This window comes from Seriola dumerili, unplaced genomic scaffold (genome assembly GCF_002260705.1).
Source record: "Seriola dumerili isolate Sdu_G_001 unplaced genomic scaffold, Sdu_1.0 BDQW01000052.1, whole genome shotgun sequence".
NCBI lineage: Eukaryota > Metazoa > Chordata > Actinopteri > Carangiformes > Carangidae > Seriola > Seriola dumerili.
The window spans coordinates 11579745-11723389 of NW_019174307.1; the positions used below are offsets into that span (position 1 = coordinate 11579745).

At 38.6% G+C, this 143645-nt stretch overlaps 10 protein-coding genes across 16 annotated transcripts in view; 7 read left to right on the plus strand and 3 right to left on the minus strand.

Moving 5' to 3' along the window:
* gad1 (glutamate decarboxylase 1) overlaps window positions 1-286 on the plus strand; it is a 12790-nt gene extending 12504 nt beyond the window's left edge. The window contains exon 17 of the mRNA XM_022740503.1: window positions 41-286. Coding sequence (XP_022596224.1) covers window positions 41-214 — 174 coding nt within the window. The 3' untranslated portion in view covers window positions 215-286. The remainder of the gene's footprint in view (window positions 1-40) is intronic.
* A 17208-nt stretch (window positions 287-17494) lies between these two features.
* Window positions 17495-24118, plus strand: gorasp2 (golgi reassembly stacking protein 2). The gene is made up of 10 exons (XM_022741331.1): window positions 17495-17718; window positions 19839-19919; window positions 20035-20238; window positions 20353-20439; window positions 20521-20651; window positions 21292-21424; window positions 21518-21650; window positions 21875-21958; window positions 22090-22203; window positions 23124-24118. The coding sequence occupies exons 1-10, from the start codon at window positions 17656-17658 to the stop codon at window positions 23348-23350; spliced, it is 1257 nt and encodes a 418-aa protein (XP_022597052.1). The 5' UTR covers window positions 17495-17655; the 3' UTR covers window positions 23351-24118.
* Window positions 24119-24287: 169 nt separating this feature from the next.
* Window positions 24288-38458, minus strand: tlk1 (tousled like kinase 1). Of its 2 annotated transcripts, none has more exons than XM_022741333.1 (22): window positions 38323-38458; window positions 33102-33223; window positions 32896-32967; window positions 31490-31528; window positions 30786-30861; window positions 30650-30693; window positions 30349-30444; window positions 30177-30263; window positions 29963-30055; window positions 29633-29743; window positions 29401-29537; window positions 28212-28400; window positions 27970-28036; window positions 27389-27486; window positions 27069-27150; window positions 26873-26964; window positions 26598-26687; window positions 26323-26492; window positions 26103-26238; window positions 25542-25653; window positions 25350-25457; window positions 24288-25233 (listed from the first exon to the last, which is right to left on the minus strand). In XM_022741333.1, the coding sequence occupies exons 2-22, from the start codon at window positions 33216-33218 to the stop codon at window positions 25063-25065; spliced, it is 2187 nt and encodes a 728-aa protein (XP_022597054.1). In that variant the 5' UTR covers window positions 33219-33223; window positions 38323-38458; the 3' UTR covers window positions 24288-25062. The 2 variants fall into 2 exon arrangements, with proteins under 2 accessions (XP_022597054.1, XP_022597053.1); XM_022741332.1 differs by lacking the exon at window positions 38323-38458 and adding an exon at window positions 38048-38148.
* A 667-nt stretch (window positions 38459-39125) lies between these two features.
* On the minus strand, window positions 39126-46595 carry mettl8 (methyltransferase like 8). Its single transcript, XM_022741335.1, has 10 exons — window positions 46507-46595; window positions 44109-44265; window positions 43651-43742; window positions 43198-43553; window positions 42956-43005; window positions 42128-42188; window positions 40710-40849; window positions 40119-40225; window positions 39922-39987; window positions 39126-39773 (listed from the first exon to the last, which is right to left on the minus strand). Exons 2-10 carry the CDS (start codon window positions 44258-44260, stop codon window positions 39619-39621), a joined length of 1179 nt encoding a protein of 392 aa, XP_022597056.1. The 5' UTR covers window positions 44261-44265; window positions 46507-46595; the 3' UTR covers window positions 39126-39618.
* On the plus strand, window positions 46596-52855 carry dcaf17 (DDB1 and CUL4 associated factor 17). Its single transcript, XM_022741334.1, has 14 exons — window positions 46596-46728; window positions 46815-46918; window positions 47277-47367; window positions 47492-47628; window positions 47739-47817; window positions 48282-48371; window positions 48454-48561; window positions 48785-48887; window positions 49009-49151; window positions 50112-50221; window positions 50469-50556; window positions 50747-50830; window positions 52277-52432; window positions 52519-52855. Exons 1-14 carry the CDS (start codon window positions 46600-46602, stop codon window positions 52624-52626), a joined length of 1530 nt encoding a protein of 509 aa, XP_022597055.1. The 5' UTR covers window positions 46596-46599; the 3' UTR covers window positions 52627-52855.
* Window positions 52856-54467: 1612 nt separating this feature from the next.
* LOC111218616 (cytochrome b reductase 1) lies at window positions 54468-58584 on the plus strand. 2 transcript variants are annotated; one of them, XM_022740998.1, is made up of 5 exons: window positions 54468-54753; window positions 55728-55936; window positions 56239-56393; window positions 56506-56669; window positions 58499-58584. In XM_022740998.1, the coding sequence occupies exons 1-5, from the start codon at window positions 54561-54563 to the stop codon at window positions 58528-58530; spliced, it is 753 nt and encodes a 250-aa protein (XP_022596719.1). In that variant the 5' UTR covers window positions 54468-54560; the 3' UTR covers window positions 58531-58584. The 2 variants fall into 2 exon arrangements, with proteins under 2 accessions (XP_022596719.1, XP_022596718.1); XM_022740997.1 differs by lacking the exon at window positions 58499-58584 and having other exon boundaries at window positions 56506-57088.
* LOC111218614 (cytoplasmic dynein 1 intermediate chain 2-like) lies at window positions 56585-78909 on the plus strand. 4 transcript variants are annotated; one of them, XM_022740994.1, is made up of 17 exons: window positions 56585-56669; window positions 58499-58616; window positions 61710-61824; window positions 63341-63428; window positions 64556-64645; window positions 65002-65117; window positions 69704-69790; window positions 70012-70174; window positions 70267-70366; window positions 71194-71319; window positions 73860-74006; window positions 74089-74202; window positions 74748-74881; window positions 75930-76074; window positions 77249-77389; window positions 77567-77692; window positions 77959-78909. In XM_022740994.1, the coding sequence occupies exons 2-17, from the start codon at window positions 58509-58511 to the stop codon at window positions 78070-78072; spliced, it is 1914 nt and encodes a 637-aa protein (XP_022596715.1). In that variant the 5' UTR covers window positions 56585-56669; window positions 58499-58508; the 3' UTR covers window positions 78073-78909. The 4 variants fall into 4 exon arrangements, with proteins under 4 accessions (XP_022596715.1, XP_022596714.1, XP_022596716.1 ...); XM_022740993.1 differs by lacking the exon at window positions 56585-56669 and adding an exon at window positions 57422-57506; XM_022740995.1 differs by lacking the exon at window positions 56585-56669 and adding an exon at window positions 57422-57506 and having other exon boundaries at window positions 64556-64615.
* Window positions 78910-78914: 5 nt separating this feature from the next.
* On the minus strand, window positions 78915-98058 carry slc25a12 (solute carrier family 25 member 12). 2 transcript variants are annotated; one of them, XM_022740991.1, is made up of 18 exons: window positions 97917-98058; window positions 97337-97390; window positions 95168-95310; window positions 93546-93661; window positions 92599-92738; window positions 90928-91074; window positions 90605-90743; window positions 89577-89670; window positions 88512-88596; window positions 87198-87279; window positions 85944-86102; window positions 84912-84964; window positions 84618-84698; window positions 82166-82306; window positions 80248-80386; window positions 79790-79948; window positions 79553-79643; window positions 78915-79464 (listed from the first exon to the last, which is right to left on the minus strand). In XM_022740991.1, the coding sequence occupies exons 1-18, from the start codon at window positions 97926-97928 to the stop codon at window positions 79257-79259; spliced, it is 2043 nt and encodes a 680-aa protein (XP_022596712.1). In that variant the 5' UTR covers window positions 97929-98058; the 3' UTR covers window positions 78915-79256. The 2 variants fall into 2 exon arrangements, with proteins under 2 accessions (XP_022596712.1, XP_022596713.1); XM_022740992.1 differs by lacking the exons at window positions 93546-93661; window positions 97337-97390; window positions 97917-98058 and having other exon boundaries at window positions 95168-95256.
* A 2839-nt stretch (window positions 98059-100897) lies between these two features.
* On the plus strand, window positions 100898-115240 carry hat1 (histone acetyltransferase 1). The gene is made up of 11 exons (XM_022741000.1): window positions 100898-100972; window positions 102717-102788; window positions 102908-102983; window positions 104971-105091; window positions 109445-109621; window positions 109780-109901; window positions 110485-110589; window positions 110970-111076; window positions 111662-111813; window positions 112740-112856; window positions 114539-115240. Exons 1-11 carry the CDS (start codon window positions 100966-100968, stop codon window positions 114707-114709), a joined length of 1227 nt encoding a protein of 408 aa, XP_022596721.1. The 5' UTR covers window positions 100898-100965; the 3' UTR covers window positions 114710-115240.
* Window positions 115241-141606: 26366 nt separating this feature from the next.
* dlx1 (distal-less homeobox 1) overlaps window positions 141607-143645 on the plus strand; it is a 2708-nt gene continuing 669 nt past the window's right edge. The window contains exons 1-3 of the mRNA XM_022740820.1: window positions 141607-142100; window positions 142365-142564; window positions 143036-143645. The exon at window positions 143036-143645 is cut by the window's right edge and continues 669 nt beyond it. Of these exons, the coding sequence (XP_022596541.1) occupies window positions 141791-142100; window positions 142365-142564; window positions 143036-143287 (762 nt within the window). The 5' untranslated portion in view covers window positions 141607-141790 and the 3' untranslated portion in view covers window positions 143288-143645. The remainder of the gene's footprint in view (window positions 142101-142364; window positions 142565-143035) is intronic.

A 143645-nucleotide genomic window follows, 5' to 3' on the forward strand; every position in this document is an offset into this window, starting at 1 on the left:
GCAGAATTTGGATGGTAACACTCTATGTTTTCCACAATAGGTGGCCCCAAAGATCAAGGCCATGATGATGGAGTCTGGGACTACGATGGTGGGCTACCAGCCGCAAGGAGACAAGGTCAACTTCTTCCGCATGGTCATCTCCAACCCTGCTGCTACCAGGTCAGACATTGACTTCCTGATTGAGGAGATCGAGCGACTGGGGCATGACTTGTAAGAGCCACACCTGTATTGTAAAGCCAACCCTCCAACCACCCCCCTCAACACCCAACCCCCAACCCCCCCCACCCCAAACCCCCAAACATTTGTCTTTACTGACTCTGGAGAGCCTAGAGCTTGGCTTCATGTCCCTTTTGTCTTATACAGATGTTCAGATTTCTGCTTACAGGTCATTTCTGACAATGCACAACAAATAATAATATGCCCTGTGTGTCTTTTCTCTGTCTCTTCTGTCTTTAGCAGCAATGACATATATCTAAAACATTTGCACAACGGGTTATCTGAATAAAAACGGACATAAGTCAAAGCTTGAGAGAATCACATAAGCACACTGGTATTCTTGCTAAACCATATGTTAAGTGTGGAACGAACATATATAATGTCAATGTGATGAGGTTCCTTTTCATGTAAATATGAAAACGCAAGAATTCCTGAGCACTCTGACGATTCTGTCATACAGCAGCTATAAAAGTGTAATTTTACTGTTGTACTATATGAAGATCGGTATTAAAAACAGAATGTGATCAAAGTATTTTTTCACAAGTAACAGAGCACAACGTGGGGAACCTTACAGCATTGACATAAATAGTATTAATATAAATATGATGTTCTGACTATTGGTGCTCCATGTTGTCTATGTAATTATCAAGCCAGATGCACCGCCATATTGTAACCTAGCTGTTACTTCCCTTTGATATTACGTAAGTGGGAATATATAACACAGTCATTGTAACAGTTACTGTACTTGAGTGCTGTGTTTTTAGAGATTTTTGTGTAGATTGTGTATAGTATTGTTACATTGCCTTTGTGCCAAATGTGTCCACGTTTTACAGTGAGAAGATCCTATATGTAAATCAACCATACAGTATAATATGTAATAGAATAATCGCTTTATTTATATCGAGAGATTATAATTGTGAATAGGTTATCTGCAAATGTGTTCCATTTGCAATGTATACTCCTTCATATTTGGAAACTCTGCTGTATTATATCATAATGTATCACAATCACAATGTCTTTTAGTGTATCTGTGAACCAAAGAAGGGTTGAGTTACATTTATGAACATGTACACGGCCCTTATTCTCCCTTATGGATGAATTCAGCTGTTAATAATAAGAATACTTAACTTATCGCCCTTAACTTTAGTGCAATCTATGTTGTGTAACTGTGCAAAGTCATTGTGATTCACTGACTGAATATTGTCCAGACACTTTGCTAGATGTGGGAGGCTTGACCGGCAGTGCGGCTGCTGCTGGATAAAAAGCACAATGCTAAACCATGACCATGGGGCAGCTTATTTAGGGACATATGATTGTCTGTATTATAATGTGTTCAGTGGAGTAAAACTATAATATGCAATATTTTGTTCTTAACATGCTCACTGTAGGCACACTTTTATGTTGAGAAAAAACAATGTGAGAAACTGGAATTATTTATTATTATTAAGAATTTTGCTTGAACAATGAAATGCACAGCAAGATTAAGTGAACTATTGTACATTCCTGGATTAGTGGGAAAAATGTCCCCCTCTGTCAAATTCGATGTAGGCACTTTAACTTCACGCCATCATTTGCAGAGTATTACTGTTGTATCCACAGCGCTAATAAAGACATAAGCTGTAGAACATCTGTGGGCACAATTTTTGCAGTTTGTAAAAAAGCCTTTAAACCTTTAAACTTTACAAATAAATATATGTGGGGAACAACACTGATGTGAGAGCATCTTGGAGAAGACCTATCTTAACCTTTGCATGCCCTTGCAACCTGTCATCTGACATTGCCTTTATACCTTTAATAATAATGTGGTACCTTTTCCTTTTGTCACAAACTGGACTTGCACACTGAATTTGAAATATACACAAAAAGACCATAAAGCATAATACACCAAATAAAGGAATATTTCATGTTTTATATGTTACATGAGCATATATATGTATTCCTCTTGTCTGTAGGACAGAAATACATATAGACTACTCACATTATTTGGTATTTTGCAGGGTAGTGCTGTGTGAAAAGTACTGTCAACACTAATCACAGATAGACAATAATAGAAGTCCATTGTCTTTAAATGTGTTTTACAGCTGGAGCCTCTGAGACCATAAATAGAAGTAATTCACTATTTTCTGCAACTGATGTCTGATTCATGTCATCAGTTCTAAATCATGTTTATAAGCAATGCTCATTGAATTAGGAAAGGTTATGATGTTGATAGAAACAATGTTAAGTATATTTTTCTGAGCAGACAAAGAGAGTCAACTCACTGTTCATCAGTCACTGTCAAAGATGGGTGAATGCATCAAGGTGGTGACAGTTTAACAGATGAGAAGACTTTCTCTGTACATGTATCCAAGCTATAAACAAATATATGGAAATGAAATTCAGTATGTAGTGAAAAAATTACAGTAATGTGGTCTGTATAAAATCCGGCAGTAAAGGGTAATTTTGGATAAATGTGCATGTTTTCCATTTATCTTTTTCTTTTTATCTTTCTTTTTTCCCGTACATCTTTTCAATCCACGTGGCTGTCACCAACCGTTGGTCAGATTAATCACCCTGGAGGGACTTTTTATTGGCTGATCATCACACAGCTGAGATTTCATGAGAACCCCCTGCCAATTCCTTCACTCCTCTCATTACTCACACTTTTAAGGTATTTATCATAAAACGCATTAGACTGTGCTCTCTTAACATTTTTTTTTTCCTGAGGAGGCTATTTCAAGGCTCTGCCTGGCTGCGTTTTATTTCGACACAGCCATGGAGGGACTGGCTGTTTCAATGGCTCACCTCCCATCCTCCACCAGGCAGACGCTGTTTCTTTGTTTCATGGTTGAGTGCAGCAATCATTACAGACTCAGTGTCACTGGCTGCTTTGTAAAGTTACAGGGAACAGAGGATTAAAGGAATAACCACTCCTAATGGGGTAAGAGAAACGACAACCCTTGACTTCTAGTCACATCTAAAGAGAGAGTGTTTTTTTGTTTTTGTTTTGTTTTTTTTTTGCCTTTTTTTGTTTGTCAGTATGACTGAAGGTTTAACCTTGCCAAAGCGTAATGACATAGCTAATTTGGAAGCAGGTGTTGGAGAATCTTATAATGATTAAAATGCAAATGAAGTCAAGCCTTCAGGTCCTGTAGTTTGTCACAGTCTAGTAACTCTGGACAAGAATGAATGGCCTCCCAAAGTAAGTTCATACAAATATCAGTTTACTAAGAATATTGCAAAAATGTTTCATCATTATATTTAGTATATAATGGTACATGTATGCAAATACAAGGCTGTAGCTGATTTAGGCTATAAAATCAATATTTAGCAGTGTTTCATCAACAATCAGTATCGCCATCAATTTTACTTATGAGCATTATTAAACTTTGATCAAAAGGAGATCAGGTCAATAAAATGATGAGGAGCTGGAGCACCTTTGTTTTTGCAGTAGCCTCTCTCTCTGGAGGGTGAGTGGGCCGGCTCTGAATACCAGACTGTGAAACACTTAATGTCTGTCTCTGCACTAGTCTGTTCACCCTCCATTTCACACCTGGTACACACACACACACACACACACACACACACACACACACACACACACACACACACACACACACACACACACACACACACACACACACACACTCACACACACACACATAAACGATTCAGCACTCATTATAATGCTGCAAATGAAACAAACACTCGCACTGCCTTTGCACCTTGTGTTGAATTTATTTCCATCAGCACTTTTGTTTTGTATTCTGAAGCTGAGGCAAAGTTTCCTCTCACACACGATAGGTCGCTCAGCCATCTATCCCTTCTTAGCTGTGTTACTCCTCTCTCTTATATATCTATGAATCTTGTCAGTGGTGCCAAATATATCTCCCGCCTCTGGGAATCACTGCCACATTAGCTTCCTGATAGATACTGACATTCCCATTGTGTAAGGCAAGTTTAATGAAATGATGAGGATGATATTGACTGCGGGCTGCTTTCCAGCCCTCCCCCCTCTTCTCCACACACCATTCATGCACATGTGCAACTATTAAGCTCAAAACATTTTTTAAACCCTTTACCTTTTATTTACTAATTAATCCACAGTTCAACATAGGTAACATTTTTGATTTTCTTTGTTTAATTCGAAGGTTATTTATTATGTGTTCTTGTGATTTAAAAGGGGTGTATTTGCCTCCACAATCTGTTCATTTTGTCCTCAAGTTCAAGCCAAAGAGCAAGCATGCTTGACATTAAAAAACAGTGATAACAGAATCAATTGTAACACCTTAAAGCCTCTGACTTCTAAAGTAATTATAATGGGTTACACTTATCTAAATAGCCTCCTCTTATTGACTGCATGTCCATGGCTTGATTAATCTTGGCAGAAAGTACATTTTAAGCAGGAGATTAATAGTCCACAGACTGCAATGTTCCTGTCTCCATGGCTGGGGAGGGTAAAACCTAATGTGGTGCTTGTTAAAGTTGAAAGGCTGCTAGTAAATGTCTCTGTTGGACATTTTCTAAAGGAATAAGCATGAGCCCAGGAGCAATTACACTGCAGCTAAACAAGTATCTGTGTGCTGATTGCTATCATGCATGCTAAATGACTGAAACAACCCCTAACACATGACTAGATTAAAGCATCTAGAGCCATAAAGTGTTCACACTGCTGTTTTCTGCAGTGTGAATAACACTGAGCCATGTTTTCTTTCCTGAATAGGAACCTTAGGTCAGGACAGGACACGAAACATGTGTCTGATGCTACTGAAATTAAAATGATAAACAACAACAATAATGATGTGATAACTGCTTGTACCAGTGTTTGACTCTGCTGCTCTGTCATCTTAACACAGGCTTTTCTAATTCACTTAGCATTCTATCTCTGCCTCCCAGCACAACAGAATACATAATGTCAGCACAGAGCAGGTATTTATTAGACAACCCTTTCATCCTGCAAAAAATGACCTCACACAGGCACACGACATTAAGCAACTAACCATGACAACAACAGCTTATGATGCTAGTAGCTAGGGCTTTGCTTACTCTGTAGAAATGTGCATGGACCGACAGATATTTATCAAATTATGGACATTTTAATTTCTGGCCACTGTTAATGTCTTCCTCGCCTCCTCAGTTTTGGTATATGTGGTATAAATGCCTGAACAAGAGTCCAATGCACTTCTTTGCAGCTTTAGCTGTAAATTCCATGGAAGACCTAAGAAGTATAAATCTGTGAGAGCTATCCAGAACAGTGATCGCAGAGTTTTAAGGCGTCAGCAAGCTTCTGCTGAAATACAGAGTTTATTTATCTGCTCCTTGAAAGAGCAAGTGTCACCACGTAAAGTATATTTCTCACTGGTAGTAAATAATGGATATAAAGATCTGTTACTATGGAACAATGAAGAAAGGGCTGCAAGTAAAGACTGTTTCTATTATTGATTATTCTGGTGATCATTGTCTCAATCATTCAAATGGTAATTTTGCTGATAAAACAGCAGAAAATAGTGAAATAATTTTCCAAAGAACATCATGATGCCTGCAATTTGTTTTTTGCAGCAGGAGTCCAACACCCAAAGATATTCAGTTTATAGTAATGACAGGGAAAAGCAGCAGTTCTTCACATTTGAGAAGCTAAAACTAACAAATGTTTATTATTTTTGTTTGAAAATTGACATAAATGATTAATCAATTGATAAAATAACATACAATATCACAAAATAAAAGTACCAAACAATTAATGGATATCGAATATTTCATAAACAATCAGGCAAATGTGTGACTTCAGAAAACCTTCACAACTGCTTGTACTCCGGTCATAAACATCCTGAACGGTATAGTGGTATTCTGGACTGGATAACTTCCAGGTCTTTCAACGATGAAGGAGAGTGAGCGCCTTACAACAGGTTGTGCATCTTAGTGTTGTTCTGTGAAGACAACACATAAAGATGTATTATATCAGTGTCTCAAGAGGTGCAATTTTGTGGTGAATTTTAGGCTGTAGCTTGCAGTTGAATTTGTCCTCTTTAAAAATATGTTCTGAAAAGTCATACAAATTGTTGATTCTATTAGCGCACACCACAATGTCAAGAATAACATCCTCTTGTCAGATTATATCACATCAGTGCTTGGTCTCCTCTCTCTTGCTTTAATGAGAGTGCATTTTAGGCTTAAAGTATCATTCTGTGTAGCCTGCAAAGAGAGGAAATCAAGGTGAGCTCTATGTCAGTGGACACAGAGACTGACAGGATAACTCATGATTGATGAGGAGAATCACAATGCTGAGCAAGTTTATTTCAAATTATTTGATAAGAGCTGCTGCACTACAGAGATATCCAATTACATATACATTAATCTACTCCTTGAGCCCAGTGTTCTGTATAGCATTATCCTTACTATCACTGTTTGATCACAGAGACTATTTTATTCCCTCGCATCTTCCTTGGCTGCTGTTTCTGCTCTGACATGATTATACGATCAAATCAAAAGCAGCTGGGATCGGATTTAAAAAGTTAACCGGTTTAAAATTAAAGCTGCGAATTCCACTGGTATTATTAAGTTAATGGTTATAGATAGTGACAGCAGGTTAATGGCAAAGAGTGTGGACTGGTTTTAACCTGTATAAAGTATGTCTAATCAAAACTCCACACAGAGCAACATTCATGCAGGTAACCTACAAAATACCAGATAATAAAAAAAAATAAGATAAAGTTATAACCACTGCACCACTGAGCTGCCCCATGAATGAATCATTGTATATTAAGTCATAAAAAGCATTATAGTATAATAAGGAATTAAAACATCATAGTAAAGTAAGGCATAAAAATTTCATAGTATAATAAGGAATAAAAAAGTCATAGAATGGTAAAGCATAAAAAGTCATAGTATAGTAAAGTTATTGTTGTAGTATATAAGGCATAAAAAGCTTAGTATATTAAGTCATAGCATAGTAAAAAAGTCATAGTATAATTCATAAAAGAAAGTTATAGTATAGTAAGGCATAAAACCATCATAGTACAGTAGCACATAAAAGGTCATAGTATAGTAAGGCATAAAATTTCATAGTATAGTAAGGCATAAAATTTCATAGTATAGTAAGGCATAAAAAAGTCATAGGAGAGTAAGACATTAAATTTCATAGTATAGTAAGGCATAAAAGGAAATAGTAAAGTAAGGCATAAAAATGTCATAGTATAGTAAGGCATAAAATGTCATTGTAGAGTAAGGCATGAAAAGTCATAGTATAGTAAGGCATAAAAAAGCCATGGTATAGTAAGGCATAAAAAATCATAGTACAGTAAGGCATAAAATGTCGTAGTATAGTAAGGCATTAAAACGTCAGGTATACAAAAGTCATAGTATAATAAGGCATAAAAAATCATAGTACTACAGTAAGGCATAAATTTTATTGTATAGTAAGGCATGAAAAATCATTGTATAGTAAGGCATAAAATGTCATAGTATCACAAGGCATAAAAAAGTCATTGTATAATAATACATAAAAATCATAATATAGTAAGGCATAAAAAGTCATAGTATAGAAAGGCATGAAAAAGTCATTGTATAGTAAGACATAAGAAAGTCATAGTATAGTAAGGCATAAAAAGTCATAGAATAGAAAGGCATAAAAAAGTAATTGTATAGTAATACATAAAAATCATAATATAGTAAGGCATAAAAAGTCATAGTATAGTAAGGCATATAAAGTCATAGAATAGAAAGGCATGAAAAAGTCATTGTATAGTAAGACATAAGAAACTCATACTCTAGTAAGGCAAAAAAATGTCATTGTAAAGTAAGGCATAAAAAAGTCATAGGATAGTAAGGCATAAAAAAGTCAGAGTATACTAAGGCATAAAATTTTGTAGTATAGTAAGGCAAAAAAACGTATACATGTATGTAATGTAGGTATACAAAAGTCATAGTATAATAAGGCATAAAAAATCATAGTACTACAGTAAGGCAAAAAATGTCATAGTATCATAAGGCATAAAAAAGTCATTGTATAATAATACATAAAAATCATAATATAGTAAGGCATAAAACGTCATAGTATAGTAAGGCATAAAAAAGTCATTGTATTGTAAGGCATAAAAAGTCATAGAATAGAAAGGCATAAAACGTCATATTAGCCTATAGTAAGACAGAAGAAAGTCATAGTACAGTAAGGCAAAAAAATGTAATTGTAGGGTAAGGCATAAAAAGTCATTGTTTAGTAAGGCATAAAACGTTATAATATAGTAAGGCATAAAAAGTCATAGTATAGTAAGGCATAAAAAGTCATAGAATAGAAAGGCATGAAAAAGTCATTGTATAGTAAGACATAAGAAACTCATACTCTAGTAAGGCAAAAAAATGTCATTGTAAAGTAAGGCATAAAAAAGTCATAGGATAGTAAGGCATAAAAAAGTCAGAGTATACTAAGGCATAAAATTTTGTAGTATAGTAAGGCAAAAAAACGTATACATGTATGTAATGTAGGTATACAAAAGTCATAGTATAATAAGGCATAAAAAATCATAGTACTACAGTAAGGCAAAAAATGTCATAGTATCATAAGGCATAAAAAAGTCATTGTATAATAATACATAAAAATCATAATATAGTAAGGCATAAAACGTCATAGTATAGTAAGGCATAAAAAAGTCATTGTATTGTAAGGCATAAAAAGTCATAGAATAGAAAGGCATAAAACGTCATATTAGCCTATAGTAAGACAGAAGAAAGTCATAGTACAGTAAGGCAAAAAAATGTAATTGTAGGGTAAGGCATAAAAAGTCATTGTTTAGTAAGGCATAAAACGTTATAATATAGTAAGGCATAAAAAAGTCACATTATGGTAGGCATGAAAAAGTCATTGCATGGTGGGATGGCCACAACAGCAGCCACAAACTGAATAAAAGGAATGATGGTAACTCTTTCATTTGTTTATTCACTTTAAGAGTCTTTCTTTCTCAGCAAAATTCACATACACAAACAGATAAATAATTGCACAAAGGTTTTGGTTTGATATAACATACAGTTTTATTAGCAATAATACACAGTATAGTTATCTATTTGGAATGCACACATTTAGTTAACTTTCTTTGTCAGTTTTGTTATATTAATTTCATACATTTAAGTTGTTTGTCATGTCATGAAATTAATTAAGTTTTCTTTGAGTCACCAGTTCCTCAGGGTTGCTGCTGGAGTTGCCGGGCTGGCCATCAAAAGAAGTCCCAGCTCCATCAGGCCTGCTTAAATGGTACTAATTGCTAATTGGACAACACCATGTTCCTCCAGCATTGTGGGAGGGGGCAGTGTCAGTTAGTTAGATTTTTTTGTTATTATTACTTTGACAATTCTGTTTGAGTTCATTTGTTTCAGTACTTTTCCTCAGTTAATATGGTGTAGCACTATGCTGACATGTTTTGTGGTTATTGTAGTTTGTTTAAATGGTTATGTGTATCTGAATGGACTGATCAGCCACTATATATGTCTCCCCTTGTTTCTGTGAGTAAGGTCAGTTTGTGCTGTTAAGTTCACTTCTGTTATTACTAGAGTTTAGTTCTACTGTATGTAAATTTATTTATGGGCCCAGAATTATAATTTTGAAGTATTTTTGTTATTCCTTTTTGCCTCTTGTAAATAAAAAACTGGACATTGTTTTTCCAAAGACGTGTGTCTGTCTGGTCTATCTGCTTGGTCCCTGACATAAAGAAAGTGATAAAAAAAAAATCATAGTATAGTAAGGCATAAATAAGTCAGTATAATAAGGCATAAAAATTCATAGTATAACAAAGCATAAAAAGTTGTGGAATAGTAAGTCTTACAAAGTCATAGTATTGTGAGGGGAAAAAATTCATAGTATAACAAGGCATAAAAAGTCAAAGTATAGTAAGGCTTAAAAGGTCATAGTATAATAAGATGTAAAGAAACATAATATTGTATGGCATAAAAATGTCAAGGTATTGTAAGTCACGAAAAAGTCATGGTATAGTAAGGCATAAAGAATCAAATAATAATGATGCAAAAAAAGTCATAGTATAGTAAGTCATAAAAAAGTCATAGTATAGTAAGGCATAAAAAGTCATGGTATAGTAAGGCATAAAAACGTGGTCATATAATAAGGCATGAAAAGAGATAGTGTAGTAAGGCATAAAAACATCATAGTATGATAAGGCATAAAAAGTCATAGTGTAGTAAAGTATAAAAAGTCAAAGTATAGTAAGGCATAAAAAGTCATAGTATAGTAGGGCATAAAAAAGTCATAGTGTAGTAAGGCATACAAAAAGTCATATTATGGTAAGGCATAAAAAGTCATGGTTTAGTAAGGCATAAAAAAGTCATAGTATAGTAAGGCATAAAAAGTCATAGTATAATAAGGCATAAAAAGTCATGGTTTAGTAAGGCATAAAAAAGTCATAGTATAGTAAGGCATAAAAAGTCATAGTATAATAAGGCATAAAAAGTCATGGTTTAGTAAGGCATAAAAAAGTCATAGTATAGTAAGGCATAAAAAGTCATAGTATAATAAGGCATAAAACATTATGGCATAGTAAGGTATAAAAGAGTCATAGTATGGTAAGGCATAAAAATTCATAAAATTGTAAGGCATAAAAAATTCATAGGATAGTAAGGCATGAAATTTCAAAGTATCGTGAGGCATAAAAACGTCATATTATAGTAAGACATAAAAAAACATAGTATAGTAAGTCATAAAAAAAGTCATAGTATAGTAAAGCATAAAAAGTCGCAATATTGTAAGGTATAAAAAATGTATTCTGAGCCATAAAAACATCATAGTTTATTAAGACATAAAAAGTCATAGTATAGTAAGGCATAAAAAGTCATGGTATAGTAAGGCATAAAAACGTGGTCATATAATAAGGCATAAAAAGAGATAGTGTAGTAAGGCATAAAAACATCATAGTATGATAAGGCATAAAAAGTCATAGTGTAGTAAGGTATAAAAAGTCATAATATAGTAAGGCATAAAAAGTCATAGTATAGTAGGGCATAAAAAAGTCATAGTGTAGTAAGGCATACAAAAAGTCATAGTATAGTAAGGTATAAAAAGTCATGGTATAGTAGGGCATAAAAAAGTCATAGTGTGGTAAGGCATACAAAAAGTCATAGTATAGTAAGGCATAAAAAGTCATGGTATAGTAAGGCATAAAAATGTCATAGTATAGTAAGGCATAAAAAGTCATAGTATAGTAAGGCATAAAAAAGTCATAGTATAGTAAGGCATAAAAAGTCATAGTATAATAAGGCATAAAAAAGTCATGGTGTACTAAGGCATACAAAAAGTCATAGCATTGTAGGGCATAAAAATGTCATAGTATAATAAGGCATAAAACATTATGGCATAATAAGGTATAAAAGAGTCATAGTATGGTAAGGCATAAAAATTCATAAAATAGTAAGGCATAAAAGATTCATAGGATAGTGCGGCATGAAATTTCAAAGTATCGTGAGGCATAAAAACGTCATATTATAGTAAGGCATAAAAAACATAGTGTAGTAAGGCATAAAAACATCATAGTATAATAAGGCATAAAAAGTCATAGTATAGTAAGGCATAAAAATTCATAGTATAGTAAAGCATAAAAAGTCATGGTATAGTAAAGCATAAAAAAGTCATTTATAGTAAGAGATAAATTCATCAAAGTATAGTAAGGCATAAAAACGTCATAGTGTGGTGAGGCATAAAAAGTCATAGTATAGTTAGGAATAAAAAAAAATAGTTTAGTAAGGCATAAAAAAGTAATTGTATAATAAGACATAGAAACTCATAGTATAGTAAGGCATGAAACTTCATAGTATAGTAAGGCATAAAAGAGTCAATGTATTCTAAGCCATAAAAACATCATAGTTTATTAAGGCATAAAAAGTCATAGTATAGTAAGGCTTAACATTTCATTGTATAGTAAGACATAAAAGCATCAAACTATAATAAGGTATAAAAACGTTGACATATAATAAGGTATCAAAAGACATAGTGTAATAAGGCATAAAAAAATCATAGTATAATAGGGCATAAAAAGTCATAGTATAGTAGGGCATAAAAAGTCATAGTATAGTAAGGCATAAAAAGTCATAGTATAGTAAGGCATAAAAAGTCATGGTATAGTAAAGCATAAAAAGGTAATAGTATGTTTAGGCATAAAAAAGTCATAGTATTGTAGGGCATGAAAAAGTCATAGCATTGTAGGGCATAAAAATGTCATAGTGTAGTAAGGCATAAAAAGTCATAGTATAGTAAGGCATAAAAAGTCATAGTATAGTAAGGCATAAAAAGTCATGGTATAGTAAAGCATAAAAAGGTAATAGTATGTGTAGGCATAAAAAAGTCATAGTATAGTAAGGCATAAAAGAGTCAACGTATTCTAAGCCATAAAAACATGATAGTTTATTAAGGCATAAAAAGTTATAGTATAGTAAGGCTAAACATTTCATTGTATAGTAAGACATAAAAGCATCAAAGTATAGTAAGGCATAAAAATGTCGTCGTATAATGAGGAATAAAAAGACATAGTGTACTAAGGCATAAAAACATCATAGTATAATAAGGCATAAGAAGTCATAGTATAGTAAGGCATAAAAAAGTCATAGCATTGTAGGCCACAAAAATGTCATAGTGTAGTAAGGCATAAAAACTCATAGTATAGTAAGGCATAAAAAGTCATGCTATAGTAGGGCATAAAAAAGTCATAGTGTAGTAAGGCATAAAAATTCATAGTATGACAAGGCATAAAAATTCATAGGATAGTAAGGCATAAAATTTCATAGTATCATAAGGCAAAAAAACGTCATAGTGTAGTAAGGCATACAAATAATAGTATAGTAAGGCATAAAAGTCATTGTATAATAAGACATAGAAACTCATAGTATATTAGGGCATGAAACTTCATAGTATAGTAAGGCATAAAAAGTCACAGAATATTAAGGCGTGAAAAGACATAGTATAGTAAGGAATAAAAGAGTCAATGTATTCTAAGACATAAAAACATCATAGTTTATTAAGGCATAAAAAGTCATAGTATAGTAAGGCTTAACATTTCATTGTATATTAACACACAAAAGCATCAAAGTATAGTAAGGCATAAAAACATTATATTGTGGTAAGCATAAAAAAGTCATAGTATGGTAAGACATAAAAAAGTCATAGTATAGTAAGGCATAAAAAGTCATGGTATAGTAAGGCATAAAAACGTGGTCATATAATAAGGCATGAAAAGAGATAGTGTAGTAAGGCATAAAAACATCATAGTATGATAAGGCATAAAAAGTCATAGTGTAGTAAAGTATAAAAAGTCAAAGTATAGTAAGGCATAAAAAGTCATAGTATAGTAGGGCATAAAAAAAATCATAGTGTAGTAAGGCATACAAAAAGTCATAGTATAGTAAGGCATAAAAAGTCATGGTTTAGTAAGGCATAAAAAAGTCATAGTATAGTAAGGCATAAAAAGTCATGGTATTGTAAGGCATAAAAAAGTCATAGTATAGTAAGGCATAAAAAGTCATAGTATAATAAGGCATAAAAAGTCATGGTGTAGTAAGGCATACAAATAGTCATATAGTAAAGCATAAAAAGTCATAGTATTGTAAGACATAAAAAGTCCCAATATTGTAAGGTATAAAAAATGTATTCTGAGCCATAAAAACATCATAGTTTATTAAGACATAAAAAGTCATAGTATAGTAAGGCATAAAAAGTCATGGTATAGTAAGGCATAAAAACGTGGTCATATAATAAGGCATGAAAAGAGATAGTGTAGTAAGGCATAAAAAAGTCATAGTGTAGTAAGGCATACAAAAAGTCATAGTATAGTAAAGCATAAAAAGTCATGGTATAGTAAGGCATAAAAAAGTCATAGTATAGTAAGGCATAAAAAGTCATAGTATAATAAGGCATAAAAAAGTCATGGTGTACTAAGGCATACAAAAAGTCATAGCATTGTAGGGCATAAAAATGTCATAGTGTAGTAAAGCATAAAACATTATGGCATAGGAAGGTGTAAAAGAGTCATAGTATGGTAAGGCATAAAAATTCATAAAATAGTAAGGCATATGAAATTCATAGGATAGTACGGCATGAAATTTCAAAGTATCGTGAGGCATAAAAACGTCATATTATAGTAAGACATAAAAAACATAGTGTAGTAAGGCATAAAAACATCATAGTATAATAAGGCATAAAAAGTCATAGTATAGTAAGGCATAAAAATTCATAGTACAGTAAGGCATAAAAAGTCATGGTATAGTAAAGCATAAAAAAGTCATTTATAGTAAGAGATAAATTCATCAAAGTATAGTAAGGCATAAAAACGTCATAGTGTGGTAAGGCATAAAAAGTCATAGTATAGTAGGGCATAAAAAGTCATGGTATAGTTAGGAATAAAAAAAGTCATAGTATGGTAAGCCATAAAATGTCATAGTATGGTAAGGCATGAAAGGTCATAGGATAGTAAGGCATGAAATTTCATAGTACCGTAAGGCATAAAAACGTCATATTATAGTAAGGCATAAAGAACATAGTATAGTAAGTCATAAAAAAGTCATAGTATAGTAAAGCATAAAAAGTCATTGTATTGTAAGACATAAAAAGTCGCAATATTGTAAGGTATAAAAAATGTATTCTGAGCCATAAAAACATCATAGTTTATTAAGACATAAAAAGTCATAGTATAGTAAGGCATAAAAAGTCATGGTATAGTAAGGCATAAAAATGTGGTCATATAATAAGGCATGAAAAGAGATAGTGTAGTAAGGCATAAAAACATCATAGTATGATAAGGCATAAAACGTCATAGAGTAGTAAGGTATAAAAAAGTCATAAAATAGTAAGGCATAAAAAGTCATAGTATAGTAGGGCATAAAAAAGTCACAGTGTAGTAAGGCATACAAAAGTCATAGTATAGTAAGGCATAAAAAGTCATGGTATAGTAAGGCATAAAAAAGTCATAGTATAGTAAGGCATAAAAAGTCATAGTATAATAAGGCATAAAAAAGTCATGGTTTACTAAGGCATACAAAAAGTCATAGCATTGTAGGGCATAAAAATGTCATAGTGTAGTAAAGCATAAAACATTATGGCATAGGAAGGTGTAAAAGAGTCATAGTATGGTAAGGCATAAAAATTCATAAAATAGTAAGGCATAAAAGATTCATAGGATAGTGCGGCATGAAATTTCAAAGTATCGTGAGGCATAAAAACGTCATATTATAGTAAGACATAAAAAACATAGTGTAGTAAGGCATAAAAACATCATAGTATAATAAGGCATAAAAAGTCATAGTATAGTAAAGCATAAAAAAGTCATGCTATAGTAAGGCATAAAAATTCATAGTATGACAAGGCATAAAAATTCATCGTATGACAAGGCATAAAAATTCATCGTATGACAAGGCATAAAAATTCATCGTATGACAAGGCATAAAAATTCATCGTATGACAAGGCATAAAAATTCATCGTATGACAAGGCATAAAAATTCATCGTATGACAAGGCATAAAAATTCATCGTATGACAAGGCATAAAAATTCATCGTATGACAAGGCATAAAAATTCATCGTATGACAAGGCATAAAAATTCATCGTATGACAAGGCATAAAAATTCATCGTATGACAAGGCATAAAAATTCATCGTATGACAAGGCATAAAAATTCATCGTATGACAAGGCATAAAAATTCATCGTATGACAAGGCATAAAAATTCATCGTATGACAAGGCATAAAAATTCATCGTATGACAAGGCATAAAAATTCATAAAATAGTAAGGCATAAAAAAGTCATAGTATGGTAAGACATAAAAAAGTCATTGTATAGTAAGACATGAAAGCATCAAAGTATAGTAAGGCATAAAAACATTGTTGTATAATGAGGCATAAAAAGTCATAGTATAGTAAGGCATGAAATTTCAAAGTATCGTGAGGCATAAAAATGTCATATTATAGTAAGGCATAAAAAACATAGTGTAGTAAGGCATAAAAACATCATAGTATAATAAGGCATAAAAAGTCATAGTATAGTAAGGCTCAACATTTCATAGTATAGAAATGCATAAAAAAGTCATAGGATTGTACGGCATAGAATTTCATAGTAAGGCATGAAATATCATAGTGTAGTAAGGCTTAAAAACTTCAAAGCATAGTAAGGCTTAAAATGTCATAGAGTAGTAAGGTATGAAAACATTGTAGTATAGCAATGCATACAAAAAGTCTAGCATTCATAGTCACATTTTCATGCGATTTTTCGATAGAAATTAAACTCATACTTTGATATTGCACCATTTTCTGTTTAATCCTGCTTTCAAACTGACTGCTAGCCTACAGAAGACAGAAGCACAGGTTAGCTTGCTATGTAACATTAGCTATCATCGTTAAATAACATCAGGTGACATTTTTCTGGTGACAGGTACCACTAATATTCTCACATGACGTGAGCCTTCAGATTGCCTAGCATGCCTCTTGGAGGGCACATTGGAATTATCTTATATGACCTCACTCAAACCATAGTGAAAACAAGTTCACTCAAATATTGATAGGAACAATTCTTTACTCCCAAGTAATTGGTGGGGATATGTCCCTACCGTTCATATGTTAACCTATGCCCTTGATTATTTTCTGTGAAGTCTGGTATATGTTGTTTGACATTGGTACTGGCGTAGGTGGAGTGCCCTTCTAGTTCTGGTGTAATTTGATAACACAACACACATTAATTTAGGAATATATAATGCAAGGAATATGTGATATCCAACACTAGATTATGACTCATCTTAGTTGAAACTCATTAGAAGGAAATATGCTTTTCCTTTAGTAAAAGCAGCAATATTACAAGGTAGCTTACAAAGTCCAACATTCAAAATGTTACTCAAGAAAAAGTATACTGGTCTTAAAAAAGAAAAATGAGCGTGTAACTTGAGTCTTGGTAAAACAGTACAAAAAACAGTACCTGATAGTTCTGGGGATAGTACCCTTCTAGTTTTGGGGTAATTTTATAACATAAAATTTTGGGGGGAAAATGCGAGGAATATGTGAGGTCCAACACTAGATTTTTGGCTCATCTTAGTTGAAATTTGTTGGGAGGAAATATTATTTTCCTTCAGTAAAAGTTGTACTGTATTTGTCTAAATGTCCTCATAAGTGGCCCCTGCAGGCATGGAGCCCTTGAGGCATTTGATAACCCAGCCTTGCAAAAGAATTAAAACAGCTTTGCCCTCGACTTCTAGACTTATTTCAAAACCTGGATGAGAATTATTTGTTTCAAACCGATTTAAAGCCTTGCAGTGGACATTTTTGCTGTCATCACTCTACCACCACAGAGGGCTGCAGCACCGCACTACAGCGGAAATGCTGGGAGCCAGAAACCGCAGGAAACACGGAACTGTCACGGACATGATCTGGAGGAGAGCCTTCTGCTAATCCGACACAGCTAGTCAGCCCACCCTGATACACACGTTCAGGAAAAACATGGGGGGCTCTCAGAGCGTCGAGATACCAGGTGGAGGATCGGAAGGCTACCACGTCCTCAGAGTGAGAGAAGTTTTCATGTCCCGGTGAAATGCAGCATATTTAGTGTGTGCGATCCTTCTTATAGAAACCTGCTGTTAGCTGCAGAGACACAGGGGAGGAGGGTCCTGCTGGCCCTCTAATGCTCTATTTCTGCAGCTAAATGTTTATGTGTTTACATTAATTCTGTGGTAGTTAAGAAGGTTTCAGATAGGTTACGGTATTTGTCTGGACCAGCTGTCAACGCCTGCCCGTCAAGATATTTGAATGAACGCTCATCTGTGAAGTGTTGTAGTCAGTGTTGACGCCCCTCACTCGTTTAACGCGGTATATAGTCGTTCACCTGCAAGCCTGACTGTGTGAACGTGGACTTTCTTTAACACTAGATGTCATTTTCATGTCGTGACAGATTCGTCTTGTGCATTTAAACGGTATAAATCCATATGACTGACTTGACATGGTTCATTAGTATGCAAGCATGCGCAGACGTTGTCAACAGTAGCTGATTTCCTCTTTTCAGTGCTCTGGATGAACACCTCTGGCAGTTTTCAGGGTTCAATTATAACCCTGACGTTGCCTGAATAACCGGTGTAGCTGCTGTGTGACTTCTAAAATGGGTGTGAACCTTCATTGCGAAAACCCGTTGCGGTTTTTAGGTGAAAAGATAATGAATATGCCCCTGAATGCACCTTCATCTACCTTATTTTTACACAGTTGTATGCAATAGTGTAAATGACATATTTTGTTGATTTAGACATTAAAAATGAATTGAACTGAATATAACCATCCGTGATTGGCAAAGTATACAGCAAAAGGGAGGTAAATTATATTTTAAGCAGTGAGGATGATCGATGTAAACCACCAGCCACGTTAATTATTCCCAGAAATATATTATCCATTATGTACATCTTGCAGTGTATCTCACAAATCTCTCTCAAGATTTATCTACTGTTGCTGCTGCCAAAAAAAAAATAGTTTACAGTTCAGAAAGTGTCCACATTTTGTTATATTGTAGCCTTATGCTAAAATAAAAAAATGAAATGAAAAAGCAATGAAATGTTTGCAAATTTATTATAAGTAAAAACTGAAATATCACATTGACATATGTATTTTGAAATTTAGCTCAAATTCCTCCCATTTTGTCTCGCTCATCTTTGAGATTTTTCTACACCTGGACCACACCCTGAGCTGTGGTGAATTTAATTGATTGGACATGATTTGGAAAGGCACACAACTGTCTATATAAGGTCTCACAGCTGACTGCATATAAGAGCAAAAACCAATCTATGAGGTAGAAACAACGACCTGCAGAGCTCAAAGATAGGATTATGTTGAGGCACAGATCTGCGGAAGGATACAAAAAAGTTGTACTGCATTGAAGGTTCTCAACAGCACAGTGGCCTCCATAATTCTTAAATGGAAGAAGTTTGGAACAACCAGCGATCTCCCTTGAGCTGGCCGCCCAGCCACACTGAGTGATCAGGGGAGAACGTCCCTGTACGATAGGTGACCAAGAACCTGATGGTCACTCTGGCTGAACTGTAGAGTATAAAGTATATAAAAGCACAGGAGTATACTGTCAAATTAATGATGGCTGAATTTCATTTAGCTGCTTCAGTTTCAGGGTCCTGTTATTGTTCATGCTGGCTCACAGTCACATTGTCATCGATTGGCCTGAACCTTCTGGCCGTCAGCTGCAGTATGTCATCTTCTAGCCAGTGGTGCAAAGTACATTTACTTAAGTACTATATATAAGTATAGTTTTTAGGTACCTTTCATGAATGTTTTATTTTCATTTATATCTGTACTGTTTCAGATGAGTACATTGCATTGTGTGAGTTTGTTCAAGTAGTTAAAACTAGCTCCACCTCAAGCAGCTACAACAGTAAAATGGTACTATAGCATTGATGCATTAGAGAGAATAGAGAATTTATTAGTCACAGGGACCAATATGTTTTACTTTTCTTTACTAAGAGTACAAATAATTACTTAAGTACACTTTTGAATACAGGATTTTTACTTGTAATGGAGTATCTTCACATTGTTCCATTGGAACTTGTACTTAATTAAAGGTTTAAGTACTTCTTCACTGCCTCCAGCCTGCAGAATAACTCTTTCACATTGTGAAAAACACTATTTTACAGGTGCAAGAGAATTCCCCTGGTCACCGTGCAGGACTGGAACCATTCTTTGATTTCATCATTTCCATTTGTGACACGAGATTGGTAAGTTTACTGTTGTAGGAATAATACAACTTCCTGGAGTGGTTGGACCTGGTTTAGTATGTCTCACACAGCCACAAGTATTGTGACATGATTTGAATGTATTGATCTCTCATAGAACAAAGACAACGACACCCTAAAAGAGCTGCTGAAGATGAACGTGGAGAGGCCCATCAAGATGCTGTTGTACAGCAGCAAGATGATGGCAGTGAGAGAGACAACTGTCACACCCAGTAACATGTGGGGCGGCCAGGGGCTTCTGGGCGTCAGCATTCGCTTCTGCAGCTTTGAAGGAACCAATGAAAATGTTTGGCATGTCTTGGTGAGTGTGGCAAATAATAGAAGCATAAAATAACATCCAAAGATGAATTTGAATGTTTTGATATTTGAAAGTTATTGCTTTGACCTGATATGTTTACAAATGTTTTGCGTCCAGGAAGTAGAGCCAAACTCACCCGCAGCCCTGGCTGGTTTGAGGGCGCATGCTGACTACATTATAGGAGCCGACACCGTCATGAATGAGGTACCTGCTTTGCAGATGGGTTGTAATGTTGACATAGAAGTGGTTAAAGTGCTGTGCTGTGCTTCTTTACTCTTTGAACAGACCGAGGATCTGTTCTCCCTCATTGAAACCCATGAAGGGAAGGAGCTGAAGCTGTATGTCTACAACACAGACACAGACAACTGCCGCGAGGTGGTCATCACTCCAAACTGTGACTGGGGTGGAGAGGGCAGGTATGACAGTCATCAAGGAAACCAGCTTGTTTCCCCATTGGCCACTGCTCTTTCATAATGAATTGGCACAAACTGTTTCTATTAGGGGGGCATTTACAGCCTGTGCTGTTGCCAACTTAGTGCATTTGTTGCTAGATTTAGATACTTTTTTCCCAAATAAGACTAGGTATGAATCTAGTGTATGGCTGGACTATGTATGGGTGCCAACTGTAGGTTTAAGGCTACACCTGTTGTTACAGGCATTCACCTTGCCGCCCTGATTTCCTGGCTCCGTGGGAGCTGCAGGGAAATGGAGTAGTGGCTTTGTACTAAAATACCGGTATGATCAATACTACATATCAGACAGAGGGAATTCGAAATGAAGATCTGCCTCTAAATAAAACCCTGCCTCAAATAAAGGCCTGTTACCTTCTACAGTTGAGTTAATAAAGTCCCTGCTCACTTTTTGAGGAAATACAGTAATTGAAAGCTATTGTGGATCCCAGATGGAGGCTGTGTGCTGTGTGAAAGACAAAATACGAAACATATTCTGTCACCTCTAACTGTCTCACAGCAGTCTTTGGATTTAATTTATGTGTAGGTTGATTGTGAAAAGTTTGGACATGTTCCCCTCAGTATTGCTGTACTTCTCTCTCTTCAGTCTAGGATGTGGGATTGGCTATGGCTACCTGCACAGGATACCTACACTGCCATTCGCAGAAGGCAAGAAGATCAGTTTCCCTGCACGGACTCCTAATGAACTCAATCCTTCACCTAAAGATGGATTCACAGAGGTAGCTCAGCATATACAGTATTTGCATCCCAAGGAAAACATTAATTTGACGTCTGGTGAACATTTATTGACATGAGGTGATTTCGGTCACCAGGTCCATCTCTCTGCTGTCATTCCAACCGTTCCGGTTGCTTTGTCGTCCTCTGCATCGACTGGATTAGAGCAGTCTCTCACTGGCTTTTCAGTCAGCTCTAATCCGACCACTGTCCTTAGCAATCTACAGACAGGTACACTATCATCTCTCTGACTTTAACATACCGTATGAATTGAGGTTGACCGAGCTGTAATATGCACAGATAAGATAAATAAGAAGTGAAATACATGCAGAAAATTTCCATTTAGACATCGAAATGTCTGGAACTAAAAAAAGATGCATAGTACAAGCCACAAGTCAGTCAAATACCTCCACTCATAGTTGTCATGACAACATGTAACATGAATTTTGTTTCAGGAGCCCCTACAGTTCCACTGTCCAGTCATGTCCCCTCCTTACAAAGCTCTTCCCTGCCTGTCAGTTCTGCTCCAACAATACCAGGTGAGTAGAAATTATTCTGGGGCTTGGAGCTCCACAGGCCTGTTGCCCAAGTCAGCCAAACTCGTTATTAGTTGACAGACATAAGTCTGCTAACCTAACACTGTCTAAAATATATAATATTTGTTGCACAGGCTTAAGGCCCTTACACGGAGGTCTTCCACCATTGCCTAATTTACCAAACCTCAACATCACCATGCCAGACATGGGCCAAGTGCTGACACCTGGAGTTGGATTACAACATGCAGGTATTGTTTTATTCTTTGACGTGTGCTTCGTTTAGTTGTAAAATTTAGTCTTTTCATGGGATTTGAATTGTTCTTAAAAGGTTTGTAGAGACAAATGCTCATTTTACTATTTCATATTGCTGAGATATTGCATTCTCAGATGATTCAACAAACTTTTATATTTGCAGTACTTAAAGGATAGCTTCACAACTTTTCAAGTTTGTCTTAAACAACAGTTGCCCATTTGAATGTTGAAACTGTTGTTTCCTTTCTGTCCAAACTGGCTATTAAGAGATGTCTTCCTCATGCGCTTCCACTGTAAGTGATGGGGAACAAAATCAACAGTCCCTGTTCTGTGCAAAGAATTGATTTAAAATCTCAGCAGCCTGAATTAACCAAATCAAGGGAATCTTTCAAATTCAGTCTTTGTATAACATTCCCTCATTTTGTTTCTTAGGACAGGGTTTGCTTGTTGAGCAGGAATGGAGAGATAGTAACACAAGGGGATTTTGTACATTGAAAGATAACTGGTTAACTGCTGAGGCCCCATTAACTTCAGAGGAACCTTTGAATACATTTTTGCACAGAATGACAACTGGATTTTTATCCTCCATCTCTTACCCCTTAGTGCATTAGGAAGGGATCTCTTCATAGCTGGTATGAACAGGACAGTGATTACAGTAAGCATAAGCTGTTTCAAAAATTCATGCAGGCACCTGACTATTGTTTAAAGAAAAATTGTGAACCAATCCTTTACAATAAAAAATAAATTTAAAAAAAATCGTAGCATTTGTTGCTTTTAGCATTTAGAAATCCATTAATTTTATGATAAAAAAACCAACATGCCTTAACAACTAACAAAAAATGAAAAAAAAAAATATCGCCATTTCAAATAAGTTTTTTTTGTAGGTGACAGCTTTTGTTTGTGTTGTTCTCCGCAGGTCTTCCACTTCCTCCTCTCAACCTCCCTGGTGTGGTTCCTGGTGTTACTCTGCCTCCATCTGACCTTATTCTTCCCCCCATCACTGCTAAATCGGCTCCTGCTGTTACACAGAATACCACATCTCCCTCTATCCAAATGAACAGGTCACTGACCAAAACCCCAATCCAATCGTCAGTGACCACCTCTGAATCAATAAATATCACTATGTCTGTAGACTCATCTTAGCAGAGAGCACCATTTAAGGTTGTCAGCTTGCTCTGAAGTCTTTATACAATATAGACATTAGCTGCAGCACTCAGTTGACAAATTGCTCCTAAACAGTGTTAGGTTTGTTGTACAAGTGCTCCAGTATCTCAAGGATACTGGAATTACACTGCTGGTTTTCCTAATTGCAGCAAAACTCAAGTTTTCCTCAGAATTAGGTGTCAAAACAAAAACATCCAGGCACCTTAAGAGAAGATGGACAGTCAAAGAATAATTACAAGAGTCATTCAAACCTTAGAATACAAATATACACTCTCCAGCAGGACAAGATTTTAAAATCATTCATAACTCAATTGTAGTGAAAGGTATGTTAACAAAAACTACGTGGATTTTTTGATTTTTGCAACAAGTGTAAAACGTGGGGAACAAGTTACTTTCAAATGTGAAAGTCAGTATCTTTGCATCTTCGAATAGTATACTACTGAGGATTTTCCTTTAGATAAGCAGGTTTGCTTGATGCTTTAGCCATGAAATATTAAATGGTTTTGGTTTTGTACAAAAAATAATTTGTAAACGTTACCTTGATTAAACTAATGTATTTTCTCTATCTCAGCCTCTTTGTATTATGTTCATCTAAATTGGTTTGTGCTGTGAGCATCCCTTTGTATGCTCTGTAACAATGCAGTACCAAACAAAGCCACAGAGGGTCAGTATAATCTCAGAAAAGGGAGGTAATTGCTGGTAGACTGTACCCTGAAATTTAAAGAGCATATTATCGGGTGATAAACATGGATGGTAACTTAATATATTTTACAATACCATTCAATGGGAGAAAAAGGTTTCCTGGCATTTATTATTCACTCTTAGCAGAACTGTACAATTTGTACCCGAAGTGGAACATACAGCCCTTGTAAAAGTAAGAGCAACAAAGCAGCAAAATGAAACCACTCCAGGAAACTAGTTTTACATTGGGGAAATTTTAACTCTTTGTACATGTTACTGCTGCAGCTCAAAATTTGAAAATTCACCTGTACAGCATATACAGTTTCCAATTTATCTGTTAATTAATATTCCTGCATAGGATTTTGTACATTGTCATTTTTCTACATTTGGTTACTTTGTGCATTAAACGTAAGTATGCTGCCCCAACCTACAGGTCACTAGATGCCACTTGTATGCTACACATTACATTCTCTTGGCTAAGTAACTCAAATTAAAGCCTAACATTTGTGAAAAACAAAACATTTAGCCAAATCAATAGTGAAATCTTTGTAGTTCTACTAAACAATGACTGTCCTCTCCTCACAGTATATTAACTTCTAGCAGCTGAATCATTTGCACTCTGGCAGGACCATATTATTTAATCTAAACGGTGGGCTGCCAAGTCTCCCTTCGGCCCTTTAAGGCTTTATCCATCTGCAACATCTGAACAGAGTGAACAGTCACATTTTCTTCAAGATACGTCTTCAGTTTCAGTGCTTTTGTCGGACCCTCAGCAGATCCTATTACCCATGTCCTTTGAAAACATCCCTTCACTGTCCCTCCATTGATCAAGCCCTCGTGAACAAGAAGAAGCCTGGCACAGGTCAGAGGATATAGGGTGAGATCTCCCCACCTGTGTCCTGCTCCTCCTCTTTCTGGCTGCTGCTTGTGCCATCAGCTTGAGCCTCTGAGGAGTGCTGCAGGCGTAGAGCAACTTGGTCAATTTGCCTTTCTATCATAGTTAATGGCTGTCAGTATGAGATGATACTGGAGGAGGCTGGTCCTGAGCCAGCAGCACTCATCTGCAGATTTCCAGAGGAGCTTGACCTCCGCATGTGAGGGAGCAGGTAGGGGTCGCTTCCCAGCTGGTGAACATCGATCCGGTCCTCCTTCCTGTATGCCAGGCACCGCCTTATGAAGGCCTGTAAGGGGGGGGGGGGTATCCAAAAATTCCAGGTCACTAAGCATTGTTTGGTTGTTTTAGGATAGAGTTTTCCTTGATAATACAAGACATTTAAAAATGTTCAAGTTCACTTACCTTTGCTTCATTACTAGCAACAGGCTTGACAGGGAACTGGACGTCGGTAGCTTTGAGTATGGTGTTCTCCTGCAGGATGTCCTGTTGTGACTGATTGTGGCCAAAAGGCTGAAAAGGAGGAACAGTGCTTAATCAACAGGCATACATTACAAAAAATAAATAAAAAGGAAGAATCTGTATTTCCCTCCTTACCTTCCTTCCATACAGACACTGGAAAAAGATAACACCCACAGACCACACATCCACCTTGTTGGAAATCTTTGGAGGTTCTTTACCAACCACGAAGCATTCAGGAGGCAGATACCTGGCCAAAATAAAACAAAACGCTGTTTTGTGTCTGTACAAGCTGCCTGTTTTATACTTTCATGTTTTAGCACATTTACTCAAGTACTGTAATTAAGGTACTTGTGTTCACTACATTTATTTGACAGATGTCAGTTGATTTATGTATTACATACTGTATGATCAGTTTATAAATATGATGCCAATATGATTCAACTGGCCCACAGTACAAAAAAAATAAAACTTGACTCCACCTACAGACTGCACTATTAAAATGCTGCTAATGTTAATAATTTAATAATATAAACACAGACAGAGACTGTTTGTATAACCAAAGTATTTACTTGTGATGGACAATTTTTATAGTGTGTTTTTGCTTCTTTTAATTGAAGTGAATGATGTGACTACTTCCTCCACCACTGTTCATGTCCTTATATGTGATATATGTATATGTTGGTAATTTATTCTCACCAATAAGTTCCTGCACCCTGTGATGTCAGGTCCATCCCGTCCACACCATAGTTGTCATCATCCATGATTTTGGACAAACCAAAGTCAGTGATTTTGATTTCCCCACAGGCTGTGCCATCCACCAGCAAGATATTGCCTGGAATTCAAAGGACAATAAGTGAGAACTATATCATTGACGATGTAGTGAGTGTCATAAGTTGTCCAGAGAGGTTATGTGTACCTGGCTTGAGGTCGTAATGGATGATGGGGGGTTTGATTTCATTCAGGTATTTTAGTGCGTTCACAATCTGCATGACTATGGACCGTGCCTCCTTCTCAGACATTAGCTTATGCTGCTTCAAGTAGAAATCCAAGTCATTGCCTTCGCAGTACTCCATGACGGTGCAAAACCTATCAAATGGAAAACAGAGTTACTTAGAATTACAGCCCAATTCTAACAGGAATCATCTGAAAAGTGCCGCAAATGCATGAAAGACAATTCATCAAGTGACTTACGTGTCTGTGTCCAGTGAGAAGTAGTCATAAAGTTTCACGATTCGGGGATGGTCCAACTCCTTGTGTATTCTGTACTCTCGACATGCATGCCTGCAGAGAGGATGTAATTATATGTCTATTAGCAACCAAAGCAGGTAGATACAGGTGCTGTATTTTGCACTGACAGCCAGGCATTGAGGCTTATGGAGAGGAATAACAAATAAATCACAACATTTGAAACATTAATCATACTCTAATGCAGGTGAGGTTGCAATTTTTCACATGGGGCAACATACTTGTGATAGTTCTCCTTTTTCTCTTCTCTCCAGTTCTTATTAAGTTGGTGGATTTTCACAGCAGCATATCGTTGCTCAATCAAGTCAAAAGCCTGAACAACACATGCACAAAATGTTGGTTTATACTTGGAAAGCAACAACTGCTAAGAGTATTTTTATATTTTAAAACCTATAATATCAACATTTAATGACTTACCTTGTAAACTTCACTAAAGCCCCCTCGCCCTAGTAGGTGCAAGAGCAGATAGCGTTCATTCAACGTTGGGTGATCTTTAAATCTTTGAATAGAAAAAATGAGCACAGAAAACAAAATTACAAATGTAGACAGGTGTACAGATGTCCCAAGTATCAATGACATTTTTTTCAGCACCACCTGTGCTGTGTCAGGACCAATGTGGTAAAAGACAAGTCAAGAGGAACAGTGTTACTTAATATAACACGTCGATACTGGCCTTGTGTGTACATCATGTTCCTGTGTAAATGCAGTAACTGTCAAAGAAATTGATTCAGACTCACTGTGAGCTGTCTTCGTTATTTATTCTCTTCAGCTCCCGAATGTGAAGGTTGCGCACTCTCTCCAGACGCTCCAGCTCCGCCTGGATCTCAGCTTCCTCCTATAAATGATTCAAGCACACAAACACACAAATGCAGAGAAGGAACTTCAGAGTACTGACTACAAGGAGAGGAGCTCATCAAAACCCACTTGCACACAGCTGACTAGTTCTGTATTAAATATTAACGGTTGACTTGGTACGGAGTCTGTCAGGGGCTGTCTGTGATGCTTATTCATCGAGAAAACAATGAGTACATCGACAAACTACAGGCTCACTCAATCCTTAGGGTGATTCACACAAATGTAACATTGGTTCAGCTCAGGAAACAGGAAAATCAGGCTGAATATGTTCAATTATTCTCATACTGAAGACAAAGATTTGCTACATTTAATAATTTACTGACTCAGATTAGGTTTTGAATTCTAAAGTGTGTAAAAGCGCCCTCTATCCTTACTATATGGTGGGCGGGTGAGTTACTCAAGAAATAAATTCATACAAGGTCTTGTGTCGTGTGTGTGTTTCCAGGCTCAGCAGTTAACAAACCTTCTTGAGATGCCCAAGTCGCAATTTGAAGATCTCTTCCTGTTCATGGTACTCTGCTAGTGTCAGCCTTTCCAGGATGAGAGAGAAGAGAGAGAAAAATATGGGAATACAGTCAGGTTAAACTTTCTTTACAACTGCTACTGCAAAAGAATAAAGCCGAAACTACACTGCATGTCAAACACTGCTACTACCTCGGGAACAGCTGCTATGATATCTATGATTAACATGAGGAAAGGACTTACAGCTGAGGTAGGCTGGGTTTTAGAAAGGGATCACTTTCTGCTCCATTCACTGCCTTGGTTTTGCGTTGCTTTGGCTCTGAGTTTGTGGTTGGTGCTTGGGAGTTGCTGGAGGATGGAGGTTTCCTCTTGGCTAGAAGTTTTCTTTGCCTCTCAATGTCCTCTCTCTGTTGGTTAATCCACTCTTGTTGTCTGTTGATGGAAAACAGTGATTTTTGTTAGATTCGATTACTTGTAGGGCTGTCACTTTTTCAAAAAAAAAAAAAAAAAAAAAAAAAAAAAAAAGAAAGAAAAAAAGGCAAGATCGAACGAATTCAAAATGACCCGCAAATCGTTCAAATTAATTCGAATGCACCCCACTCCCCTGCGCACTCACACCTGTTCCCCCAAAACACCACAACACGTCATTATGTTTGTTACTTTATAACCATTTTTCCAGCAATCAAATGTTACATTTTAAGGGCTGTATTTACTCTTTGTTTTCTTTATGCCTGTCATTTCTACCTTGCTCTCAATAAAACATAACATCGAACACACAGTACGACAGATAACAGGAGGGAGCTTCGACAACTTTGAACTAATAATGTAGCAAGGTAAAACATGGAGCCAATAGTGAAGCCAAAAGGTCTGACCGAATTTCTCATTACTTGCCAGAAGCACAATACTATCAACATGATCCGGATCAAGTTCGGCTCTCGATGCTTAGGATATTGATAATGGGTGGTTGTGGTGGTGGTGGTGATGGGGATGTCCACCAAATTACACTGCAATCCTGCTCATGGACAGCACAGCTGCTCAACATTAGACCTCCTACAATATCCTGTAAGTGAATTTTACATTTAAGTTTCAACACATTTACTGTGATCTAACTTGATCATCATCAAAAAGAAAGAGAAAAAAGAAGATATCCTCACAGTCAAAGAAATGATAAGTGTGCTAGCAACTCCTCACAGTGCTTTTACTTAAAGAGGTGATCACACATGTTGATATGATCTGTGTACAATGAAACGGCAAAAAGAAATATCAGCTGATGCTTCGACTGACAAAATGTGGATCGTGGGCCACGATTAGACTGGTTGTACTAGGCAACAACATTAATAACAACAATAATTAGACTACTACTAAGACTACCACCACCACTACCACCAACTATAATAATGACAATAAACAAAAAATATCATTGAAAGCTTACTTCACAAGGTTTTGGAAGGCATAGCCATCTGTCCATTGTTCTGTGAACGATGCTCCATGTCTCACTGTAGTGAAATGGCCTAAACGTAGTCTGTCCTGCATGCTCTTCTCCCGACAGGCCTGCTTCTCTTGGGTGCTCTGAAGAACAATTCAAAGTATAGGTTTGCAAGTTGGTTTTGGATACTCGTAAATGTTGAGTGCTCATAAAGGGTTAAGAAAAACAATACAATTACCTTTTCTATAAGCAACTTCTTGCTCATGGTGATGCATTTATTCAAGCGTTCTTTGTACTTTTCAAGTAATTTTTGTTGTTCATCTATCTGTCTCCTGAGATCACAGTTTGCCTATGAAGCAGAAAAAAAACATATCACCAGTTGAGCAAATTACATAATACTCCCAATCCACCAATATTTAGAAATCTTTAAAATTCTGTTTATAATATTGACAGACTAAACAAATCAAGGCCTCTTTTACTATGAAACATTACTCTAACATTACATTAACATCACAGATCAGGCAGGCCTTTCTGCAAGGCAGTAAACAGAGAAAAACTTTCTTCTTACCCTTAGTAAATCATCTATTCTGCCCTCCTTCTTCTCAAGGTCTAGATTCTTAGTGCTTTCAAGGGCAGCCAATTTCAACACTGTAAGGTCAGTCTAGAGTGAAAAACAACAAAAAATTGTTTCAATAAAAACTTGCCCAGAATTCTAAAACACATTTTAAGAGTGACTACAAAAATGCTTTGGTTACTAGGCTGTCAAAAGTCATTTACCCCACCTGAACAAATTTGACTGCTAGTTGCTTTGGATGTGTGATGTGGTCCCCAAAAGACAGACTAGTAGGAGATGAGCTATTTTGTCTAATCTGCAACAGAAGAGCATTTCTATCATGATAGGGCAATGTCAAATAGAGCAGCAAAGGAGATTCTGAGTACAAGTTTTGTATTTACAGCAGTGCCCTGAGTGGAGTAGGAATGTGAGTTCTGGGGCGAGCGAATCACTGGTGGGAGACCTCTCACAGGACTGGACCCATTTCCTCCCTGGAACTAAAAAGGTAAAGAGAGGACAAGTGACATCACTGCCCAACATTTGGTAACAGCAGACCTGCCAGGGGCTCCTTTTATATCATACTGCTGTTATTTCAGAGACAGGAAATAGATTATAGCAGAGATGTTGAACAAAGGCTAATATAGCAGACATTATTCACTCCACATTTTATTTCAGTGTGATCATTCATTTCAGAAAACTTACATCAAAATAATCACTTATTTTGGGTCCTCGCACAATTGATTTTCCTGTAAAAGGGAAAAGAATTTTTAAAATATTTCAAAAGAATACAGCAATAAGCAAGAGCCAACATTTAACTGTTTAACACAAAGACACTCACCTTGACTGCTCTCTGATTGGATCTCAGGTTTCCTTTTTCTGCCTCTGGTTGTTTCTGACTGTTTCTTCTCTGGCGTCTGAAAAAGAAATTTTATTTAACAATGTTTTACAACATAATTACTACTCAACAAAGCTTTTTTGAGCCTTCATTAAGGCTTTGGCTGCTGCGGTGTTGTCTACAAAGTGGTAAGTGATTTGTTCCCATTGGATAATCATGATACAAAATCATGATCTCTATACGAGCAAAAAAGCCACGAGTTCAGCTGTAACAATTACCAAATTAATTTTGACTTCTGTAGCTGCTCTCATTGCAGTTTCATATCAGGTTTGTTTTTGTAGCAATAATCAGTTCTTAGCTGCTACTTGTGTAATTTCTATCAAGTCAAAGTCTACACCACCAGCAGTACATCTACAATTAGTTTTGGTCCATTACAGTATGTTGTGAATAATTAAAAATGATCTAGTTTAAAAGGGAATAATTATATGCAAATACAGTAAATGTTATAAATGTTATTTAATCTCCAATAATACTTACAAAAGGAACATTTTACCTGAGAACATTTTTAGCAATTCTTGTGTGAACCTTCCTTTTTTTATTTTCAATATTGTTTATTTGACATTATCACTTAACCCAGAGGGAACACTACAAACTACAGCACTGACCTATGTTAGCAACCACATTTTCAGATTTGATAATTTACCTACCGAATAAGCAGGAGAACTGCCTCTTTTCACATCTGAACCCTGTTGAGTGAAAAAGGAAAGAATTTTAGGCAAAACCATGAGAGACTAGCCTGTGGTAACCAGCAGATTCTGTTTACAAGACAGTGACAAACCTTTTACCTCATCAGTACTTCACTACTAATAATTTAATGATAGCTCTTGATCAAAAATGATCTGAGAATTCTCTAAAGAAGAACATAAAATAATCAAAGGTGCGCAAATAACTCACAATTTGTGACTGTATTTGAAATCTGCATTTTTTTTCACTATTATTTCACACTTTTCATGACCACCAAACCCAACCAACTCTGTGCAGTAAAGGCATTTGTCAACAGGTGCTGGTCTCATCTGAGTGCATCATTAGTAACAATGTCACAATAATGTGCTGCGCAATTGCAGCCACCCTGTGTAGTCAATGCTATTCCATTTTTTGAAACAAATTCAATGTCAAAATCATGAATTTAAAAAAATGCATCAAATGCTACAAAAATGTGTTACTGCAGCTTTAAAAATGGCAGGGGGCTGCAGTGGTGTGGATGTGCTGCTACAGTGTACAGAAGAACAAAAGATATGAACATGGGAATCCAATCTGAAGGCTTATTAAATGCCAGGACACAACATGGTGTGGTTGCCATCCAATGCTGTGCCAATGCAGCAAACTCACTGAAATGAATGAGGAAGCCTTTGTCGGGCTGAATTCAGTCCTACCCACTACCCAATGGTGAGATTTAGGTCTGTTCCAGTTAACATCACAGATGGAGGGCCCCAGAGTCATGTAGCCAAATGATCAAGCAGTTGATTTGGGAAATCTATCAGAGATTTATCATATACAGTGGACGATGGTGCTCATGATATCAATCAGGTGAACCAATACTTATGCCCTTACCACCAAAAAAAAAAAAAAAAATAGAACAATTTAGTAACAGGGGGGCTATTTTAAAACTCTAGCTGTCACAACTCCACCTTAACAGGAACTGATTTGCATGAACCATCACACCACACAAGCACAAATGACTGTTAAAGAACCCATTTAAAAATTCATGGACAAAAACAGCCATAGATTTTTGTTTATTTTATTATGAACAATGTTATTGTCACAGGTTGCGGATGATTTTAGTCATGTTCTATATATACCCTCAATAATTCTATGACAGAGTTTTTATCACACATACAACAAACCAGCTTTCTAGAGTGCAGGTCTACATTTCAGGGAAATTCATTAACTCTGCCCCATAGAAATAAGCAAGAATGTGGCAGAATAGCCCTAAAAGCAACCTATATAAACAACATGTACCATCTTATTCAGAAAAACCCCAGGTGATTATGCTGATACATGTAACTGTAGTGTAAATAGGCTTCCAAGTAAGACAAAAGATTTGGACCTGTACCTCTGACTCCTTGTCGCTTGAAGATCCCAGGCTTCCAAAACTGTGATTTGAACATTCATTATTGGTCAAACCCTGAAAAAAAATAAAAAAATAAAAAAAATTATTTCTAGGATAAAAACCGTCACCATCATCATCATTTCTTCTGTACCAACACTGAGATAACTAACATTGCATTAACATTGCATAACATTACAATATTCACTCACTTTGGTTCCCCCGCTTGTGCTGCCAGTGCTGCCCCCTGTGCTGCCGCTGACCCCGCCCATAAAGCGTGCCTCCAGTAGCTCCTGTCTCCGGGGGTCCAGGCTGTGCAGCTCCTCCATGGTGCCTGGGAGGATTAGAGACAATTCACAGTATGTCTCAGTTATTCGAGATCAGCTTAATTGAAGCCTTTGAATGCCCACGCAAGAGCAGATGACACACTAGCAATGAGCTTGAGTTATGATAAATGTAAGGAATATAGGCTAAGACCACATTTATGCCCATTCCTCAGTGGCATTGACATAGGCAGTGACATAGGTTTCACTCTACGTTTGTGTAGAACTAAGGAGATGAGCAAGATTTTATTTTGTTTACTCCTGTTACCACTACCAGATTTGCTACTAGCAACTCAATACTACTACTACTATCAACAATAACAACAAAGATATCCAAAATAATTTGTTATAACTCGAAATGCAATAGTCCTAACAGTAGTAACAGGCATTTCTGTGCCACAAGCTCTATTATCATGAGAGTCCAAGACCAACGTTTCAACCGCTAGGCAATGATGAATACTGTGCTCCTGTGGGACCGTTACGTGAGCTCCCTGGGCTTCAGTGTTGCTGCAGACTCAGAGGGGTCTGCCCACTAAACCTGTGCTCTAATGAGACAACCATTTTGAATTTATAAAGGGCTATGAAGCATACAGTGGGTAGGGATTTAAAATACATTTCAGTGAAGGAGAAAAAAAAAAAGTGAGAAATACTAACAGTAAGAACAAAATCTAAAAATAGTCTACTTGTTTTAGATATCCACAAATCTACACATAAATTGTTTAAGAATATTTTTTAACTCTGAAGTATAAAAGCATTTTCTAACTTGTCTTGTGGATGACATTGAAGGACTGGAGCTGATCTGAATTAAGACACAGATTAGTCCAATGATGGATACATGCATCAAATCTAGACAGCAGCATATATGCTAGTCTTTATCTCCAAAAACTAACTGCAACATGAGTTGGTGAATGAGTAATTGAGAAGGCAAAATACAACATACAGATTGGAGAAGGTATGCTATGAAATCATCTAATACCGCCCAAGATGACTGTAACTTCAGCTAATTTTGAGACAGGGGGAACATCAGTGCATTTCAGCAGTGCTCCAGAGAATGGACACAGAAAAAAGTTAGTGACACAAAGATAAAAATCTTGTTTAGATATGAGAGAACAAAAGGAAAACAATCATTCTAAATCAGAACAAAGTTGCCAAAATTGTGCATTTGTGTTAAACTGCATAAAATAAGGAGAAGTTGTGGGGAGTCAAATACTAATTATGTGAAACATCAACTTCCTTTTCGACATATGTAAATAAATGAATCAAACTGCACATACACACACTGTATGCAAGTTTCACATCTCGAAGCAATCTTCAACCATCTCAGAGATGGACTGAATTTGGACGTAATATAGCCCCAGAGCTGTACTGTCCAACTGCATAATACAAAACAAGCAGCAAAAATAGCCAAACAAAATGCCATTCATCATATCCACAACAAAATAAAAAATGCAGTGGCCAGCATTAGGGCTAAGCAATTAACCAAAAAAAGCATCAAAACCAACTTTAGAACCGCTTAGATCTAATCTTGCTCATGTTGGTTAATTTGGTTAATATTTTCCCCAATGTATGGGTTCATGAACTGTCCCTTAAAAAAATGCTACCTTGTGTTCAATCACATGCCTCCACCCTGTCCAACTAATGTTGGTCCGCATTCACTCAAACCAAAGCCGGCAATATGGATGACATGAGCGCAAACACTGAGCCACAACCCGAGCAGCTTATACCTAAAAAGAATGTCTTGTCCGTTGTTTGGGCACATTTTGGCTTCAGTGGAGTTGAAACTGAACAAAAAGACAAATGCAAACACTGCAGAAAAACAATTTTAGTGACCAACATCAACTGTTTAATCACTTGGAATACAATTACATTGCCAAATATGAAGAGTGAACGGCTTAAAAAAACGGGAGCAATAAGCAAAGTAATTATATAAAGAATAAATAATCGTGATATTGATTTGAAGTCACATCACCAAGTCCTAGCCATCATACAGGCCCACTTTAAAATGTGCATCATGAAACTTCAGAAATGTGGTTTAACAGGTAGGATACAGTCAAGTCATTGAATAATACCATCTTGCGACTATTTTCCAGACCAGAGCATAAGAGAGATGTTGTGATTGTCCAAAACAAGAAGTAAAAAATTGCTTACATCATTAATTCAAATCACCTCCAGCACATCAATGTCATCCACAGAAACCAGCTGCAAATGTTTATACGTCAGAGTATAAAAGCGTAATGAAACTGTTCAGATACCGATCAATCAACTTCAATGAGAACAGAAGTTACTAAATCATTACATTTCATAAATGACAACCATGTTGACCGTTCTGGACAAATTTCGATTAAATTAAGGATTTTTTGATAAAATGCTTGACCAACTTCTTAGTTACTTATCTGTATTCAGTGACAGCCAAAACAGAACTAAATGTGATGACAACTGATGTCAAACTGTGAACAGGCCCGCAATTAATGTAGTTTTCTAAAGCCACATTTCTTGATATGGTAATGATTACTAATTATATTTGATAAAGTATATGAAGCTGTGTACTAATATGCAATGAAGTGGCAAGTCTAGCAATAGAGAAGTAAAGGAAATGTAAATTGCATTCAGTACTTGCCTTACTGAAATTCAATTATCATACACATATAATTGTCAACAGATACACACAATGCATCAAAATCAATTATCTGCATGCAAAATTCAAATAACAATGATGTGGTTTATTGAAAGACAGTTACCTGGATCAAGATGTATTGTTCCACTGCCAAACTAGATTATTTACCATTTCCCTCTTTTGTCATTATCCCAACTATACATTTTGGCCCACTATTCCTCGACAGGAAACTGATGAAATTTTCAGGAGTTTGACAATGTAAACAAACCTTTGCTTTCAACCTTTTCTATGGTAACACCTTAAATCACATTACTAGCCTTCTGTGCTTAGTGACACTCGTTGAGGTTAAACAAATGTTAATAGGGCATTTATCAATAATAATCAGGCAACAAGTCCATTTCCTTTTACTAAGAGACAATAAAATCGGCTTGTTGCATTTCCCATGATGAGTCTGTGACTTCTAATCAAATTTGCAATCTATATTGCTGAAAAAGTAATCTACCGCAGTCATCTGTCTTATACAGCTACAGTATGGATGCTGCTTATGCTTGCATGTGGCATGTGCGCCACTTTGAGAGCGAAGCAAAAATCGTCTTATTAACTAGCAAGACTATTTTGCAGTATATAAAGCAGCACTAAATATTTAGCCCTGGACTCCTGGTATGAATAACTCATGTAGTGAATAAACTACTGGTGTCTTAAGTGTTGTTTCATCAAAACTTCAATATAAGCACTGCAACATTCACTACAAACAGTATTTGTAGCAGTTTAACCATAATCTTTATGAAAAGCTGTGGCTTCCCTGCTGCTGCTTTTTGGTGCAATTTTGGTTTGCTGACATAAGTGTATAACAATAATTTACCTTTCTCCCTGAATGTTGATGCCATTTTCATGTCATAAATGCTTATCAGCTGTGACCTGGTCTCTCTCAATGATTTCCCTTTGTTTTAAACATGAAGGCTTTGGTGCATAACTATTATCTATATTCAAGCCCCTGCAGGAACAAGCGGTTGAACCCTTACAACTCTTGCTGTGGATGTCATTTTAACTCCATGCTGCTCAGCAGAGTGACCACCTGTTAATGGCAGACACTTGGAAAGTCTTAAAAATCTCTGGCATAAGATGGGTTGGATTACTTCCACCTAGATTCATTCAAGGCCGATTTGAGCTTAAAAACCAGCACATAATAACCTCACAATTTTCAGTATTTACAAGTGTCACACTGATGTGGGCAGCCATCACTGATTTATCTCAATCATTGCATGTTACACTGATAATACAAAAGGAATGTAAAGGCTACATAAATACCCCAAACAAAGTAAAACTTCACCATCATTACAATATCCTGTTAAAACTACCAGGGATGGGAGTAAGCTTTATTAACATAAGTGACACACACATATGGTTACCAAAAATTAACAAATACACATCATTTATTTAATTGTGTGTGTGGGTATGTGTGTGCTAGCATGCTGCACAGACCCTTCATTTTTTGTTGGGGCATCTAGCGTAAGTTAGTGATACTAAAAAGGTCAAACAAGGCTAACTACCACCCAATGCTGTATCATCTATAGCAAAGGGACATGTTAAAGACAATAGCGGCACTTAATGTTAGATACATACTGTCATGTTTAAAGCCGATCTATTACCCCCTCTGAACCGTTGAGAGGATCAGTCACACATGCAGAGATACTCTGAACATTGGTGGCAGGGAAACAACACACAGTCAATACAGAAATTATTGCTAGTAGTGCGATGCACACCTATACACTGCTTGCTGTTAATCCTGTGATATAACGTTAACCATCACCAAAAATTGCTTGATTTCTCTGCTTGCATTTACTGATCTATTTTTACGTTTTTCGTTAACTTGACTAGTGTTTGCTCTTCTAACGGCAGCATGCTTAACGAAAGATGCACCGACTACAGCGGTAACCTTTCTGCTCTGGTAAAGGTTTATCGCCATTATGCACGCATTTGTCCTGAGGTTACTGCACTGGCCTGGGCACAGAAAGACGGTCCTGTGTCTTCAGTGCTACGAGCTAGCCAAACAGGCTCAATGGACTTTGGAGCTGACGCGTTACTGTAACGTTAGCTAGCGAGCAGGTTTCACCACCAAGATTTTCTCGGTCGTTTTAATACAATTTTCTTTCGTTCCTCACAAAATGACCCAAACGAGCGAGTAGAAAAGACATAAGCGTCTTAAAACGTTTAACGATACCTTCCTGGGCCTTCACCACTGCCGTGGTATGTTGCTGAAAACACAGTCCGTGTTGGGGACGTGGAGAGCTGGGACCAAAGATGGCGTCCCCTCCAAACTTCCACTACTTTGGACACTCATCAAGCTACTTTTCGTGTGTAGGTACGGCAGCGCACACGGTTAATCTTTCACACCGTGAAACTTAACCGACTGGCGTATCACAGTTATTTTTACATGGGTACAGCAACTGCCGCTGAGTGAAAATGTTTAATTATTATCTGTTTTAGGAGACAAACCTCTTCACACCTCGGCAGTGCGTCCTGGCTCCGGGGCCACCTCTCCGTCTTCAAGTGGTTGTCTATGAAACGTCATGCATCGTGTGCAAAATTCTTATCGCGAGGGTGATGCATGTTTTTCTTAACGTCAATGACAACATGAAGGAAAAAAGTAAAAAATAAATGTATAAATAAATAACAATACACAGTACATATGAACTATGCATAGTTTTGCATACAAGTTGCAGATTTATCACTGGAAATTATGATGTTCGAGGCTCAAATAAATGAAATAATGTATTGGTCAGATCAAAAAGTTATAGGATCCCATTTCCGCCAAAAGAAAACAATGCATTAAGTTTAGGCATGATAAATGTGAAGATACTATGACAGAATTATCAAAACAAATTATCTTAAGAGTTAGGCATAGTAAGTATAAACATTCATGGTAATAATTTTGATTTAATGAGTCAAATTTTTAGACACTAAGCCTTTTTTTATATACAAAATAGTAAAAATAATCAGATGGGTTTGGCAAGATAAACATAAACATAGTCATCTGCCAACATTTTAATTTGCTGGTCAAAATTAGTGAACAGCTAGGCATGATGGTAATGCTCAACATAATAATTGTGACTATGTCAAATGCTCTATACTTTGCCAAAATATTGAATTACACATCAAAATTGATAGACAGAGATTATCTAAAGAGTTAGGCATGATAAAAATACAAATACTCGTGATGATAGTTTTGACTTAGTAAGTCAAATATTATTGAAAATGTTGAAGTCAATTCTGAGATAATAATTGTAATCTTAAATAAATAAAATTTATTAGACAAAGGTAGGAAATTTGACTTACTTTCTCATAATTTTGACATCTTAAAATTTAATTCCTTATAATTTTCCCAGTTTTTTGACTTGTGTAACTTTTTATCTATTCTTTTCTTTTGCTTGAATTAATTGGCTTCCATAATATGTATCCTAAAAAAATAAGGGGGCTTTGAATTTCACTCATTAGCAAAGTCAGTGTGTTCAGTCAAATGCATGCTCACTGTCTCGTCTGTCCTTCCTTCCCAACTAATTGGTCACTTTATACTGTAGATTACTGTATTAATACAGTGTATTAAACAGGGATCTATAGTATATAAAACCAGATAACACCACAGCTATGTTTAACAACATGTCTTCAAAGTTTATTTCATACAGTTTTGTTGTTGTACACATACTTCTTTGGTAAAAAACACATCAAGATCGAATGAAGCATCAAAGTATAAAAAGACATCTAGCTCTGAATGAGGCTGTGCATAGTGGGGTGTTAAGATGGTGGAGGTTGATATGATTTCCTGTACTTGCTCTGCATCCAAACACGGTGCATTGCAACTTTCTTTCCTCTGTTCACTTGTAGTCGCCTGTCCTCCAGATTCTGAATTTCTTCCAGTCCAGCACTGGAAAATAAATCATGAACCTCTTCTGTAAAGAAATACATAAAATCACAGTCAGACACCAGGGCTGTAGCCAGGATTTAAGAAATACTGAGGTCATGAGTCCAAGTTCCCCCGTTCCACAGAAAAATGTTGATATCAAAAATAAAGTGTATACTGTATATATTTAGTAATACCTTTTGTGAAAAAATAAACACAGGTTCCATCTCCACGTGTGTAGAAGTTCTCTGATAAGCACCGTCCTGATTGAAAAAAGATTACATTAGATTAAAAGTATTTAATTGCAAAACAACACTCAACACACTCTACAACAAATTAGGTGATGTGCATAAAATTGTTATATTAAGGTGTATTTTACTATTTGAAGGCTCACCCTTCTTAAACCTGAGTTGTGAGAAGTCATATCTCCCATAATCACGGAAGAGAAATATCCCTCCATGTTTCAAATATGTAGATAGTCTCCCCACGACTCCTTGCATTCTGTCAATGAAATATCAATTAATGGAACAATAATGTTGTATATTAAGATTGCAGCTACTGAAGATCCAAGTAACACCAGAGATAATACAAGCTGTATGGGAATGTATTCATTGATGCCTCAAAATACATAACAAACAGCCAAACAAGCAAAGTATTACAAGCTGAAATGTCTATAATACTATGGTGCCCATGTCAGTGCGTTTGGTAATAATAAAGCCTAAAAATTAAAATATTTACGCTGCAATCCCTTAAATTCTTGTATACTTTTTTATGTCAACCAAACCACTGCACAGTTAATATATTGCACTTTATGACACAATACAGTCTGCATTTAGTTTTATATGTTTGGGTTTTGCAATGACATTCAGACAAAGCCTGGGGAAAGTGAAGGTGGGTTGGGAGGGTTATATGGGTTGGGGGCGGGGAATGGCAGGTGATAAATGACATCAGGCTCTCCTGTCTTTGTGTTTTAACCTTCACCTACCGCTCCGGATGAATGGAGGAGAGCACAAAGACTGCTAGAATAACATCCAGGCTCTGAGGAGGAAAGGGAAAGGAGGCCATCTCCTCACAAATGTCATGGACAAAGGCATGACACACAGAGTCATCATAGTCTGGATGGTCCTATATGAGGAACATGAAGTAGGCTGTAAATATAGTGTAAAAATACAGTATTATAAAAGTTATCTGGTATAAATGGTATAATCTCAATCATGCAAGAGAAATATGTTATAAAACGTTTTTTTCTCATCAAAAATTACAAGGGATGATCTATAAAGTTCGATGATAGAAGGCTTTCTGTCTATATAAAAGCAATTTTATATGGTATGTTTTTAGTTTAAATTGTCAGTACTGCTACTGTCAAGTTATTCATTTGTCTGAGGCAGTTACTTTAAATGTACTAAATCCATCTCTTCTTCATGAAATTTCAACTTGCAGATGATTATTTTACTCCAGTTGTGAGATCAATGTAATTGAATGGCACAATTTGCACATGTGATAATTTTCATGTGATAATGTGCATACATGGTGATGTCATATATTGTGTATTACTGAAATTACTTTCTACATGTGAGACCTTTTCTTTTCTTTATTTTGCTAAAATATACTCTTTCTGAAGTTTTTTTTTTATTGATGATTTACTTATACTTAATGTGTCATATTTGGAAACAAAATTCCCCACAGATCTACAGTTGAATTTAAACAGCTTTGACTGGAATCCATTTGCTCTCATAAGACACACCTACTGTGATCACTCTTTGACATTTCGGCTTTATGCTCTCACTCTAATGAGATATTTCTACTGGCAGCAGTTGGCATTCAGCTACAGAAAATGAAAAGAAATACATCCTGTTACTGCAGGTTACAAAGATCTTCAGACAGATTAAGATGAGTTTCAATTAGGTCTTTGTCAGGGCCAACACCAATATATAATTCAGATTCAATTCATCTTTAAAGCTGTACAAAAATATAATCTACCAGATTCTTGATTCAGTTTCCTCATTGATTCAACTGTAGCTACTGCGCAGAGCTTTGAGTCATTCTGCAGTACTTTCATGTATGCACATTTTCTGAGGGAACAATGGTCAGGACTATAAACTCTAATTTGTAAAACTGAAAGATTGACATTAACCACAGATTTATGATGAAAGAATTGAATTTATTCCTTCATCCAATGTTAATGTAATCTGTTTGAATATTTTAGCAGTCTATGACATGGGGGACATAATCTGATATGATTGTGACCACCCTCAACATAGATTGAGATTTTATATAGCGTTGTTTATTTTTATACAGTATGGAAGTTATATTGCTCAGTACTGCATTGACAAAATGCATTGACCTCAACACAATATTCAGACCTTTGGCATATTCATACCAAGCAATATTAGAAATGCTTACCTTGACCACCTGAATGGCACGTGGGGAGAAGTCACAGCAGTATAAAAATGCATCTGTTCCTCTGTGAAATAGAATAGACAATTTAACAGCCCTTAAATCATTACATGTACAGGCAATAAACATTTGATGAAGCAATTTTGTGGCTCCCAAATGTGCTTTACACAGAGCAATGCAATATCTGTCAACAAATGGAGAGCATATTACAAAGCAAGGAAGTGAGAAGAGTTAAAAGGGAATTTGGCAATTTTAAAGTAAACTCTCATCGTTATTCTAATGTAGTCTTGACCCAGAAACTGATTTTAGTGCTGGCATATTGCCAGTTGTTCCTTCAAGGTCTCTAGGAATCCCTGTCCAAAGTGGTACAATGGTACCATACAGAGCTTTTTCACTGAAGACATTTTGACATGACACCAACTATAACAGGCCAAAGTAGCTGCTGTAAAACAGACCTATTATGAAGTATTTTGCAATGACACATCTATTAAAACCACATCTATTTTTGAGTCATTTCCCATATTTGTTGTAGCTTATATTTCAAATTCAGATCCAATTAAAGAAAAGGAGAGAATTGTGTTGTGGACGCTAAGCAGAACCATTCAATCTTTAAACAAACAATGTCAACTGGGACATAAGAGTGGTTGACTACTGCTTTTCTAACATAACTATACTGAACAAAATTAATATAATATAATATTTGGTGTATTTGAAGTGTTTTACATCTTTGAGTAGAAAGAATGCTGAGGATTGACATATGATACACATCATGATAATGATGCTGAAATGGATGAAACTCGCAATATATGCAAATATCTCAAAATATGTACTTACTTTATGGAATTAACAATGGGAAATACACTGTTACCAACCCCACATCCAACCTGTGAAAAGAAAATATGTTTTGTTGATAATTCTGCCTACAGGAACACAGCAAAGCAAAGCTGTCAATGCAATTATACACTTAGTACGGCAACTTATAGCCTGTTCTTTTTTTTTTTTTGTACACACAATTGTGTAATGGTCCACATATAACAGTCTATATTAAAACAATGAAACTCAATATTTTTGAAAACCTCCAAGATCCTGAAAGATGCATGTTGTCCAGGGAAAGTAGAAGTCTGAGTGGCATCTTCATTTTTTTCCAGTGATGCTCCTTGACGGGCCTTCTGACAATCAGGGGCGTGTCTGTGATAGTGAGTTGTGCCACTGTGTTGATGGTGTCTGGTCTCTGAGTCCATGTTGGATTCACTAGGTAGCAGGATTTCCACCTGCTGATCACCATGACATCTGGTTGTGGCTTGGTTTTTTGTATCCGATGGAAGCAGTTCTGGGAATTCTAAAAACAGCCACTTGCGATCTTTGAAGAACTTATCCCGGTGCATCTCATAAAACTTGTCCCAGTACAGGTAAGCTTCTGTGTCAAATTTACCTGTGTGGAGGGAATTTAGGAACTTTTTAACCATTGCTTTGCCATGTAACCCAATCAAATCTATATTTTTAAATATTTTGCAGGAATACATTCTTACCTTGTTCATTTAAAGGAATTTGCACACAGGAATTTTCTTGTGCCTTCTGCTGTGCATTTTCTTTGTCCTCTTCTGACCACTGTACATGATCCCTAAAATGTAAAGCATTACAAAGCAACTGCTGATACATCTGTTTAACAATAGTGACTCACAAACTGTCCAATGTCTTATTTGATCCCTTACCAAATATGTTTCAATGTATCTCAAAATATGTTTCATATACTAAATTAAAGAACATTCAAAACTAGAACATACAAATCCACACTGTGTTTTAAAATTCATGAAAAGGCTTCTGTCTGAAGCCTAAATTTTAGCATGATGTTATTGAAAGGAGGCACACCTACACTGAAATCCTGCAATCCCCTTACACAGAATATACAGATGAGGGACAAATCCAATCTAAATAAGAATTAATAAGATGTTCGGCCATGATAAACCAATAATAGTACATCACTAACCACATGTTGTGCTTAAAGATGTCATCAGGATTGGTCAGAATCCGTGAACCCAGTGGAGCTGAAGGTCTTCCTGCTGTGTTCTTTAGTCTTGTCGACAATCTGCTGAAAACTTTAGCCACTTTGGCTATAGAGAGGCTCCGCAGTTTATGCATTTACTCTGTAAAAGTGCAGCAAGAGTTGAATACCTTTCACAATGCTTTGACCGTGCACCTATAGCTAATAAGATTCATGTGAGCTGTAGCTGTTTAATGCTAACAAAATAAACAGTTTTACTCTTCTATTGATATTTTTTATCTTTCAGGAACAATGTTCAGTTTAATATAAATACCTTTCAATCAAAAATGATTAATAAAAAGAACAAAGTAAAGAAATTACATTAAATTCAAAGAATACTTTTTATGAGAAGACAAAGGTCCCTGTGTGCTCAGTTAAGAACTTACCCAAAGAGCAGCATTAATGTTTTGTTTTTTTTTTATCTTGGTTTTGTGGAGAACAAATTTCATTTAGAATTTAATTTCCCCATGTACAGTGACCTAAGGAGTTGCTATTTTAAAAAATGAAGTTGAGGAATCCTGATTTGCTTTGGTTATCCAAAGATTATATATTCAAAGAGGCTTTTTAACAAGGAGGTTTATGTTTTGGCAAGATTAACAGAAGGTTAAGACAGAGTTCCCTGTATCCTTGACTATTTACTGTTATGTAAATTGGATCTTTTTGAAATGTTTTCTTTTCTGAATTCGTGGAATTAGACAAAACTGCTACATAACTAACCTCGTTCCAGACTGCTGAATGGTTGTCCATTTTTTGTGATTTAGAGAGAATGCATTGATAAAATGAAGTAAAAACAAAATGGTAACTCAGTCTGCCCTTAGGCTACTTGGTTGTTTGTGAATTGCAAGCCTATGGACTGGGTACCATGTGTTGCAGGAGTTTTAAATCAATCAATCAATCAATCAATCAACAAGATGGTGAAAGGCATGTAACAACAAAAATTACAACGGTATAATGAAATAAATGGTAAAGCATCCAATAGACAAATGTGGTCACTGTTAATTAAACAGCATGCTATATTTAACTGTGAGTTATTGGTATACAGATGGAAGACAAACAAGTGCGAAGAGAAACTCTTTAGGGGAAGATACTCAGGAACACTAGGGAAATGTCGTAAGGAGAACTCTGTACCACACTGAACCACATGTGAGTCCCTTATTATAAACTCATGCTGTGTAGCCAAACTTTGTTCAAATCCACAGAGCCTTATTTCAAACTATAGCGTGAATCTCAAAGTTACCAAAGATACCAGATGAGCTACATAAGATTTTGGGGAAATGTGCATTAAACATCATATACAGTTGTATGCAGAAGTTTGGGAAAAGTTTGCCAAATTACATATAGTGAGACTAAAGAGAGGTAAGCTTCATAAACAGGACAATAATCAAAAGCAGGCCTCAAAATCCACCATGAACTACTTCAAGAAACACAAGATGAAACTTGAGGAACAGCTCTCACAGTCCTATGATTTGAACATCACTGAAAATCAATGGGTAAATCTTAAACATGCTGTGTGTGCAAGACAGCCAACAAATATCTCAGAACTTAAAGTAATCTAAAAAGAACTGTGAAAACTTCCTGAATCAGGAATAGAAAGACATTAGCTGGATACAAAAAGCATTTGTAAGCTGTGATATCTGCCAAGGGGGGAAAGGGGAGGGGTGTTATTAAGTACTGACTTAATAAGGGACCCAGATTTTGGCACAGGCCACAAGCGGTATTTATTTGTTTCTACTCTACATGTTCAAATGGTTACATCCAACTAGTTTAGTTTAGTTTAGTAATTACTAGACTAGTTTCAATGGAGAGCTTAAACAAACCAACTACAATATATAAATATTTTATAGTCAAACTGTGTGAAGTAAGATTATTTTAACAACCTTGAAGGTACGCAAGGCAAAATAAAAAATTTTTTGAGGAGTGATTTATGTATCCATTCTCCATGGTCAACCTTTTTCTATACAGCCTATGTTGTCAACGCAACGTACCGGCGGCGGAGAGGAGGGCGCTACAGCTCCAAGCTGAATGTCTCGCGTTTAATTCTCCCGTAGAACAAGACGCTTGTGAAGACTACAAAAATGGAGCGGCATTAGCTACTAACTAACCTCACATCGTCCAAATACTAAATTATCGTTCACCAACTTATAGCTGCTGATATTCCTCATTTGTTTCTCATTTCTGAACAACTCCACGGTTTAACTTGGTCATATATAGAGGGTTAGGTACGTCTTTTGGAGTGAAGTTAACGACATATCAAGGCTAACGCTAGCGCCGGAGTGGTCTCGGAAATATGCAGCCTAGTAAACAGTTGTAACGTTGCCAGACTGGAAAACCAAATCGCTCTCACCTGTCTCTGACTGTGGTGTTAGGGTCACTTTAGGTTGTTGTCTCTAGACATGCTACCAGGCCGTGCTCTTATAGACGAAAGTGCCACCTGCTGATGGCGCCGTACCAGAGGAACAGGACCGTAAACTCCACTGAGCTGTTGATCCGGAGGAGTAGAGGTGTCGCGGATGCTGGGACTCTGATCAGACAGAACATGAAAGTCCTCAGGAGTATCCTCCTCGAGGTAGTAGAAAATTCGTTTAATTAATTGAGCTAACAGGTTTGTATTTTTTCTACTGATATATTAACTTTTTTTGAACTGCACTGTAGGAAAACAGGGATTTCATGAAAGTATGGAGCAAGACCTCAAAATCAACAATCATGTATGAGAATGGTAAAATCTACTTTGAAAATTACCAGAACTGCTACAGTTGGTGAGTATGAATTACACATACCATACTAAAGCATACATCACAGCTATACATAAACAGCAACATCTTTCAATTGGGCACATATAAGTGAGATAATACATGAGTCACACACTGCACACACTCTACATAAATCAAAATGCTGAGGGCCGATGTATACTAATTGTGAGATGCAGGAAATTTGCACATTTCAAGAAGACTATAATAGTTAATGCTAGTTCCAACAGAGAGATGTGCTGAGGGAATGGTACAGAGAAGATGTGACATGAATTATACCAAAGTGTTATTTATTTTTTTACACTATTTATATCTATTACACCGTGCTTATTGACATACAAATGATTAAATCCCCATCTGCTTTCAGTGTTCATTCAGAGCCTCACGTTTTGTACAAATTGCCTAAAAGGTCTAAAGTGGAAAAATTTGAAGATGCCTTGCTGTGTCAGACCCCACTTGTAAGTGAAACTAAAGAAACCCTATTTTGCACTTGCATTAGTAGATCTCTTAGCACTGAACTTGCAGTAAACAGATATAAACAACCCAGTTTCAGACTGTCGTTTCATCTGTTTTTTTTGACAGGATAAAACATTGGCCTCTTCCTCTGATCATAAACCCAGCCTCTTGGCTTTGACAGCCAATAACTGGCTGTATCGCTTTTCAGCTGAAACGGGAGAAGAGCTGCAACGAGTTTACCTCTCTTCAAAACATAAGTTTAGGTATTGTCAAGGCTCTGAGTTCTCTGTTCTTTGAATGAAGGTTAGTACATTTATTTTCCGTTTTAGGTCATTTAAAAATCTTTTTATCTTACTCTGTTGCTTTTTTGAAGGTATCTTGGCTGGGAGGTTTCTCAAGAAATGCTTTATGTTAAATCTGTTCAAAACAAAGAAACACCTTTAGCACGACAGGTAAGATAAGTCTATTGATTTTTATTAAGGTTCATGCCTTATTTAAGAATGACAGGACACTGTCTTTTTTTTTTAAAAGCAAAGGATCTTTCTGTAAATGTAATTTCTTCAGTTCATCAATTTTAATGCATGTATTGCATAAGCCAAGGAAAATAAATATGAAATCTTGTAATGAGACAGTTGAGGAATTTAGGTATCACTCGTCGAGTGCTCCAACTTATGATTTCCATTATCAGTTAGTCTGTTGACTACAGTTTAGATGAAGTGATTAAATTGTTGTTAAAATAGTGAAAAATGCTTATTACAATTTCTCTTTAATTAATCTATTATCAAAATGGTTGTACTTTTTCTGTGGATTGATTAATTGATTAAACAACAATTCATTTTACAACTAGTCCCAGGAAGAGATCTCTGATGTGGAGAAGGGGTGGCAGAATTTTACCTTTTCCATTTTTATTCCACAGGCAGGTATCACTCAGAATACAGTGATGCACTTGGCCATCTTTCATATTTTCCCGTTGCAAATTGTGGGCACTGTGGAGATCAGCAAAAAGGCATGTAGAAACATTTGTAGGTTTTTAAATTTGTCTGTCGGAGTGATATGTTATGACTTACATACAAATCTTAATCTTTCAGGTATTTGGAAATGGTGTTACTGATGTTGTTCTGTCTCAAGGTGTCCTAGCTGTGTCTTACAGCAACAAGTCAGTGAAGCTGTACAGCTTTGAGCACATTGTGCATAGGGTATGTATGTATTTTATTCCTGAAAGAGCACCTGCACTGTGTTTTGCTAGCTGAATATTTTATGCAATCAATATGTAAAAAGTAACCTCACAAATAAATGTTTTGAAGAAATTGTACCTGTGAATATTAGCATATTGAATCTTTTCTTATTATTTTGGATCATCTAGCTGCTTACATCTGTTTATCTGATGAATATTTTCAAAATCCCCCTTTTTGGTCTTAGTACATGACAGAGAAGTTAGTGCTGGGAGAGCAGAGTTCACTTCTTGGAGGCAAAACAGTGGGAGAAGCTCCGTTTGGTATCCCAGTAAATATCCAGATCACAGGTTGGTCTGTTTTTTGGTTTAAACTGTATTTTTGCGTGAAAGTTACAACCTACTTGGCCGCTGTGAGCAGGAATGTTTTTGTTTACAAAGTGAGCATGAGGTTTTTTATCCTATTGCACAGATCGCCCTCCTGTACTTTTCGAGGTGTCCTGCTCTAGTAACGGTGTCCAGATCGGAGGCTACCCATGGCACTACATCTACACACCACCACATAAAAATCACAAGGGGACTCACCACATCTGTTCACTCAAGGACAGCACTATGGTAAATTTAAAGAATCCTCTTTAAACATACAATATAACACATTTCAGTAATGGGCAATTTCAGTACAAAATGTAATGCGTGCTTGGCTGTAATAGTTTCCCCAAGTCTTGTTGTGTGATAAACTCAACGAATGCCAAATTGGTCAGAGCCTATTGAAAGTGTCAGGGTAAGAAGGGCTACAGATATTTTTGACAGCCTCTGTATTCAGCTGCTGAACAGAGCAGGATGAAGCCAAACCTGTTGTTGCTATTCAAAACCCCACAAAATGGTCCAAGTACTTTTTTGCAGATTTTTGCTGCATGTTTCAACACAAGCTTCTTCGTAGTTTTGTTTTGCTTTTTTTGTTTTATTTTTGACAACATTATGTAGTTATTTCTCACTTGAGGCAATTTTCACGAATCAAGGCTGCATCATAAATGGTGTGGAAAGACATTAAACCACACTTGCCACTGCCACATTCTCCAAAACACAAGAAACTGTAGTTTTGTTTGCTCTGATCATTGTAATGTGACTGAGATGCCTAAAAATACTGCATAAGCACACAGTATAATAAATAAATACAGTGGTGGTGTTATTTTGAAATGGTATGCAGTGTACATCATTACAGTACTTATTGAACGAATACACCATTTTCCAAAAACTCTAAAGCTGCAACAGAAGCAGCATTTTACATAACCACATTTTAAGTCAACAGTGGTTAAGTGGTAGTCAAACAATAGATTTTGGGTGGAGTGTTGCCTTAATAAGTCAAATATTGAGTTTTCCACATTGATGTGTACACAATTTATTGATGCTTTGCAGACACTGAGGCACACATCACAGAAAACTTTTTATAAGATTCAAAATTTAACTCCCTCGCTACAACTGCAAGAGGAAACCTAGAAATGGTGATGTGCTCATGCTACATTTTGCAACTTGTTAGTACTTTGTAATTGTTATATTGTAATTTTATGACATTAGGCAACAAATGGAATACAAAACATGAACTGCTGCTCTCTGGAGAGTGATGGGATTTTCTTCCACCCCGACGACTCAGGAAGAATCATCCACATTGGACCTACCACCATAAAGTGAGTACTACAGTCAACTTTTACACAACAGTGAAGAGTGTGTAAGGCAACAGTGGTAAAATTTTCCTTTGGTGTGGAGGCAAATATTAAAATCCAATAGAATCATTATTCAATAAAGGTTTAAAGCCTTGTATGTGCTTTGCCTCAACCTTTGTCCCATAACAAAGTTATGTTGTTTGGTGCATTTTGCCCTTATGTTATTATACTGGAGATGTTCCATAAGGAGAATGTTTTTTTTTGCTCCAAGTGTCCTTAAAATCCTTGGTGAACTGAACAGTGGTTTGCCATCAACGGTAGTTGAGGATTTCTCCATGACGACCCATCGAAACAACAATGTGAGTATAATGCTTCTTTCTATGTGCTGGACAGACTTAGTTGACCTTCATCATGAATCAGCCTTGTGTATGTACTGCATGGGCGCTCAGATTGTCTATAATAAAGCAGATAATCTCACTGTAGAGATGGACCATACACATATTTCCATAATCTCAGAAATTGAATGTTTCTGCTTTCCAACCACTGCAGCCTACCTCACAAGTCACTGTCACCGCATCAGGCCGCACAGTGAAGAGAAGATTTCATCAGCTGGATGATGACCCAGATCAAGAGGTACCAATATAATTGCACTTTAATCACTGATCCTGTATCTATGGCAAAGAAAATACTCACTGTGTTGCTTGTAAAAGTGTACATCGACACAACAGGATCCAAGTTAATTCTACAGTTGAACAGACTCTATGTGGAATACATTATATGTTTACTGTCTGATCTGGTGATACTCTGTTTTTTTCTTTTTGTCAACAAATCTCATAAAAAAAAAAAACGGGCTATTCCTCTGTGTCATTAACCTCTATTGTTGTTCAGAAACTGTTGGAAAACCATCAGTGAGCCACACTGTTGCATTGGCTGACACATTTTATTATAATGAACACAGACATTAGTTTATTTGGAGTCAGTCCCAAATAGACTGCTCCTCTGCAAAATACTGACTAACACAGCAACTCTGCAGCTAAAAATAGTCCCAAACTAAGAGACTTTTTACTTCTGTTTGAGTTGCATTTTCTAAAAAACTACAATGCCCAACTGTTTGGGAAATTATTTAACCTTTTTTAAAAACATGCTTTTTTTTTGTATATTTGAACCAATTTTCTTCTTAACTGGGAACCAATGGACTTAGGCAGAGAGCCACAGTGAGGCCCAGGAATGTATACAGTTTTGAGAGACAACATGATGCATTGTGGGTTTTGGTCTTTTCATGGGATTGATTTACAATAACAGAAATATAGAACATATCCTTTTAAAATACATCATACAAGCAGAACCTGTAACTGATGTCTTTGATAAGAGGAGGGAGACTATTCCATTAGCAAGTTTTCTGTGCCTTTTGTGGAGCTTATAAATAGTGTACCTCAGCTTCCAGTCGGAAATGGAAACAGCACTGCATATCCATCACTCTGTTAAGTCCTGGGGCCACTCTGTGTATTTTTACACATGAGAGTGAGTTATCAAGGGCATCCTTCCTAGGAATTTAATAAGACCACTGGTCTGTGGTGACTAATAACACCACCTAAGATACAGAGAACCACATTTACTGTTGAGTAAAAGTTCAAACTGAGGACACATGAGAAAATCAAACATCACTGTTGGGTTTCAAATATCATATCAGCCATTCATCAAACTGCTGAGAAAGTGCTCAGTCGTTGGAAATATAACATTTTATTCAGTAAGCAGAACATTCAGCACGGCAGCTTGTTTCCTTCAATACATTTAATTGTACCATCACCTTCAGGTCACATCATTGTTGATTGTGGTTAAGTATCCTCTTTTGCACCTTTTTAAACCATGTCAAACAATCATATACCGATCACACCCTGACTACACTTGCACATTCATACAGCAAGGTGACAGGTTCAACCACTGGAGGTCAGTAACAAAAGATTTGAGAATGCAGATAAGTGGCAGGATACAGGGCCTACTTACGTAATTGGTATATACAGTTGCTATATATAGCTAGACCTCCACACTGTCTGTGGTGACAGAAATTTGATTTTGCAGACTTTCCGTATGGTGGAGTATGAGGATGAGCTTGACCTTTTGGCAGTAGTGGTAACTAACGGTGAGGAGGGAGAAGGAAGGGCTCACATCCGACTGCATGACAACCAGAGCGGACAGTTACAGCGGACAATTGATCTGGTTGAACCTTGGGATGAGGTGAGTAACTTGACACGAATATATCAATATTAGCCTGAAATATCTGTGTATGGGAATTCATGTGTGCTCTTATCGTTTGTTTTTAGACCTATCGGCATGAGCTGTTCTTTGACAAAGATACAATTGTTCATATTGAACAAAAGAACACCAACTTCTGCTGCCATGTTTATAAACTCAAAGCCATCAGAAAATAAGTGATGCAATTAAAGCTACTGTAAAGAATTTAATGGTTAATTTTAAAAAATTTTGTAAATATTTGTTTCAAACTTATGTTTTCATGCAGTTTTCTTTTGTTAAACTCATAATGCAGTTTTTCATCTCTGGATCAGTCTGTCATTATTTTTTTTGTGTAAATTACACTTAATCAAGTTGGTCATTTAAATCAACGTATTACTGTTTATAATGCTCTGTCACGTGTGTGAACCTTTTTACACTGTTTCTCTGAAATTAAAATGTTATATTTTTACACCTTACTCTGTATTTCTGCTTCATTCTGTTTTTCCATCATGCTTATCCAAATATTAATACATCTGTAAGTTGGTTCCATGTAATGTGTACAGTATATGGTCAAAATTGTGAATTATTGTCTACTTGCTTTCACACCCACAGTTGCTCAGTTGTGTTAGTTTATTCCACAAATAAGCTGGATGTTCATTTGAAAATGCAGGTTTTGTACAAAGCTAAAGTTGTACCCAATTGCAGCATGTTAAAGGCCCAGAAAAAAACATTTCTCAATCAGCTGCTTACTGTGAGTGATGGTGTCCTACGTGAAGACAGTTGTTTCATATGAGTGAATTTTGTCTGTGCTGTTTTCTCTGAGCTCCTCTCTTTGCTCTGAAGTGGGCAGGGAAGTTAAGTGATATTTGAGTCAGAATCTGATGCCAGTTTTGTGGTTGTTTGCTAATGTTCCCAGGCTACTATCAGTCAAGCCTGATGAAACCACACCCACACAGTTGAGATGAAGCGGGGGTCTATTTCACAAAAACGATTTGGATGGATGACCCTGATGAAGGCCATAACGCGTCGGTCTAATAAAAGTTCTTCTGTTTACTACAAGAGTTGCTGGAGTCTTGACATCACAAAAACAATTTGCCAGCAGGGCATTCGTCCAGATCAAAAATTGTGGCAGTGTCATGTTTCACAAATAAGGTTACTTGCAAATTCCAGATAAATGTGATTCCTACGAGGCTCTTGCATCCTCATGCATAGGTCGCAGTGTTGTTTGTTTTGATCTATTAAAAGTGTCTGCGATAATAGGAAAAGAAATCTTATGGTGTGAATTGCAGCTGGTACGTTGCAAGTTTGCCTAAATTAATTATTTTTGACTGTTGAGCTACCAATGAATCATATACAAGGATTTTATATATATATATTTATATATATAACCTTTTTAAAAAAAAAAAAAAAAAACATTTTTAAAGGAAGAAAAATGAAAGAAAATTGTTGTAATAAGTAAAAACATAACATTCATGAATTACTCAAAACAGTCAGTGTGTACCATGGTTGCAAGAACATGTGCCGCTAAGATGAATCATTTCCTCATGTACATAAAGTGTTGATTTAGTCATGACTATTTAATCTTACAGAGAAATAATTTAGACTTGAAAGAAAGTTTTTTCAAGGCCTTTAATCTTGTTTGCATGAATTTGAACACCCTGAAATATGGTAGATTTTATGTTTTGATGTTTCCGTCAAAGTTTGTGATGGTGTCTGGACACTTCAATATTTACTGGTTATTAGATTATTGAACCTGCTAATTCAACTTTATGATCATCGGAGGATGAAGTTTGTGGTGCGGAGGTTGGACAAAACAATAGAAACACCTGTCAGTATAACCACAGGCTCAAACTGTGAACGACTTTACCAAAGGGAAGCACACAACTGTAAACCGTCACTGACTCAGCACAAAAGTTAACGTGCCTTTTTTTTTTTTTTTTTTTTTTTTTTTTAACTTGGTCTCAGACTCTTCTGTAAACATTGAAGTTACAAAACGTCTTTCCTCCAAGCATTTGCTGCGCTCTGGGTCATGTGACAGTGGTCCGTCGGCAACAGCAGCCACTTCAGGTTGTTATGTGTGTGGTAGCAGCTGCGCCAGTGACGCCGCTTCTTCGTCCTGCAGCCGACACTGATGGCGATGGAGAGTTTGAGACAGTTTGTGGTCGCTCTTTCTGCTGCCGCCGCCGTCGGCTTTGTCTCCATAATATTCGTGCTGAGATGGGTTCTTCACTACAAAGAAGGTTTAGCCTGGGACGGAGGACTGGCCGAGTTCAACTGGCATCCGGTCTTAATAGTCACCGGGTTTATTTTCTTGCAGGGAATAGGTGAGGGAACTCTTTCTTTTCACGAAATATGGTGGTCCAAATGGACTCGGGTGTTGTTTTAAAGAAATGTAAACAACTAAAGGAAATTATTGCTCAAGGCAAAGTTACACAAGACTCGCCTCTCCTAGAATCCCGGGGGAGGTTAATGCTGATGAGGGTGTAATTATAAAAGCGTCGTCCAGCAACTAAACTTCTCCTGAAACTTGTCATTCACAGTGTTAAGTTTCAACTTGGGTCGTACAGTTTAGAGTTTCTACTCAAGTGCTGTACTTAAGTACATTTTTTAGGTACGTGTAGGTACAACGTAGGCTACTTTTTAACTTCTACTCCCCTATATTTGAGAGGGAAATAGTGTACTTTTTACTCCAGTACATTTATGTGACAACTATAGGTAAACAGTTAAATATATGATCAACTTGTAGATTGTGATGCATTATGAGATTAAAGATCATTGCTTGTGTATAACCACCCAGGCGTTTTCAGTTATGTGGCTGTTTAGACCTGCACAGGTTCAAGATGTTCAATGTTGTGCTGGGGTTTACCTATAGGATTACCAAGTACTGATTAGTAAATTTCTTCTGAAACCTAGTTTCTGAAATCTATTTTTTTTTACAAGATGATAACCTGTGTGCACAAAATATTGTCTTGCATGCATAAGATGAAAAAAACAAACAAAGTAGGACCATGATGGCTCCATGATTTAACAAATTGAAAGGGGCCAGTCTGCGCAATGGATACTTGAAGCAAATTTTGCTGGTAATACTTATGTGCTTAAATAAATGACTTGTAAATGAGTACTTTTATATTGTAGTATGTGAACTATGTATGTAGACTTCACATGGTTTAGAGACCTAGAATGTAATTTATAGAAGCACCCATCAATAAAAAAAAGTTTGATATGGTCAAAATTTAACATATGCATGATAGCTGCATTGAGACCTGGTTGATTTATACTGAATGTTGCTCTCTTGCAGCCATCATTGTCTACAGGCTCCCCTGGACCTGGCAGTGCAGCAAACTATTGATGAAGTTCATCCATGCAGGCTTGAACTTAGTGGCCTTCATTTTTGCCGTTATAGCTATGGTGGCAGTTTTTGACTTCCACAATGCTGCCAAAATCCCCAACATGTACAGTCTGCACAGCTGGCTTGGCCTGATGGTTGTGACCCTGTACTGTCTACAGGTAAATAAATTCTTTTTATTTCAAATGATTAATGAAGTAATGGGTAAGGCTCCTGGTTGTGTGGTGCAGTATTGATATCGCTACTAGTAAGAAATAGTACAGAGACAGTTTGCACTACACCTTTACATATAGAGTAGGACAGTATGTCTTACACATGTAATACTGAGATTCTCTTCAAGAATACCAAAACACAAATTGCTTTGTCTCTGCTGGTCGTCTCTAAAATGCTAAGTCATAGTGAATAAGAGTCTTGGTTAGTGCAGTATCTGACAAGTGCATTTTTTCTCTCCTTCAATGAGCAGCTTGTTCTTGGAGTTGGCATGTACTTGATACCAGTTACACCTGTATCCTGGAGAGCAGCGTTCATGCCCCTCCATGTCTACAGTGGTCTTTTACTCTTTAGCAGTGCTATAGCTGTAGCACTCATGGGCATCACAGAGAAGCTGATTTTTGGCCTGTAAGTATTTTTAAAAAAAGAAATAAAGGCTTAGAATACTCTAAAAAATGTGCAATGTTAATTGCTTGTGTAAGAATGAGTTTAATTTTCTTTTTTGTACTTCATGACAAAGGAGCAACCCAAAGTATAAGGACTCACCCCCAGAGGCAATTTTTGTGAACATTCTGGGAGTCCTCCTGGTGGTTTTTGGAGCTCTGATTCTCTGGATTGCCACTCAAACGTCTTGGAAACGCCCCACTGACCAGACCTTGCATACTCTACATTCCAATGGGGGAGGTGAGGACAACACCAAAGTCGGTCCAGCTCTATCTCAGCTGTCTGATGGAGATGATGCTGAGGCCTCTGGGGATGTCAGGAGGAGGAATAACAAATTAGATGATTAGACTGACTGATTACAGAGTAACTGAGTCAGAGTTGGTACTGTCTCCAATGCTGAATGTATGTTCACCCAGTCTACACTGGTCAGAGAAAGTAAAAAATGTGCTTATCTTTCCATACATAAACGTCTTTCTTGCACTTACAAGTATTTTTCTTATTGGTGTTTAGAGCTTATTATTGTTCTCTCTAAGCATTATTGTTGCAAGTGTATGTAAATAATGATGAGCTGCTTTATAAGGAGTTTTTCTATTCTTTTGTATTATGACATCAGGGTTTTTCAAATATGTTCAGAACCTACCTACATTTTACAATAAATATTGGCAATTTCTAACTAATATCACACAGTCCTTGAATGTTTAGTAATATATTAATGATCTAATTATTGCCTGCTGAATAGGGGAATATTCATACAATAGAACTACTACATTAACCATTAGGACTCTGGAATCCTGTTACTGTCTTCTATTAATGGCTTTCAAAATTAATATCATAACATCCACCCACAATATTAACCACTAACTTTCAATACTATATCCAGCCAGTTGTCTTGGCGTTGCTTAAACCAGCCTTTTGAGCTTTTTGAAAGCTCAGAACTCTTTATGCTTGACCTCAGATGGCAGCACCACAGCCACGTAAAAGCTAAATGACCATTTTTGACACTTCTCGGCTTCTGTAGTTGGGTTGGCAAGTTGTTTTGGCTGTGTGTTTGGTGTCAGGTCGAAAACCTGCTTTAAGGTTAGTCATCTGCACATTAAAGTGACTTTAGCTATAGTGCCACACATTTATTACATATTGTATGTATTTGTGGCTGTGTTTGTAGCCCAACTTGTTTTAATCGGAGTGCAGTCAGTGCAGCTGAAAACTAGCCGCTAACAAATAAAGCTAATGCTACATCTCTAGCTATAAGTAATGGGTTGAATGGTGAAAACTACGTTTTCTGTCCCCCCTCGAAACGCTGTTTAACACTATAGATTACATTAAACTATGCGCATTGTTAGGAATTACTAATTAAATATTTTACAACAAGGATGGCAGTCATAACAAGGAAGGCTAACGTTAGCGGCGACCGAGGCCGACTGGATAATAGCGTGTTGTTCTATGAAGCTCCAGCGCGATTGGTCAAATAAAAACATCGTATCAGTGTGAACCGTACTTGTAGTTTGAGAGGGTGCACAACAAGATGATGAGGACCAAAGTGAAGTAACTGAAAGGGGATAGACAAACCCAATGCTAAGCTAACCCGGTGTGATCGGTCGTCCCAACTGTAGGGTGGGGCTCTCTGTTGGCTGGCTGACAATGACTGGTCAGCAGGGCAGTGGTTTTAATACAGCATGTAGCTCAGAAATCAAGTGTCTGTCTCCGAACAGCTAACACAGCTAACTTTAACTCACTCAGCTGCAAAGAAGACGGAAAGCACCATTGGATGCTTAGATAAACTGTTTCATCTGCAAGGTGAATCTGGGTAGATACCCGTGTCCGTTGCTGTGCAAGGTGGTACTGAAGTGGAGAGCATCGTCTGGGGATGGATGTTTTTTAAGACTGCTTTTAAAGCACTGCCTTTATTTCTCTTTGCACCGTATAAATACAGGGAGGCAACTTGATGCTCGGCTTTTGTTAAACACACTTAAGACTTAGAACCAAGAGAGGTTTCAGCTTAAAATACAATATTTCCCAATGTACTCTTTGTATAACGCGAAGATAAACAAAAATATGTTGTTTGTTCACAGCTGTGGCATTATGTCTGACAAGAGTGAGCTGAAAGCAGAGCTTGAAAGGAAGAAGCAACGCTTGGCACAAATCAGAGAGGAAAAGAAAAGGAAGGAGGAGGAGCGCAAAAAGAAAGAGGTATGTGTAAGTCTTTGTAAATGTTTTGAATATACACTGATATTGAAGGCAAAAAGGAATATGGAGAATAAACGCATTCAAAACCATTAATGGCTCAGTGTGAGTGAAAACCGTTCTTCGATTCAAATGCAAATTCTGTCCCTACACTGAAATTCTTGTGAATTTTGGTAGTCCAGATGCAGAAAGAAATCACTGATAGCCACCATTTGCATATGTATCAAATGCAGTTTAGAGCTTAAGAAACCTGGTAAATTATGGTTATGTTGACAGACATATACAGCAAGCACCAAGGCCTTTCAGAAAGACTTCACAGAAAGTTGGTATGTTGATCTTAGAATTAGCAGCATTGTTTTTAAATAAGTAATTTATAGCTGGTTTTTACTTGTTAAACCATCTTGAATGAGATCTAGGTCAGTTATTTAAATTGCATATTGAGATGTGAAGTAATATAAAAATTGCTGATTTTTTTTTTGTTTGACACTCTATATCATGATTGTCTCAAGGATTTCAGATTGGTGCTATTTATATACTGTACGTCTGTGTTGTGTAGACAGTATATTTCATATTGATGATCTAGACTGTCAAAACAAAGTTAGCAAGGGAAATGTTTTTCAGTGATTGTTTTTTGTGTGTTGATTGACAGTAAGTAGAGTGTATGAAAATGCTCAACTTTGGTGTAATGTGATAACAAGAAAACAATACGACTAAAATGAGTGCATGTGTACCATCATGTATTATACACCTGGGTCAATTATTAAGTGTCCATAAGTTGTTTTCCCATAATGTGCCACAATGACCGATAGCACACAGTCTCCTCTCAAGATATGAAAGTAAGCCCTGTCTTCTCTTGATGCCTCAAACTATAGTAACTTTGTGTGCAGACACTAGCAGAAATAATGCCATCAGTTTCTTAAAACCTTTTAACCTGCTGATTTGGTCTGGAAATAGTAGAAACAGTTTACACAGAAGCCTGTTCAAAGGCCAGCCTGTGGGTGTTTTCTTTTTCCATAAATTGATTTTCTATATACAGTGGCAAGAAAAAATAAGTGAACCCTTTTGAAATTACCCCCATTTATGTATAAATTTGTCCTAGAATATGGTCAGATCCTCATCCAAGTTACAGTTATGAACAAAGACACTGTACTTCAACTAATAACACACAAATCATTGTATTGTTCTTGTCTAAATATATTGACAGTAGTTTTCAAACATTCACGGTGTCGGTTGGAAAAAAGTATGCGAACCCCTTGGATACAGGCATTAATAAAAGGGAGGGGGAGTAGAGTAAGGGTGAGTTATCAAACCTGGAGTCCAGTCAATGAAACAAGATTGAAGGTGTGGGTTAGAGCTACTTTGACTTATAAAAACACGTAAACATTTTGAGTTTGATATTCACAAGAAGCATCTACTTATCTGAACCATGCCCACTAAAAAGATATCTCAGAAGACTTACCATCAAGATTTGTTGGTTTGCACAAAGCTGAAAGGGTTACAAAGTCATCTCAGAGTTTAGATATTCATCAGTCCACATTAAGAGAAACTGTCTATAAAAGGAGATGATTTAGTTGTGTGCCTGCTCTCTGTAGAAGTGGGTGTCAAGCTAGGCTTAAAGGAATCATAGGAGCTGGTTAAAATCTCTCTTCATAAGTCTACCATACAGAAATCAAGGTGCATGGAAGCCGCAGCTCCCTGAAAAAACATCGCTGCACCTCTGAAGTTTGCCAAAGAGCACAATGACACTCCACAACGCTACTGGGAAGATGTTTTATGGACTGATGAACTTGTGACTTGAATTGTTACTGAAGAACATGCAGTTCTATCATTCCCAGCATGAAATCATCATATAAAGGTGAACTACGGTCGAGGGAGCATCATGATGGGGCTGTTTTGTTGCCTCTGGGCCTGGACAGCTCACCATCATTGATGGGAAAATGAATTCCCAAGTATATCAAGGTTTATTACAGGATAATGTCAGGGTGGTTGTTAGCCTGTTGAAGCTCAGGAGAAACTAGGTGATGCACAATAACCCCAAACATCGAAGTAAATCTACTACAGAATGACTTCAAACAAAGAAAATCTACTTTTTGGAGTGGTCGAAACAATGGTCCAAAATTCCCCCTGAACATTGTACATGTCTGATCAGCAGCTACTGGAAGCACTTGTTTGAGGTTATTGGTGCCAAAGGAGGTTTGAGGAGTTATTCAATCCAAGGCTTCACTTACTTTTTCCACTAGCAGTCTAATGGCTGTGTTTAATAAAGACACAAAAGATTATAATTGTTTGTGTGATATTAGCTTGTGTTTGTCTACATTTGTGACTTAGATAAAGATCTGATCACATCTTATCACCAATCAATGCAGAAAACAGGGTTCACATACTTTTTCTTGCCGCTATACTCAAAAGTGTTTCTGATGATCAGCTACGTCTTGTTTCACTCTGCATTTTCTATTCTCCGATGCTAGTTAGGTTACATTCTGGCACTGCAATGAATGCAAATTAGTCAGTTAATCAGTCAGAATTTGAGGACAAGCTGAATTCTCTCAGAGCTAGTAATCAGAAAACTCATGTCATCAAAATACATTTTTAGCAAGCTGTTAGTTATAGAAACTATTTTATTTGGTGGTTTTTAAGTTGGCCTCTTATTCACTGTTAGAACATTCGGATATCTTTATTGGAAATGAGTTGATTGAAACAATACAATAATCTGCTCTTTGACAGTCATCTGAGATTCATCATCTCTGTCTGATCATTAAATTCATCGTGTCCTTAAAATGTATTGGTGGATGGGTGCCCAACTGTTAGAGCGTGTACCACATTTAGGCTCAGTCCTTACCGCAGCAGCCATGGGTTCGAGTCCGACCCATAGCCCTTTGCTGCATATCATCCCCTCTCTCTCCCCAACTTTCCTGTCACTCTCACACTGTCCCTATATGAATAAGGCATAAAATATTTATATAAAAAAAAAATTTACAGGTGGATAAAAGTATAGAACAGATGTTGATAACCTGAGGTTCTGTATTGTTGGAGATCATAGCAGTGTGATGTGGATTATTAGAGATTGCATTAATGGATGATGCATTGTTATGCTTCTAGGCGGACCAATTGAAAGATGCTGCACTTCACCAGGATGACTCTGACCTGGAGAAAAAAAGGCGTGACGCTGAGGCCCTGCTACAGAGTATGGGCATAACCCCAGATGCTCCTGCTGGTATGTTTTATATTACCTGTTGATTGATTGATACATACTTAGCTACTTGGATATCTGATTTTAAAATCTATAACCTTATAGACATAAATGACAATTTCATATATCCTGTTTCATATATCCTTTTATATATCTTTTAATTTGTAAAAGGAGTTGCAATGGTTAATTTTCAGTATATCTCACATGCATTATATATTATTTCAGTGTTTTGTCTCTGACTGAGGTTTGGGTTCACTTTCATACTGGGTGAACAGCATAGGAATCGTCCCCCAAAGCAAAACAAAGCAGTAGAAAAATTACATAAAACATACAGATTTTTTATGGCCAAACAGTGGAATGTTTTTTACTGGCCGATAAATATACAACCAAATATTAAATATGATAACTTAAGTACTAAGTAGTAACTTAGGTTAATAATATCTTAATGTGTTTACTTGTCTTTACTTGACTTTACTTTTCTGCCGGCTATAATTGGATTGATTTATACAGCACATTAAAAAGGCACTAATTTTTACACTGTCAATCAGGTGTGAATGCAAACACCAATGCATTGAAGCTGAAAGCTGACATTTTGACCCCATGGTCATTCTCATAAGGTTATATTAATATAACTATGTCATTATAGTCATTTCAGATTAAGACTCCTCAAGTACATTGTATTCAGTGTATTGTCCATTTCACATTTTTATAGGCTGCCACCTAGAGATTTCTTAGTAGAAACTCTGAATAAATTTCATGAAGACAAAACTAGAGAGTGAGACCAAGTAGAGAGTAGAAAAAATGTATTCAATATGTTCTTGCAAGTTTTCACAGCACATTTCTCAGAGGAGCTTGCATTTATAAAATCAGTCTCACTCATGATAATAGCATATTTCACAAAAAATTCCGTAAGAACCTGTACAACACAGGTGAAAGCCCTGATTAAAGAAACAAGTATCTGTAAAATAATGCCAGTATTCAGTGTACTGCATTTAGGTTGCTTTATAGTCTCTGCAGACCTGGGTTTTTGGAGCACTGTCTTGTTGCTAACAGCAGGTGGCAGAAGAGATCCATAAAAAAATCTCTATAGACCTCACACCAAACAAACAAATGCAAACAAGTTTGAAACAGAAGGGATGAAATTTTATATTTTTGTGCATTTCTATCTCTCTTTGTCTCTCTGTTTGACTTTATATTTATGCAATTTATTAGATTTATTCAAGTATTTATTTAATAATGACAAATTCAGTGTAATTGCCTTATTAATGGCTCTTTCCCAATGTGGATTGATCTTGCTGCAGCTTATGTTTGTTTTTTGTATTCAACTTGCTTTGCTACTCATTTCAAAGGTTTACACATATTAAAACAGGCTCAGTAATATTGTAGCTGTCAGGAAATCTCCCTCCAAGATTTGATAACATTTGAGCAATATTTGCAACAACAAAGCTGCCACTGCAGAATGAACGCATTTGTACTCATTTGTGGATAGCTCAGCATCTTTGGATTGTAACAGATTATTATTATCTGTCTCACTGTTTAGTCCCTCCTCCCATGTCTCCAACTGCCAAATCGGCTGGCACACCAAGTGAGGCAGGGAGCCAGGACTCTGATGGAGCCGTGGGACCCAGGTACACACGTGCGCGCGCGCGCACACACACACACACACACACACACACACACACACACACACACCCCTCTCAGCAAATGTTTGTATCACAAAGATTTTCCCCACTTTCAGTGCAGGACTTTACAAGATTCGAAGAAATGCCAAGGTCCTTAAATGCATTGTACCTCACTGATTTTAAATCTCGTCAAACAGCTCTGTTTGTCCTCTTTTTGTGCTCATTTATGCTTTTGCTATCAAGAAAATGTTTTCAGTGTCCTTAACACAGCTTCTCAAGCCACTTAAAATGCAAATGTTGTACAGCAATTTAGTTAAGAAGTATTTTAAAAATGCCTTCCTGAGATTTAGATCTGTTTTTGCTTAGTAAGCTTTGCATCACATTAAACTCCGGATAAAGGTAACGGATATATGTAAAGTCTGATTATAGTAAGAGCAACTGAGCTAAAACTTTTTTACAAAGTCTCATACCATTACAGTGAATGATGACGAGTTTATGCCAACTGAGTGCATGTTTATTTAATTTGTGTGCCATTGAATTAGGACGATCCTAAATTAACAATAAAACAGCAGGCTGCTGTGATGCCTGGGGGACTTCTTAACCCCTAATTAGAGCCCCTTCCCTGGGCTGAAATCCAAGCTCCCCCAGTGTCCCATCAGGCCCAGGGAGCTGTTCCCCCTACGTGTTGACTCATTTCCCTCACCAGCATGGCCATTTCCTACACACATGGAGGTCATGTTTTCTCCCTGAGGGTTCTCTCTCTCTCCTTCCCTCTCTGTCTACACAACACTCAGAGCCTTGTCAGTGACACAGTTCAGGCTGTATCAGCCCTGCAGGCTGCACATTACACCCTGTGTCATCCCACTCAGGGGGCCTGTGTCCATTCATTTTTAGCAGATACATTCTTTCATCTTTTTGTTGTGTTGTGTAGACAGATTCAAGCTTGATTTGACCTGTAAATAAAAAAAAAATCCAGTTTTAAGTGCAATTTGATAACATCCAAGTTTAACAGATTTGTGACCTAAGATCCGATCAGCATGTTGTGTGCCATAAAGCTAACTTTATTTCCTCTCCTCATTTGTGCTTGCCTGTTTCTCTCACTAATGCCGCCTTGTTGCTGTGACACTAACCAGGACTCTGCACTGGGACTCTGACCCGTCCACTCTTCAACTTCACTCTGATTCTGAGCTGGGGTACTGGACACTCTCTTCTCTCCTTTCCTGGTCATTTTCCCTTCTCTCAATCTATGGCATGATTACTTTGTTTTTCAAAGTCATTATTCAGTTAATGCAGTCCAGGAAAAAAACTCAAGTCGTACATGCAAGAGTGGTCAGACAAAACCTTTTAATGAATTCACACTGGTTGTTAAACTAATCTGAAGTCTTTGCCATTCCATGAAACACTCATTTATTTACTTTGATCAGCAAAGAGTCCACTTGCAAGGAGGTGAGAATTGTTTCAAAAGCAGATGAGAAAAGTTATAGTAATAGTATTGTTTTGTCTGTTTCTTTTTTCTTGTTGAATTAATTACTGTTTTGTAGTGATGTTGTGCAAAGTCTGAGTTGTTCTGTACTTTTAGGCGAGGAACGCCAAAACTGGGAATGGCCAAAGTCACACAAGTGGACTTCCCTCCGCGTGAAACTGTGTCCTACACAAAAGAGACCCAGACACCTGCCATGACCCAGCAAAAAGAAGGTGACTCTCACTTAATGTACTGTTGTACAACCTTGGAAAACACAAACAAAAGTTGCGTGTGCAGCTGTGTACAGCTGTGTGCTTGAATATGTCAATGTAACGAGAGCTTTACAAAAAAAGTTGTGGTCCATTAAAATGTATGGCTTCTTTGCTAACAAATGTTGTAATTTGCTGCATGAAGAGTGCACCATTCTTTGACAGGGCTATTGTGGGCTGTACGAGTGTAAAAGTGGGTACCGGAAATGAACAACAAGTGGAAGAGATTTGATTTGACCAGGCACTGAGATGAAAGTAAAGGAAAAATGAGGCCCAGGAAACATAAGAAGTCAGAGCAGAGATTAAATTCAGACAAACTCTGCTCCCCTGAGCCACATATGCAGCTCTACAACCAACCCCGCTTTGGTATAATTAATGAGCGAGATGAGAAAACCAGTGACAGGAAGGAGAAATGCGATTGAAGGGGAAGATATGAAGCGCCATGCATACGACTGCTTACTGCCTCTGAAGCATGTCGATATGTATGTAATTGCTGCACTGAAGCTTTCATGTGGTTGGACAAAGAGAATATTTGGGCTACTACTAATATCCACATGCTGAACACATGTTCTATAAAATATGCAGGATTTGTGGGTGTGCTGCATGTTTGGGGTCGATTTATGTAATGACAGATGGGGAATAACGCGCCTGACTGAAATCCTGATCAGGATTTTTTCCTTATTTTATCATTTCTTTCAAAGAGATATCAGAACTAGTCACAGAACTGACAATACCTCAAATTACAGTTTGTGGAATGAGTCTGTCTTTTTAGCTGTTTTCTCAATTTATTTGCATCAGCTAACACATCTTTTTAAGCATCCTTGAAAGCCTGGTTAGGATTTTAAACAGTGTACTGATTGTTGGTTGCTGTCCGATCAGGTGATGTGTAGAAAATTCTGAGGTGGCATGCAGCGTGAGTAAGATAAAATTGTGTGATTTTGTGGAAAACTATGAGCAGAACTAGTGAAGGATGAAGAGCATCTCTCTGTTCCTTGTCGCTCTTTACTCTGGACTCTACTGGGCATTGTAAAACTGTGTTAAACAACGATGGTTTCTGCCAGCTGTTCAACACGAGGCCCCCTTCCCCTCTCTGCCACTATGTAATCATTTCATCAACTCCCTCGCTTCCCTGTCTTCTCCCTTCACCGAACAGGCACATAACAAAACACACTCAGTGACATTGTGCATTTTCACACCATCACTTCTGGCACTCGATGAGACGGCATCCCCTTCCCAGCTTGCTCCCCTCGGCGCATTTTTGATGTGTGGGGTGGCGTCGGGCCTGTTCTGTGATTGAGCGATTTATCATGTTGTCAAAAGGAGGCAACGGCGCAGCACTCTCAAGGTCAGCAGGCGGTGGCATTAGAGGGAGCGGCGGCCGTGCCCTGGCCGCTGCAAACCGAGGGTTCCCACAGTGTCTGCAAGACACCTCAGAGACAGGAGTGTAAGATTTAAGATTTTTTTTAACATCACCTGCCCTATCGACCCCAAAGAAAGACCCCCTGAACAGTCAAGGAGAATGCATCTTCATTTTTATATTATTTGGTTGTTGGTAATGGCGACAGTAGCGCGTCATTCTACAACCAAAGACGTGCAGGGCTATCATTGTTGCACCTAGAGTGCCCTGAAATCTCATCTCAGATGGCTATGACTGTATGAAGATGACTTCTGTATTGATATTTATTTGCCTATATCTTAAGTTTGTGACTTTTAGATAACATGGTTACATTTTTTTTTTATCTGTATGTAGTTTTTGAAAATTCATTGATATAAGCCATCAGACTGGTAAATGTCTGTGGTGCCGCTACAGTACTCCAACTACACTAGTAGGTAATATGCAGCATCAGTATGCACTCTTCAACAAGAGGCTGTAATTATGGAGTAAGATATTGTTGGAGGTTGAGGGGAGCTGAGGGGTGTGTGTGTGGAGTGGTTGGTCTGGTACGCTGTTTAAAAAGGCTTGTTAGGAATAAGTATGTGGAGCAGTTTAGTAAATCTAATATTTAATTGAATGTGATTGTTTTAATCACTCTGAATTCAGAAGCAGGTTAAAACTTTTAATCACAAAAGCCCTTAATGGCCTTCTTGTTTCAAGTGCCACTTGTAATTGTGGTCAGCTTTTATGCACTTGATGATTAGTACTGTGAAATATCTATTGTATCCCACCGTCATACCGCAGCTAATAATTGTGAACGGAAAGTTTTTATGTATCTCTATTTTTCCCCTCAGTGTATTGTTTCAGTTTATAACCTGGCTTTTGTTTTCACTTCCATTTAACCAGAGGATGAGTACGAGTTTGTATGGTGTCTGAGAGTCCTGGTTTTGGATTTCTGCTTACCATTGGCACGTTTGTGATCTTTAGACCTCAGTGTCATTAGAGATGTGTGTAACCACTGTTGGACAAGCTGAAAACAATAGACTCCTGTTTGACGGATGACTGAACAGTGTTATCATATGGACAAAATCTGACTGCTAATGTCTTCGCTTTTACTTGCCTTGCAGCAGTTTTAAATTTGTTCCAACTGCAGATGCTGGCATTGTACAAGTCACACAATTTTGAAAACGTGTGCTAGAAGTACTTTATTTTAGGAAACAAAGAATGACAGAGCACATGTTTGTGTTGTTGTGTGTTTAAGCTGCTAGAGTTTCGTCTTGTGTGGTTTCATTATTGGCCTTTATATGGCAGAGAAAAACCCTGATGCACATGCCGAAGTCAGACCCGTGGTCTATCAGGACATATAGAAAGTGGAACACACCTGCAGCGGAGAGCAAAGGTCATTTAGTTTTATAGTTGTACATCACTGGCCGCATGCTGGGTTTGCATTAATATATTGTCCATTGACTAAGACCTGTGATTACTCTCCCCTCCCCCCCTCCTGACCGGCTCCCCCCTAGAAAAGCTTTTATTTCTTAAGTGGTACAAAAGCCATAATTGGGCCTGCTTTGAGAGGAGGTGTCAGTGTATGGGACATCGGTGATTCGGGTGAATTCTGTTAAATGCAACCCCCCCCTCCCCCCCCCTGTCTCTTTTTCCTCCATCACCCACCCTCGCTAGGCGCTACTGCCCCCCTACACATCCCCAGCGGGGTCACCAGGATCACTAGCTTTTCTCCAAATGGCCATTTTGGCTGGCAGGTGCATTATACCCTTTATTTTCAGATTGTCTATCCGCTCCTAATGCCTGGCAGGTTGATTGCTCTGGCTGCCTCACCACGGAAAGGGCTGACGAGCACGGCCGGGACTAGCTGAAAGACAGTGATTACTGTTTTCCTTTAAGCCTGATTGAGGCCCTTGAAAGGAAAGATTTTAACCTTCTCCTGTTGGTTGCAGAGTATGGCCGTACATTGAAATGGCTTGTGTCATCAACCCAGTTCTGTAAACTCATCAGTGCACCCAATAACCTTCTTCCCCAAACCTCCATCTGAGAAAGGGGATAAATCACTTTATGGACAAAGTGACAGATGACATTATCATTTAGATTATCTCAGTAGGAAGGAAATTCTGGCATGTGGTGCTGTCATCCTAGATTAACTATAAGGTTCATATCAAGATAAATGCCTGCAGGAACCAGACGAGTATTTCCCCTCTCCTCATGAATCTGTTTTGTCCTGCTTTTGCTACTATTTTTTACATTGAAAGCATAAGCTATATACTGTCTCTAAGAGATGTGTTTTGAAAAAGCATGTTCATCTCCTTTGAGGTAGAACCGGTGTGCAGTTTGCCAGCTGGTCTGGCCTGTATTTTGTTGTACATTCTCTGAGGTTGAATAGGAGTTGCAGGACCTCCTGCTAGGATGGTAATTGCATAGGCTTGCCGTTCAGGGAGAAGCTTGTCTCGGGGCAATCAGGCGGAAAACCTCTGTGCCATCCCCATGCCACCTCTGAAGAGCACAAGACAATCCCAGCATCACCATCTGCTTTTGCACCATGCCGTCATCTGGCCAGACCAATAGGACGGGCCTGGGCAGCTGCTCCACACCCTCTGCCCCGCTGCCCTGTGGCCTAGAAGGGGGCAACCTGCTACTGGGACACAGAGGAAACAGCTACACTGACAACTCAACTCTCTATTGAATGGTTTGAGTCTCATTAACAGTTGGGAAAGACAGGGGTCCCTATGACAACAAGACACCCGCTGCGCTGTGTCCCTTTAACACAAATGACAAACTTCCCTGCTTTAGAGCAGCAGGTTCTTTTTGAAAGGCGACATTGTGCTGACAAACCAAACAAATGCAAGGCAGAGATACAAAATCCGTCTATTGCCATGCCCATAATCACTGGGTGAAGCTTTTATTGAAAAAAGAAAATAATAGAGATGGAAGATGTAGTGACCAAAAAATGTATGAAACGTCTGTATGGAGGCATGATCATCTGTTTGGGGAAGTTGTTATTTTGAATTTGGTTTTAATCTCTGCTTATGTCTGAGATTTTGACAACACTGATATCATAAACCAAATGAGTTACACAATAATATGTTGATTGAGAGATTCAGTTTATACAACATAGCTCAGTGTATTTTCCAGTGTTTAACAGGGTTCACTTTTTGATCCACAGAGGAAGAAGAAGAGGAAGAAATCGCTCCTCCTCAACCAGTAGCCGAGACTCCGACTGAGAAACCGGACCAGAATGAGGAGGAGGAAGGTACTTCACCACCAGTGACCATTTATAATTGACATACTCGGCTGAAATTGTGCCCCTTCACTTCTTGTAGGAATTTTACAATTTCACATATAATAGTTGATTCACAGTACAAAGAGGTTTCTGTTCCTGTAAAGCAGCGAATCACATATCATAATGACCATGAGCAGCAGAAATCTTCACTACATTTCACTGTTTTTTTTTTTTTTTTTTTCTCTGTATAGCACCCCCCCATGAGCTAACAGAGGAGGAAAAACTCCAGATCCTGCACTCAGAGGAGTTTGTGAATTTCTTTGACCACAGCACTCGCATTATTGAGCGGGCTCTATCAGAGCATGTGGACCTCTTCTTTGACTACAGTGGCCGTGACCTGGAGGAGAAGGAGGGGTAATAATTGGACAGCTAGTGTTGTTAAAGAACTTGTAATTGGTTTTTGAAGAAGTGTTTTTATTGATTTGCGGTGCTTTGTTTTTCCCCAGTGAAATCCAGGCTGGAGCAAAGCTCTCCCTCAACAGGCAGTTCATGGATGAGCGCTGGTCCAAACATCGTGTCGTCACCTGCCTCGACTGGTCCCCCCAGGTAATTTTCTTTTTACCGCTCTTTCATAATTAAACACAAAACACTTTTAAGAAAAAATATGTCAATTTTAACAATGAATTTATTGTTTTTTTGTGCTAAAATGGAAGTAGTTGCTAAATGGCTGTTAAAACAACTTAGACTTGTGCAGCCATAATGCTTTATGATTACATAGCTTGAGTTTGACAGCATTTACTTTTAGCCACAAGTCCCTCAGGAAAAAGTAAGTTATGTCCCACACAAATTGTCACTTAGTTAGAGGCCATAATGATTTGTTTCCTCTGGTGTCCAAGGTCATTTAATGCATCATTCTGCAATGACTTTTGACAGTGATTGAACACCAGCCCTTTGTTCACAGTACTCACTTGCTCAGAGCGATATCCAAACCCTGGTTATTTGAAATTATGTATTCAGACTGTAAATCTCAGATCAAGCATTAGAAGTATCAGGATGTAATCAAATCATTACCCTCTGCTAGTCTTTCTGTATTCATTCTCTGCACTTCAGTCAGCTTAAATTTTAAAAGATTCTCAATGAGCTGCTGGTTTTAGTGTACTGTGGTGTTTTCCTGAGCGCTTTCAGGAATGTAAGTTTTGGTTAAAATTATTAAAGGAAATCAAAATGTAATTTACCAAAGTTTTTAGGGTGTTGGGCGACTTAAACAAGCCATAAATCTTGAGGAAAGATTTACTCAGTCTTTAAGGCATTCAGCAGCAAACGAGGCTTGTCCACATGGAGCCCAGCCTGGGGGGCATGTCTGCCTCCCCCTGACATTCATTTGGGCTGATTTTTCTTTCTTTTTTTTTCTTTTTTTTTTCTTCTGTCACCAGTATCCTGAACTCCTGGTTGCCTCATACAACAACAACGAGGACGCTCCTCACGAGCCAGATGGGGTAGCGTTAGTCTGGAACATGAAGTACAAGAAGGCAACACCGGAGTACGTCTTCCATTGTCAGGTACCTAAAGCAACGCTTCTCCGCTTCTTCCTCCCGCTCCTCCCTTCGTCCTCACGGTCGGCTTCTTCCATGACACACGTGGAGCACCACCAACCAACCCCTGTTTGCTCACCCTCTCTCCTCCCTCCTAAGCCCCCCCCCACCCCTCACCCCTCCTGCATTCGTCCACATTGTGAGTTCACCGTGCTGGCATCCACCTTCACCACATCTATCCACAAACACATGTTCATGAGGCGCCGGAGAAGACCTGTGGTGCAGGAGTTGAATGGAATCCGAGCACTGCAGCAGGATTAAGTGTGTGGGGCAGGGCTAGTTATCATGTGCATCTAAACAAGGGCCCTGTGTTCAGACGAGCTAGCAGGGAGAGCAGCAGAGCTCCTCCATTCTGCCCAGCCTTATTATAATGCCTACCCTGAGGCTCCTTCAGCAAGACAAGCTGAGTAGAACCACATGTTGTTGCCTCCAGAGCGGATGTAGATGCAGGCGTACTGCTCAGATGAATAAAACTGAACAGAAGTGTGAAGGTAATTTTCTTCGTGCCTCCAAGTCGGGTCGAAATGAAAGTTTCCTCCACAAGGCTTCACAATTTCTGTTAAAAAAAAAAAAAAAATCCCTTAAGACAAAATATTGAGTTAAGATTGTGGTAGGTAGAGCAGCGAGGCCATGTAGGCACATGAAAACCAGTAATAAAATTCATGAATCAAGTCATAATCCAAAAATTAATAATGAATCCTGTTGACCTGTTGATTTGGGAAAGAGCGAACATGCACAGATGCACGCATGAACAGTTCTTTAACTTTTGAGATGAAGCAGGAGAACAACAGATTCAACTTGATGTTTTCCATATTTTGATTACTGGCAACTTTAAAGATTTCAAGTGTTGCTGATATAAAGCTTTGCAGTATTTTGCAGCCAGTTTGCCAGACAGTGATTTAATACAGTTCTGCCTTGTGGTCAGTTACCTCAGTGGAAAATAGAGTTATTATTACCTCTGCTAAGGAGGTTATGTTTTTATCCATGTTTGTTTGTTTGTCAGCAGGATAACACAAAAAGTACTGAACTGATTTGTACTGAACTTGGTAGAAGGATGGGTCATGGACCAAGGAAGAGCTCATTGATTTTTGGGACAGATCCAGATCATTAACTATGAATTTGAATTTTTTTCTCCTAAGTGTGGTGTAAGTTGTTTGACGTTGGCCTTGGTGGAGATTTGCGCTCTGAGTGCCTTTCTTGTCTTAGAATATTGGATTATTATCACTGATGCATTCATGTGTAAGCAGCATCTGGTCTTGAAACTAATTAACTGTTTTTGGGGGCGCCACAGTGGCTCACCTGGTGGAGCGCGTGCCACATGGGGGGCGGGGGCTTGGTCCTGACCGCAGCGGCCCAGGCTCAGATCCAACCCGTGGCCCTTTGCTGCATGTCATCCCCTCGCTCTCTCTCTCGCTGACTTTTCTGTCTCTCTCAGTGCGGCTGTCAAAACAAAGGCAAAAAAGGGCCAAAAAAATAACAAAACAAAACACTATTCTGGGGGAATTTAATGTACTATATAAAAATTCATATTCATTATAGATTTTCAAAACTGTAAACTGAAGAATAACTACAAAGGGACCGCTGAAAAGACATTCAAAAAACGTCTTAAGTCAACAGTGAAATGACGCTCAAAATAGGTTCAAAACTGGAAGATTTTCGCAACTATTTAGACCATATATCACTGGGTTTTGCAATACTGCCTTTCAACTAAGAAATTTGGATCTGCTGTCTTTTTAACTCTCCAAAATGATCATCCATCCATTGTAGTGGGAACAGGTTAACCAAGGCAGCCCAGACATCCCTCTCCCCAGCAACATTTTCCAGCTCCTCCTGGGGGATCCTGCAGTGTTCCCAGACCAGATGAGATGTATAATCTCTCCAGTGTGTTCTGGGTCTGCCCTGGGGTGCCCAGGAGGCTTTCTAATCAGATGCCCAAACCACCACAGCTGGCTCCTTCTGACGTGAAGGAGCAGCGGCTCTACTCCAAAATCCCTCAGACAGTCAGAGCTCCTTAACCTGCCCAGCCAGCCTGCAGAGGAAATTCATTTCATCCGCTTGCAGCCACAATCTCATTCTTTCAGTCACTACCCAGAGTTCATGACCATAGGTGAAGGTCATCAACTGATAAACTGATAGCTTTTCCTTACGGCGCTGCTCCCTCTTCACCTTGTAAAAGTGGCCATGATGTATTTTTTTTTTTTTTTTTTTTTTTTTACACAAAATACATAAATATCATGATGAACTTTGTATAATGTCAAAAGAATTTAAAAGACTGAGAGATTTTTTAAGCCATACTGACCAGCTCTGTCACACAGGATTGAGCTTTGTTCTTGAAGATAGACATGTGTAACATGAGCATAGATACATTTTGTTTGATTGGACCTGGCGTGACGGCACATGACTCGAGACTTGTCACCAGACTGTGTCACTGCAAATATATACTTTTTCATTACCAGAGAAAATAAATGTTGCCTATCCCTTTCTCCACTTTTTCCTCTTTCTGACAGTCTGCTGTTATGTCGGCTGCGTTTGCCAAGTTCCACCCTAACGTTGTGGTGGGGGGCACATATTCAGGGCAGATCGTACTGTGGGACAACAGGAGCAACAAGAGAACCCCGGTGCAGAGGACACCCCTGTCTGCAGCAGCACATACGGTACAGTAAACAACTGACAGTGGAATCGCACTTAATTTAAATGCAGCAGAAAAATAAAATTTCTCCCCCCTTCTCTTTGCAGCACCCAGTTTACTGTGTGAATGTGGTTGGCACCCAAAACGCCCACAACTTGATTAGCATCTCCACTGATGGAAAGATGTGTTCCTGGAGTCTTGACATGCTTTCACAGCCACAGGTAACATGTATACTCTTTGTGTGTGGGTTTTTTTATTCATGGTTGGTCAGAGGAGTATTTCTGAATGATATAAACAACTTAGGATTAAAGATTTCACCATAAAGTTTAATTGCTATGTTAATTATTTGTCACGTTTTAAAGAGCGGAGCTTAGTTTTTACATTTTGTGTACTTTCTGTCTCTTCACTTTCACATTCCACACACTTCCTGTCCCTTCCCGTTCATGCTAAATGTCAAACATTTTGGCTGAACTCCTTCGTTTTAGCATTCCAGTTTGGTATTTCCCCCGGTTTTACCCTCATTTCTTCTACAACTCATTTTTCACTTTCAAGGAAATTAACTTTGCTAGCTGTGTCATTTCATCCGTGCTGCCAAGACCTTGATGTCAGACGTCAATTTTTTATAAAGTGCTAGTTGAATTTAGATTATGCATTAATAAACTGTCAAGTGATTTTTATAGGTTGTGCTTGGCAGAGTGTGTGTTAACATAAAGCCTGAGCAGGGAGCTTGTTATGGATGTTGTTCCATGTTCCCTCCCCTCCACAGGACAGCATGGAGCTGGTGTTCAAGCAGTCCAAAGCTGTAGCTGTCACCTCCATGTCTTTCCCTCTCGGAGATGTCAACAATTTCGTGGTGGGCAGTGAGGACGGCTCTGTCTACATGTCGTGTCGTCATGGAAGGTGCGTTCATAAGCAACCGCGGTCCCCAGTGTCCCTCCCGAAGACCGCCAGGAAACTAAGGCGTCTTGTTAGGCCCACCTAGGACCATGTGTCAAATAAATATAGCCCACTCACTTCCCTGTGCAACGCAAATCCAACACTTGATCTCCTGCTGTTTGAGGTTTCACTCCTGCCCAGTCATCCTGTTTTTCTTTTCCACTTGTCAGTTGTGTTTGTAAAGGTCGTTCAACATAAACAGGGCACACATGCAGGGGAAACAAATCATTTTTTCCCTGTCCTTTTTTTTTCTTTTTTTTTTCTTTCGAGTATGTGTCTCTGGGTGAGAGAGTTTGTTTACAGTCGGTCGTCCCGGGGAGAATTAAAACTGCAGTTCATCCCACAATGTTCTCATTTAAGAGACTGGAGCTCCTCTCACAGTGGATAGTCCTCAGCAGTGAAATGTGGCTTAAATCAGAGCTGCCACTGAGTAGCGTGTTAGCTCCATACTAAATGTCCTGCAGTATGCCCAGAGACCACAGAGAGGGGATAGCTGCTAGGTTTCGCACAGCAGAATCACCTCTGTAATTGGGGGAATAATTTTCCACCTCATTTACAATGGTATGATACTCTCATCGCAGTTAATAATGCATAAGCATCACTCATGCTGAGTATTTACCTCTCTTCGTTAATTATCAGAGCCTCAGTTGGTAACAGCTCTGCAACATGTGGTTGAGGGGTTACAGGCTCTTTTGCCACCCTGCTGGTAATCACATGATATAAGTAAATGATTAATGTGAATACATCCAGCAGAGGTCCGTCAGTGCCTGTTGCTTTCTTTCATACTTAATGTAATGGCCAGATGATTAAAAAGCACAAGTACAAACTGTTATTCTTTTGAATTTTCATTGTGTTTCCTTCATGCCATGTACATAAATGCATATTCAAACATCATTACAACTGAAGGTCATTACTCAACATCTGCTGCTTTTAAAAATGAAATTTGTCATGCTCATTGTAATCTGTCAGTACGTTTGCTCTGACCCCCCCCCTTCATCTGTGTGCTCCACAGCAAAGCGGGCATTAGTGAGATGTTTGAGGGCCATCACGGGCCCATCACAGGGATCAACTGCCACACAGCTGCAGGGCCCCTGGACTTCTCCCACCTTTTTGTTACCTCCTCTTTCGACTGGACTGTTAAGCTGTGGAGCACCAAGGTACGAGCGAGATCTAAGGCACAATGAGATTTGAGCGAAGTTAATTTTGTCTGGTTGAAAAGACCCCTCTGTGTGTAGCAAAAGTTCAGGACAATAATGTTTTTGTTTATTTGCCTGTCACATACTTCAGTTAAAAGTATATTGATTAAACTGTGAGTCAGAAGTCCTGACAACCAAAAGAGTAACTGTAATGAATCCTGTTTACCCAAAAGTAATGTCTCTAATTTTACAAGGCTAAATAATGTGAGCAACTCTATGAGACCGTGATTCTCGTTGTAAAGAAAACCAACTTGAAACACAGATAAAAGTTCAGGTTCAAAGTTTGTTTTTATCCTTCGCAGTTGTAAAAAAAAAAAAAAAAAAAAGATGGTTTCAAGATAAGCATACTTAAGTGTTATCAGTGGTAATTATGCCCTCATTGTATGAACAGTACATGACATTGGTTTATGCAACACCACTACAACTAATATTACTAGATAACAGATTAAAGAGTGCTGAACACTTATCCATCGTTTCCTTGCACCTTAAACCAAAGAGAGAGGAGAGAAATCAGGACACAATTAGGGAAACTGATCACGGATGTATATCACACAGATATACTGTTTGAATATTAGCTTATAGATATTCAAGCTCATACTGCCTCACGCTGCCTGTACTCCATTTAAGCAGGTTTACACTCCCTTTCTGCTGTGGACCACAGCCACTGGTAACATGCTAACGTTCAGCAGTGTTAAAACCATGTTTATTATCTTAGTTTAGCAATGGCTAACACAGCCACTAATGGGAAGGCCACTAGTTTTGCTTGTATTTAGTCATGAAGCTAAATATCTGACAAATATACAATACGTCCAGTGTGCAACAGGAATTATTTGCCAATCCATTAAATATTTTTGAGACACTCTGGACCAAAGTGGTGGATCCATTAACTGACCAACCTTAGAGCCTCGTGACTAATGTGTCTAAAGCAAAGGAACATTGACAGGGATGACGAAACAGTGTTGTTAAAAATACAAAATAAACATCAAATTTTGTATTCATTTAGCACGTTTGAGCATGTTTATATAACACATGGTGGTACCTATGTATGAATTGATACACATATAGGCACCTGTGTAGCAACAACTGAATTCTTTTTAAATACAATGATTAAAATAATGTCTCTTTTAATCTGCAGAACAATAAGCCCCTGTACTCATTTGAAGATAACTCGGATTACGTGTATGATGTCATGTGGTCTCCGACTCACCCCGCTCTGTTTGCTTGTGTGGATGGAGTTGGACATCTGGACCTGTGGAACCTCAACAATGACACTGAGGTGACGTAGTTTACTTAAAAGCATGCATGTTTTCTGTGACCCCTTAAAAGGAAACAAGAATTTTGTGCATCTAGTAAGAGAGGCACACTCAAATCTTAATTACAGATGATGCACTTAAGAGGTAGCAGAGCATGTTCCCACTCCTCTGATTGTTTCTCTACCGTGTTATTGTTTTAGGTCCCCACTGCCAGCGTCACAGTAGAGGGTAACCCAGCCCTCAACAGGGTCAGATGGGCTCATTCTGGCAGAGAAATTGCTGTGGGAGACTCTGATGGACGAGTTCTTGTGTATGATGTGGGAGAGGTGAGTAGGCATGACTCTGCTTTTTACCACTCATTTTCTGATTGATCTGTTCTGTCACTTAGGTGTGTTGTTGCAGATGTGATTCAGCCTCGTACCTGCTATAATTTCTCCTTTAGTGATTGATTGCACAACTATGGGCAGTTCACCTTACTGAGATTTTTTAAGAAGATCTTAAGGATTTAACAAAAAATACAAATGTGTACACTTTATGTGTGATCTCAGAAGACTGTTTAAAATTTGAGTCATGCCTCTGTTTTGCCCCACAGCAAATTGCGGTTCCACGAAACGACGAGTGGACCCGTTTTGTCCGCACACTGGCAGAGATCAATGAGAACAGGGATGATGCAGAAGAGCTGGCAGCTCAGCGTCTTTCTGCCTGATCTAGTCGCCATGGACACAACGTTTAAGGGACCAGTGGCGTGCTCATTAGTATCAGCCCCATTTTGATTGGAGGGAAATGGACATCTTTTGATTTCTTACACTTTCTTATTTGGACAACTCTTCCTTCTCAGTTAGCTGGACCGTCACCAGTCTTCCTTGGAATAACACAAGTAACAGGGCTATCAACCTCAGACACTAACATGAAGCCATGTTCACTAACACAACAACATCGTCCTTTTGTCAACCAGATGCCTTAAAGTTTCATTTTAATTTTGACTGTAAAAATCCTTACCTGTCTTTATTTACAGCATGTTAACATGAGCCTTAATTTTGAGTTAAGTATCTCAAGCCAAATATTGTACGTGCTCCAGTCCACATATTCACGAGAAGCACTCATAGCTGTTCTCCTTTTCCACCAAAGTTGAACTGAAGCAATCACATCTTTAAACATCCAGGGAATGTAAACATTTCAAGCTGTAGCCCATGTTGTCGTCTCTCTTCCTTTAGACTTGATGACACAAATAATCACTTGTTTGTATAATACTGAAATGTCCAAAATCCAAATGTCTTTCTACTTCTATATTGTTCTATAGTACACCAGTCTCCACTTAATCAGTGCAGCTGGTCAAACTTCAGATAGTTGGAATATCCTCTATGCTGTAACTGCTCAGTGATTTCCAGATCTGTCATGTATGTTGATAGGATCTGAACAGAGATGGTTTGTTTCCTGAAGAATCTCAAAGCTCTGTCAAATGTGAGAATGTACTTTTCACACAGTAGAAACAAACAGTTTGAATGATTTATTTCAATAAAATACAATAAATACATTTAAATTATTTCCCAAGTCCCTGGTCATGATTTCAAAATAAACACTTTTGAAAACATCTGTACATCCTCATGTCTCTGAAATGTAACTGACACATGCACACCAAAGCTGTTGCACGCCAGAAAAACCGCCAGTAACAATCTTTTCGTAATGCCATAATGTCCCTCTGTAGAGAAGTACAATATGTACAATAAAATTGTGCAAGCTATGCAAAGAAAAAACAAAGCCATACTCATGCAGCATTCAAAGTAAGACAACCGCTCAAATGCACTGAATTGAAACATGGTTCAATAAAACCATTATGGAGGAAACATAATGACTGGAGCATGCAGCCCTCAAGTCTTGACAACTGACGTTTTATGAGGCCTGTGGCTCTGTTTTGGACTCCGCTGGTTTGATTGTCACCTCTCCAGAAGGCTTGAACTTGGGCAGGTGAAGACCAAACTTTCTCTCCACGCCGGCAAAGGTTGCAGCAGCCAGACGGTAGCCGCCCACATGGTCTACAGTCACAGAGGGAAGGTCCCTGATGGTGGGTTTGGGAGTGGGCTGGGAGCCAGTAGGACGGCTGAGGAGAGAGTCAGGTTAGGGCTAGACCCACTTCATGGTATTAATGAGTAGTTCATTCTTGTTGAAAATAGGGTTAAAGTACTTACTGTCCTCCAAAGTCAACATAGAACCATCTTTGCAGCAGTTCATAGGTCACCAGGGTTACACCGAACTGCGGCGAGGATCTGCAGACGCGAGCTAATGGAAGATGGTTTGAAAATTACAATGTGGGATTTAATATTTCTCTAGTGGTTTCTAGACAATTACAGCCACCACAGCGAGCCTCATTTCCCAGTCATGAAACCACTCATGACTATCAGGACTATGAGTGTGTGTGCATTTACCTCCTGCGCCCTTCCAAAATGCCCTGAAACCTTCCTCCTTGAGGATCTTCCTGAAGCAGTCGATGACTCCACTGTATGTCGTCTGGCCTGCTCGGGCCGCCACCTGGAGCCTGGTCTTGATGACATCAGCAGGGGTCACCAGCGAAGCCGCTGGTACACCTTAGGAGCATTTCACAACAGACATAATGAAGCACTTTCACTATGCACAGATGGTGTCACATTCTGACATCTCATCCCATCACGCAGGCCTTGAAATGGGTAGAGCTGTATAGTTTGATATGACAAAAGCAATATATATACAGGCAGGCTATTGTGAGGTTCAGTGGATGGAGACACGACAAACTCAGGAAACCAAAATGTATTTGTTGGAGCAGATAATGTAACAGATGGCTCAATAAAAACACAACATGTTGCTGTTTGGATGTCCAGAGACCCTGAGCGTTCCAGATGTTGGTTACCTGCAATAGCTCCAGCAGTGAGCAGCTGTAGTGCCCCCAGCCTTCCATCCTCATCTGCCAGCTTCTCCTTGGTGTGGGCATAAACAGGGAAGTAGATGGCAGAGAAGGGGATGTCACGTAGGAAGCAAGCTTTGGCTCCCTGACAGAAAAAGAAAAGATAATTTTTTTTAAATATATACAACATACCAGGGCTTCTAAATGGGAAGAGGCAGTGGTTGAGGCCTGGGAGTTGTCTTGTTCAACCTACAGGGGGGCTTTAGTGTTGATGATGGAGCCAAACAGCCCCAGGCAGAGCTGGAGCCTCCAGAGAGAAATCCATCTCTCTCACACACACACTCAGACTACCACCATGAACCCCAGTGTGCTGGCTGCTTCTACCAAGAGGAAGTCAGCAATTTTTTTTTTTTTTTTACAAGCCACACACTGTCTGCTACTCATTAAAATATGGAGTATGAACACATGACTCGAGCTGTAAGTAAACCCACAAGGATCTGGAAGGGAGCAGTAGCAAAGTATAATCCCTCACTAATTTGCTGTTGGTTGTTGGCCACAGTTCCTCTTGCATGTTGAACACTGTTTTGGAAAATTGCAAACAGTCAGCAAAAGCACTGTTTGATGTTCACATTTCTGATCCTGATGTCCATTATGCCTATGTACACATACAACTGTTTGTTCAAATACAGTAGTATTTTATCTCTGCATTGTTAGGGGGAAAAATTAAATCATGTTAATATACAGTAGTGGAAAGTAAAGTACATTTACTCAAGTACTGTGTTGTGCTTCAGTGTCTTCATTTATGTTACTTTAGTCTTCTGTTTCACCACATTAAAAAGGGAAATAATTGTTTTTATTCCACTATACTTGTTCTAGTGTATATGACAGCTACAATAGTTTGTTATTTTGTAGATGTCAATTTTAACATTAGAAAAATAATTACAAAATGCAAAATGAGACATCTTAAGTTTGAAGACCTTTGAAGGATTTAGGAGATTCAGATTTTTCATTTTTCTCTATTTTATAGACCAAACAATCAATCGAGATAAATCAATATTGAAAAGGTCTGAAAAACAGACATTTGGCTCATCTTAGCCCTTAATGGAGAGTTGTCCTGTACAATTTTCATTGTAAGAGCTTTTAATATATACTTAGAGGACAATAGCAACAAATACATTTTTGATACAGTTTTTGTTATATTAACATGTAAGTGGATAAATTACATTGTTTGGGTGCATTATCATATGTTTTAATAGTTTTCCATTTATATGTTTATACATCTGTTTATGGTTTTTTATTATGTAAATTTTGCCTAATCAATTTTGATATTCTATCATGATTTATTTTTCTCAGTTACTTGTAAGATTAAGAATTCATTTCACCTTCTTTACTTGGCCTGTAATATAGAATTGAAGCGATATTTGTGTAGATGTGAATTCTGTCTGTAATCTGAATGTAGAGAAAAAGATGTTTTCTTCATGATTTTTTGTCATGTTTCTTTCTGACTTATGCTTGTATTCTTGATCATGTGGACATGTGCTAGGCCTTCAATTGTTAACACTTATCCTCGGTGGCATAAACTCCAGTCAGATGACTACTCTTTTTATCCTAAGGAAGGTTATTTGCTGAAATGTCGATCTTTACAAGGTGAAATAAACGCATCATAGTTATGAGTGTGTGGCTTTCCATTGTCTTTTTTGATGTCTGCCTGTGAGCCTGCACCTCACTATAATGGGTTTGTTTCCCCTCAGTTTGTTATGAAATCATCTTCCACCAACTTTGTTACATAAACTAAGGTGAACAATAAATAAACTCTTCATGTTGTTGATATAATGTCTTAGGAACATCGGAGCGCCTTTCACTGCCCTTGTATGACAGAGGCTGATGCTGCAGACGTCATGGTACTGCAGAGGTGCTGACCTACCTTGTAGAGGCCAAAGAAGCCCAGGTCTCTCACAACACTCAGGGCACTGACCCTGGGCCCTGTAGTGATCTCTCCAGCCACCTGCAGACGGATCTTAACAATCTCCAGAGGATTGGTGAAAATCACCTGGGAACCTCCAGCCTGCAGGATGCAACCAGGAAAAAGAAACAGCTGATGAGTGGTTTATATGTAGAGATCTAGGTTTCTGAGTGGATTTTCTGTGATAAGTGAGGTTACACATCTGAGGCGTGAACTCAGGGTGAAAATGGTAATGATATGTAAGCATTTCTTTCTAGAAGGAATTTTCTAATTATCTCTATAAACTTAAGCAGAAAATACGTTTTTTTTGTCTGATCAGATTTTGTCAGAGAATGGCCTTGACAGGAGGAGGAAAAAGCAGGCATTGATAGAAGAGCAACAGGGGTCAGAGCAGAGCAGGCGTAGGGTGAGGAGAAGCCCCGGCTCATGGTTGGGAAGCTCTGACCCTGGCACCAGCCCTCTGCCCCCTCGCCTCCCCTGAGGCATCTCCTGTGGCAGGGTAAGCGGCTCAGCCTGGCCTCGCCCCGCACACTTCCCCAATTCACCCCCATTCCCAGGGGAGATCGCTGAATCACCCGGACGGCTCGGGGTCCTGGCAAGCACTGCCCTAAAGGCACAGCACCCTCTGACTCAGGCACATTTATCACCCTCCCCGAATCTAATCAGGCCCCAGGATGGCTGCTGGTGACATTCAGGGCAGGGGTCTTATCTGTAAACATCCGAGCAAAGGTCTACAAAGTGCTCTGGCACATTTAGTCATTTTCAAAGTGGACGGGGAATATCCGCTGCTCTGAAGATTGATGCATTTGTCCCGTCTCTTTTATCTTCTTCAGTTCTCTCTTCTCATGGGAGCGATAATTTAACAAGCCATTCCCATCAGATTAAACAGACTCTAAACTTTCATAAAATAACATGATGATGTGGGCCAGTTGTTATAAAGCACATGAATAAATTAGGAAGGGCTATAGATGGGAAATATTCTTAGCAGTTAGAAGTGTGTAATGGAAACATCCTCATTGTCCTGTGTGCAGACCTGTGCTGTGACCACACCTCAGACATGTACCGCGTTGTCAGACTCAATCACACTGAGCTAGACCCCGCTTCATCCAAGACCCTCCGGGGCCTCTTCCTCCAATTACACCCTGACAGGGGTCACGACCCTGCAGACCCTGCTCCTCTGTGAGCAACCTGCGGGCTCTGCCCCACGGCCTGCCTGTTTCGTTTCACCACAGCCAGTGGAAAGCCAAAATGGAAGAATTATATCTTTAATCCACTGCTGCACTCAAAAGATCTTATGAGCCAAAATAAAATAAAAAACAAAACAAATCAGGGTCTAAATTTAACTTTCGTATTTCAGGCAACCCATGTATGATGCCAGTAGATGATTTGACCCGAGAATAACAACAATAAATCTCTCACACACACTTCATAAATGAGTCATTATTACTGGTAAATATTTTAAATGAGAACCATATGTTGATAAATTAAGTCAGATGAAATTCAAATGAAACCAAAATTTTAAATAAATTACCACTATTACTCAAAATACCAATTTGATAATCCGCTATAATTTTGAATCCAAAATGAACAATGCAAGGGTCCAGATGCTTTGGCTAAAACAGGAAATTAATATATTTGACAGCTTTACTTACTAGTTACTTTACAGATTATGAATTTACATGCAAAACATATAAGTTTATAAAATATGATGTATTGTTATAGATTAAACTACCTCAACTAATTACAACAGTTAAGTCCTACTTATACATGAATCCATCTGTATTAATTGTCCAATAATAAAATGTGAAATAGAATAGTATGCATTATAAGTACCTTTACTTTATGCACATTTTGCTAATAATAGAAAGTATGTACTTTTACTTAAGTGACATTTTTAGTGAAGGATGTTTACTTGTAATGGTGTGTTTTTATACAGCAGTATTGGATTTGAATACTTATCTACCACTGTACATAATCACTGGTTTTTACCTGCTAACAAACAGAAATACAGCCCCACAGGTACTAAAACATTCATATCATATATATTAAACATCCAAACCACAGTGTGAATGGGTGTGTGTTGGCAGAAATATGCTTTACATCTAAAATGAGTAATTTGTTTTCTCTTGTTCTAACTGGTCAACATGAATATTTAACCATGCTATAAGTGGACAACCAAGTTGATTTCTACTAAAAAATGCCATAGTTACTTTGGCTGGTAATAACGGTTAGCAAGTATGTATTTCAGTAAACCATCTCATGGTAAACTGAACAATGTAACACAATAAAAGAATAATTTCACATATTTCCCTTCATTAATTACTTTCAATCATATACATTTTGTGTTACTTCACTTGTTTTTGAGTTCATCACCTACAGACTGAATTTAAAGGATCACTAAAGTAATGCTTACACATCCACCAGCGAGAATCTCTGCGAGCAGAGGGATGGTATCATCTTGTGTGGTGAACTTGTCTCTGACAAAATCATTCACCTGAAAAAAAAGGGAAAAAGACATCAAGAAAAAAGGCAGATGAGACACAATCTCAATCTTGATAGCAGGGGCATTAATGTTAACTTGTGGTTGCAGTCACATCTTGATTGCGAAGACTGCGTATCCTCAATGCTCTATGCATGTTTTTCATTCACAGTGAATCATTCAGAGCAACTTTTTGAACACTCTAAGCTACACAGTGGAATGACTTGCCGTGAGTTTGATAGCTTTCTCCGGGGCAACGCCAATGAGCTGCGGGAGGAGACCTGCAAAAATATTATTCATAGATACCATTAGAATACCTGACAGAGAGAGAGAGAGAGACAGAGTCTGGCTTGAAATGAATGCACATTTTTTATCTTTGCTGTATGAATACATCCACTGACAGCTAGAACAATATAAGCTACAGGGTTCTTGTGTGTGTAAAACAAACCCATAAATATTTACAGATGTGGGTGATACATCTGATGCACCAAAACACAAAGGTCCCATTGAAATTTAACAAAAGTCCAAAAATATGACACTGCTGGTGCATATGGGATCAACATTGTTGAGGCTTGATCCCACTGTTGGTGAGGAACAGAGAGAGCTGTGTGGCCACGGACAAGATCGAGGGGGGGGGCTGGGTGCTACGGTGGCGATAGCCGCCATACTGTTTCACCGTCTGTCCTTCATCAAGTCAGATAAACTTCTGAAGGAGCTGCTGAGTGACTGTTGCTGGTATGCAGCCAGAAAACAGCCGAGCGTGTCTGTCTCTAAGTCAATCACCCTCTTATCATGTGCAAGGGGGGGGGGGGGGGCAGAGGGAGGGGAGAGGGATGCAGATCTGAGCAACAAAGAGCTGCAGTGGTGGAGGTAGCAGTAGATGGCAGTCTTGACTTCCTTCGTATGAACAGCCTGAGGGTAGAAGTGTTGTATATCACAAGCCTTCAGCACCACTATCAACGCCCGGGCAGAGGCAGATCAGACACTGCTACTGCATGGATTGTGCTGGTCATTTTCCTTGGGGAGCTTTCCCTGGTATTGAGATAATGAAAACGCGACCCCTGGGTGTTGCTTTATTCACTGCTGAACAGGGAGGGCAAAGGTTTCTGGTATCAATTAGCAAACCATGCTGCTGATATTAGCACACTGACAAATCCTGATGCCTTCCCATCAGATGGTTTGTTTTGCAAGACGCCCACATGTTGACCTGCACACAGAATTCAGGTTCTTTTATGTACTATAAAATCTGTAAAGGATTACCTCTGTAGAATCCAAAGAAGCCCTCATAACGCAGCACTTTCTTCGCACAGTCGAAGCTGTTCTTGTACATCAGTTCTCCTACAAAGGAGCCTGTGGAGCGCTGGTTCTGCATGCGCGTCTTCACCAGGTCAATGGGGTACACAGCTGTGGCACCAGTAGCTACAAAACACACATATTTTTTTCACTGATTGAAATCTTCATGCTGTATTTCTATGAATAATGACTTGCTAACAATTTGAGCACCTGAAAAACATATTTACATACATACATAATGTAAATACAAATTTATCAGCGTGTAGTTATCCTAGACACATACTCAAAACTGAGGATTAGGCCTTAAAAGTAGTTTTGCTGTTTTTGCTTTCGATTATCAAAATACTTGATTAATATTAATGTTGATCGACAAATAGATTAATCAATTAAGCATTTCAGCTCGAAAATAGACTTTCAGGCTCTTAGACAGTCCTCTTTATGCATATAGGCATCTTGTCACCCTTATTTCTTTTCTTAGTGTCTTTCAGCAGATATTTTTGTGGGGAGGTTGTTAAAAGATCACTGGAAAATAAATAGGGCCGTGTTTGTGTGTAAACTAATAAAAAAAAGTTATTATGCTCAGAGTAGGAAGTCTGGTAACTGTGGGAAAACTATTTGGGGAGGGAACACTGCAGCAAGTTGCACTAAACTCCTGTTTGTAGCTATACTTGCCATGTCTTGTCTGACATCAAAGTTCTCCTGTAATGACTCTTCTCTCAAACATACAAACGGCTTGCTCAGCACAGAGGGTGATAAACAGCTTATTATCCTATGGCGGTTTCACCATATGCCTTGTGTGATATACATCTCTTTCCGTACTTCTGCCCTGCCTGAAGTGCCTACTGGTGAACAAGGATTGATAAGTTTTTGTGTGTTTGGTGAGAGCGTGTGCGCACGCACAGACACACACACACACACAGTCAGAGTGTGTTCCTGTCTGAGGGGCAGTTATGTCAGGGGTTCCTTGTATCCGTTCCTTCCAGTGTAATTAGACGGAGATTCCAGAGAGTGCGGTTCCGGAAGATTTGTGTCATTCCAAAGCTCCGACTCCAACGACAGCCTGGAGCCACCGATGGCATGACAGCACAATGCCGGAGCCTCACATCAGAGCCCCTCTCCCTGCAGCACAATGGCCGGCCCCGGGGCCTCGGCGCGCCAATCTGGCCGGCTAAGGTTACCCCTCGGGCGGGCCGGGGGCTCTGCGGCAGACATGTCACTCACCTCCAGCGATTGAGCCCAGAGTAAACCTGTAGGCAGACTCTGCAGCCTGGAGCCAGATGGGCCGAGACGTTTCGTGACCGTGCTGTAGAGGAGAAAAAGACACCAGTGGTCAAATGAATTTGGAGAAAGACGGGGGGGGGGGCAGAACACTAACCATGAATCGGCTGGCTATTAAACTTTAGCGAACCAGATACATTGTGGAAAGAAAAATGCTATGGAGTACTCATGGAGGAAGGCGATGGAATGTGGACATGTCACATAACGTCTGACTCATCATCAGCCAGTATTAAATGTCACAGACAGACCAGCTCTGATACAGTAATGGACTGTGTGAATCTGCTGCTGAGTTTTCCACACATGTTACATGTGGGAGACTACAAGCTAAAGGTCCTTTTTTATTTTTACAACAAAGCATAATTTCTCTCTTATCTACTTGATCTCTGTATTGGTGTTTGATGTTGAAAATGGAGCCCCTTTGTTTTCACTGTAGTGCAGGGGAACAGATTAGCCCCACAAGCCTTTTCCATGTCCAGATAAGTATCTACATGAATATTGCACAGTCAGAGTGAGACTCTGTTAAAGTATTTGTGTGTGCAGGTTGAGGCGGTGAGTAACTTCTCCCAGACCAGATGAGAAGGGAGTAGAGCAAATCACTCTTTTCCACTTCCCAGATGCTTACACCGAGGGTTGCATGCTAACAAGATCGAGGTCTTGATCAAAGGGTTTAAACAATTAGCCTACTTCCACTAAAGGGCAGGCCTGAGAATTGCAGCTCCCCACCCCACAGGAATCAAATTCCAGACCTCTGAGCATGAGTCCCAGGAGCATGAGTGGCCTGAAAGCTCTGACCACAGCCTGAGATAGAGCTGTGTTATCCGGTGAAGGCAGGAACTATTTTGTGCTCCCACATCCACCTTGACTCCCACTCCCCTTCTGCCATTAGCAGACTTTGCTAAAGGCTCCTAAAACTCCTCAAGGCTCACACTGATAAAAGCCTCTTATTAGCTTCTCAGATGTGTGATTGCGGCTGATACGTATGTGCAGCTATACTGAATAAAATGGGGAGAGCCTTTCATGGAGAGGTGCAACGCAACAATCCATTCCTCTTCTATAGCTATAATTGGTGTACTTTTATCTGCGAGTTTAAGTAATGTACTTCACAAGGGAAGAAAAACATGGGCACTCTGCTAATTCAGTGGCTGAGCATTCTCCTTTTTTTGCTCCTTTCTGAGAAGGAAGCCCAGGGAGAAGAGGAAAAGGCTTTGATAAAAGGCACGAGGATGTGAGGTGTATTAGAGGAGTCAATCAGGCTACCTGTCTCTGGGCCTCTGCTAGGTGGTATGGCATGGCTCCTTCCTCCAGTGGGGCTATCCTCTCGATGTCTGTATGGTTCAGCCGCCTTAACACACAACAGCGGGGGACGGAGGGAGTTAGGCCAGGAAAAAGCAGAGAGCCCTGCATCTACTGTGAGCAGCAGCCAGTGATGTAAGATTTTCCACAGACCTTTTACTGGCATATAACTTGAAGTTACTGCAACTTTAATTTAAGCTTATATAAACCACAGACAAACAAAGCTGGATGAGTGCCCGTGGCCCAACAAGTAAATGAAAGTGTTTTGTTACTCAGTGTTTGAGACACGAATATTCCCCACTGGCCTGACGCTTCATAAAGTCTGTCCTCATGTTTTATGTTTGTCTTGTAAATCAGCCAGTGGAGCAACTGTTGTTAAACTGAATAAGCAATAACTTTATCTTTACAGCCAATAAACAGACCTGTAACATACTTCTTCCATTCATGGTGAAATAAAAAAATAACAGTTTTGTATAAATGTTTTGAATACACGTATTGGATTTGAAGAACAGCAGCAGAACCTACCTGGGAAACTGCATCGATGGAAAAAGTCTTTGTTTAGGACCTTTTAAACTGTCCTTATCCCACATGCATGGCATTCTTTTTTCAGCACAATCACAGCTATGAGTCTGACTTCTCATCAGTTTAACATAGTATTAAGCTGCCAGGAACCCCAAATACATTCAATGATATTTATAAAAAGTTTTAATAGCTCAAAATATCATTATAGTTGGAAAAAAATACTTTTTCACTATTTCACTATATACATAATTAAAGACAGAATACAACTATAATACAGTCTATTTTTGTTTTCTTCTTTCTTTTTTACATTTAAAGTGATCTTTTTATTCCAGCATTGCCACTCAAAGTCTATTTAAAGACTTAAATGAGACACTGTGGGGAAACCCCACATCAGTACTTTCAACCAGTTTCTCACCTTCTCTCTACATGATATAAAGTCATGTTACTGTAGATAAAACATGTTTGATATATTCACCAAAGGTAAAACAGAGAAAGTCAGAATCTTACCCAGAGTGGGAGTGGAGACCAGAGAGCTGGTAAAGGATGTCAATCTCCATTGGAGTGATTTGACCAAACTTGTTGGCAGCATGAACAAACTCCTCTACAAAGCAGCAAAGAGAGGAGGAAATGAAATGACACCAACAGGACCTGAAGTCCACTATAGAGTCAAAATATTAAAGTCAAACAGAAAACAGAGAGGTTAGCCACGTCAGGTATTTTCTACAGCAGGCTGGTAAATAGTATTTGCAAATACTGTTGCTTGTTTTAGTGTTTTTGTGGATGGTTTTTTGCCAAACACGATATTTAAGGAGGTAAGAGAAAAAATATTTAAAACCACAGAACCAATTCTGTAATGTGCTTTACCTCCTTATTCTGCAGTACACCCTATGTCACTCTTTTATATGTGTTTTGTATTCAGTTCTGCTGAGAAGCCCCATTACCATCAGGTGGTCTTTCTCAAAGGAAACTGCATGGTAGTTGTTGAAGCAAGGAAAAGAGTTGGTTATACACTTCACCCAAAAAGACCTCCGTGTCAGGTCCAAGGATTGCAACCTTCAGTTACAAGCCTGCTTCTCTGATCTTGAGTACTGCAATGATATACTATGTGACTGACAACTGACATGTGAGTATTTGCTTTACATCCATCCATCTGATATGTTTGATAATACAAATAACAAGAATTATTTGCAAATACTATTTGCCCATAGTCTTCGCTTTACAAGGAGAAAACACTATGGAGAGAAAATAAAGGAATAGTCTACAGCTTGCATCTCAATGGAAAACACAATTAGGAGCAGATGTGACTGACAGTATGACTATCAGTTACAGATCTACATGTACAGGGTGATCTGATTACCAGGTTAGAAATTTTCATTTACCTTTGTAATTTAGTGCTACAGTAAATGTTCCCTGTGTGTTCACTCACACCACTCTGTCAAGAAAGTTAAAATGTGATCGAACAGCTACATATGAATTGCACACATGACAATTTCATTGATGTCGGGAGGAGACCCTCCAGTGTGTCTCAGATGTACCTTTGGTAACAAGTATGTCTCTGTGTGTGCCAGCGAGGGTGCTGTAAACCTTGCGGACCAGCTCCATGTTGTTGAGGAGGGCGTTGAAGGCATTGAAGTAGGAGAAGCTCACCATGTGGGAGGTGCTGCCTCCTGCAGCCTAGACAAAGATCCAAAATTTGTCATTCCTTCTGTAAAGGAGGACTTCAGATGATTTTACTGTAGTCTTTTAAATCTTCCTCAGCCTGCTAAATGAAAGCAGTTCTTTGAAAAACTGCTATCTGTAGCCACTTTCATGCTTCTTAAAATTTTACAACTAGTGTAGGACTTTTTCTACAGCTTACTGAAACCAGATTCTCCTCTACAAAAGGAGTAAGCATGTGGTGTCTGATGGTGGCCATGATGTCGCTGAAGTCCAAGGCAGTGATGGCGCCACTTTTGTTCTTGTCTTTTTGTGCAAAAGCTTGGCGGGCATGCTCCAACTGCAGCTCCTACAGCAACACAACACACAGAAACAAACACACACAAACCGTTAGCTGACAAAAGAAGCAAAGAGTGTGTTCCTGTGATGAGGAGCATCCCATTACGAGTGAGAGGAGAAATGAAACTTTTGAGGAAGAAAGAATAATAATATCAGTGTTGGACAGACGTGAAAGTCATCAGATGTGACAGTGTCAGACGCTGGCTTTTCTAATCACCACTGTCTCTCTGGAGACTAATGGAAACCATGTCCTGAGAAGCCTGATCCCAGAGCCAAGTCAAGCGGCTGGCGAAACAGTCGGCAGGTGTGTCCACAGGAAGATGATTCAATATGACAACCATGCAATCAGAAGGGGATGCAGGGGGAGGCTGACCCCGGGTCAGTGTCTGCTGTCAAGACTCATCGCGTATAACCACAGGATCACAGAGCAACGTCACTGCAATATTCAGCTGTTACTTCATCTTTACACTATGGTTCTGATATCCTAATCAGTGGATTGTTGCTGAAGATTAATTCTCACAATGTTTGCTGATTATATTGTTGAAAACTGATGATGATACTTTGTTGCCTCATAAAACATCATACTTACCATGCTTAAAAATCTTCTACCTTGTCTGCACTCACTGAAGTTTCAAGTCCAGCCAAATACTGCAACAGCCACAAGGTGGCAGAGCCAAGACTGTTTGAAAAACAATCAAATCTACACATAGACTTGTACTGCTTCATGTTTTCTAAAAGAAATTAAATGTGCTTGGACATGACAGAAAAACAAGACAATAATAATAATGGAGGTAGATTAAATCCTGCACATAAAAGAGTCTTTGGTGTAGCAGTGGGAAGTCCTAGTCAAGTATGATAAACCACAAACTGCTCTGAGGGATCCCACACTGCAGTGGAGCCACAGTGCAGCCTGTCTAACTCTTGGACCACCCAGCTTCTGCCTAAGACCACAGCCCTCAACTCCAAACCAGGTTCCTCCCTGACCGTACTGCTGCTCAAAAGTCTCACTGAGATACAGGCAACGACCAATAAAGCAAAACAACAACATTAAGTGTCTCAGTGACACACTGGGCTACCGCAAACCACCAGAACAACCGAATACATGAAACAGTGAAGATGCAACACCCAACCACAACTCTACCATCTGAGGAGATCATATGTAGCATGTCATTCACTTTACTTCATGTCCATTTGTCCTTAAGCAGGATAAAAAGATCTCACCACAGGATGAATGGTTTTACATTTACTGATGCATACATACTTTCTCAAATTATGTGCTGACCGTATGTTTTACTGGATATGATGTTGCATTTACATACAAAACTGCCTAACTGTAGGTGTTCTTATGAGTCAGTCTTTATGCTGGATTTAGCTAACCAGCTGCTTCATATTTACCATAAAGGCATGGGAGTGAGGTCAATCTTCTCATCTAACTCTTGGCAGAAAAATGAGTAAACTTATTTACAAAAATATCAAACAGTTTCTTTCATTGTAAATATTGGACTTGTGCTTTTCTGTAACACAAAATTCATACCTGCAGAAACTGGGTGAACTCTGTATAGCTGAGATGCTTGTTTCTTTCATGGCCGAAGTGTAGCCTGATGAACTCACAGTCCCAGTTGAAGGGAATGTGGTGATGAACTGTGGTCTGGCTGAAGATGTCACGTACATTCTCTGGAAGAGTGAGACATGAGTGAGCAATAACAAGAGACAGAGGGAAAAACATGCAAGACGCAACTATAATGTCCATCTCACATCCTCATTCCATTTGTCGAGAACCTCGTTAAAGTAGAGGAAAGAGTCCATTTGGACTGTGCTGCTGAATGGGCTGTTTGACAGTCCCTTTCCTTTTACATTTTGACGGTTTTGAGTCCATCCAGGACATTTTCTGTATAAGCACTGCTCTCAATTTCAGTCACCTTTATGGAGGCCCATTGCACAGAAAAAGCATAGCAGCAGCTCCTTTGTATGAGTCTGCACCTCTTGATTTATGACATGCTGGATTCATTTCTCTTCTTGTCAGATGGAGCTGGTTATAACGTGATGTTCCACACAACTCACTTGCTGTCCTGCCTTGGGATGAGACTTTAAAAATACAAGCTACTGGCATATGCGATACTTTGTAGGCTCCAGAAGAGCCAGAATAGGAAAAAATGGGGCTACTGCTTCTTTTATCGACAACACATGCTTTATTAATAATAGCACGTGCAACCCTGAACATTCAATGTTATTCAAACTCACTCAACTAGTTTTTGGCACTTTCTATCACCATTTCTATTACTAATCCATTGAAACTACGACAAGAAGCATCTTAAATACCTTACATTATCTATGAAGTCAATCTTCAGTCAAATAAAAGTATAACAATATTACAGTGTTTGAACTACACTCTGTATACATAACATGATGCATAGTCTCCTGTGGTTAAGCTGGAAGTACACCCCCACACCAGCGTGCTGACATTAAGCACCATGTACATACCAAATGAGATATTCCCTGTGCCAGTCTTGTCAAACAACTGAAAGGCAACTATGAACAGGGCATCCGGGGCACATAGAACTGATTCAAAGGCCAGAAACTCCTGGAAAGAGATCAGTCTGTTTGGACAAGAAAGAAAGAGTGCTATCTGAACAAAGGACAAATGAATCTTTGACAAAATTACAGAAGCTACAATAACATGGCAATCTATCCTGCCAGTTAAATTGACCGGAGCAAAAAAAAAAGAAAAACACACCTAATACTGATAAGGACAGTAATGTAAAACTAAATCTATTTTTTAGCTGAGGTTCAAAGTTCACTCTTGCTCTTGGAAACAGCAACTGATAAATTTACTTCAAGGTGCATTTAGTAGCTGTTCTGGAGTTTTTGATCATATCACATGATCTTAATCGACACTTGAAGGACTTCTCATCCAGCTTCAAAGTTCATTATATTGCATTTTATGATATATTATTGTTTATATTATAAATCACATAATAATAATAATTAACTCTGAAGTTCACCTTTCAAACCAACAACAAGAAGTTCTTAATGTGCTCAGAAAAAAAAAAATAATTTCAACATCTTACTATGAGCTTGATGTGAATTTATATATATCTATTCCTTAGCTATTTATGAGTTTAGCTGCTGCGCTTCATATGTGCAATTATGATCTGGTACTCCAGATATATTTTGGCTTATCTTATCAATGGAATTTAAATCAATCAGTAGTAGGTGTAAAATTGGCTGATAAAGATGGCTATCTACTCTGCAAAAATCGTTGGGATTAATCATTAACAGTCCCTTTGGCACCTACTACACATGATTTTATTTGGTGGAGCACCACTCCCACTGAATCTACAGAATATTTAATCAAAATTAAACAGGTGGGGCACCTGAAAGAAAAACAATAATATACAGGTAGTGAGAGTTGGGTATCAAAGTGGCCTTGAGGTTAATTGCTGCTTTTGCTGCCTTTGTTGAATTGAAGGTTCATTAAGAATCCGGTGCAACAGGGGTACAAGGTTTGTTTTGTTGTAAATTAGATCTAATTTAGCTGCTTCTAAATGGATGGACGTCAATGGTGCCTTCAATAATTTCAAATTTTGGTCGGAGCAGTTACATTATTGGTTCAATAGTTTTACAGGAATTTGTGTTTGTGATATTTAGTGCAGGAATATATCAACAGAAGAAGCAGCAACAAAACTTAAGTACACACTCGCACATAACCCTCATGTAGCAGCTAATAAAGAATCGTTGTGTATGTCTGTCAGTTAATACTGACATGCTTGTTGTCTTTGTGTCATAACTGCCATTCATGTACTGTGGTATTGTGCTGACAGTTTATAATCTGCAATTTCACTTGCAATTTACATTGCTCTCAGGACAAGATGAAGAAGTGTAAACAGCATTGAAATATCATTTTCAATAGACAAATAAAGACAAAGGGGTGATTTTAGACCACAAAAAGGGTATTAGAACCGACACTGTGGATAAAAAGTACAACCTACAGAACATTTGTTGAGGAAGTACCAACATAAATAAGAATAGCTGTTAATCTGCAATATCTCAGCATAACAGAAGATTTCCACAGCAACTTCCACAGTATCACTGTATGCACTCACCCATCTTTAGTGGTGTCAGCCACTCCAGCTATCAGATCCACAGTTTTGGGATTATGTTGAGGCTGTGTATGCAGACCCAGGTAATTCTGTACAAAGTCCCTTGGGGTCATGTAATGCTCCCCATCTTCCACCACACTAGCATACTGCAAAGAAGACGCAGACAGAACTGTAAACACTGTGGATGTTAAATGTGGATAAATTAGATTACGAAATTTCATTGTGTGCATAGAAAAAAAATGATGTGGTGACTGAAACCAGTGAACAAATAGGTGATAATTCAACAAATCTGTGTTGGTGTGGCTCTCTCAATATGGTTTTCAGTTTACTGGCCCTACACAGTATTTTGAATGTATATAATACTCTGTTGTAGCATCCAATCATGACAAAAAGTATTGTAAACCATTAGTCTTTCAAAACTTTGTCATCCTTTCACTTCATGCCAGTCAACCATATACATCTCACTATCAGATAAAAAAAATACATAAATACATTTAAAACGCAGAATATCTGATACACAGCATTACATACAATATACAGTAAATGGTGCATACTGTGCCATTCACTGTAACTAATATGTTCTACAACGTCCAACCTTCATTACTCATGGAAGTACAAGATGTCTTTTTCAGAAACACCCAGTCCACACTCACACAGTTACACACAGTCACACCTGGAAGCTGCCCAGTACAATCTTTTGGCCACTGAGCTGCTCCACTGAAGCATTTGGGGTTTCAAGGCCTTACTCAAGGACACCTCAGGAATGACTAAGTGGCGCTCTTTCAATTTCTCGACCCAAATTTATCCAGCCTGTCTGGGTTTCAAAATGAGACTTTCCGATCACAAGCCCACTTATCTAACTTTTAGGCCACCACTACCAAAAATCAAGGTAAGCAATATGCATAAAATCTTCTCTCATTGGGTTACTGTATATAAGGATACAGTATCAGACAAAGGATGTTGATTTTGGATAATCCAGTGAAATAAAGGCCTTATAAATCAAGGCACTTGATGCACAAATTCCTACGAGTCTACTATTACCAGAAATCAGTTCTGTTCATTGATTTGTAATGATCTTAAACAACCACAGACCATGGACCCTGTCTTAAAGGGGTACCTCAGTATAAGCAGTACAGGAAAATCTCTGTTGCGTTATGGTACATATTGTCATATTGCCCAAATCTAATTTGAACAGATAAAATGCTTAGCACACAGTGACAATAAATCAATAACCATCACCTTGCAAGTATTGTGTTGCGACTACACATGACTGAAGCATAACAAGCACAGCTAATGCAGCAGTGTGCTAAACCTGAGATCCCAGTCAGGCTTTAAGACATAAGGTCATTTTTAGAGCCTGGTTGGATTTCAAGTTGGAACAGAGATAGCTTTGGAAACACAAGCGCCACATGAACTGGCAACAGAAAGGCCACACTTGTGGGTCTGAGCCAAGCTCAGATAGAGAGAGCATGAGATAAACAGAGAAGGAGTGTGGGAGGAGACCTTCACGCCAAGTGTTTTCAGGGCTACAATTCAATGCACTCTGCTGAATTAATGTTTTAAGTGAAAATATTAATTCCAAGCAATTTATTGCCACATTTCACCATCACATGATTGTGTATCCATTCACCCTCACAGTAGGCCTCAAGTAGTTCTTAATCAAATTATACAGGCAGTCAGAATGAGCTTCCAGTAATTAACTCTTCCACCTGAATATGCATCACAAATTGCGCAGCCCTCTTATAGCAGATTCAAGAGATGTGGAGGGACCATAAGGCGTTTGGTAACTCACAGTCCCTACTTTCAGGTACAAGACTATACTCCAAACAAGACCTGGGTAAACAAACCTATACACTAATGCAAGGGATTTGTGTTTTTGAATGGTAGTGGACAGAGCATGATGAGATATTGAGTGAGGTGCTGATGATCAAAACACACACTTCAAACATACATGAAGTCAAAGCAAGGGAGATTCTCTGTTGAAGCAGATCCAAAATTAGTCGAAGCATTTGTGTGACCTTTCCTGAACTATGTATCCCAATGGACACCAGAAACTACTAGCTGACTGCAACACGTCAGTGGACTTGTAATATACAGGTTCTGTATGTATCTGTATATTGCCATGTAGGTTAATGCTCCAAATGTTTTGGTTTCTGTGAGTGACAGTCTTACCTTCAGAAAAATAGTCTTCAAGTCATGGGGGTCGGCTCTTTTTGTTGTTTGCACCTATAACACACAAGTTGGAATTTGCTTTAAAAAAAAAAAGTTCACAGTCAGAATATCATGACGATGTCTACACATCAGCAGGCTACACTGCCATACGTTCAATAAGTTTATCAATAAAAATGAACTTCAGGCTGTCACTGTTTAGCTTTGATTTTTACGCAGTCAGCTCAGCAGGATCGATCCCAGACGAGTGTAACAGCAACTAGGCTACAACACCCTGCATCTAAAAGAATAACCGTGCTACGCTCCTTTCAGACAACAACATAAAACCGCTTCAAGCCCAATGTGTCTGATTTACAAATGCAACAGAGGAAAGAAATTACAGCTGTCTGCGAGGCCGGCAGAGATGCGCCTATTTAAAGATGCCGGATTAAAATAAAGGGGGACTCCGCCGCAATTTTAGACAGAAGCTTTAAACCCACGCGTCCGCCCAGACAAGCTGCCCTCCGTATCCGACAGCAGTTCCTTCACAGCCACTTTACTGCCTTTAAAATTAATATGTGATAAGAGATATTGACGGAGTCACCTTGACCGCCATGCTGGGTGTGACGTCAGCTGCAGACGACTGGCGCAGGCGCTGGGCATCAAGACGACAGCGGGTATGACAGGACACACACTGAAATATATTTAGCCAAGTATTGTCCTTTTCTGTCTGCAGGGCGGTGTGTCAGCTGAGGAGCTGCTCGGAGAGGTGCTCCGGACAGAGCAGGAAGAAAGTTGGTCAACAGATGTGTTACAGCATTTCCTGTCTGCTGGGGTCAGGCGAGGACACCGTACACTCAGCTGCTCTGATGCAGCCTGCATACAATATACAGCAACATATACAGTAACATACAATAAGATACAGTAACATGTACAGAAACATATACCGTAACATATGCAGCAACATAAACTGCAACATATACAGTGACATACATACAGCCACATACTGTATACTACATTAACATCCATATGCAGCAACATGTACAGTAACAACTACAGTAATATATACAGTAACATAAAAAGTAACATATACAGTGACTGCAATAAAAAGTGGTTTACTTGTAGAAAACTGCACATTTAGCTTCAGAAAACAAATGGTGTAATGTGTAGGGCTGCAACTAATATTTTTATTATTGACTAATCACATTTGTTTTTCAAAATATCGATGCATCATTTCATCAATAAAATATTGAAAAATTGTTTATAAAATTCCTTGAAGAATTTCCCATAATCCATGAGAAAGTCTTCAAGTTGGTTGTCTCATGAAAGCAACACTTAAAACCCCAGAAATATTCAATTTACAGTGATGAGAGAAAATAGACTGCAGACACAATCTAACATTATCGATCTAATATAAGTCACACAAGGTTCAGCAAAACCTCCAGGATTTAATCATATTTCATGAGGTAATTCTTGTAAGTAAAACTATAATCTTATTACAGCTATCAGATAAATCTAATGAAATAAAGGAATATATTTGTTTCAGATGTAGTGCAGTAAAGATATAGGTTTACAGTCTCTTCACAGTTCAAAACGCACTTCACCTAACAAATTTTGGTTGTTACTCAGTATCTGGGGGTGAGTTCTCAAGCTCAAGTTTTTACATCTAGAGGTAAAAGCTTGCTGTGCTGTAAAAGGTAGCTACAAAACCACTCTGAAAATACAAAGACACCAAAATATCTGGGTTAGAGTAAAACTTACTCTACCTCACCACCCTGCATATCATTCATGCTCACTAGGAAAATCTGAACGTGACTGTGTGTGTCTTTTCTTCTCTGTGTTGAGTGTCTGCTCTGATATAACATTCTCATCTGGCAGACAGTTTTGTCCAAATGGACTTACAATTTTTCCCTACACACATGAAGAGCAATTTAGGGTTCAGTGTCTTGCTCAAAGAGCAGCTGGGGATCAAACCACCAACCATATGATTAATGGCTAGACCTCTCTACCACTGCAGCTATTGCTGCTTAACTGCATGTAACACACCCATGTCACCAAGCCAATTCAGACACAAACTCTTGAATTTTGTATTAAAAAAATCTACCTAGGATTGACTGTAACAAAACTCTTAAACAGTATAACATTGTATTTCCTCCTTTTATTGTGGGATCTTCTCATTCCCTCCATTTCCAGAAAAAAAAAGTCTAAACGACTGTAGTTTGAAGTTCAGAGATCAAGCAGCATGTTCTGCCTCCATGCAGACACAATTTGTTACCTAAGGATTGTAAAAGGTATGGTATTGTTCAGGAAAGGGATAATCTAGTGCTGACAGTGTAGTAGAGGTAAAATTACAGTGGCTTAAACATGACTGGGTAGGTCATTCATTGGTGCACCTGGAGGACAGAATAGCTGAGGCTGGGATGATAGCACAGCATTACCAGGGCTCAGAGGGATGTTCAGAATTGCACTTTCCCCCGGAGAGTCAATTTCTGTTTATTTTATTGAGATATCCCTGTAGTCTAACCTTACCACTTTCTGAATGACAAGTTTGTTTTTTCTTGCTAATTTGTCCAAATCAGGCAGAATCTGTTATCTGAAATGTGTTGTTTTCCCACAGTGATCATAGTTACAAGTTTTCTTTAAAATACTTTAATTTCACCATATTTCTAATAATAAGAGGAAGGAAATTAAAAAGAAAAAAAGAGCAAAGACTGACTTTCATAAGAGCTGTGCTCTGCTGCATCAGTGGTATTCAGGTTTATAATCCTATATTTTAGGTGCCAAATGTAACTGTACCTGAACCATACTTTTCAATCCATTATCATAATATGTCTCAATCTGTAAAGGTACTATATATAACAATGTGAAGGAATTTACATGTATTAATTGCCTTTTCAGACCTTACCCAACTTTCAGGGTTGCCTGACTAATTTCTATGCCTGTAGATTGATTTCTATGTTAAAAATGTTGATATTTCTTGTATTTTCAGTTGTATGAAAAACAAACAATTATTTTCACTATTAACACATGTGACATTCGTTTTCATTAATAATAAACTGATACGATGTACAAAATGTCAGCAAACGGTGGAAAAACTGAGGGTTAATAGGAACCCAACAACAAAGTTTTGCACCAGGGCCCCTTAGGAGGTTAATCCAGCCATGTCTGGTGAATAAAATATGCAATGAAGACACTGTTGTTTCTAAATTACCTACATAGTTTTTTAGCAGACTTCTAGAGTGAATGCTACTTATCAACCAAGGTACAATGATATATTTACTAATATTGGCCAATGAACTGTTTTATTATTTATTGTTAATTAACCGAAAAAATAACTGACAGATTAATAAAACTAGTTCATCCTTAGTTGTAGTTGCAGCCCTAAATATAACCCATTTCTGTCTGTAAAGAGACGTTTTTAAGTGTTTAACTCACCTTCCTGTGTGTTCTTTGTTGAAAAGTTTTATTTCATTTTTATTCACATTACAAAGTTAATATATTGTAAACTAAATGTTTAGGTCGTTTTATCGAAGTCTACAGGAGCCATAAAAAAAACTACATCCTGTTTCCACGGAAACACAAGGACCCGGAAGTCGTTCCGATTCCGCGGGTCTTTTGGGACAACACAGCTCCGCACAACACAGAGTGCAGAAATGGCGGGTAAGTGGCTAAATGCTTCATTCCTTAACGGTACTGTCTTCGTTTTAATGCGTTTTCACCAATGAACGGACATTACTCCTGTTTTAAGCCCACTGGAGTTGTAAATCGCCATGTGCTAGGTTCAAAACATAGCGAGCTAAGCTAGCTAACGTTACATTGCAAAGACAGCATTGAGGGCCTGCCTGCTAACGACAGAAGCTATCATGCTGTCATTATATGCAATGTGTTTGTGTATTTATGTAACGCTTTGACTTCAAGTTGAGTGTGTATGTTTAATGTGTGGACCGATATTTGTGTCCGTTTTGAAGCGTTTTCCCACACGACATGTTAACTTACTGTGCACAGCTAATGTAACCTCACCTAAAAGAAACTCCTCACTGTCTCACATTTTGAGCACGTTTGTTAGGTTATTTTGACAGATATTTCGGCTTCAGAGAATGATATACTACATTTTGTATATTCCTACTCGTAGCTCATCCTCACAAAGCAGCTGAAATTCTCAAAACAGGGTGTACACTGTGAAATTCACTTAATCAAAGACACCTCTATTTCCTCTATGTTGCTCCATGGGGAGCACAGATGGGGCTAATGTAAGTACAAGTTGGGGTTAAGGACGTTATAGAGTCTATAAGCATAGTGTTTGGCTAGCTTGGGTTGCTTGTGTTTTCTCCTGCATGTTTCTAATGATAGTAGAGCTGCATTGATTAGTCAATGAATCAATCAGTCCAATGCCAAAAAATTAAGCAGCAAGTATTTTGACAGTCAATTAATCATTTCTGGTGTATTTTCCAGTAAAAATACGAGACATTAAATGGTACCATTTGCTGTTTTTCTTTGTTTTATATTGTTGTAAACAGAATGTTGAATTTTAGAATGCTGATCACACAAAACAAAACATAATATAGCATGACCTAAAACAGTAAGATGGACGTTTTTTGATATTTTCTGAGATTCCATAGACAAAACGATTCGAAAAATAGCAGATTAATTGATAACATCAAGAATGAAGGTAATCTTCTCTAGCAAAGCCATTTCCACTGCTATTTAAATCAGGTTGGATCTTCACTGTGGTATAAATAATTTCTTATATTAAAGGCTTGACTGCTGGAAAATGTGTCTTCAACAAGTGTCAGCTGTGTCTTTAGCATTGTTTTGATTTCAGAATCTAGACATGGCTATATGTCTTGATGCTATTACCTTTTAGGATGATGTCCAGCTAGCAAAGGATTACATTGCCTTAAGATGCTGCTGAAATTAAAGTGATTGTTGAAAAGGAATAACTTGAATTGGTAAGAATGTACCACTGGTATTGTGTAGCAAGAAACAGATCAACAGTTAATTCATTATCATTTAAATATGTTGATTGTTATACAGGAGTAATTGTTTTGTCTATAAAACTTTATAAAAAAAATATTTTTTAAAATGCCTGGTATAATTTGTCTTGTTTTCTCTGACCAACTGTCCAAAATTTAAAGAAGGTCACTTTGCCATTATGTATGAAAAAGAAAAGCATCAAATCCTCACATTTGAGAAGTTGGAACCAGCAAAAGTTGGCAATTTTACTTTAAAAATGAATAAAATGACTATTTGATTATCAAAATAGCTACAGTTTATTTTTCTGTTGATTGACTAATCGATTTATCAACTAGTCATTGCAGCTGTACTCGAGATAAAATGGAGAAGTAGACAATGGGTCAAAACTAACTCAACAACTAATGATGAATAAACTATGGTCTGTCCTCAGGAGTGAATACCATGGAGAAAAAACTGGCTGAATACAAGTGTGACACCAATGAAGCTATATGCTTGAAGCTTGGTATGTTTATTTTTTTCTTTGTTTTATGTCTTGTAAATGTATATGGTAATATACATATATGTCTATGGTAGCATTTCGTTTGCTTTAATTAATTGAACCCCAAATTATTTTCCTCTCAGTTCGCTTTCCAGAGGATGTTGATGATGATGGCACTACATTCCACCCCGAGTACAGCCACCAAATATTTGGAGACGAGTGAGTTTTTTTTTTTTTTTTTTTTTTTTTTTGGGTCATCATTACGTGTTATAATGATACAGAAACCATCACATACCCCTGTGCAAAAAAGATATTTAGCCACATAGCATGCATTCTCTTCAGCAATGCTAGCTCACTTTACATTCATACAAATATTATATTCATTCTTGTGAGCTGCCAGGTTTAACAAGTATAATCATCAGCCTTTTAACTCATTTGCTGGAACGTTATCTAATGTGTTTTGCTCAAGACCACCTTGAATATAGTTTTTGAATGTATTCAAGTTCAGCTGAAAAGAGTCCTTTGGCACTGTTCACACTTAAAACTAAAATGTCTCAAGGATAGCTAAGCAAGGCTAACCCTAACTGACTTTGTCTGACAGTTGTCTATTCTAAATAGTTTTAATCTTGTCAGTTAACGAATGTCGGAATCTGTCAGAAAAAAAAAAATTCAAAATGAACATCCCTATTCCATTTATGTAATTGTATTTGCAGAAAACTGTGCCATAATATCTGTAGTCCTCAGTAGGCCTGTCAACACTACAGGTTTTCTGTTCACATACAGAAGAGTGACCAACTATTGGAAAACTAACATAAAGTGTTTTAGTAAGGTGTTTTTCCACCTTGCACCTCCAAAACAGCTTCACTGCTTCCTTGTCATGGATTCTCTAAGTCTCTGAACTCTACTGGAGGGATGAACAACATCTGACCGAAAGATTCTCTCATTCCAACATCAACCATAGGTGTTCAGTTGGGTTGAGATCTGGAGACTGTGAAGGCCATTAGTGATGGGTTGATAAAGCTTGATTTTTTTTGTGATCAACTTTTTTATTGAAAAATGTACAAAATATATATGTTTACATCATATACATTGTTTTTCTCCCTTCTTTTTCCCTCCCCACACAGTGGGTGCAAACAGATACAAGGTCACTTACACATTTTCAGGGAGGTGATAAAGCTTGTTGAAGCGCTGAGGCTTTCAGCCAACTGTGTTGAAAATGTTCACTTGGAACATGTGTGTGTGTATATATATACATATATAGTCTCCACAAGCTCCTTTGTAACTCAGTTGTTAACATTTTAAATGGTGACTGAATGTGGTGGTAAAGGAGCCCCTGTTCCCTGTATGGAAGCATCTGCATTTGTTATGATTGCACTCATTTATTCAGGGTTTACTTTAATTTGTCAGCCATCTGTATGTTTCGGTCGTCTCATGATTTATTCATATGTTGTATTTTCATATTTTTTCTGAGGCCTCAATAACAAATCTGACTTAGTACTTTATTTTATTACCAATATGTAATACTTTCTCATAGTCGTTCCTGATAGAGGTCATGATGTGAAGTTTGGTGTGTCAAATACACAAGGGGCCATTGCATGTGAATGTGAAAAGTAGCCTGTCTTGCATGTTATTTTAGCCTCACAAAAAGCTGTCCTAATGTGGTACACAAGAGCACCATTGCTATTGATCCTGAGCAAGACTAAATTGTTGGCAGTGACACCTGTGTCTGTGTGTAGGCTTACAGCAGGCTGTCGTTCTGCTCTAAATTGCATTTCCAAATTAGTCAAAACTAGGATTGGTTATTTTTGCACTTGCTGCAATCAGCTCAAAGGGAACTCAGTAATTGGGGCATTAATTATTTCAGCAAGTGTAATTGCTAGTAAAGCTCAATCACACAGTTGCATAATGATGAAATCTATTTCGCTATAAACTGCCAGTGAACTAATGGTGATAGAAACAATGCAACACAGTGAAATGGCCAGACCTACAATAAACATTTATCATCCACTCCAGTTGTATATTTAAATGTTTCATTGAATAAGAATAATCAAATGTTTGTTTTGTGCCCCCTAATATGAATTCATCCTAGACTGCACATTACATAAATTGGCTTCTTTATTGTTTTCCCTTTGCAAGTCACTGTCTTAGTTTTAAAAATGTGTCATTTAACAAGGGCTTTTAATGATTTCAATCGCTTTGTCTGCAGTGAGGTTGCTTTTGGATACAAAGGTCTTCAGATACAGCTGTTCTACACTGCTGGAAACCTGAGCACCCTCTTCAAAGTGAAATACTCCTCAAAAGTTACTGAGACGTTCGATTGTGTGGAGGTAGGACATGCATTGCTTTATTCTTACAATTTACAAGCTGTAGCGCTTTTCAGTGTGACTATTAGTACTGTTGCAAGATCACTGCTTTCTGTGCTTGTTTGTCATTTTCTAGTGTTATTTTGAGAGTGATTGGTAACTATCCTGTGCTGATTGTTTATCATCAGTCTACCAGTATGAAGACATGCACAAACATCAAGGTGTTGTGAAAATATCCTGCCTCCTGCTGAAATATTGTTTTTTATAATAGTTTCTCCATTATGCTTTAAAGAGGAGGTATTATGGAAAACAAGAATTGTCTTGTAGTGATGTATTTTAAGTGATATTGAATCAGGAAATCATAACACTGGTACCAAATGAGTTGTTGAGGTAATCATTTTTCATCTTTGAAACAAGCCATACTTAATCGCCTCTCTGTGTGATGTCACAACTAGAAAACTAATGATTTTTTAGTTAAAGTCAAAATAGGTGACTCACACCAATCCTTAAAGTCAAGTCAAGCATGTAGAAGCTAAAGACCAAGATATTTAACTCAGGAGTTGGCTGGGAAAACTAAAGCGTAACAATGGGTGAATGTTGGATTTTCATTCATCCAGTGGCTGATAACAGGAATTCAGTGGGAGGTTGATGTTGGAACAACAATCAGGGGGAATATACAAGACAAATTTCAGAATACTGTGAGATCAATAATTAAAGATAAGTAGAAAAAATATTGCACAGCTGTAGTTTGTCTCAAGCATGCTGTCTGTTCGAGGAAGACATCGGTGATTAGGGCTATCATTAGGTCTGTGGACTTTCTGAACAGGCTACAGGGTACAATGGCAGAGAGAGAGAATTAAACAGTTGTTGGCTGAGTGTTTCAGAGTGGAAGATGGCTCTATGGTCTGAGACCTGAATTGAGCTTTTTGGATAGCATACTAAAAATGTTAAATTTGGTATAAGCCAAACACTACACATCAGCAGAAACACACCAACCCCTACAGCTAATGCAGGATAATACAACCCTGCAATAAATCCTACCCTCACGAAGGTTATAGTGTTCAGTTTTTGTCAAAACTGTTTTAGGGAGGTATTGCTTCAACTGGGTGTCTCCAGTTTGGAGGCTGCAGTTTGTGGTGGTGTTGAATTGTATTGCATTATGAGAAGAAGTTTTTCTAATATTTTGTCCACAACTATTGTATTATTGATAATACACTAAATCTTAGAATATCCACATCCTGTAGATCACTGCCAAAACAGCCTACTTACCTCCACTGTCATTCACTATTGAAAAATTTTATATATTATTGGTAATCTGAAGAAAACAAAAACACTTCTGAGGTATTTTGAGTGTAGTTGAGAAAATATTAGTTTTTGATACCCATAGTTGCGTATAATTTGTCTTTTTGAAAAACTAACAGCAGGCAATGGCAAAAGTGAAAATTGCAAGGATTTAGTTTTATTTATCAAACATGTTGAAAATCTGTAACAACACATCACAATACAGAACAATAGATGCCCTTGTTAATCTGAAGTTTAGTGTATCAAACTGTAACTTGAAATGAAACACTTGAAATCTTCACTGGGTGGTTGCCTCCATAATTGTAAGACAAAGGGACTATGCGATCAATTATTTTTTAAGTGGGGTAGATAGACCTCTTTTGTGTTTACTATGTGGCAGTTTCTTGTTTCTTCACTTACTGAAGTAACACAGAGCCTCTCTGGGTGGTGACATTATTCCTGTAAGAAATCTCCAGTTTTGTTAGAGTAAATCTCATCCCAACATGGCCTCCTGTGTCAGTACACTAATCCTACTCCTCCCTGTCGGAAGACAAGGGTTTTAAGCTGTTTTGTCCGTGGAGTCTAACATGAGACATTGATTTTCAGAGGTTTGTGTGATTGAATCAGCAGGAGGAGTAATGTGACACGGTTGGATATCTTGTATATACATTTCCAGGAGGGAATTGCTGTTCAAGCCATTGACAATCAAAATCTTTGCAGGTGAATATCTTGATTGATTTTCAATAGGTTTAGATTTAGTTTTTTTAAACAGAGACACAGAATTTACTTAATGATTACTATATTAATTAATCAGCCAGATAATGACTCAACAGTTAGTTTCAGTATTCCTGAGAGTAGCATTGCTTAGCATGTACAACTTTCTGCCTTTCAGTAATTGCCAGACCTAAGAATTTACATATCAACAGCCAGTATTTGGACAAAAACGGACAGTAAAGCGAAATACTTGTCCTGTTTTCTCCTTCTCTGAGACTTCACAAAAGGCCACTGGCAGCTTTGAATATTTCCTCAAGTCGTCAATGCAGTAAATGTGCAGAATGAGTACAAGAATTAGCCAGGGCCCCCATTGAGGTCAGATGATTCAACTCTGGGACATCTGTCCTGTCTGGAGACCGCAGGGGGGCCCATACTGGACAATGTGGACTTCAACTGGTGGTAGTGGGAGCAGTGGTGTAACCTATGATCTCAACAGGATTTGGTGTTTCTGTGGATGCTCTCAAATTATGAATAACCCCATGTAACAGTGATGGTTCCTTCACGTAACAGTGATGAGCATCACATCACTTTCATCTTTGGCAACTCCCAAAAAAAAAAAAAAAAAATACCATGGCAACCAATTCACAGTTTTTATAAGTAAAGAAAGCCATTAGACTTTTAGAGAATGTAGTTTGAAGCTGATATTCAAACTGAAACGTGATGGCTGGCTTCCTGTCTCTGTGTGCCACTACTTAGTGTTCAGCGTTGACCCCTGAGTGTTCACCTTGTTAAGGGTTTGAGTGCAGCTGGTGTAGAGGTAGAGAGTGAGGGGAGCAGCAGAGTTCAGGCTGCATCTGAAGAGTGTTTGTCTCTGAGTGCATGTGGACGTACGGGGTGCGGTGCAGCTGGTGACAGAAGAGAGCAGGAGACGAGGGGAGGCAGAGATGGAGTTTATGCAGCTGCCACGTTGATACAAGACTCTCATCAAAAATCACCTTCTCCCCTTTAAATCAGCCAAAAAACACGTACTACTGCACTTCTCACGGAAAACGCTCATTTTGGTGCCACACTCTTTGTGCACATGGACCGCAAACTGGAGGATACTCCTGAATGTGTATAGTGGTTATATGTGGATGTGTAAACATGCTTTAACTTAAACATTTTAAATTAATACTGCACAAAAATTATACACGAGATTAACTGTGAATCTTGAATGTAGTATAATCTTTGGAGTAGATTAAAGAGATGAAATAACAACAACACAACAAATTAGATAGTTTGTACTCCTTTTGTGCTTATTGTTAGAAATCAAAGACATTAACAAAATGTTCTAAAGGTAGATTGTTAAGTTATATTCATGCCAAACTAAGGCATCTATTCTGGAAGGCTGTGCAATTTAGTGTCTAGTATGTAGGAGAGTGCCTAGAATAAAGGGACTTGTTTGTCCATGGCCTTTTAAGTATGCTCCTTGTTCCTTAGAAATGTGGCTGAACAATTACAATGGTTAAGAGGCATTCAGCTGCAGGTGCATTACTTCCAGTTAGATATTAGCTGATGTCTGAAAGCGGGGAATTAGCAGTATGTTGTATTAGCCTTTTGTAGTGCATTTTGCTCAGACCTTCTTCATTTCCCAGTTTTCAATGCTGAGCAGCAAGGGTCTCTGTGCCGACATAATGCCCATCACACATGTAAATGGTGTGAAAGGGCTGCTTAGCAAAGTGTTCTCATGTCAATCCTTGTGGAAATGGATACAATGCAAACATTACAGCTGAACTAACCACACGTTGCACTGAGTAAAAAGTCCAAGGGTAGGGCCTCTTTGTCTCCGAGGCTCTTTGAAAACGCAGGGGCAAATTCATTTGATTGGGTTCACTTGGCAGGATTAGAGGAGAGGCCTCTATTATGGATGCCCAAAGGTTTGTTAAGTTGAGATCAATTCATAAGATTTTATTTCCCAGTGAGAAGCATAAATGCGTTTATTGTGGCAACTTCATCACATATTCATGGCTTAACATAAGTAGTAAATGTACTGATTTAAGTGGTCTTTTCACCGGGAGGGTGCTGCTGTGGTCTCTGCTCAGCTGACAGTTTTAATTGCCTAATGGTTTTCTTTTCGTTGGCACAAAACATGTATGCTTCCAGTTTTATTTTATTGGTTACTTTGCACTTTGTTTTGCTGACTTTCCTAATTTAAGAACAGTCATTTCTGTCAACAACAAATCTGTGTGTACAACACAAAGTATCTATAGATTTTTTAATTTGTTTGATATATAGCACAGGTCACATTTATGGAAATATGTCTCACAAACATAAACTAGATTGTCCTTTATCAACCTGATCTATTTGTTGCATCACTAAATTCATACACTTTGTGTTATCCAGCCCGATGATGTTGAGGGGAAAATCCGGGAAATTGTTCCTGCTGGGTTCACCTGCAACACTGATGACTTCATCTCACTGCTGGAGAAGGAGGCCAATTTCAAGCCCTTCGGCACCCTGCTTCACACATACACGGTCCACAGCGAGGAGGCAGGAGAACTCACATACCAGATCCACAAGGTATGAAAGTCATTTACCGCGTCACCTAAGCAATCCAGAAGCCTTTTAGATTTCATTATCAGTTTTTAACTTTTTGTAGTGGTTGGTAATCAGATGGCAGGGACGAGATTTAACTCTAAACCATCTCAAACATTTGTTTTTGCTGTATTACCCCCCAGGCTGATATCACCTGTTCGGGATTCCAAGAGTACCACGAGCGCCTGCAGACCTTCCTCATGTGGTTCATTGAGACTGCCAGTTTCATCGATGCAGACGACGATCGTTGGGACTTCTTTCTTGTGTGAGTGCCCTCCTTAATTGACATCAAACCCCCCACCACCACCTCTCTTGCACCCACCCCTACGCTAAAGCCTTTATTGTGTCATTGAAAAACAAAGCCCCCCTTTGAGGCGCTTGTGACCAATTACCAGGCCAGTTTGATTATATTTCCTCCGTAGGAGAATTGTTGATCAGGCAAGAGCTTCCTTTGTGCCAAAAGCCCTTTTCAGATTTTTCAGGGGCAAGAGCTGAATTGAATACTGTTGTCTTTTGAAACACTGAACAATGTCTTAACAGTAAAAAGAGCCTCTGCCAGTGTTTTCTTTACCCTGGCACCTATTAATACTGACAATGGGGAAAATGGACTGAAGTGATTTTGAGGAGCTCAGTCCCTCCTCCAACCCCTTCTCTTCCTCTAAGTTGTAGTACTCCAATTAAGTGCATAATGTATTCAGGTTGTAGCAGGTGTACCAATCGGGGCCTGGCTGCTCTAACATGCTGACGTTGGGGGGTGAAGGGTGGGCACGAGAACAGAGAGGCTAAAATGGTCACTGGATGGGAGTGTGCCTGTAATTGACCTGTTTGCCTTTGTGTTTTATCTGCAGATTTGAAAAGTACAATAAAGATGGGGAGACTCTCTACGCAACTGTTGGTTACATGACAGTTTATAATTACTACGTGTACCCAGACAAAACCCGACCACGTGTAAGGTAATTGCCAGGGCAGCACGTGCCTTCCTATTCTTTTGTATGAAAAAGGAGTGGAAAATTATACATTTCTTTATCCTCTTCCCAAAGAGCCCAAATTACTGGCTTATATAGCCAACCATTCAACCAGAGTTTGTTTCATCACCAAACCAGGGTGATTTGTATGTGAAAACAACTTTATAGATTAGCTTTTGATGTGATTTGATTTGTTGTATTGATGGATCAGTATAACATTCTATTATTTCCTGCTTTCAATCAGACTTTCTGTTAATGCTCAGAATAACTACTCAGTTCCCTTAAATTTGTTTTGTGAGTGGTTTTGAGCAAAGCTGTTTCCTCACTGGTTTTATGTTTGCATCTCTTTCTGCCCTTTAACAAATCAGCCAAATGTTGATCCTGCCTCCGTTCCAAGGAGAGGGTCACGGAGCTCAGCTTCTGGAGGCGGTTCACAGATTTTATTGCAGCCTGCCCAAAGTACAAGACATCACAGGTGAGCATCTGATTTAAAAAAGAAAAAAAAAAGCCATTTACTGTGTTGAAGAAGGCGTGGATAAACATTTAATCTAAAATCCTTGTGTCATCTACGAGCAGTTTAAATGATTTTTCTCTGCAGTTGGTGGATCCAGGGGGTTAGTTAATTTGGAGGGCTGGCATGTATACCAGAATGTGCTGAGGCTCTATTGAAACTAGTTGGATCGAAATAGTTGCTTTTCATAGAGACAGAGGATGAATACTAAAGAGGCATCCCAGCTCTTTTCCTTTCAGAGAGGAATCCTTTTCAAGAAAGAACTTTAAAATTTAGCAGTTGAATAGACAGAAGGTTCACAGTTCATCTGGACTTGAGTAATATTTTTTTCACTGTTGTCTACAACAACGTCTCAGACAATTTATCGAAAATGTGTTGAAAAGATTTGAAATATGTTTTTTGTAGGCATAAAAATCCCTTACATGCTCACACACATGTATTCACACATACCACAAATTTCAACAATAACATGTACTGAATCACATGTGTGTCATGTAAGAGAGCATCACTGTTAACTCATTTTAATTGTATTATGATATTTGTTTGCAGCTGAAGACCCTTCTGAGAACTATGTGAAGCTGAGAGACTACGTGCTGGTCAAACTTTGTCAAGGCCTCCCGTCCTTCGCTGTCGACAAGCTGCACCTCGGCTTCTCAGCTGACATGATCAAAGAGGCACAAGACAAGTTGAAAATCAACAAGGTGCTGCATGAGGCTGTGCCTGATGATTATTTTAACAATTAATCTGTTTTTGATAAGTAGTTGAGTCTATAAAATGGTGGAAGAAAACCTATCATTATTTCCAGAGCTCAAGGTGCCGTCTTAATATTGCGTGTTATGTTTGACCAGCAGTTCAAAACCCCCAGATATTCATTGAACAGTGATTAAGAAACAGCATCAAATCTTCACATTGGTTGGTACTCGCAGATTTTTGCTTGATAAATGAATTGAATGGTTGATCATTATTGAAATTTTTGTCAATTGAGTGGTAGTTCCAGCATCAATACCGCAGCTTTAAAGTCTCACAGTATGGATGAGTGTAAAGGTAGCTGACCATAAGGGCTACAAAATGAAAACTTGAATGTTTAACATATTAACGAGGTCTGTAACAGGTAGCATAGTTCACTATTTCACTGACTGTACTATATAATATATAGGTAGCCTTTTTATATACTACAATAACCACATCATCCAGAGCTAATTATTACGTATTTTAAAACAGAAGTTAGTTTTTCCTCTTTTGTGTACCATTTTACTTTCACACTGAGATTAATTCACCCCTTGTCATTTGGTAAAATAAGAATTTTCAGTATTCCCATGTTTAGCAACTCTGTTTGCTGCTTTGCCTTTAATTCTTTTTGATCCCGTGTTGGTTCATTTAGTGTGGAATCTGTGACGTAAGTGGACAAAGTGTTGGTTTTACTTCAGAAAACTTTGCTCTTTTAGGCACAGATACATAGAGGCCTGATTTATCATATGCCCTGAATAGTTTGACTTCCTGTAGCCATTGTGCTGGGAAGCGTGTTACCTTCTGTTTTGGCAAAAACATTATATAATATGTAATCATATACAATATCAGTCACATGAAAAATCATTTTAATTATGTTTTTCTTACCCTTCATCTATAGAAACATGCGAGGCGAGTGTATGAAATTCTACGCCTGAGAGCAACAGACATGAGTGATGAAGAAAAAGCAAGAGAGTACCGTTTGGAGGTGAAGAAGAGGCTGTTTGGACCATACAGGGTGAGATTTTAATCATCACAGGTTCAGTGCAGTGTACTTACCATGTCAGTGTGGAGAGGTTCAAAGAGTGCATGCAGACTAAGAGATTTCCTGATACATTGAAATAAATCTGAATGCCAACTTGTTTATGTTGCTGTCAAACAAGAATGCTCTGTAAAGTCTTCTACCTTTTATTAGCATAACATTACAGCTGTTCAGTGTAGGAAGCAAAATGGCTCAGGTAGAGCATACACTTGATTGGCTTACAGTGCTGTATTGTCACTGTTTATTATGCTACCTTCTTAAAACAGCAGAAAAATTGATCTTTAGTCCCATGAAAATTGATAGATTATTAGTGCCATATTGTTACAGCCACAATAGAACGCACCAGGCATCTGTGGTTTTGCTGCTGCTAGAGCTTTTTTCTATTCAGACACAAGTCATTAGTCAGGATTTGCATTTCTTTGGGAAAAATAATTTTCATGAAAGTGTGAAGCACTTTTTCAAAAAGCTGCTACTATTCAGAGTTCTGTAGTGTAACTGTTGCAGCGCTTTTTGAACTTCATCAGGAAAACTGCAATTTTATCAAATTTTATCGCTTTTTGTTATTTTCTCATGTTGTTCTGGCCAAGTTTTCTTTCATTTTCAAAGATGTAGTGTAGCGTAAGCTTGGTGAACAGAATATCATAAGCTTATATGATTGTTTCACAAGGCTTGACAGTGGGAAATACTAGCTCGATCTGTGTGCACCAGAATAAGACCCTACATCCTGTTTGCTTGTGACATTTTGTATTTTAGCTGCTCAGTGAGACTTTGCATGCCAGCCATTAGAGAATTTGCTGTCAGCAGGGTAACCGCATGTCTCAAAAAAGGCAGAATCTGACATGGAAAAGACCTGTGTGGTGAAGAGGGAAGTAGGAATTCTTTGGGAGAGTGGCAAGGAAAGATCTGGTGGCCAGATGCAGACCGTTTTTCCTTCCCTGAGGAGTTTTAGTGTGTAGTTAGTTGAATGGCAGAGGCCGCTGCTCTGTGGATGTGAAGGAGATTATACATTTCTGCTCTTTCCCCCAATTCCCCACTGACCATGTCTGCATGCATATGCATGCAAGCAGGAGATTGCACTGGACTGAATGTGAGTGTGTACTTGTCTGTCCATGTCCAGAACATTTAAGCTCTCTGATTTCACCACACTGTCACTGTCTACGAAGTCATACTTAGGGTATATAAATTGTAATTTGTTCATTTATTCATTCATTAATTGTCAATAAATAAGTTATTAATGATTTAAAGATCAGTAATAAAATATTCATAACATGTGCCAGGTACACCGCCTGATCTATACCCTCATCTTGCTTAACATGATTAGTTCTTTATTTCACTCTTTGATTCATAATTCAGGAAGACCCTTTAATGGACTAGACCAAAACCAACAATGAGTCCTAACAAGTATTGCCTATGTAGCCAAAGTCTGATGTAGCTTACTCCTCTGTGCCACAGACCTTAATTGTCCAAGACCTTTTTTAAAACACATCAATGAATAACACCGTTGCACTGACTGGCATGTTCCTTCATTACTTGCTAAAATTTCCCACCACTTATTGTAAATTACCAGGTTTACAGTATATGCCATTTATATATATGGAAATAAACAAACCATTTTAATAACCTCATTGATGTATGTTTGTGCTGTTTATGTTGTGCAGAAGAATCAGAGGGAGCTGACAAAGATGAGGAAGTGCCTGCGGCCGGAGGAGCTGGTGTCCCACATGGGTCAGATGGACACTCAGACGCAGCACGAGGAGCTGGAGAAGAGTTATCAGGTTGTCGTGGAGGACTACAGGAGAATCATTGAGAGGCTTGCAACACAGGCCTGATGAGACTGTGAGATACTGCTGGCCTGGAGCCCACCCTCTCAACATACAGGTGGTCTGCCCTGTCTGTACAAAGCCCACATCATCACAGACTTTAGCTGCAACCGAAAGGAAACTCTCCTGATTTGACAAAATCACTGTTTTAATTCAAGAGTGTTACAAATGTGTAGTAACTGATGTAGCAGTGATAGGTTGCAATGGAAAATGCCTGTCTGTTTCCCAGCTGATGTTGATACAGTAGAGGAGAATAGTGCAGCTGGAGGGTGAGACTTCCTGTTTGTCTCAACATGTTTAATCACATCGTGTGAGATTAAGTGACATGTAATATTTCATGGGTGATAGGAGGTCCTCCTGCAGAGAAACCCTGCTTCTTCTCCATCATAGACATTTTTTAAAGATCTTTTGTCAAAACAGTTCCCAATGTGTTTTGAAGCACTTCATACTGAAAATTAAAAACTGGTTTTGTATATTGCTCAAATGGAGTGATTCTTATTGTAGAGAAGAAAATAAAACTGAGCAATGCTTGTTTTTTGACATTTAGGATTTCATTCATTTTGAGATCATACATTCTATGTGTATTTAATATGTATTTAAAACAATACTCAGATTATTAAAAAAAAAAAAAAAAAAACAGAAAAAAAGTATTAGCGGTAAACCACAATGTAAACATAAATGACCGTCATGGCTCTTACACTCAAAAGAGTTTCATAATGGACAGTTGAAAACAAAACTAAGAGTTTACAGTCATGCTTGCGGCTCGCTGACTTCCTTACAATAGGCGCGTTTCCATCAACCTGCTTAATGTGCAATTTGATACTGCAAACTTAAAAAGTAACGGAAACGTTGATTTAAAAAAAAAAAAAAAAAAAAACTCAAATGTTGCAAAAAAAATGTATATGCTTGCATGAGGTGGTTTTTCAGACTTATTGACAAAGCAACATTTTGTAAAATTTGATATGAAAACACCTTTTTTGCTTTCAAGTTGTGGTGCCTGCCCTATCGTGCCCTAAGGAGCCAGAGAGGCAGACTGCCTGAAATCTGTCGTCACATTTAATTGGAGTGACACTATTGCAGGAGGAGAAAAACTGGCTTTATCAGTATAACATCACTCAGTGGAAACTGACCATTGGCAGTTGAGTTTTGTCAACTTTTCTAAAACAATTGCTTCTATTTTGCACAAAACTGCAATATAAACCAGGCTAATGATAATGCTGGCATGTCGTAGGCAGGTTTATGTTTACCATCTTATTTTAGCGTATTAGCATGCTAATGTTTTGCTAACTAGCACAACGTATAGCGCTGTGGCTGTCATAAACTAAAGTATTGAAGAATAATGGACAGTTTGGAAATTTTGACTAGATTGCACTAAATGGAAAGGTCCGGAGTTCAGTGTTTGCTTTTTCTCTGGGAACCATGAATGTCCAATAATTGTTGGGATTTGTATATTAACAAAAAAAAAATGTCTACCTCCGTGCTAGAGGAAAAGTCGGATTATTGCCAACGTCATGAGGATTTATCTTTGGGGGACCATGAATGTCTGACTTCTCATAGCAGTCATCAAAAACTAAAGATATTTCAGTGGACGGACCGGCAGAGCCATGTTGCTACCACTGCTAAAAACGATACAAATCAATGCATCAGAACCACAGCTGGATAAACCCGTTAGGGGACCACGGGGCAAAATTTTGCTTTTGGGCCCTGTTAACCCCCTTTGTACAGGGAAGTGTCAGTATTCCCTCAGGCACCTAGAAACCGGCCAACGCTGGTAATTGATTATTAGTTGATCTTTTTTTTTTTTTAAGAAAAGTGACCAGAAATTCACAGGTAGACACTTCTCAAATGTAAATATTTGCTGATTTCCCAGGTTTTTCTGATAGTATAGGCAACAGTTTGGATTTTTAAAAACTGGGCAAAAAAGACAAAGAAATTGGAATATGTTGACTTGGGCTTCAGAGAGTAATGATGGACATACAGTATTTCACTGTTTTCCTGCATTTCATAGACTGACCAGGCAAAAGAAAATAATTATCAGCCTTGTCTCAGGTTTCCTGTATGTTGATTATTTATAATAATAATGATAACTATCTTTATTTATAAAGCACTTATCAAAATCCAAATAACAAAGTGCTGCCCAAGGCTGCAAAATAAAATGGACACAAATATCTTTGTTTTTTGTTCCACATGTTCTTCTTTGTCAAAACCTGGCGTCTACATTACCCATGATGCAACTCAACCGCCATGTGTTAAGCTGTTTTAAGAAAACCTGACCGGTAAGTAACCAAGTACTTTTACTACCATACAGTCTTGAGGAATTTTAGCTACTTGAGTAACTTTTATGCTACTTTATACCTCTAGAGGACAATATTATACTTGGTACATTTCTTTTATTTTAAAGCTTTAGTTATTACTCTTGCAGATTCATTTTATTAAAGCAGGATGGAGTCAACAAATAATTAATGTATTATAGATTAAACTACCTCGTAGTACATAAAGTAGTTCAAATTAGCCTCACCTTTACCAGCTGCAACATTAGTGAGTCATGCATTAACCGTCAATAGTAGTAATACAATACTACATGAGATGTATAATTCAGAAATGGGCCATTTTGTAATATAAGTAGGTATTCTTTTGTTACTTTAAGTATTTTTTGATGGAAATTCTTTAATACTTTTACTTGAATGTATGACTTACTTGTTGCAGAGTATTTTTGCACTGTGGTATGTTCGGTGCCGGAGGTAGAGCAACTTGTCCACTAATTGGAAGGTTGGTGGTTCAATTCTTGGCTCCTCCAGTCCTTATGTCAAATTGTCCTTGGGCAAGATACTGAACCCGAATTGCCAATATGTTATCGTCAGTGTGTGTGATAGAAAAGCACAGCATGAACATGTGAGTGAATGGGTGGATGTGGCTTGTAGTGTAAAACGCTATGAGTGGTACATAAGACTAGAAAAGCGCCATATAAGTGCAGTCCATTTACCATTTCCACCGCTGCTGACATGACAGATTTATCCCCTAACATACACATTTCAGGCGATTCTGTTGGAGGTTGCTTTATCTTTTCTTTTTCAGCACCAGCACCAAGGGACATTCCCTACAAGATTAAAATGTTCTTGTTACATTTCCAACATTTGTTATCTTCAGTTAAACCCATTATAAACCATTTTTAAATCTATCTATGTATAATTTTATTACAGATGAACCCAACTTCCACAAATTCTCTATCCAAATCTCTCTGCCACATTAATCTCAGGCTTCTTCATAATCCAGTTTGAGTGTAAAAGACATGTTTTAATATATAAAATACTGCAGAGATCAACATACTCAACAATTTATGAAGACTTGAACCATATGCTCTTCTTTGAGAAGTGTAAACATTTTCTAAAATTACCATTATCAGTTAATTAATCTTTCCTTCCACAAGCAATTCAATAAATCAGAATCATTGCTATATTATTGTCTATTTAACTGCTTTATTCTGCTGTCCAGACAGAATAGATAGTGGGTTGTATTTCATTTAGCATTTGTGGTTATTTTCTTATCCTCCCTGATCATAAACTGTTAAGAAATTGCAAAGAAACCTAGAAACTGAACAGTTCACCACTTAAGTGTCCTCCTAAATGCAGCCTGTTTGAATAGGAGACGGTATATAGATTGTCATATAGAATTTGAAATGTTTTTAGCTGGCCCTGCTGACCTGATTAATGCATTTCCCAGTATGTGTTGTATGTATTTTAGCCATTACAGGGATGTAATATTGTCCAGGCACCCTCTCGCAGCTAATGCAACTTCTGATTGCTGCTGATGTTGAGTGTTATACTAATGAGTATTATGGTTTTCAATTGAAAACCTTTGTGCCACTGTATTGCCCCCGCTTGTGCAGATCACTATGATGAATACCCATCATACTTTATGATACTTTAGCACATTGTCACTAAATGAAGGCTGCCAGGTCAATTTTCAATTTTTTTGCTCACCACTTGAAACAAGACAAAACCTTGGAACCCTTCACATCTCTAATTCAGATTGATTGAATCCACTCGTGGCCACAAGGGGCCTCATCTCACTGTAGTTTTCTCTGCTTTTTCTACTGTGAGTGCACATTTCGCGTTGCACTGCACAGACTCAGCCGACTGACCTGCTAGTGGGAAGTGGCATTATTGTTTAGTAGGCTCACGAGTTTATGTGCCGCCTCATTAATTCCACCAGCAGTACATGACTATTTAATAGAGCCATCGCCGGGTTTTCATGCAGCATGTTGACGCAGCTACTCCAGTCTTCACATATCTGGTGGACAAGGAGAGCAAACTAGTGCGCATGTGGATTGTTTGGACGATCTGCAGGCCTCTGTGCAGTTGTCAGAAGGTTGTGAAAGCCCTTTTGCTCCTCTAGACCACACAGTAGAGTTTACAGAAGCTTAATTATCCTCCCCCAACAGTTCACACACTGAATCTGTCCTGGGCCCTCATGTCCCATTGCACCTGTCTGTAAATACTCAAAAGTTTAAAGGAGATTGTTTTATTTAAAGGAAAATCAAGACATTTTAAGAAAAATGCTTATTCTCTATCTTGCCAAGAAGCACACCAATTGCCGGATAAAACAGCTCACACTCCAGGAAGTTCGTTTGTCGATTTTGTGTTTTTACGCTTACGTTTTTGAATGGATTAAACAAACAAGATACAACGTGTTAATTAGTGGGTTTTAAAGGTGCTGGTAGCTGGATTTTGTTCCTTTTGGACAGACTCAGGCTGACTCTTTCCCCCTGTTTCCTGTATTTGTGCTAAGCTAGGCTAAGCTAAGCTAGGCGGCTGCTAGAAGTTGCTTCATATGAAACATATAGACATGGGAAGGGTATTAGCCTTGTCATCTAACTATCAGCAAGAAAGTGATGAAATTATTATTAATAAAAGATAGAGAAATAATTAGCAGATTAATCCATAATGAAAATAATCATTACTTGCACATCACAAGTGTTCATGATGTTAGATCATATATATACTACTAATACCTTTTTGACTGTTTTCAAGAGCTAAATCTTATCAGCCTTTTGAGAATAACTATTTTGGTAAATGAACATCTGCAGATTTTTTTTAAATTTTCCTTGTCATTGTTCATTGTCAATCAAACCTGAAAACAGCACAGATTACAAATCTGTTGCATCATGGGCCTTGATCGTGAAGTACAGAACATGTCTGTGTTAAAAACGGTCTTTTCTAGCATTTTAGATGTCACAGCAGTATATAGATATATAGATACATTTATATAGATTTTGAGCTATTCAAGATGTCAGGTTATATATAAAAAACAAAGCTACATCCAGGCTGAGAAGTGCAATATTCAGCATATCTATTTCAGCTTATTCCCCCTCTGCAGTTGATCAGCCATTCAGGTGCAGAGAATTGAAATCTTAAGAAGGCAGGGCACTTTCTCCCGGAGTCGAGGCTATTACAGTGGATCCAGCAGTGGGGCCTCAGTCACTGTGCTTTTGTAAGGGGGACACAGTCTGTCCATTATGTTGTGTCAAAGTGGAGATGTGGGAGGTTGATTTATGTCTGAAACTCTCATGGGTTTCAGTCTCCCCTCTCTCACTTTTCATATTTCACAAGAAGGGCGGGGAGGGGGGGGAGTAACATCCATTAATGCTTGCATTTCCTCACTTTTCCCCTTCATGTTTTAACATGTTTAATCATGCAAATAATTGAACTTGCATTTAAGCAGGCAGAAAGGCTTAATGCCATTATCCTGTGAAATGACAACAACAGTATCAAGCTTGACTTGAATATTCGGTTTCACCTGTTGGCATTTCTGCTACTGTTACCTTACGGCGCCTCCACCTCTCTCCACTGAGGCAGACAGTCAGGGAGTTTTGGACTGGAGCCCAGCTGGACTGAAGGACCTGCTGAATATGATACCTGTGTGGAGGAGCTCCAGCGTCTTAGCCCCCAGGTTCCCAGGAGAGAGCCAGGCAGGAAAGTTGGAGTCCCCCTCCCCACACCCCCCTCCGTCCCCTCCACACCACACCCTCCCACCATCGCTGCTTTTCTTATCGTGTTCCCATTTCTTTTGTGCTCCTTGGTTACCCACATACCCCGAGGCTGAGTCCTTCTGAGCCCCCTCTTCACCGTCAGTGAACCTGGCCAGTCCCTTTTCTCTGCTAAATGAGTCCTCTTTAAGATAATGTTTGATGCGCTGACAGCCTGAGCCAAAACAGTGTAAGAGAAACCGAGTTTGACATCTTTTAATTGTGCGTCAGAAAGCAGAGATTGTGGTTTTTTGGACCGCTTTCAGATCATGCTGCTGATATGGTAATTTGCTCAAGTGAAGGATGTGATGAAAGTGGTGGTGTTGATAGTTTTAGCAGTAGAAGTCCCTGGAGTCCAGTCTGCTGGTTCCCCTCTCCCTTAAACATGACATGATTTCCCAAGAAGTGCATATTTAAACAGCGTTTGTTTGGGTAAATCACCTTTAGTGTCAGCAAAAATAAAAATAGCAGCAACAATTGAAAAGGTTTTACTTTCAACAGAACATATTTCCACACAGGAAATCTTTAATCTCCTTCAATAAACAGACACAAGTGATCATTCTGCTTTAGAACAAATGGCAGATGTGCATGTAATGAATAAGTTCTGTGAGTGCAATGGTTTTTTTTCCTTTTTTTTTTTTTTTTTTTGCAATATTCATGGTAATTGATTTCCGTCTGTGTACGACAAGAGCTTGTGGTTGTGATTACATCTGTCGGCGAAATCATTTGGGATCATGGTGCAGTTCAAATGGAGCGTGTATTAAGCTGGATTTCTATTCAGATGGCATGAAAATAGATCAGTTAGTGAACATAAAGCACTGGATTTTGTTATCGTGATTGACAGTTGGTGAACAGCCACATGACAACACTTGTTATTTTTGTCACGAGTGATGCATGTTTGTAGAAATAATCCTTTCCTTCATTAAAGCCCGATTAAGATGATGTAGCTTACTGGAAAACCCTCCTCTTTCTTTCTTTCTTTTTTTAATTGATTTGAACAAATGCAAATGACCCTATGGCTTTTGAGTCATCATACTACATGTAATCATGTGTGACGGGAACCTGCTGTGGCATTTGATTTTCATTTATTCCCTGTGCAGTACTAAAATATGACATAACATCTACCAGGGTGTTAGGCTGTTTGTTGAAAATCTGTGGAGGACTAATTTTCAGTGTGTGCTTTAAATAAAAATGAGTTGTGAATAATTACTGGGTGGTAGAATGGGAAACATTCATATGTCAATGTTCTGCACAGCAGAGAGGATTTAATTGTGAACTTATTTCTGTAAAAGAAATCAACAGAAAACATTGACAGTGTGCTTTACGTTTTGATCTGCACCTGAATGACCTTCTTGACTAAGCTGTTATTTCTCAAGACTGATGTTTCTTGTACTGCAGGGCCTGCCTGTGTATTAATCTCTTAAATGAGCCATGCTGTGTGGAGTTGGATGAACATGTGCTTTTCTAGATGTAGTTTCCTTATTAAAACCATCCCATTAGGCTGTAATTGGTGCTATCTGAGGCTAGGACGGAGCCGTGTGGGGAGGGGAGCGAGAAGTCAGACTGAGATGGTATCGGGGCCGAGGAGACAGGAAGCCTCTGTGTAATCTTGTCAGGTTGGAGATCGGAGCTGCGATCAAGCCGACTGGACTGAACTCTGCTTGTCTGCTGCTGTACTGTAGCTTCACAGGGAGTGTACTGAACTGCTGTGAACTGCGCTTATCTTTGCTGTTTGCACAGGAGCCTGGTTTTCACCTGGGTGTTTACATGCTGGATCATTTTCAACTTTGTATATAAAGTGTGCACAGTGTCATGATTACTGTATCCACTGAGTAGCAGAAGGGAAAACTCAAGGGAACAAGGGAAGGGTGGCTTTGTAGAATAACACCAGTAGAAACTAAACATGTGAAGACAGGTTGTTTCTCTGTTGGGTTTTGGGGGGGGGGGGTTTCCAGTCAGATTATGTGCAATTTTTAAACTCATTTCAACTGCAAACCAGAATCACAAGAAATGATTAAACTATTATTTGGCTGGAGGGCAAACAGACAGGGAACATGATCCTTTTAATACTGAATGATTGAAGTAATAGATGCAGACAACAGTGGTATGAAGCCCTCAAAGGAGGAGTCATTTTGTTCTCAATTCCACTGATGACAAACTCAAAATCAGTAGCAAAGGCCTCTCCGTTGAATTAAACAAATCCATATGAAGTGTATTTTTCCTACACTATAACACAGTAATGGATATGTGGGTGGGGGTGCACGCAATGTACAACAGAATGAGAAATGCCCAGTAAACCTTAACTGTACACAAGAATCAAGGGATAGTGAGAAGACTGCTATTACATTACACATATGTCACTCACAATAGGATAACAAAACACTCCCAGGATCCTGGTCTGAAACACTGCAAAGCTCTCACAGTGTTTTTTCCATCTGAACCCAAGCTTACTAAGTAAATAGGAATGCTGCACGCAGACACACACTGACATTTGCCAGATGCTCGGTGCTAATTAGGGCCAAGTATTCCCCCTCGTACCGAGTGTGTGAGAAACCATAAGTGCACCGCTGGCCGACCTGTAAGACCTGACTGGGGCAGAGTTCCGTGTTTGTGCTCTGCACATAACAAACTGGGGATTGTTATTCAGAGCAGAAATTTGTTGTTCCAGTTTTCGTACAAGGAGATGCACATGAATTCCAGTTTTTCTTTGATGTAAATTTGTGACTAAGATCTCTTTTAATCAGGAATCCAAATAAACAATTTACAGTGTATTTTACTTGTGAACGTGAGTACTAAATCCAATAAAGCCCAGGGTCTCCCAGAAGCTGCAGTTAAATGCATGAACAGGTATTGCTTTGCCTCTTGACTCTGTCATTTAAGATACTTAGATTCTTGCAGGTCAGTGCTGCTTGTGTGGGTGAGCCACAGCAGAACACAGGTGCTGAGAAGCAAAATGCTTTCGCCTTGTTGCTATTTTCCCCCCAGTGTGCAGTTTACCATCGACACATTATCCTTTTCAGGCATGACATTCATCATTTATCATCTAAACTCCATGTTTTCAAATATAAGCCATCATGCCACCTACAAGCCTCCAAATATAATCTACCCATATCCAAAAAATTGTCCCTCCCTCCTGCATAATAACCCACCCTGCAAACCCTCCTCCACCCCCAAAGTGGTGGTGGTGGCTTACTAAGCAGGAAGTGAAAGGAGACCTGAAAGTTCCAGCCACCCACAGACCCACCCCCCTCTACCCCACCTCACCCCTCTTCACCTTGCTCTCCCAGGCTGCAACATGGCTCTGTGTCCTGGCTCCTGTCCAGGTTCTGGTGCTGTGATGGGAGGGTCACGGTTTGTGTCTGACCCTAGGCCTGCATGTTGGATTTTGTTATTATTAGTGCTCCATGCCCCCCGGGCGGGCAGTCCCAAAAGCAGGAGGAACTGCTGGGCTCTGGAGAGGCTCTGGACCTGGAGAACAGCTGTGTGGGTTAGAGGCTGCTGGGGCCCCCACGGTCCCCTGAGAGCACCGCTGCACCGGCCGGCCAGGAGGTACAGCTGTTTTTTATACAACTTTATCGTACACTGTTGCACAGCAGGGCCAAGGCATGTTACTGGATACACTGTCTAATGTACAGGGAACAGGCACAATAACAGGAGACTTGTAATATAATGCAATACATGCAAAATATGACACTGCAGGCTTTGACCTCAGAAATTGCTCACTGAGTAAAGGTGTGTGATATGACAATATATACTGCTAGACAGTACAACTGTGTCAACCATCTTCTTTTGGACCCCTGTTCAAAAGTTATGGCCTTTATTTTTAAGTCAAGAGAAAAATCAGAAAACAAATATGAGATAAATTTTGTATTGCTGATTTTTTTATAAATTTTTTTTTCATCCCACCTTATTACCCCTCAGATGTACCCTGGGACCTGTTTGGGGGTCCGGATGCCAGGTTGAGAAGTATTGTATTTAATTTGCTTCACTGGCCAAAAGCAGCAACACTCCTGTCTGTTCAAATCCATCAATAAAAAGGTTTCATTAATAACTGATAACAGATAATCACAACAAATGTATATTGATCTTATGATATGAAATGACATACTGAGAGCTTATAAATCTATTTGGGACTGTATGCTTATCTCCCATGTATGCTGCATTATTTGCATGTTGTTGGTGAATGAACTGCTGCCACATAAGGGCAAAGGGTATTTAAAAGCCTACCTTACCTCTCTCTACCATCTTAATTCTGCCTATTCTTGGCAGTTCTGGGGGGGGGGGGGCTTCTAACTGTGTAAATAGCTCTGGAAATTGCGTGTGGCCTTTGACTGTCTGTGTAATTGCAAGCCTCTTGCAGTATTTTGCTTGGCAGTCTGAGAGGTTAACCCCTGAGGGCTGGAGGCCCGAAGCTCTCCGTCTGACTGGCAGAGGGCTCCTCAAAGCCCCACTTGTTCACCTCGCAGCCTGGGCAACTCTAAGCCGCTGCTGATCCTCTTCTAGACGAGAGGGAGAGTGGGAGGCTGCTGCATTCAGCCGTGGCTGAGGCTCTGCAGGGTGAAGCCTGGAGTGCTATAGGCCCACACAGACACACCAAGCCCAGGCTGCCTTGTTGCACCTGGGCAGTCAGTAGCACTCATAGCCTTGTCACCTCTGTGAGAGAGTACTGGCACTAAACTCTGGTTTTAGCCATAATCAGATTATATGGAGGCTGCTCCAGTATGTGGATGATCAGTTCACCAAAAAACCCTTTTTTGCATATTCCCATGAAACTGTAAATGTGGACTGTTCCTGTGGTTAATGATGTGCAGATGGATGCACTTAGTTTGGTTGTATTGAATGAGTGTTTGATGCAATAATGCATCTAAATGTCAATTTATCAATTTATACCATGCATCACTGCTAATTTAGAAAAAGGCTCATTACAAAGCCACAAAATGCAATTGGCAGCTCTGAAAACAATGAAGAGAGAGTAAGATTAGAAAAATAAATGTTGAGTATTCAAACATGGCCAAAAATAATGTCATGTTAAATTGATTTGATCTTAATTCCGAACATTAATTCTGTATTTTGTAAGGTTTCACATACATGACGCTGTTTATTTTGAACGTCTTCGTCTCAGTAGTATTCAGGGGTCAAGTTGGGGATTTGTACACAGGGTGAAGTCTAACCTGTCTGCTGTGATGGATGATGTAGCTGTATGAAATGGTCTGTAAAGATGCAAGCTCTTTCATCTTTCAGAGTCACAGCAGAAACTGTAGAGAAAAGACAACATGCGTAGTTTCCTCCTTGGATTCCCACATTGTTCTCGCCAGCTCTGCTCCCCCTGGGCCTTGAGAACGAGTCTCTGTACACCCCAGACAAAAGTACACAGGCAGAAAAGAAATATCAAGGCACAAAAGCTCTTTATGTAATGCTGTCAAGTTGCATTGATTTTTTTCCCCCGTATATTTGACAGACAACATAAAATCGTTGCTTCATGTCATGTCAAGCTGGGCCTCGGAGATCGCATCGGCTCTTCCAGTATCACTCAATTCTTTGGTAGAAATGTTTCTTGGACAAGACATTGTGGGGAGATGTTGACTGTGAGTAATTCATTTGTGTCAGCTCGGAACATGTTTGTTGCCTTTACACAGTGACACATACAGAAACTGTGCCACAGAAAGTCAATCTCAAATTAGTTTTGTGACTAAACTTTGTGCACTGGACGACAAAGCCGTGTGTTATACAGTATCTGAGGCCTGGGTCTCTTTTATCGGCCGGACAGTGGATGGATGGATTCAGGGACTGGAGCAGGACCGGGGTGCTGGTTTGTCTCTGGGTTTTTGAGGTGGAGAATCGGCAGCTGTGTAATCAGACCTGGCTCTGACCCTACCTGTCCGGACGTTCCTCCACATCCTCCATCATGTTCATGTGTCACATACGCACTGATGAACCGCTGGTCGCGTGCAACCTCTCAGCTGGTCTGAACTGCAGTCTGATTAAGTGAGGATATTTCACAACTGCCGGCACTGTAGGAACTTGTAGTGAATACAGTACATTATTCTTTTCCCCTAACATCCATTACATCTTTATTTAAACTCCCAGTGATTTACTATTGGCCTGTGGCAACTCAAGCTCTGCAATAAATATGTAAGATAGATAACAAGAACATTGTAAATACAAGTCTTAGATACTTCTACTTGAGTTTTTCATTCTATGCTAATTATCATCTATTACATTTCACAGGGAGATATTATACTTTTTACTCCATTACATTTATCTGACAGCCGGTTACTGTACTTCAGATGTAAAATGATACAAAACACACTATATGATCAAGAACTAAAACATTTAGATTTACACTGTAAAATGTGACAAGTTGATCTTACTTGTTGGAAACTGATTGCCTTGAAAAAAACTAAGTAAATATAACTATTAGTTTTAAGTTATGTTGAAAATATATCCTCTTGTTAAGTTTACTTCAAATTTAGTTGTGTTTATTTCATTTTATGAAGTTGTTCCAACTTAAAAATGGCAGCTAAAGTTAACTTGCTCTTTTTCAGTGTATAAACAATTATATAGTAAAAATAGCTACAATTAACCTTACCTGGAACAATTATTACATTAGAATTAAACTGAACGATTATTAAATTAAAATTACATTAATGCATCAATAATTGTAAGCTAGTTATACAATAAAGTGAGTTTCAAGTTTTCAGGTTGGGTGGAAAACAGATTGAAAAGCTGTAATGCCTTGATTTCATGTTGTTTTGGGCAAATGATTTAACCCCAAAAAACATTTGCCATAGAGCCTGCACAGTACTACAATAAGGGGATATGGAGTATCTGGGGTATCCCTCCAACCAAGTAAGTGTCATCTTTATGCTTTTTGTGGTTAGCAGGAGTTCAGCTTGTTTTTTCATTTCCTTTGTGACTTGATTTAACAATGCCACTGCCTCATTTAGTTATGCAGAAAAACTGAATTGTAACCAAGATGCTAGTTTATTAAAATGAATATTTTTCCATTATAGATAATAGCTAGGGGGAAATCTGTATGTACATTTAGGTTCAATCGTATCTTTTTTTATGGCGAGGCAGATGCTAAAATGCCACATTCGGGTCTTAACTTAGTTTCAACCAATTATGTAGTCACCGTGTCATGGCTTTGTAGGGCAGTAGAAGAACGTCTAGGAGACATGGGAAAAACACATTTAAACTGATAGGATTTCTTTCTTTTGCTCTACATGCACAATATCTGTATTTTTGTTATATTTTTACTGTTATAATTTCCATGTCTTTGGTAAATGAGTTACCTGATATTTGATATTTGATATACTGTGGTATCTTGTAATCCCATATGGGATGAGCCAAATGTTTGACATGATGCAGAACTGAAAACTAACTGATCAAGTGCAATAATGTAATTAGCTAATGTTTTGAAAGGGTCCATTCTGTGTAAGGAATACTTCTGATACTTTTGATACATTTAGCTGCTGATACGTTTATACTTTTTTTTCTTTTTTTTTTTTACTGACGATCATCAACATTTACTTGTAACAAGGTATTTTCATGTTGTAATATTGCCACTTTTTCTCTACATGTGAAGCATCTGAGTTCTTCTTCCACCACTGCTCTCTGGTAAAGAACCACATTATCTGCTGACATTGTTTATGTGGTGCTTTGAGCTGAATGTGGCACCACAGAAGAAGCAGCCAGTGTCAGACATGTGGATGCTCAGTGGTCCCTGTTGAGAACACTAAGCTCTGTATTTGCGCTCCTCTCGCTGAGGATAACAGCCTCTCCAGCCCAGGTTAGGAGTGGGGCTCCCTGCAGCTGCTGTCTCTGAGGCTGATTAGTGTGGTGATGAGCGAATGAGGGCCAGGGGAGCCACGCACACACACTCTGAAAGGGTTAAGCTGCCGGTTAGGGAGGAGACCTGCTCTGTGTCCAGGATGTTGAGTGCTGCAGCGCGATGGTGTGCTGTTACACTGCATGAGGCCTCAGCTCCACTTGGATTCTGATTGGGTCTGTAAGATCACAGCCACCCCCCTCCCCTCTCTCTGCCAACCCCCTCCTCCCTGAGGGTTTCTCTCTCCACATCCTCCCTGCTGATTATCACCACTGCCAGAGCTGACTCTTGCACTCCAGCTGCTGTCCACACTGTGGCTCTGGGGCTAATTTAACCAGGCTGCATGGAGGGAGAAAACTTATTCACACAGACCCAGAGAAGCTGAGCTGTCACACGGCAAAGCTCCTCCCAGGGTTTAGCTTGTTGCCCTCTGCAGAAACCTCCATCAACCACTGCTGCCACTCACTACAAAAAGAGCCACGCTGCTCACACTACATGCCTTTCCATCAGGTTTTCCCTAGTGGACTGTTTAAACAATATCCAGAGCTACAAATGCTCAGAAAAAGGTCACAGTCCCCTTTACTTGGAAAAAGTTCATCAGTGTGAAATAGACAGCAGAGATTTCTCTGCCGATCAGCATGTGTTGATCACTGCAGGTGTTTCCTCTGAGCTAAGCCAGGGCAGAGTTCTGCCATGACTGTCCGAAGGGTGACTCTCAACAGTCATCTTCAATGTGAAACTCAATCCTTAAGCTCTAAAATAAAACATACATACAGTATCTCAAGAGCTACTGTATATCAAAGCATTGTGTGTTTCCATCACAATGCAACCAGGAATAACAAAGGTGAATGATTTGTTTTGAGTTTGGTGGTTCAAAGAAAGATGACTGAGGCTGGAAAGTGAGTTTGAGTTTTTCCCTGAATTGCTTTTTCTGCATTAGGGAATTTCAAGTTATTGTTATTTGATAAAAGCAAAGGCTGAATAATTTCCACAAATACTGTCACAAGATGCAACTCCCAAAACATCTATTTGACTTTGTGAGGCTGTGAGGGAGAAAAACATAGTAATTGACCAGTTGAACAAGTGAGTTTGGAGCAGGACAAGAGCTGGATTGTGAAGAAGACAGGAATCAGAATGTGGACTTGCCTTAAGGGTTTGAAAATTAAAAAAATTATAATAATAATAATAAAAATGGAATTTGAAATATAGTTTGTAGAAAATGCTCATTTACACTGAAAAACTGTCTTATCTAATCTGTGATTAATATTTAAATTACAGCTTTTCACTCTAAAAATACAGTTTATGCTCTTCATGGGAAATATTATGGTTTATATTTGTATTTAATTCTGTATGACAGTCAACAATTCAAACAATATGCTCACCATAAACATTGGATCTATCCCATGCCCTGGCATATATCCATAAGACACTTGGACACATGCCAGCAGCGCTTGGAGTAAAGTCTTGTCTTACTTGTGAGTCTCTGCCAAAGCAGCATTATATGAGTGTTGATGGGGAGAGTCCTCTGTCAGCCCGCGGGGCTCCGGTGTCTCTGTGCTGGGCCATCCTGGGTCGCACAATTGGACAGAGAGGGCAAGACGCTGCGCCACAATCCCAGTCCCCCCCCTCCCCCAACAGCCCCGCCATGTTAAATGGGAGCATTGTGACTGCAGACCTGCTCTCATCTTCATGTACACTTTCTTTTTTTTCCCTCCTTCTCGCAGTACATAATGACCCCAGACTATGTGACGACAGGCATTGTATCCGAGTGGGCGACCACATAGAAATTAAAGATGAGGATCTGATTCAGAGGCAGCTGCAGGTCTTTTTCTGCTGCATGGTGTCACTGGGTCCAGAGATATTTAAGGTGTGTGGGTTTAGGTTTGTGTATGTGTGCATCTGTGTGTCTGTGGTAATATTTATTTAATCACCTTTCCTCACTCTGTGGCGAGCCAAGTGGTAACAATTGATTAAATCAAATTTCTGCCCAGAGCAAGAATTCAATTATGACATTAGACCTGTAATCTGATGCATTCCTTTGTTCAAGGGAACTGTGGAAATTGTCATTATTGTATATCCTCAATATAAATACCTGTAATTTAACTTATTAATATCATTTCAGACATGTTAGGAGGTGGTGCATATATTACGCATGTGAAAGGATTTCAATATGAGATGTGTAGTGTTGTCAGAGTGCATGGCTGGAATAAGCATTTTCTCAACAGGTGCATGGTTATACATACATTAAATACACCGTAGGAACAGCAAGGAGAAAACAGCTTGCATCCTTTATTTCAAGATTCAAATGTTTTACATAAGATGTTCAGTAAAAGAAAATTCCACTCTAATGTTTTTCTTCTTTTCCCTCCACAGAATTCCCCCTCCATCAGTCTTTGCAGGGAACAATGTGGTCACATGACACCTGGCAGGTATTTAATCTCTTTTAGTCATTTTATCTGGGAATTCCCCTATTTTTCAAATATGAAGTGCAATTTAGAAATCAAACCCAGCTGCACTGATTGCTGGCAGAGGAGTTATGAGAAGATCCTCTTTTTTTTTTTTTTCCTCCATTTAACTGAAACGCTTTGAGAACTCACACAGTGAACACACATCACTGTGCACAACAAGATAAGTCCTGGAACATTTCCACAAAGATAGAGATAATGTTTTCTTCTCAAAAAAGGTGATTGATGTGTCATTCGCTGTGATGAAAAACAATACAAATTGCAAATGGGCAGGTTAAACATGACTTTATATTACATACAAAGTGTCCTAATGGAATATACACCAGAAATACAAGAGGACCGTATCAAAATGTTTCCAGTATTTATTGTTAGTCATATTTTTGAACTCTTATCTATATTTTGGAAAAACACACATTTTGCAGCTACTGTATGAATTCAGCACTGTGTACCAGCTTCAGTGATCATGCTGCAAAGTCAAACTGACCACAGAGATAACATCTCAGGTCTCAGAAGGCAATTAAAAAGAAATTAACTCAAATTGTGGCTAATTTTGTGTTGTCTACTATTTTTCCGTGTTTATTTTGAGCGAGGTTTCTTGGAAACTCCCATTTTTTAATTGCACCAAATGCTTATTTTGGATTTTTTTTTTTTTTTTACCCGTCTGCCTTTCCACTGGCCTGCAAAATCCTACAGATGCTATCAACAATGATTTCACTGTGGCTATTTCTGCCTTATACATGCACACCCACACGCACGCACACACGCACGAGCACACACACACGCGCGCACACACACACATATACAATGATCTGGTGCATGTATAAATAATTCACATAGGTCATGCTTTGATCCTCTGATAGAGCCTCTCGGATTGCCAGTAGTGGCAGGAAAACCAGTAGATTGAAAATGAGGAATGCATCAAGGGGTGTGCTGTTTACTTGTAGCACGGGCAGCTGGTTAGCCACCCCTCTGCCATTTTACACCCCCCTCCCTTGCTTTTCAATTCCAGCCAGACCCCAGGCTCGGCTACTAACTGGGGGCTGGAATATAGTGCACTGGGGATCAATGCGGCCCTGAGTGAAATGTCAACTGTGGCCCTGCGATGTGTCAGGCTGTGAGGGAGTTGTAATGGCTATTGATCCACTGCGCTTAATGCAGAGCTGCCCCGCCACAATGCGAGCCAGCTGCAGCAGAAAGATATATGTATGAGATGAGCTAAAACTGAGAAAATAGAAAAGAAAGAGCCCACAGTTTTGTCCCCCTCCTTTCATCCCTCCCTCTCTGGCTGCAGATTGATCTTCCTCTTCCTGCTGATTCTAACTGGGGTCTGTCATTATCTTACTCTGTCATTAGGGGCTCCATTGACAGCCTTGGCCTGTCTGTGTCACTCTATTGAGACAGCAACACTTTTCCCATGCAGCGTTCCCTACATTTATTAAAATCTGTGACAGCCTTGTCTTAGCTTTCTCCATAGATGGCTGCGCTTCAGGCAGCGGTGCAGCAGTGTAATTGGAACATGAGGCTCTCCGTCCCTGGCTAGTAATATCTGTGAGGTACAGCTGTAGGTCAGACTGGTTTATATCAGACTGCTGGCTATGAAGAACAAAGTCAGACCACCTCTGTCTGAGGGTCAGTGTAGTGTGTGCTCCTAGGGGCAATAGTATAGACCCTACATTTATACCTGCATCTGTGATTCACATGTGTATGATCATGAGTCTTCACACTGCCACTGTTGGGGGGAAAAAAATTATATTTTTTAAAATGTGACTGCATGAAAATTAAGGAACGAGGGGGATGAAAAAAGGGAGTGGGTTATAGTTTTTGGAAGGTTTTGGGAGAGCAAGGGAGTGCCCCTAAATGTTTTTTCTCACTGCAGTTAGATTTTATTTTGTTCTAGAAAATGTAAAAACATTGAATATTTACATCAAAAAGATAGATTTTGTCCACAACTCTTTCTATAGCTGGGATAATGTGTATTTCCTCTCCCCATCAAACTCAACTAGAAGCTGATGGGATGGATATGTCAGTTTGGAGTAACAAAAAAGACATGGAACTTTTGTTATTAGTGAATCTACCTTCACTTTAATCTGCATCTTGAACAGAAAGCAGAACAACAGCAAAGTCAAAAATTAAAAAAAATAACTATTAAGTCACAGTGACAGCTCTTGGTTCAAAAATAAAGAATACTATGAATATCCAATAAACAGGACCCATCATTTTGTTGTGTTTGCCAACATTTTGGAAAATGATAATTCCACTCAATGTTTGATTTGGGTACCATGTAAAAATTATTAGGTATAAATCAGAGAACAGCATCTCAAACTCTTTGTCCATTTTTAGTTATTTTTGGCAAAGTGAGCTGTAATGGTGAGTTTTTGAGATATAGAGGGGAGTCAACAAAATATGAATAATGCTTGGGAGGGTCTTACTTGTTAAAGAAAGTGAACCATAAGGTACAGCCGCCCCTTCTGCACCCCAATCATTTTCATAATGTCCTTAAGGAAAGCATTTTGACTTTAAAATTTGTACAACATACGATACTCTCTCTGTTGTTTTAGTGCAGAGATTTTGCACCATGCACTTCAGCACATAATTCAGTGTTCAGAGACAGTACTAAAATTACTGGGGTAGGCAGAGGAGCCTGTGTGCTTTCTTTTCATTTTCATCTTGCCCTTGCAACACCCACCATCTGATATCTCAAAATAATACATTATTGAGTTGGTATTTGTTTCACCATTAGTAACTTAAATTGCATAAATAATTACAGATGATATAGTCCTATTTAAACCATAATATGTTAGTGGAACAATAACTTTCTCAGTGCTACCAAATCGCACATTAGAAGTGGACATAGTGAAATGGTGTCACCTGTTACCTGAACATTACAGCTTCTTTCAAACCAAAAGCTTCTAAATCATCACTGTTATTTCAAGTTGCATCAGACTATGTTGTAGCCTGATACGTATGAGAATAAATGCAATACAATAATTTTCTGTCCCTTACCACTAGGTAAGCTAAATTAACCTGTTTATAAAAATGAATTTATGCTCAAATATCAAAACAGCTGCAACTTCAAAGAAACAGATTTGAAAAGCTTTTTTGGTTCTGTGTCAAAGGGAGCAAACAGTTTAAATATTGTGCCAGATTTCAATGTGAAACAAAATGAAAACAGTAAATGAAAGAGCCTGTATGAAGCAACCCAAACAGTTTTTGTTCTTACAGCCCTTACATAACCTAAATTTGTGATCACATGATTATTGTTTTGTTGTATTTTCTGCTCCCAGACTATTACTGTAGGGTCTTGACAACTTGAAAACATTTCTGAGGCTGTCAGGAAGTGCACAGTGGGGTGCACTGAATTGAGATTGGTGGTTTGTGGGTTTGTGTGTGTGCGCCTGTGTGTGTGTGTGTGTGTGTGTGTGTGTGTGTGTGTGTGTGTGTGTGTGTGTGTGTGTGTGTGTGTGTGTGTGTGTGTGTGTGTGTGTGTGTGTGTTTGTGCGCTACACAAAAGCGATGCTGAGTATAGGCTGGTGGTGGGACCAAGCTGCTTCTCCATGTTACAGGAGGCACAATCAGGTAGGACCAGGGGGTCTCTGGCTGTCTTGGCCCCCGTAACACACGAGGCTGCTCAATGGGACGGACGTTATTGGGGGGTTGGGGTGAAACTGATGACATGGTGTGTGACAGAGACTCATCATTTGAGTGTGATACAAGTATTTGAGCTGCAAGGCTGTAATGTTGCTCGGCTTGTCTGGAAAGATTTATTCCAGATTGCAGCGCCTGAGGGTTCAGCAGCCATACTTGTGGGAGGTTTGTGCAATAATGCACTTTTTAGCGGAAGAGGTTGTGGACGTAATGAAGCAACGTGCAAGAATCTGTTGGTGGAAGGGAAGAACGAAAAAACAATCAGTCTATGTATCTAACTATATATATTTAGGCCAGTGCTAAAATTTTTATTGATATTTTTCCTGAAGCACAGGAAATCAGAGCATATAGGTCTCTTACAGGACATGGTGAAGAGTTGATTTAGTATCTGCTTTAATGCAGATGTGCATATGTTGGACACTTCCTAAAATACAATGAATTTCCATCTCCAAAAAAACTTGAATTTACGGCTTCGCCACTGCCTGACAGAAAGAAGCTCCTTTTTTCTTTTTTTTTCAGCGAGAGGGAAGAAATGTTTAATCCAACACCCACTGTGAAAGGAAAAAGTAATGCATATCTCACTATCTCGTCTGTCTCCCAGCGAGATGAAATTGAAATTTTAATGCATTTTAGAGTTTTTCCCTCGAATGGAGAAGCTGATAGACACGGGGATGTCATATTTACAGTATGAACACCCATGGTTTAATGCACTCTACAATACTGCCATCTCTAAGTTCTTTGGAACAAAACATGCTCTTGAACATAAAGGGAAGGCAAAAGAACAAAATTATTCCTCAAGCTTTCTATCAAGCTTCTGCATTCATGGCAAAGTCTAAAGGGCATGTCAGTCCTCCTGCCTCTGAGAGAGGTAATTATCCTTTTCCTGTCAGAGAACAACAAATGATAGCCAACTATGGGGGTGCATTTTCAGGAGCTGAAATTTGTCAATAGGAAGGAGAAGGAGGTTTAATTTTCTGGCAGCTGCATATCTACTTTTATCATGTTTTTTTTCAATGGTCATTTGTTCCGTGTTTTCTTTCTTTTCACATGAGCTTGCACAGGGTAGTGCTGTTTGTTTATGTCTCTGAGCCTCTGAGGGTGTATTTATGTGCCCTGCATTAACATACCTATTTATAGTCCTACACTTTCTTACAGTCACCTTTTTTCTGTTGTGACCATTTCACAGATTATATATTGTCCAAGTAATTTCCCTTTCAGCATCTGTGTTTTTTACCTTTCAGAGAAAGCAGTGAATGGAGGGAAAATTATCACAATTACTCATATAATTGAGCCGTCTTTGTAGCAAGTGCAGCTTCAGTAGCCCTTTTTTTCCATCAGCCAAAATGGTTTCATTATATGGGTTTTTCATATTCCCTGACACAGGGCTCTGCTGAGGGCCTGGCGCGTGGATGAGATGCAGGATGAACAGAGCGAATCATTAAGGTCACAGTAGGAATAATTATCCCAGCTATGGAAAGAGCATCTACAGCCTTTTTTCTCCCCCGGCACAAATGCAATGTCCACGGCTTTTAGTCACAAAGAACTTTGTTACAAATGGAGCTTCCACCTTCTACTTATACAAAGAAGAGAGGGGGAGAGCAAGACTTGTATCAACATGACAATTTTCCATCATTAAGACTAATGACAGGCACAGACTGTGGGGATCAAGGGGAGCACAAAAAAAAGAGGCGCATTCAGGTGTTGGCTGAGTGCTGACCTCCTTCCTGTCTTTGTTGGAGACTTAACTCTTAACAAAAACTAAAAAGGGGTTTCAGACTAAAGGCGCGGTGGCAGCTGAACGTCAAGCAGCCCAGCTCTCCAAATTAGCATGTTTTCCATTTGCAGGGAAATAAATTCAATTAGACCTACGTGTAAAGAAGTTTAATCAGTCATTGTTTTAGTGTTGGTGAAATCATTCCCCAGCTTATAGCTATGTTATATTGATTTTATCACCTGCAATCCAGCTCTGTCACATCAAACCAAGAGTTTATTAAATTTTGATTTTCTTTAAAATTGATTTTCTGATAAGTTGAAGATTTCATACTGTAACATGTGGCAAGTATGACGCGTCAATGTGACACTAGCTTCTTTTACAGTTTAGCTGAATTAAGTAAAAGCCATATTTTCCCAAGTCCTTTCTCCCCAGCCTTCACTCAGGTAATTGGTCATTTTGCAGCCAATTTCGGGCAGGTTGGATGCTTGCTGCCATGGCCTGACCCCTGCTGCTGCTGTAATGGGGACAGCATTTCTACCAGTTCGCTGGGGGCTTATCCACACTGTGACCCCAGCTTTCCGAGGAGAGAGCTGCTCTGAGGACTGAAAGGGGGAAAGGAGTTGAAATATGACTTCTCAACTCTGCAGTGACCAGCTGTAAGTCCCATTGTACACGTGTTGATTATAGATTCCTTCTTTTTATCCACAGAAGTTTTTGCAGTAGAGAATGATAGTTACTTGGGCTCATAATTTTTCGTAAATGTTCTGCTTCTGCATGAGGAAAAAAAAAAATTATAAAAACAAAATAAATTAAAAAATAGAGCAGTCTTCTGAGCAACAAGTCCAAATTGGAGTCCCAGGAGCGTTTGATCAGTACATCCCCAAATGATGTGATGCAGTTTCCTCTTAGGGTCATCAGTGTCTGAAAACAAAGAAAGCAAACATTACTTCCCAGTACAAATCAACACTAATTCATTGTTTCATTATTATTAGCTATGAAAAAACATTCTATATGTTTGGCCTGTTAAAACAAGGACTTGATCTACTTTTTTAATATGTATAATAAGCATAATCTGTGATCCAAATGTAAAGGTTAGCCCCAACACAAAAATTTTTTAACAGGATTTAAAGCTGCTTTTACTCCCAAACTGACAGATCTTTTGATTAAATAAATAACAAGTTAGTAATGTTTTCATTTTTTTTGTTTTTAGAAAATCTAATTATCTGAATAAACTTTAATTTATATGGAAAAAATGACTCATCGGGCCCTTAAGAAATAAATAACGTGCTTGTTTCTTAAATTAATTTAATTTCAGAAAGAGGGACCACTTGCAGGTGAGAAAATCAAGTTATAAAATCTGATTATAACACAAAAATAAACCTTCCAATAATGTTTTTTAATACATTAAATTATTCTGAGATAGTAAATTTGGTTTGGGCTGTTTGGTATTTTCTAAAACCTTAACACACAAAAAAACTTAACACTGTTTCATTTTCTTCCTGTATCTCTCCTGGCCCTTATGATAATGCAATCAATTAACCAGAGTAACAATCTTGTTTCTCAGATATTATGATTCATTTTTTGTTTACATATAACTCAGTAAACAAAATCAATTCACATTTTGATGCCACACTGAACATGAAAATAGACACTGAATCGAGTTAATTGTAGTGCATCTAGTTTGCGTTCATTGACGCCGCAAATTACAGGATGGCAGCGAGCAGAAAAACCAGACAGGAAGCAGAACAAAAGGCAATTTCACTTGTTTGATCCACTGCCTTTAAAATGTGAAATACAACCTTCATATAGTGTGACATTTCTGCTGCCAGTCACTCGCCAAATTATATTTGTATTTGTAGTTGAGGTGATGTAGTAATAATGTCCATAATGGGCAGTTTGAGAAAGGATGAGCTGCTGTATTAATGTTTTAAAAAAAAAAAAAAAGCATCACAGAGTGTGGGAACATTTTATTTTTTTTGTTATGAATTAGTATATTTGAGATTGTCATTTATGCAGCATGATAGGCTACTGAGTGCATGCATCTAGGCCTCTGTGACAGCAAATAAAAGATGTGAAAATTGATCAAAATGTGAATTTAAAAGAATTGAATTTGCAGATACAGTATTTTGAGTAAAGTCAGCTGAAATGGTCAAATACCTTTAGACATGATTAAGCTGAAGCTGAAAAAAAACAACAAATCACATAACTGCATCCTATATAAAAGAAACATGTAAATGCATGTTTTAAAGCAGCATTATGTCTCCTTCATGAGCAGGGGAAATAAGAAAAAAAAACCTCACAGTTGCTTGCACCTCCAATGACAATAATTAATCACTGCTCCCATGCAGAGTCTGCAGGGAGCACAGGGAGCTGAGCCTTCACACAGCATGGATACACAGTTTACCAATGCACCGCGGTCGGGATAATATTTGGTGGCTGTTAAAATGTGGGTTGGCATGGTAGTTGAGGAGGGCTTTCTATCACCGGACTGAAATGAAGTCTGTGACATCTTGGCCCGTTCTACCCCCCACCCCCCCCCCACCCGCAGCCCCCCCCCCCGCCCCACATCGCCCCCCCCCAACACCCCCAGCACCCCCACCCCTAGTCTCTCCACCTCTGCGCTAACCCTCAGGTGAAGAGCAGCAGGTGTTAAAACACCCTCAGCCACAGAGCTACTCACTCCTAATGAGTCCTGCCTCCGCGCTCCATCCATGCATGGAGGACTTTATTTTTAGTGTGGCTAGTTAGAGCCCTGCTGCCATGCCGCAGGAAGGACCGCTGTGGCCTGTGCTGCCCTCCTGCCAGCGAGCGCAGGAGTCAAATTATAAATTAAAGTGGTAATATTATCACATGCCTGCTCATTCTTATGACACTGAGGATGGCCTCAGAAAATCCCTCAAATAAAGAGTTAATCCTTAAGATTGCAAGCAAATCAGAACTTTGTAAATGATTGAATTTGCAAAAGGTATCAATAAAATTAATATAATATATGCAGAACTACATTCTGTAAGCCTCTTCAGCCCTAAATTACATTCACTTCAGCAAAAAGCCTCTAATTATTATTGCTATTATTAGTAGTATTCTTGTGGTATTATTTTACATTTTTCTTCAAATTCTGCCTCTATTCTGTTAATGGTTTCCCTCACAGCCGCGTTTCAGTTTGCAGATACTATAATCGTGGGAAAATAATGACAGTTATCAGTCGCACCCACCAAGTACCCATAAAAATCTGTCCTCTGTTCTGGAAGATGATAATTATTGGTTGTACTACCATTATCACTGTCGTTGTTGATAGAGGAAATCTTGAAGCATTTTTCGAAAGTAATTCCAGAGAAATCACTTCAAATTGGCCTATTTTAGGGGACAAGGGACCAGCTTTCGTTATAGCCTAATATTTCACAGAAATCTTTAAATTCAGGCATCCGCAGCCGCCTGGCACACTGTGGCACACGCGCCGTGATGTCAGAGTCTGCATTTTGATAACACATTTTGCAACTTGCTAGTTCTGTTTTGAGATCAATTATGTAATTACACTGATAATCACAGTGACGGAATTTAACTGCCTTTAATTTGTTATTCAGGTGGAGTTGGAGGGACTGCGGATGGAGGAGCGAGGCTGTGTTCCTGCTCTGCTCAGACACAAGAAGAAGAGCTGCAGCCTGCAAATGAATCCTAATAATATGAAGAGCTGCTGGATACTTTCCTCTTCTTCTTCTTCTTCTTCTTCTTCTTCGTCTTTCACCATGTGCATCCTGTGGAGGCTCTCTGACCCCGGATAGCGCGGATTTATCTGCTTCTTTTCCATCACGTGATTTTTTTTAAGTAAGTGGACAAACATTGCTTATTTTTTTTAGCTGCTGGTTGAAATTTGGATATCGCTTTTAAATGTAGGCCGGTTAAACTGCTGCAGCAAGCGGTCCTGTTTGAGCCTTAACGTGTGGAGGTCTGAGCATGCAGCTCAAGAAAAATGTCTCCTGTTTTGTCAGTCGTCAGTTCAATTAAATCCAATGTCCATGGATAATTATTCTTGTTAGGCTGTGGGAGGCTGGCCGCACCCCCCATCCTCACTTAGATTCATGCTAATCAAAGGTGCCAGTGTTTAACAAAACTCTGACCATTAATTGATTGCGATAGAAGGTGCGTAAAGTCGCTTGAAAACCATTTCAGAGTGATAAGAAAATAGGCCTATGTGCATTCATGCATGGCTGTGTTGTAAAAGCAGGAGAGCTTGGGAGGGAAAAATCTATTCCGAAAAAGGAAATAAACAATTTTCCCACGATTATACTGTATATCACATTGTTATAGAATGATTCAAACTTCATACGAAGTAACCAAGTGCGTCGAAATATTAATAAAGACTGTTTTAGATCACTTTTATTTAATTACACGTTGATCTGTCACAGCTGAATGGCCACGCAGTTAATTAAAAAACATTGTTTTACTAGGCTATATATACCCTGCGGCTATATGATGTGGTTCTACGTTTTCAGCGCTTATAAAACATCATTAGGCCAATACCTGAACCAATAAACCTCCTCATTTGACATCAGACCAAACTGTTTTAATATCCCACTGTTGCCAGGTGTAACTGAGACCTCAAGCCACAGTAAGTGTTAAATACATGACTAATTACAGATCTACTTATGAAAATTGAACACTAGTGTTATGCTAATACACCTTCCTCCTGATAGAGCATTAGGAGCTTTAATCAAAAAGGCTTTAATCAAACTGGCCAGCAGACACAGCAGCTTTAACGAGGCTGGAAATATTATTTAACTTTATTAAATGACGTTTAGACGGATATAAGACAAACGGCAATTCGGAATACAATATGACAGACCTGATTTTACTGTATTATAGAGCGCTGCACTGATGTAAATGACAACATTTTTGGATGATGTTGAGACAAATAGGAATCAGAAACATATGTTATCACTTTACAATATAAAATATTATTATGGTTTCCAAAATATAATAATAACAACAACAATAATAATAATAATAATAATAATAACAACAATAATAATAATAATAATTATAATCATCATCATCATCATAATCATAATGGTGAATCTTGACATGTCAAGAGGAAATCTGAGGTTTTGTGGTGTTCCTTGACTTTATCAGGTTCTTCGGACCCAGCCCCAGCGTCGCCAATCGGCTTCCCTCTTGGAGAGGGTGGACCAATCAGCGACAGTCTTTGATGAATATTCATGAGTCCGAGATTCAAACCTTTGAGCGAGTTTGTCTTGGTCCACAGCATCATACCTAGGACTTTTCACAGGCACAAACTACATTTTCTTATGAATGGAAAGAGAAAAAATCAGTTCGGCTTAAATTGGGACCCATCCTTCACTGAGATCATAGAAGGAAAACAACAAAAGCAAGACAAGCGGAACCGCCAGAAGAGATGACAATGACTACAATTCCAGAAAGTCTTAATAGCCCTGCCTCAGGAAAAACCGTTTTCATGGAGTTTGGACCCCCGAGTCAACAAATGTCGCCTTCCTCCATGTCTCACGGACACTATCCCATGCACTGTTTACATTCTGCAGGTCATACCCAGCACGACAGCTACAGTCCTGGCTCATCGTTCCCCAGATCTTTGGGTTATCCATACGTAAATTCCGTCGGCAGCCATTCCACCAGTCCATATCTCAGCACAGTACAGACCTACCAAAACAGCTCGGCACTCACACAGACACGGTTAGAGGATACAGGTAAGTGTGCATCAGCATCTTAAATATCAACTTTCTGAGTAAACACGGCTGTCTACTTTATAAAAACCTCGCTGCATTGAAAAGAGGACCCAGCCGTTGGAATTAGGCTTGGTAATTATTTATTGCGTAACGCTATAAACAATGTATGCAATTAAGGATAATTATACCTAAAGTACAGCGCTTGGAGTATTCATTGCTGCGCAACACTGTTGGCTATAACTGCTTCCTCATTTTTCCTTCTTTGCTCTTTTCTGTCTCCCTCAGCACCAGAAACAGAGAAAAACACAGTGGTCGAAGGCGGAGAAGTTCGATTCAACGGCAAAGGCAAAAAGATTAGAAAACCAAGGACTATCTATTCGAGTTTACAGCTTCAAGCTTTGAACAGGAGATTTCAACAAACTCAGTATTTGGCGTTACCGGAGAGAGCTGAACTGGCAGCGTCGCTGGGTCTCACTCAGACACAGGCAAGTCCATGAAACAGACTCACGAATAGCTTCACTCTGCTGGAACATCCAGGAACACTTTTTCACAACATAGCTAGGCTATATGGTTCTTCTTCTTATTATTGCTAGGCTATTATTATTAATTATTATTAATTAATTGCTATATTTTTAGGGTACAAATTATACTATATACCTATATATATATACACACTATATTCTATACTATACACTATATATATGTGTGTGTATGTGTGTGTTTATATATACACACACACACACGCACACACACACACACACACACACACACACATATATATAGGCAAGAGCAGTGTATTAATAGCCAATATTATTTTTCTTGATCTTGACCTTATTTAATTAAATCTGCTGCGTGCGTAAAGTGTGCGTAAAACCTGCATATTTTTTTTTCAGAAGTGTCTTTTAGTCTGTTTTTTTAACTTCAGTTTCAATTTTTTATTTCCTTTGTCTTTCCAGGTGAAGATCTGGTTTCAGAATAAGCGATCTAAATTCAAGAAACTAATGAAGCAAGGCGGTGGCACAGTTGACACCAATGCTTTAGCCACTGGCCGTGGACTTTCGAGCGGCTCTCCCTCGGTGGCACCTGTTTGGAGCTCGCCGACCACCGTGAAGACTTCAGTGGGCACAACCGGATCTTACATTCCCAGCTACACCTCATGGTATCCAACCACACACCAAGAGTCTATGCAACAGTCACAGCTCATGTGAACAGAGACCTCAGCCCTCTACTCTGCTCATGGCTCGTGTGTCAGGATGGTGAAGGGGCTCACAGCCGTTCAGCGCGGCCCAGCACTGATAATGCACAACACCAACCCCGGAGTTTGCTGCCGCATGCCGCCAGCTGACACAGTGGCCTCCTCATACCGGATGACGGCAAGCAGCAAAGAAGAAGTAGGAAGAGGAGGAGGAGGGAGCTGGGAGACTGAAAAGGCACGCAATGTGCCCAAGGGCAACAAGTCCGTGACAGTCAGCGGAAATCGAAGACAAATGGATCATTTTTTGGCTGCTGTTTATCACTTTTGTGTCAGTTTCTATTTTTAAAAAATCATATTTGTGTGAGTTATTC

Bases quoted from the DNA above. Each gene is read 5' to 3' on its own strand.
- dcaf17 (XM_022741334.1), top strand. From the start codon at position 46,600: ATGGCGCCGTACCAGAGGAACAGGACCGTAAACTCCACTGAGCTGTTG. The intron at 46,919-47,276 runs GTGAGTATGAAT...ATCTGCTTTCAG, and splicing joins TACCAGAACTGCTACAGTTG to TGTTCATTCAGAGCCTCACG. The intron at 48,562-48,784 runs GTATGTATGTAT...TTTTGGTCTTAG, and splicing joins TTGAGCACATTGTGCATAGG to TACATGACAGAGAAGTTAGT.
- slc25a12 (XM_022740991.1), bottom strand. The intron at 86,103-87,197 runs GTGAGTGACATG...TGTGTTTTGTAG, and splicing joins TCTGGGCTCAATCGCTGGAG to CTACTGGTGCCACAGCTGTG. The intron at 80,387-82,165 runs GTAGGTCAGCAC...TTTTTCTGTCAG, and splicing joins GCTTCTTTGGCCTCTACAAG to GGAGCCAAAGCTTGCTTCCT.
- LOC111218616 (XM_022740997.1), top strand. From the start codon at position 54,561: ATGGCGATGGAGAGTTTGAGACAGTTTGTGGTCGCTCTTTCTGCTGCC. The intron at 55,937-56,238 runs GTAAATAAATTC...TTCAATGAGCAG, and splicing joins TGACCCTGTACTGTCTACAG to CTTGTTCTTGGAGTTGGCAT. The intron at 56,394-56,505 runs GTAAGTATTTTT...TTCATGACAAAG, and splicing joins GAGAAGCTGATTTTTGGCCT to GAGCAACCCAAAGTATAAGG.
- tlk1 (XM_022741333.1), bottom strand. From the start codon at position 33,218: ATGGAGGAGCTGCACAGCCTGGACCCCCGGAGACAGGAGCTACTGGAG. The intron at 31,529-32,895 runs GTACAGGTCCAA...TTCACTCAACAG, and splicing joins CAAGCGACAAGGAGTCAGAG to GGTTCAGATGTGAAAAGAGG. The intron at 26,688-26,872 runs GTATGTTGCCCC...TCCTCTCTGCAG, and splicing joins AAAAAGGAGAACTATCACAA to GCATGCATGTCGAGAGTACA.
- gorasp2 (XM_022741331.1), top strand. From the start codon at position 17,656: ATGGGGGGCTCTCAGAGCGTCGAGATACCAGGTGGAGGATCGGAAGGC. The intron at 17,719-19,838 runs GTGAGAGAAGTT...ACTATTTTACAG, and splicing joins AAGGCTACCACGTCCTCAGA to GTGCAAGAGAATTCCCCTGG. The intron at 20,239-20,352 runs GTGAGTGTGGCA...TTTTGCGTCCAG, and splicing joins AAAATGTTTGGCATGTCTTG to GAAGTAGAGCCAAACTCACC.
- mettl8 (XM_022741335.1), bottom strand. From the start codon at position 44,260: ATGCATAAACTGCGGAGCCTCTCTATAGCCAAAGTGGCTAAAGTTTTC. The intron at 43,554-43,650 runs GTAAGAATGTAT...CCCTCCACACAG, and splicing joins AATTCCTTTAAATGAACAAG to GTAAATTTGACACAGAAGCT. The intron at 39,988-40,118 runs GTGAGCCTTCAA...TTTTTCAATCAG, and splicing joins ACAACTCAGGTTTAAGAAGG to GACGGTGCTTATCAGAGAAC.
- hat1 (XM_022741000.1), top strand. The intron at 109,902-110,484 runs GTGAGTGCCCTC...TTTTATCTGCAG, and splicing joins CGTTGGGACTTCTTTCTTGT to ATTTGAAAAGTACAATAAAG. The intron at 111,814-112,739 runs GTGCTGCATGAG...CTTCATCTATAG, and splicing joins ACAAGTTGAAAATCAACAAG to AAACATGCGAGGCGAGTGTA.
- LOC111218614 (XM_022740994.1), top strand. From the start codon at position 58,509: ATGTCTGACAAGAGTGAGCTGAAAGCAGAGCTTGAAAGGAAGAAGCAA. The intron at 69,791-70,011 runs GTACTTCACCAC...TTCTCTGTATAG, and splicing joins CCAGAATGAGGAGGAGGAAG to CACCCCCCCATGAGCTAACA. The intron at 71,320-73,859 runs GTACCTAAAGCA...TCTTTCTGACAG, and splicing joins AGTACGTCTTCCATTGTCAG to TCTGCTGTTATGTCGGCTGC.